This window comes from Sander vitreus, chromosome 17, assembly GCF_031162955.1.
Source record: "Sander vitreus isolate 19-12246 chromosome 17, sanVit1, whole genome shotgun sequence".
In the NCBI taxonomy this organism is placed as follows: domain Eukaryota; kingdom Metazoa; phylum Chordata; class Actinopteri; order Perciformes; family Percidae; genus Sander; species Sander vitreus.
Genome location: NC_135871.1, coordinates 23,623,400 through 23,757,241, shown reverse-complemented (window position 1 = coordinate 23,757,241; position 133,842 = coordinate 23,623,400). Strand labels below are relative to the sequence as shown.

The 133,842-nt window shown below is 38.5% G+C and overlaps 1 long non-coding RNA gene across 2 annotated transcripts; it reads right to left on the bottom strand.

The window, feature by feature from the left end:
* Window positions 1-41,514: 41,514 nt before the first annotated feature.
* Window positions 41,515-132,620, bottom strand: LOC144532364 (uncharacterized). Of its 2 annotated transcripts, XR_013503339.1 has the most exons (5): window positions 132,348-132,620; window positions 112,585-112,634; window positions 65,026-65,137; window positions 48,669-48,890; window positions 41,515-45,957 (listed from the first exon to the last, which is right to left on the bottom strand). It is a non-coding gene; the product is annotated as an uncharacterized LOC144532364 (long non-coding RNA). The 2 variants fall into 2 exon arrangements; XR_013503338.1 differs by lacking the exon at window positions 41,515-45,957 and having other exon boundaries at window positions 47,129-48,890; window positions 132,348-132,619.
* Between the last annotated feature and the right edge of the window lie 1,222 nt (window positions 132,621-133,842).

Here is a 133,842-nt window from a genome sequence, read left to right as displayed (position 1 = left end):
CCCCCCCCCCCGTAGCAGCTAGCAGACAGCAAGCATGTTTAGTTATGTCTGCTTCTCTCTGCCGTTGTGGTTTTTCACATAGAACCGGGCTGGTTAAAGTTAACTTAACTGACGTTATAGAGGTCCCCAAAAAACAAGCAATAAAGTTAGCTAAATGCCAGCTATCGTAGCTAACGTTAGGTTGTGACAGCCAACGGCAGATAGAAACAGACTTACTTTCTGATTGGAGCTCCAGGTGAAGTCGTGAAAGCCGTTGCTGTAGATGTAATGTTACGGTAAAGCCATAACATTTTTCTGTGCTGGTCAGCGTTCATCTTCTTCTCCAGCATTTAGCGGCAGACTAGAACACTTGTAGGCGTATAATGCCCCTGTCAGGTCCGGAAGAATTGCATTCCCCGCCGGTACCTAAGCATAGGCCTATATTCACCGCATTGCTGCGTAATTTTTTTATTTAATCTCCGGCTCCGTCCCGCTCCCGTTGATTTTTATGCTCTATTCCGTCCCTATCACGTTACCAGTGAAATTGACTCCCGTACCCCGGGACTCCCTCAGACCGCGGAGTTAACACAACCGGTGGTAATATTAGGAATGGAAATCACCATGTGTTGATTCTTTGGACAACGATACGATATTTACTGATTGTGACAACTTGGCCGCCCCTGCCTTGCATCACTTTTGGATTAGTAGAAAGCAGTTGTTAGATATACAGTTTTGTTTTTCACTGTTACATCATTTATTTTTGGATAACATTAACAAACACTGTTTGTCATATTACGCAAGTTAGTATCATGGATCGCGTTAGCTGATGAAATTATTTGGCAAGCTAGCCAACTAACATATCCAGTCGTATTTTTGAGCGATAATGTTAGCAAGCAAGAAAGCTAAAGTTATCCAGCTAGCTGTAACTTAGGTACGCTGCATGGATCTTACGTTAGTTGCTTCATAGTCTCACTTTGCAAGACCATCCGCATGCTGAGCGGAGGAGGGTCTGGCTACTACACATAGCATTCTGGGATGGGGGTTATTGTTTGTTCAACAGTCTGATGGATGCTGGCACAAAGGTGGACATGGCTTGTTTGGATCATAGGGGAAGGGAACGGAATCTCCTCCCTGAAGGTAACAGATGGTACTGGTTGTTGAGGTTATGGGTGGGGTCAGATATGATGAGTTTACTTTTCCTGATGGCCTGTTTCTCAAATATGGTTGTGAGAGTGGTCTGGGGTTGTCCAATGATCTTCCCGCTCATTTTTATGATACTGTTGAGGGGACATTTGTTCAACTCAGTCAGGGAACCAAACCATGCAAGTATGCTGAAGGTGAGGGAGGATTGGATGAAACAGTTATGAAATGACTGGAGTATTGACTTCGTAGCTTCTGAAGAAAGTACAGGTGTTGTTGACATTTTGTGAAGATGCGGTTGGTATTACTTTTAAAAGTCAGCTTGTGGTCAATAATTAGACCAAGGTATTTATACTCTTCCAGTCTCTCTATTGTCTGGCCATCTACCTGAAGAGCAGGGGGGTTGGTGGAGTTGGTGGATGAGCGCCAGAAATCTATGAACTCTATGACCATCTCCTTGGTTTTAGAGATGTTCAGGGTTAGGTGGTTATCCCTGCACCAGAGAGAGAAGTTGTGCACCACAGACTGCAGTTGCTGCCCTGAGCTGGTGGTGTCCACGATGACTGTGTTATCAGAGTACTTCAGGTATACCATGGCTGGATTCTCACTTCTGCAGTCATTGGTGTATACGGTGAACAAAACTGGGGAGATCACAGAACCTTGAGGACAACCTGTGGAGATGGTTCTGACTGAGCTGCAGTGGCCGTTAAATCTCACCAACTGCCGTCTGTCTGTGAGGAAGGAGAGAACCCACATAGTCAGGTGTGTGCATACCAAGGTCATAATCGTTAACGAAAACGAACGAAATAACGAAAACTAGGTGGGAAAAAACATTGTCGTTAACTGAAATAAAAATACAAACAAGGCATTACAAAAAAACGAGAACTATACTAAAACTGTAATGTCTGTTTGCAAAACTAACTAAAATAAAATAAAATGATCGAGTAAATGTCCTTAGTTTTTGTCTTTGTTGATGTCTTTCATAGAGCAAATAACGTTATATATTTTCGACCATGACATGAACACAGAAATCCTGACATTCCACGTCAAATTAAACACAACATAGTCCATGCCCCTCGCCTGGCATCATAGTGGTACCGAAAGTCGGAAGAAAGCGGCACCTATTTGATTATGACTGTGTCAGATAAAAGCAAGTGCCTTGCAGTGGAAGGTGGTAAAATATGTGGACAATTTAATTTAATTTAATTTAATACAGGGAAAAATCCCACGAATTTGAAAGTACATTTGAGAAGCGCACACAAGCTAGGAGGCTAACCTAGCTTACCTTAACAAGGTTAAGGAGAAAGCAAAGCCCCTTTTCCCCGAAACAGAAGCTAACCCCGGTAACGTTACGTGCATGGATGTATGGATAGAGGGCCAGGCAGCATGACAGAGACAACAGCAGGACAGAGAACACTACAGGAAGGCTGTCACTGGCGACCCGATAGCTGCTGGTTAGTAAATACGCAGGAACACCAAAAGTGGGAGGAATGATACTAGGATGTCTACACAACAGTGTGAGTCGACTGACTAAAAAACGTTCCCCACTTTACTTGAACCAAAGTTGAAAACACCTGTTCATGTATGTCTTCTTTAGTCTGTTGGCTATTTAGTTTTTTTCCTGGAACACGTCACTTACACATTTTGCACTTAAAGCGGCGTCTTGTGTAGACTGTTTACATATGTATGACCATATGTAGGCTACATTTTATGTACTGGTGTTATAGTTCAATACATTGTGAATACATATTTTTTAAATTGTATGATGTTTTTTTGAGTTATAATACTAAAACTAAGACTAAAACTAAGCATTTTCAAAAACTAAATTAAACTAGCAAACCCGCTTTAAAAACTAATTAAAACTAAACTGAATTTGAACACAAAAAGTCAAAACGAAATAAAAATAAAAACTAATGAAAAATGCAAAACTATAATAACCTTGGGGCTGACACCTCTGTCCTTCCTGTAGGCAAATTGAAGTGGGTCAGTAGTGAACGTGAATAAAGATTATGAGCGATTCTTTCGCCCCATAGTCACCAAAGTATATTTTGGCCCATTTCTCAAAAGCCACATATCTCCAGGGCATTCTGACACTAAAATGGCATTTTTCAGACGGACACATCAGGAGAAAATTATCTTAGTTTGAGACCTGCTTCTGTGTCAGGACCAAACTCTCGTGAGATCTGGCAAGACAGAGAAGCTTACGTCAGCTAACGTTCGTGAACGTCCTAAAAAAACTAATCTCTGTGATGCTAAATATGTCTTTTAGATTAAATATTATCTAAATATACGTTTAAATATCTAACGTTAGCAAAATAACATATTCATAAATTATTTAAATATAACTTTTCATCCATCCACACGATGTTCACTACACGTTCAAACGAGGCCACACCCCTTTAGGAGACAGGAAGAGTGTACAGTTTCATACCATTGGTGCTGCTTGAAATGCATCTTGCAAGTATAAAGGATCTTTGAATAAACTAATTTGTAAAGCGCAAGCCAGCCAATTTCGCAGCCAGATCAGCTTCGGGAGTCTGGATGAATTAGCTGACGTAATCCACTCAAGACATAGTCTCCCATTGCCAGACCTATCTTCACAGTGCTGTGTCAGCGCTGGAGTATGGTCTGGCTACAAGAGTTAACATTTTTGTTTATGTGAAAAAAATGCTCTGGGTTGTTTGTATTTCTTTAAACCAATCGCAATTGTCTTTGGCGGTGCTAAGCCCCAGATGCAGTGATAGTGCCCTTGCAAAAAAGATAGCAGCGATAGAGGAAGAAGAGGAGAATGCCGGACATGTCAGGCTTTATACCCGCACTGTACATCCGGTAAGCCAGACTACTCAAGACAGTATTTTGCTGCTATTTATTACATGTGTATGTACTGCTTATAAATGCTTAATAGGGGGGTGAAGTACAGTTTCACCTCTTCTTCTCTATTTTAACAGCCCCTAATGTTTTAACTGTTCAATTTTTGCCATTGATGTTCATCTCTGACAGTACAGTAAATTGGGAAGATAAGCTGCCCAGCTCCGATCTACTGTAGTCCAGTGTGGGAGTGTGTCCCAGCAGAAGTCCTGCCTGTGGTGTAAAACTTAATAGTAAAACTAAGGCTACTGATTACACAGGAAGCACTTTTAATCATGGGTACACTTTGTGGTTTTCAACGGTTTGGTTGCAACCAACGCCTGTGTCCTCCAAACTACTGCTACCTACTGTGTAAAACAGAGCAGGATCCAGGTGTGCACATCATTTCCTGACTGACCTTTCACTTTCAACTTCTCTCTGTCACTCTCTGTCTCTACCCCACACACACACACACACACACATACATGCACAGTATGTGAACTGCCCGCCGGCTGTGTGTTTAGTGTGTTGGGGCCAAGAGGAGACATATTCAGGATGCTGTGGTCGGAGACCTCCAGTCTATTCTCTTCCTCTATTGATTGCCGTTTGTGTGTGTGTGTGTGTGTGTGTGTGTGTGTGTGTGTGTGTGTGTGTGTGTGTGTGTGTGTTGTGTTGTGAGCCACAAATGGTGTAGGAAGTATTCAGATTCTTTACTTGAATAAAAGTACAAATACCATGATGTAAAAATAAACCTGCATTTACAAGTGCAGATAGATATTAAGTATGTATTATCAGCAAGAACACAAGTAAAACTACTCACTGTGAAGAATGGCCTAGTAGCATTTTGCTGTCATAATGAGGTGGAGCTAATCCTAAATACTTCTGTTTCATCTATTATAATGCATCTATATAATGGACAATGGTGACTAGAATACAACATAATGACAATAAAAGGCCGTCCAGTAAAACCTGCCGCTGATCATGATAGCAAATACCCACACACTGACCTTTCTTGTGCCTCATGATATACGGTCTTGTAACAAACATCTTAGCCATCCTGACACATCAGATAGTATCTTTTACTGGATATTTCACTCCATACGGCTGCAAGCATCACAGAGTTATCAGATCTCCTGTTGACAACCATATATTAAAAATCAGATGTTGTGAAAGGCTTATGGAAATACAAAATAGATGTTTGGCTTTTGTTCACAGGCAAATCACATGGTTTAGATTAAAGTGTATGGACAGGTCAGTATTATCAGCTGCTATCATCACAGATATTGTAAATCAGGATCAGTGTATTTGTTGGCAGTAGTGGTGCAGTGTAAGTAAAATTTGAGGTACTTGGACTTGAATATTTCCATTTTATGTTATTAGTTATTTTATATGTTTAGCCCACTTCAGCGGCAAATATTGTGCTTTTTTTCACAGCTGTAATTTGTTGAACGATACATGTTTTATAGGCTGCAGGACATATTTAATTTAATATTTCAAGTTTAGATTATTTTTTATAGTATACCATTATTAATAATTTGATTCCAGTGTAGTCTATTTACTGTTACTGTCATCTTTTATAGTAATGTTTATTGTTCAGCTATCCTGCCTCAGTAAGGCTTATTTGTGTTTGTGTCCCAACTCAAACAAAAGAGAGACACAAAAGGAAGAAGAAACCAAACAGGTTAAGAAAACAAGTCTAGACATACAATTTATTTAAAGCGCCCATATTATGCTCATTTTCAGGTTCATAATTGTATTTTAAGGTTGTACCAGAATAGGTTTACATGGTTTAATTTTCAAAAAACAGCATTTTTTTGTTGTACTGCACAGCTCTCTCTCACTGCTGCAGATCCTCTTTTCATCTGGTCTCTGTTTTAGCTTCAGAGTGAGACCTTGTTTCTTCTTCTTCTTCTTCTGTACTATCTTTGATTGCACTCGCACATGCGCAGTAGCTCAGATGTAGATCATGTCAGCTAGCTAGCTCCATAGACAGTAAAAGAAAAGCTGTTTCTCCAACTTCGGTCAGTTACAAGGCAGGATTAGCTGGGAGGCTTCTAAATGAGGGCGCACATGTAAGTAGTTCTTTTGTAGATTATGGTGAACTTGTGTGTGTTGTAGCAGTGCTTTGCTATTGAGAACGAGGTAGCATGCTAGGGTTAGCATTAGCGTTAGCATGCTAACGATACGAGCTAATGGTTGCGGTTAGCCAGCTCGTTTCGGCTTGTGACGTCACAAGCCGTGCCGATTTTGAACAGCTCACCCGGAGACTGAAGGCAGGACACATTCAGAAACCGTATCTCACTCAAAACAGCATGGATGAATTTTTTTCAAAGTTTGTATGCGTGTGGAAGCACCAGAGACACAAAAGAACACCCCAAATCCCAGAAGAAGTGTTTTTTTTCATAATATGGGCACTTTAAAAAATGTGGTTTACTGCAGAACAGAAAATAGCCAAAGAGATGAATTTAGCAAGATGATGGAAATTATAATAATAGATGAAGTTACTAGGACAGCACTCCAATGTAATATTATTATTGCCACATAATGGACGTTTCGGGCAGCGCCCTTCCATGCACGGGGAATTACATACAATACTCCACACATGGGTTTAATTATATGCAACATAGGTGAAGTTAATCATTCACAACTTGCACAACAATCGCAACGGAGGGAGCCACAACCAATCCAGATCAGGGTTAGTAAACACAAAGCAAAACATAAATAAGCAGTGAAAAACAATTTTGGTACTTGAAACATACAATAAAATAATAACAGAAAAAGCAAACTGAAACTACACTACCATGCCAAAGAAACCAACAAAAATTATTTGAAATTGAATATTATAATAAAGCAGAAAAAACAGTTTTGAAACTGGTGCAGTATTGCACAAATATACTGTATATTAATAACACAGGAAATGAGTGTATGATGCTTACAATATGTGCCTTGTGTTAACTCTTACAAGAGATTGTTTTATAGTAGTTCTGCTTTTTGGATGGCTTTTGTGGCACTGGGTGATGAGAGGGATGACATGGCAAAGGTCATAAGACAGATTTCAACATTTTACATGTCATTCTTCTCTGTAGGAGAGTTGTACCTCTTTTAAAGCTATAGTGTGTAGTTTCTGTGGAATGCTAAGTAATAACAACACTGTTGATGCATCCACATGATACAAGCCTTCTGTGATCTCACACAGCCCTGCCCCCCACACTCCTCCACGCAGTTGCTACTAGCCAAGGAGGACACAGAGGATTAAAAAACATGATGGAATCTTCCGAAGAGGTAATTATCTTTACTCGAGTTTCTGCGCTCGAAAGTCGCCGGACAACACAATCTTCTGAACATAGCCATACTGAGAAATACAGAGAGTTGTGTGGAGCTGACAGTCTTAATTAGCTGTGCAGCAACTCATTTGGCAATGGCTTGAATGTAACGGACATTCATTAATTTCAAAAAGTGACGCGCGCTAAAGCTTTAAAGACACACTGAAATAAAGTGTATTATCCTGTGTGCCTGTGTAAATTGTTCTTCTGTCTCTTGCTATAAGTCAAATATATGTTAAAAAAACAGTAGTACAGAGTATTTAGATATCAGAATTATCTTTCTCTTTTTGTAAAAAGTTACATTTTTGTGATCCTACAGTCAGAGGCATAAACGTATCCAGTCAAATGTGTTACACCTCTGATCTTTTAAAACCATTTTTGACCATTGAATGAACCATGAATCCCTCTATTTTGTCTTCCTGTAAAAAATTATGAGTTTGGTTATTCATCTTGAACTCGGGCTGTATATATATAGCCATACATTTATCCAAATAAATGAGATTAAGGGTGCCTAGCCAACCCCGCCTGACAAATAAAACCACACCGTTAGCTCGTAGTAGCTAGCAGAGCACAATCATAGTAGAAGGTGTGTGTTTGCAGAGCATAAATTACTTATTTCTCCCTCATCCTCTTTCTCCTGATCTAACAACATAAGTAAGGAAGATGTGGGTTGAGGCCAACAGTCATCAACCACTCCATAACTCACTACAGCTCTGTATCATGCTGTATTTGCTAAGCCACACCCACTTTAGTGAGCCAATCAAATTTGAAAGATTTGATTTAAACGTCCATGTTAAAATTTACCAAAGTTCATGGCAATTCCATTTAAAGGAATTGATTTTGCTTTATTAAATGCTGGTGTGACATTAAGCTACAGCAGTGGTTCCCAAAGTGGGGTCTTGGGACCCCCATGGGTCCTTGAGTGTGTTCCAGGGAGTCCCCATGCAGCAAACAGGGGAATTATTTACTTTCACTATAATTCTATCCATAAGTAACACAGTGACAGAATGTATGACTAATTTGGTCATGTGTTTCATACACTTTCTGTAATAATGTATCAGATGAGGTCCGTGGTCTAATTTGTGTCAGTTTAGGGGTCCTTGATGTAAAAAAAACTTTGGAAGCACTGAACTACAGGACAGGTGTGCAGTTGCTTTCTGGGAGATAATGGGGTAATGAGGGGCAGGCGTGTAAGCAGGTGGAGGATCAAATGATTGGCAGAAGCAGGAACACACCGAGGACTGGTCTGAAATTTCAGCTGAAGCAAATCAAGAGCCAACCACCACCTACCCACCCAAAGAAAGTAAGGAACCCACATCCACCACATACACATGTAACATATGACACAACTTTCTACCCTAATTATGAGAAAACACAGCTACAATACAGTGCTTCGTCATACAACGGTATATATCCGTATATCTGGCAACAGAGCGAAAAGCAGAAAGAATAAAAGAAAAATAAATAAAGAGATATTTTATTGTGTACTGTGAACATTTTAGGTGAGGGAGAGCGTGTCTCCTTTTTGAGGAAGTTGTCCTTTCTCTGTCTTGGGCCTCATCAACAGGCTGTTAGTGTAAGTGGAAATACCCCGCACGTCACCTACCCACAGATTCAAAAGCAGAACGTGGCCCAATGCTAAAATATAGTTTGAGTTGTTTGTAGGGAAGCTGGCTATTTGCATTTCTCCTTCAATATTCTTTATCTATGCCATGTTTCCTCACGCAGAATATGACCTTACGCCTTTCCTTTTTAAAATGATATTCAAATCTCCTCATTAAAATGTATTTCCTATGATATGTGATGTCCCTTTGATGAGAGCTGCAAGAAAAAAGTCTTCAGAAGGCTGAGAGAATATCTGTGTGTGTGCGTGTCCATGCACAAACAGTATATGAGCCTGTTTTTGTCCTGTTTCAAAGCATCTCTATATGTGAGCTGCACTGCAGTGTCAGGCCAGCGTTGCAGCTCTTTGGCTCAGGGTTGCATCAGACTCAGTGAAGCAGGTATGCAGCTTTGCAGCAGTTCAGACTGATATTATAAAACTAGAGTCATCGAGGCAAATCAAGCCAGCCACTCCTGAGTCAACCTCACAAATCCAAGCTAAAGGGGACAAACCACAAGTGAACCAAAGTGAAGGAAATAAAACCAACTTAAACAACCCACAGCAAAGTGTGGAAATACAAGAGAACAGACAGACAAACACAACCAATTTAACTCCAACTAGTCCAAACTAATATGACCATGCGGCTCCATGAGACTAATCACAACATTACCAAGCAAATGTGGTCAGGACAAAACGTGTAAATCAAACTAAACCAAATCACATAACACTCATTGCCATAGAGCCCAAACAGGATCCAATTTAAAACAGCCAAATCAAAACACCCAACCTGGGCAATATACTGTAATCATGGTAAGATAGGCTAACCATAAAACATATACAGGCCAGCAGATTGAATTAATCCACACAAACCAAATCAACCAACCACCAATTAGTCAACCAATCAAATGAGCCAACCACCCAGCCATCCAAACTGAGCAAAATATAGTAACTAATCTACTGACTTTCCAGCTAGTCAGCTTAAAGGAATAGTTTGATACTTTGGGGAAATAATGTATGCTTATTTGCTTTCTTGCCAAGAGTTAGATGAGAAGATTGACACCACTTTAATGTCTGTGCAGTAAATATGAAACTGCAGCCAACAGCCAGTTTCCTTAGCTGAGCACAAAGACAGGAAACAGGGGAAATCAGTCTGGCTCTGTCCCAAGGTGACAAAATCTGTCTTCCAACACCTCTAAAGATCACTAATCACATTGTTAGATCTCGTTTGTTTAATATGCTTAGCTTAACTAACTAAAAGTTTGTGGCTGTAGTTTTGTATTTAATGTACAAATATGAGAGTGGTATCAAACTTCTCATCTAACTCTTGGCAGGAAAAGGATATACACGTTCAAATAATTACACCAAACTCATCCTGCCACTCACTAACTAACTAACCAGACTAAAGGACTAAGCATACTTAGTTTGGTTGGTTCTTCCAAGTCTTTTCTGTATTCCAATTTCAAATTGTTCTTTTAATGATATCCTCTATGTTACTAACATAGGAACTTGGGACTCTGGATATTGCAACAATCCTAAAGGTTCAGTTATGGCCATCAGTTTTAATAATTTTAATTCAGTCTCTGACAAATCCTGTTTTGACAGTTTAGCATGGCGGACGAGTCAAAATACCACAATAGCCAACCTGACGTTGCCAAGCAGTAGAGGCCATTCGGAGACACAAATCAGAGCGTTTTTTGGAACAAAATACAATGCCACAATTCATAAATAAATTTTAAATTAAGCCAAGTAAATTCATTTAAGCACCACATCATCATCTTTGGCTTCCACCTGTCGTTAATGGCACATGGGACAGCATTGTTAGGTTGGTGATTGGATGTAGCAACCTAGTTAGTTGGGGTAGTTAACTAACTACCCCAATTTTTTTATGTTCACAGGCTTGTACCTTTCAAAGTTTTATCATAGCTTAGTTGTTAATACTTTGTAAACGGGACAATTTCATGCTGATCTGAGCCGTAGAAGTGCTCCAACTGTGAGTCATGTAACAAAAATCAATGAAACATCCACTCCATTCATTTCATTACTTTTCTTATCATCAGCAAATTCCACATATGTGTATTAATCACATAGTGGGTAAAGAAAATCCCCAACAAATGCACGTTTTACTACTGTTTGAGTAACTAACTGTATTGAGTTATGTTTGCTTAAACTACAGTGCTAAGACATTTTATAAAAGTAACTAACCATGACTTGTTTTTAAAGATTTACGTTTGAACCAATCGACTTGGAGTTGAGAGTCAAAGTCAAACACAAAATTGGATGAAAGTTGAAAAATCATTATTCATTTGGTTTAAACAAATAAGGGATGATAAGTTAAATTGGATGGATTTATCTGATGTGTCTAGTTCATGAAAAAGTGACTGAGCCCTGAGAGAAAATGGTCAGAATTACCTATTCAAACTGTGTTTCATTATCACTATTAAACAAAATGGAAACAACAACCTGCATTTTTTCTTTAAAGTGCTGCCCATTGTGTCTGCATACTTGCAACTTACTGTAAAAGGCAACAAACTGAACTGAGTTATTGGAAATGATAAATTGTGTTTGACTGATGCACTTCCTGTACTGACTCACATGCTCAACTTTTCTTCCTGTTTACAGCTCCAACATCCCACAAACCCTTGCTCCTCTAATAGGAAATGCTACACACAGGCCCAAAGCCTGCAGCCAGCAGAGTTTCAGTAAGTTACTTAGAGATTACTGTAATGGCATTTCTGTTTTACTGTGAAAACTGTGATTGAAGTATGGATGTTACAGTGTGTGCCCTAGTATGATTTGTATGTATGCTATTTTGCTTAAAACTACTGTCAGCAGCATTGTCATATAACAGCCTTAAAAGTATGATTTTGTTCATATTAATGTTCCTTTATTAGATGAGAAGCTTGTATAATCCTGAGGATCATGAAATCCTCAAGAACTGGATAAAAAGGACCATATACAGTATGTAAAACTGAAGACAACACACTGTTTTCTTTCTTTCTTTCTTTCTTGTCTTATAAACGTACCTACATTTTTGACTCTTTGATAAATGTGCTGACATTGTGTTCAAACTCTTCCTGTAAAGATTCCCCTCCTGCCTTTATTTCTTTATGACAGGAGGAAGACCATGTGTGAATGGTAAAACAGTTGCACAGGATCTTTTGTCTTCAACAGAAAACAGCACATGGGATTTATATTTTTATTTTACAAACACAGGATCAAAATAACAGTCAGCCACTGCAATGGTTTCAAATCACTATAGACGTCCCTGGGTCATATCTGTCTGTGTCAACAGGGTGTTAGCTGCAAAGGAACTGACATTACAAAGATAATAGAGACTATACAAGTGCTTTCTGCTCAGGCTTTAATGAACTTGAACTACTGATGTTATTGTTATATTTATCATGTACTGTACATGCTAAATATCTTATCTTATCTGCCCTTTCTTACTGCATATCCTGTGCCTCTTTTTTCACAGTAAATGTGACATGTAAGTGTGACAAATGTCATGTGAGTCTGTGAGAGCAAAAGTTCTTGCATACAGTTTAGGAAGTCCATCAGTTCACATCTGACAACAAATGTTGCTTATGAATGCTTTAAGTTTGTTATTTCTTACAAAAGATTAAGACACATTGATTTATGTTTAAGTTTTGATGTCACTCAAAGAAGACTGTAGAAAATATTAGAATAGTTTTGACTTTGTTCAGGGAAGTTTAGCGCTCAGCCTGTGCTGCTGCCTCTGTGCCCTCTGGGTTAATGACAGGTTTGACTCACACAACATATAATCGCTGGCAGTTCGCAGAGCAAACGCGTCATTCTGTGACTCAGAATGAAATTTTGTGTTCATCCGTCTCCCCCAGACAAAAGAAGCTGCTATTCCCCTTTGATGTGAGAAAAGTTAAATGCCTCTTATTCAACACTTTCCAGGAGTTTGATCTCTGATGCATACTGGATTAGGATGAAGATGTGTGATGTTTTACAGAGAAATAAAGTTTGCTCAAAATTGAATTACTTACTTGGACAGAATGTCAAGACTGAGTGCTGTACAACATCAGATCTCTGACTGTCTGACTGCAGCAGCTCTTCATAAACTGGATGCAGGCCACGCTTAGCCTGTATGTATATGTATTTTGGTGGTTTGTGGGCTTTTATAATCTACAATTAAAACCTACACATGGTGGGTATTTTAGGGGCAGATTCTACTATTTACAGATTCGTTTTAAAGCGACCACTACTAAAGCGGCAAACTAAAATGAATTGTTTCCCAATCCCAGAATTGTATTCCGTGTGGAGAAAGGTTGGAAACAGCATTTATACTTTCACATTGTTAAATAAAATATACAGAACATGTTCATAATTTGACAGTTCAGTAACTAAATAAAATATAAAAAAAGGTTACGTTGGGTGGACTCAGACCTCAGTATTTATTAAGCCCTGGCTATACGGCCCTGATAGTATAGTGCACTGAGTGCTGTTCCAGACAAGTGGTGTTGTTGCTATTATTGTTGTTGAGTGATTTTCAGGTTACATTGAGAATAAGGGTTTAAAAATGTGTTTAATAGTGAAAGATCCACCCCATGTTGTATTGATAGCTTTGGCAAAACAGAGTTGTAATGGCTTCTGGTTATTTAACCACAGAATTGTACTAAATGTTGCAAAATGATGCCGTAAATCATGGCACACCATGATGAGGACACATGATGTTTAACCAGAGAGACACTGCAAACTGTTGCAAATATTTTTCATTGAATGCACCCCTGCTGAATGGAACCATTCCAGTTTAAATGCTGCTCTGCTTGGATATGAGTCAGTGATTTTTTTTAATGAAAGGGAGTCAAACTAGATCAAGTCCAGATGTGATGCATTTACTAGTTTATGTTTATCTGAAACTGATGTTAATATGAAATAACTTTAATTTTATCACAAAATAAAATGTTAACTGTCTATGGTAATGTTAAATCATGTTAAGGAAAGTGTGAAGATCCTGTAACAGGGCAGCTTTATTGGATGCAAATGAAAAACAGTAGTATGTATTAACAGCCTCACACTACATTTAAAGCTCTGGTTTAGCTTAAACACACATTAGGGTTTTCCATCACAAGACTCCCTCCTTTCCTACCATGTGCCTCATCACGCCCATGTAATATTTCATCAGCCGTTTGACTCACTGTAAAACTGCAGACAAACAAATCTAATCTCCGTGAAAGACATTTTAAACCCCACTTAAGTTAAATCAGGTGTTGTTGCAGAAAGTACCACAGGTTTCAGAATCAAAAGGTTTCACATCTTCCAAAACAAAGGTATCAAAGCTGCTCCTTCTCCTCGGGCAACTAAACAGCCTCACGCTCCCAAAATGGATTTTTCTCACTGTACTCCGGGGAAAATGATGTGATGTGCACCTGACTAAAGTGAAAAGTTGAAAGGCTCGTGCAACATCCTCGATAAGACTTTTATTTACTTTGTGATAGCTATACAGTGTTGCTTTGAAGGTCTGTGTTGCATAGCGTTGCGTTTCATTGTGCTGTTTTGTTTTTGTAATCTTGCTGTGTTGCTGCATCTCATCGGGTAACTTTCTGTTGCATTGTGTTGCGCTATAATGTGCTGTGATAAAATGCATACAACTTTGAGGTAAATTTATTCAGGGAACAATAATTATAGAAAGGGACACTACACAGATTTCACTCATCAAGTTCAGTTTACTTGTCACAAGGAGCACAGTTTTATACTGTCTTGTGTTGTTCTGGAGGAGCATTCCAAAGATTTGGAGACTGTACATTTTTATCAGAAAGCCTGGCTCACAAACTGTGGGTGTGGACTTTGAAAGACATGGGTATTCACCAAGAAGGAAGATTATGATGAAATACCTTACTGTGTTGCATTAGAATTCTTAGAATAGCTCTGATGCTTTGACAATCTTTTTCTGTCTCCTGTCATGGTAGTACAATACTAAATCACTATCTTTTTACATTAATGTAACTAATGCTTTGTAAGCATGGTGTACTCATCTGGATCAGTAAGTCAGTTGCTGTGGGGATGACTTCACAAGGATATGAAACAGGAAATGCACTGACTCAGATCAGCAGGCTATACTCAGCACTAATATAGAACTATATTAATTAAATATAGATGCTCAGAGAGGTCTCTCTTACAACCTTTAAATTCACAGAAATTAATTTAGGATGAGATATCTGCTTTATTTTCTTTTAACTGTCACTTACAGCATGGTCAACTCAGTTTTTAATTCTGACTTATCTGTCAGACTAATCTCATGAAATGGCATATGTATGACACGCCAATTCGTATGCCATTATTGGTGTGTTATAAAGACACATACTCGCTTTTTAGCGTGTTTATCAACGCCGTTTGGCCTCCATTGACTTACATTACCTTGCGTTTGAATTTGCGCCGTAGGGAGTAGTATGAAAGTGCGAAAATCTGCGTAGGGAGGTTTGTTGGGGTGGCGGACAATACTTTCACCCAGGACAGCAGGGATCGCGTCCCACGTGTGGCGTTTCCTCGCTCTGTTTTTTTCCTAAACCCAACTGGTTCTTCTTTTCCTAAACTCAACCATAGCTTTCTTCTCGCGAGAACAACATGTTATTGCGAGAAGAAAGCTAATAACACGTCAGGACGGCGATAACATGCCACGTGGCGTGTATGTTTACGTCCGCTGTATACAACGTATACATACACGCGGATAGCTCAAAATGCGTACACGCCACTTGGCTTAAGAAAGTCGGCGTGTATGTTTACACAAAGTCATGATGTCATGTTGCATCTGTTGAGAGCAAAGGAGGAAATGGTGTGATGTAGTTATAGAACCACACAGTCCACAGAGGCAGGAGGTTGTAGTGGTTGTATTAGACACAGGAGACCAATGTTTGCTTCCTGTTGTAGTGCCGAAGTTGCACTCATTGTTGGTTGCTTTTAACCATTCGACATTCTTCTCCAACCCTAATCAAGCAAATGAAGCTCAGCGTAAATTCTTTCAGGAAGACTTCTAAACTTCATCCACCTCTCTCTCTTCCTAAAACTGAACAGCTGTTTTGAGGCGTTAACTTTTCAGTTAAACCAACCAGAATTGGCCATGAAAGACCGCTCCCGTTGACTCCTTCGGTCCGGTCTTCGGGCTCCTTCACCACCAACACCAGTGTCTAGACTCCATAGGGGGGGATATGTCTTGGCTTCTCTACCCCTTTTAAACAATTATTTTTTACGATGGAGTCTAATCTCCAAAGACTCTTTACATTTCATATTATGCATAAGTACAAATAAATGCCTGATTGAATTATTATTGTAACTACAGTATGACGACGAAGGTCCCCTAACCTTTTAACCCAAACCACGATGTTTCCCTAACCAAGTCCTTTATGTGCCTAAACTTAACTTTAACAAATTCTCTTCAGACATGTGTTAAGGCATATTGGCATACTTCATTTCAAAGTTGTGTCACCAACTATTTTTTCACAAAATAGGTGAATTACCTAATTAGAGTCTTAGTAAAATTTCAACTCCTTCTCCTTCATTGAAAAATCCAGAATCTATTAATATGCATACATTTAAAATGGCCATATTATGCTCATTTTCAGGTTCATAATTGTATTTTGAGGTTGTACCAGGATAGGTTTACATGGTTTAATTTTCAAAAAACACCATATTTTTGTTGTACAGCACATTGCTGCAGCGTCTCTTTTCACCCTGTGTTCAGGTCTCTGTTTTAGCTACAGAGTGAGACATCTCAACTTCTGTAACGTCTTTGTTGGCAGTCGCACATGCGCAGTAGCTAGCTAAGGATTACATGAGCTAGCTAGCTGTTTCTCCAACTTCGGCCTGTACAAGGCAGGATTAGCTGGGAGACTCCCGAGCGCACATCCAACTTTGCGTGGAATACCTGCAGAACAGGGACATGTAAGTAGTTCTACACAATTTATTTTGTATATTAGGGTGAATTTGTGTGTGTTGTAGCAGTGTTACCATTGAGAACGAGCTAGCATGCTAGAGCTAGCATGCTAGAGCTAGCATGCTAACGGTTAGCCCCCTAGCCCCCTCGTTTCGGCTAGTTACGTAGAAAGCCGTGCAGATTTTGAACAGCTCACCCGGAGACTGAAGGCAGGACACATTCAGAAGCCGTATCTCACTCAAAATAGCATGGATGGTTTTTTTTTCAAAGTTTGCATGCATGTGGAAGCACCAGAGACACAAATAACACCCCAAATCTCAGAAAAAAAGTGATTTATTTTCATAATATGGGCACTTTAAAGGTTTTAACAAGAAGTTTCCTACTTCACTGAAAAATCAATTCATGTAGGCTGGAGGCTTCAAGTTTTCACCTAACACTTGTATAAGTTGTTGGACGATGACTGCTACTTAAACTATAGTTGCATGTGACCCAACTCAGATTTCAGTTGAGAACAGAGAAACTCTCCTCCTTTTAAGAAAAACATATTTCTGAGTGGAAGGGGACATTAACCACAGCTGTGCCAGATCAGAAAACCAACAAGTCCTCCAAACCACAACGACGATAAGTCATTTATTCCTACCCTCTAATACAACCCATAGGAGCATTTAATAAATAAGCGCCCCCTAGTGTAGGATTGGGCATCAAGAATCGGTTACATCTTGAAATCGTTACAAAAATTACGATTCCAATGGAATCGGTTTTTTTTGGGTTTTTTTTATTGGTATCGTTTAAAATCCGATCATCGGTTCCAAATTTAACAAGCGCAAGTTTTCTTTTCCGTAGCGGCCGCCATACTTCCAGGCGCTTGTTGTGTTGCAGCCATGGAGCACAGTAAGTGACGCTCTGAAGTGTGGCTTTATTTTGAAAAAGGCTGGTAAAACTGTAAATCCCCATTGAATCAAAATCTTAACTTATCAGTGAAATAAGCATGTGACCCGTTTTAACTCAAAGAATTGGAATAGAGAATCGATTAGAACCAGAATCGAAAGAAGAATTGGAATCAGAATTGTTCAAATCAAAAGGATGCCCAACCCTACTAGCGGTGGCAGAAAATATGACCCACAGACGCGTTTTCCGCCCTCAGCAAACGTAACGGTTGCCGTTTAAACACGTCGTCTAACGGTGTGAAGCGGTCGCAGTTTGGTTAGGTTTAGGCACAAAAACTACTTAGTTAAGTTTAGAAAAACATCGTGTTTTGGGTTAACATCAGTACATCTGTTACGTCACTTTACTTCCTATCAGAAAATGCTTGTGTGTTTCTTTCTGAAGGTCAATTAACAACCGTGTATTTTTTTGTTTAATTTGGAGTCCCTGTTGGTTTTAGGTCCTCAATTTTTTTTTTTTAGCCAAGGACCCCTTACAAGATATACCTTGGACCCCCTCGTGTGTAATTTGACGTAGCCTATTTTCTTACACTATAGTTTTAGTTATGTTGTGTGAAAAAAACAACACAAGATAAATGAAATACAAAAGACATGTTGTAAACATATTTGCAGATTCTGGGAGCTATAGATTTGTTAGATTAGAAAGTAATCACTGAGAATCACTGGTTTATATCACACTTATTGATTGTAGGACAAACTAAATTAGATTAGATTAGAAATTAGATTCCTACGTTACAAACATACTGGAACTTCATTTTAAACAAGGAGTTTTCAAGGAGAAAAAGGAACTAAACAGGAAAACTTCCACCACAGTGTAACAAAACATGTTGCTTGGGTAGCTCACCTGGTAGAGCAGGCGCCCATATAGAAGTTTACTCCTTGGCCGCTGGTTCGACTCTGACCTGCGGCCCTTTGCTGCATGTCATTCCCCCTCTCTCTCCCCTTTCATGTCTTCAGCTGTTCTCTATAAATAAAGGCTTAAAAATGCCCCAAAAAATAATCTCTAAAAAACATGTTGCTAATGCTCATGGTGCCCTCTGAGATACCTTTATTTCCCAGAAATGTAAACCAAGATAGTCCAAATGAGGAAGTGGTGTTTATCACGTTGTGTATTGTTGTAAGCTCATGCATTAGAATTCAGCGAATGACACATGTTCAACCACAAACTGACTGTAACTGGGCTACTCATGTATGTGAAAATCTTTTCTGAAGAAAACAGTGGCCGGATATACAGTAATACATCTGTGGAAACAATATAGCAGGTTTCTCGTGGCCTCATCCAGATGACCTGTACATGCTCTCGTACCATGGAGCTCCAATGCAGAAGTTGAGAGTGAAGTACCTTGTTACACATTCTTTAACAGAGACAGATCTTTTTCACAATCCTCCTGAATGTGAATGAGACTGTTTGTTTTCTTTTGCCCGTAATAATTCTTATCATATGAGTCATGCCCTGTGATAGACTGGCCACCTGTCCAGGGTGTATACCTTGCTGGAGACAGGCTCCAGATGTATGGATAAGTCACCATCTAAGTATGTAGTAGTCACAATGGGTAAGGTAATGTTTTTCTCACAGATTCCAGCACACTTCTGAAACTACTTCTTACAACTTTTTTATTAACAAGTCACTGTAGCTGTAGCTGAACTTGTGCTGAATACAAAAAAAAGTGTTACTTTGAAAACATTTGTTCAATTTGACAACAATATCAGAGCATGCCAAAATCATCTGTTTGTCTGAAAATACCCTCGGAGCCCAGGTTGACAGATTTCCACTACCTTTTCTCAATGAAGTCATTGGGAAACGACTGCGTTTAAGGGAGTGTGAAGCACTTCCTAAAGTTGATTACATTCAGTGATTGTTAGAGGGGGAACACCTCTTTTTTGTGCACTGACTAATCAAGAAGAGTTCATGTTTGATGCTACAAAGGCAAATAGACAGTTGCCATGAGCATGAACAAGGATTACTGGAGGACAGTTTAAAGTTTTTGAGAGTTTTTACAATTTATGAGCTGGACACTGATGACTGCACAAAATACCACTGAGACACACTCCTACTGTACAAATATCCATTTAGATCCATTAGATAATGGGGATCAAGGAATAAGGGAGATTAAGACACACCTTTCCTTTGTAAACAGAGCAATAAAGTTTAACGGAATCACTGCAGAGCAAGCGCACACACACACACACACACACACACACACACACACACTGCTGACATTAATCTGCGATCTCCTCTGGGAGAGCAGCAATTAACTGTTTTAACTGCTCTTCAATGTTTAATTTCTTATACTGCACTGTAACTTTAATTTTTTTATCTGTTTTCATGTAAATCTGTTTTTAATTTTTTTATCTGTTTTCATGTAAATCACTTTGAATTGCCCTGTTGCTGAAATGTGCTATACAAATAAAGCTGCCTTGCCTTGCCTTGCAAGTTCCTCCTCTGGCCGAACTACTTGCAGAGTAAAAGCAAAACTGAAAATGAATTCAGAACCAGTAGTATAAGTCTGAGCCCAAAACTGTACACGCTATACACCCATACTGCACATCATCAGACACAAACAATCTCATGTTCAAATTGGCTGATGACACATCAGTCTTTTGTCTGATTCATAACAACTTCTGGTGATCTCTGGCAGAGGTTCTTAATTTCTTTTCACCAATGGACCCCTTACAAGATAGAGAATACACCGGGGACCTCCAAAATAAATTCTTCACTTATTCAATAATAATTTGACGTAACCTATTTTTGAGCTTTATTTATGAGCTGGACACTGATGACTGCACAAAATACCACTGAGACACACTCCTACTGTACAAATGTCCATTTAGTCACTAATTAAAGGTGATGATGCGTTTGTGTTTTCTAACATCTCAATATCATCTCACAATATCATTTTTCAGCCAAATAACTTTTTCATGATATGATATCCAATCAGGACTAGCACTTTGGTCAACATTGGTTGTTTTAAAGTGCTCTATAAATAAAGTTTGATTGATTGATTGAAATCAAAACCCGTTTTTTTCTGGCGTGATGGAAAAAAGCTCTCAACACGTATTTGGATTATACAGTAAAAGTTTACTTACTTTCCATCAAGCCATTACATTTTCATTTATTACTGTAGTGTATGTAATTCACCTTGAAGCCTGAGACAAAAACTTATATTTGAGTTCATTAAAAAATGTAATTAACTTCATTAATCATCATAATCCAGGGTTTAGCAGAATCACCCAATATCAACGCTCTTGTCTGGTTAATTTACTGCTAAACGGTTCTTCTTAAGTTTTGCACTGCGTTGATAAAAAAGTGGCACAGATACAAATAGTTTGGCCTCATGTGCATTGTATAGTGTTCCTATGTAGAGTTGCAAAATATGGGAGGAAATTTATACAAATAGCCACTGCACTTGATTTATCATTGATTGACAGCTGCATTTGAACAAATAGCGTCTCAAATTTAATGTTTGGGAAAAGCAGGGGTAAAACACGTGGCACTGTTTTATCTGAGGGAGAGATGGACAAATCGTCATGACACAAATCATGTGCTCTGCAACAACCATACGGTTGTTGCAGAGCACATGATAAGTGTGTTAACTATACAGTTACAAGTGACAAGGACTACGGTGTATAAGGAAAATTGGAAGGATAATGGGGGGACATTTTTGGGGGTCATTTTTACAAATATTAGTTCTTTAATTTGCACCTGGTAGAATAACACAACCACTCCTGTCCTTCGCTGCTATTTACAGCCAAATTAGCCAAAAATATATTCAACACAATCAACAGTTATTATTTTGTTATTTTTGCTGTTATAGCACACATTATGTCATTTCAAGTTGTTTTGATGTGGACACGGTACTGCTCAGAGTCAGGGCAACCACATCTAAAGGCCTCCTGGAGGTTCATGGAAAACATGTGTCACTGAGCCAAACCTGCTGGCAATGTATGGTTGGACTGTGAGGAGAGACTTTGTTTGTGTCTGTGTGTCTGTGTGTCTGTCTGTGCGTCTGTCTGTCTGTCTGTATGTCTGTCTGTCTGTACGTCTGTCTGTACATTTGTACGTCTGTCTGTCTGTCTCTTTCTCTCTGTCTTCTCACTTCCTATTCTCTCTGTCTCTTTTATTAAATCTGTGAATGCATTACATGATAAAAATCAATCTTTCAGGTTTTGTCTCAAACTTACTTTTCTACTAAAAAAGAATCATTGTGCTTTTCTTAATGAGCTTGTGCCAGTATGGCATATACTGTATTGGTGACTGAGTGTGAGTGCTTTTTCATTCATTAAACACATGGTATGTCATGCAACAAGCTCCTCTATAGCAGTAGATCAGGTAATTTTTCTTTTTAAATAAGGGAGATTAAGACACACCTTTCCTTTGTAAACAGAGCAATAAAGTTTACTGGAATCACTGCAGAGCAAGCACACACACACACACACACACACACACACACACACACACACACACACACACACACACACACACACACACACACACACACACACACACACTTGAATACACTTGAATACACTTGACACTCAAAAATCTTCAGGTACTTTCTATATGGATTTGTCCCTATTTACCAGTAGTCACACCATGCTGCAAGTCCCGCCTTCATTTCTCTTTGCACCAATCAGTTTTTTGTCTGAGGCTGATATTAATCTGCGATCTCCTCTGGGAGAGCAGCAAGTTCCTCCTCTGGCTGAACTACTTGCAGAGTAAAAGCAAAAGTAGTATAAGTCTGAGCCCAAAACTGTACACGCTATACACCCATACTGCACATCATCAGACACAAACAATCTCATGTTCAAATTGGCTGATGACGCATCAGTCTTTTGTCTGATTCATAACAACTTCTGGTGATCTCTGGCAGAGGTTCTTAATTTCTTTTCACCAATGGACCCCTTACAAGATAGAGAATACACCGGGGACCTCCAAAATAAATTCTTCACTTATTCAATGATAATTTGACGTAACCTATTTTTACACTTCTATAGTCTTAGTTATGTGAATGAACAACAGAGATTTTTTTTGGAAAGATATTAGATATGTATTTAACATATTTGCAGATTCTGAGAGTCATAGATTAGACTCTTAGATAGTTAGATTAGAAAGTAATCAATTAACTATTATAGATTTCAAAGCTAAAATATTATTCGTTGAACTATGAAGCAACGGACCCCCTTGCAGAGTGACACGGACCCCACTTTAAGAATCACTGACCTACGGAGAGAAGATCATCCTAAACGACTGTCCTCCTTAGAAAAAGGCTGCGTTTAATTCAGTGTAATTTAGGACAAAAGAAAGCAACAAATTCTCACAACTGGGAAGCTAGAATCATCACATGCATTTTTTTAAGCGATTACAAATATAGATACAGTTATAGATCAGAATACTTCTTCCACCTCTCAAACTCTATGTATTAAAAAATGCAGTATTGTATATGTGTATATGTGTATTTTGCATTCTGCATGACATCTCTCACCTCTCAGTATTTATTTTGAGTCTAATGTCATTAAACTTTGCTATTTTATGTTTTGTGCACCAAGGTAAATTCCTGTTGAATAGTAGCTGGCAGCTAAGCCACTTCTAATGGTGCTTTTCCATTACATGGTACCTGCTCGACTCGTCTCGACTCTACTCGCCTTTTTTGGTTTTCCATTACAAAAAAAAGTCCCTGGTACCTGCTAACAGGTACTTTTTTTAGGAAAAACGCCATAATACATCTTCAACTGAAGGGAACTAGCTGCTTGTTTTACAGTTTTTCTCCATTGGTTTGGCTCATTTCTTGAAACAGAAATGACATTCTCAAAACTCTAAGATCATTTGGCAAAAGAGTCTTACGGTTCAGCACAACACTATAGCTCACTTGCAAAAGCTCATATCTCTCCCAAAACTGTTCACTCATGCTTCAAAACTAAATTCCTTTCCCATATAAAGAGTCAGTGCCACGAAAATGGCAAAGATCTTTTTCAATTGCTTTGGCTCATTTCTTGAAACAGACCGGACGTTCTCAACACTCTTGGTGCTGTTGCCAAAATAACCTGGATGGTTCAGCACAACACCATGGTTCACCTGCAAAAGCCCATATCTCTCCTAAAACAGTTCACTCATGTGTCAAAACTACATTTCTTTCTCCATTGAAATATCCCTCATGTCCATCTTTCAGTCTTAGCCCAGTCCTTCAATGGTTACTGTACTGTTTTTTGTCTAGCTAACAGAATACAATTGTGTATAAAACTGAAAGAAAAAAAATAGGATTTTAGGGTAAGAGTAGCCTCCCAGGTTTGACATCACACATTGCACTCATACTGCCAAGGAAATTGTAACCATTTTTATTCACACACATAAAGTAACTTCCATACATCAGAGTAAAAATAAAATGTATACAGCATAATATACTGTAATATAAACACACAAACAAAAAACAAGGAAAATTATATGTAGCCTACAGTGCTGTAAATAAAGCTGGCTAAAACTAACAGTTCTTCACTGGTCACTGTCCTCACCCTCCCTCTCCTGGCCACAGTCCTCACCCTCCTGGCCATCCACACGTTGCTGTCTGTCTGGCCACAGATTTTCGTCCACATCACAGCGTATATTCTCCCTTGCGATGCAACGAGGGAAGAAACGGCGTGCATGTCGCAACCATCCCCTACACTGATCTCCTGTAATATCCTCACACGCAGCGTCCATTGCATGGAGCAGGGACCTCTGATCTTGAGCCCGATGCTCATACACTCTCCACCTCCAAGCGGAGAAATACTCCTCAATAGGATTGAGGAAAAGAGAGTAAGGTGGTAGGAACACCATGACCATCCTTGGATAAGTAGTGAACCAGGCCCTGATGAGCGGGCCACGGTGGAAATTCACATTGTCCCATACAATGACATATTGTGGTAGGTGAGGCCCTACGAGATCAAATCAAAACGAAGGCGGTCCAAGAAGAAAAGAATTATATTTCTCAATTGCGCAAATCCTTCATTAGAGCATTTGAAAAACACACTTAAGAGAATCCAGTTATTTAACTATTGCAATTACAACAGGAAACACACTTTTTAAGGTGAAAAATCTCCACAATGAACACAATTCTGCACAAAATATGACAGTATAGGTTATCAGAACTTAAAATAAATATACACTATAAACATAAATGTGCTAACAATATATACAATAATAAAAAATTTAACAAGATTAATAAATTAATAAAATGGTATACAACAAGCTCTCTCTCTCTCTCTATATATATATATATATATATATATATATATATATATATATATACATATATATATATATATATATATATATATATATATATATATATATATATATATATATACAGTCATGTGAAAAAATTAGGACACCCATGCTAAAGAGGAATAAAAAAAATCATCTTTTGGAAATTGATCTTAATGCCTTAATAAAACAGAAGAAATCCAACCTTCAAGGACACTAGTTTTATTTGTAAATGAATAATGTATCATAAATAAATAAATAAATGTTCTTACTTAAAATACAGGAGGCATAAGTCAGTACACCCCTATGTTAAATTCTCATAGAGGCAGGCAGATTTTCTTATTTTTTTATTTCATGGATCCAGGATACTATGCATCCTGATAAAGTTCCCTTGGCCTTTGGAATTAAAATAGCCCCACATCACCACATACCCTTCACCATACCTAGAGACTGGCATGGGGTACTTTCCATAAGATCAATCATAGTCTCTCAATGCAAATCAAACCAGCTATTAGGCTAACTGAAATAAAACCATGCCAATCTCTAGGTATGGTGAAGGAGATGTGATGATGTGGGGCTATTTTAATTCCAATGATACATTATTCATTCACAAACAAAATTGGTGTCCTTAAAGGTTGGATTTTTCCTCATTTATTTAATTAAGGCATTAAGATCAATTTGCAAAAGATGATTTTTTTATTCAACTTTTTAGTCAACTTTAGCATGGGTGTCCTAAGTTTTTCACATGACTGTATATATATATATATATATATATATATATATACACACCTTAACATCACTATTAACACATTCAGTGTTGCCAACTTGGCGACATTCTCACTAGATTAAGCAACTTTTCAGACCATTTTAGCGACTTTATTATTATTCCAAAAAGCAACAATCGACAAATTAAGCAACTTGTTTCATCAGGGAAAAGGAGAGAAATATCTTTAAATAACAGTATTGTAATTTATTCCAATGTTTGCTAAGTAATCACAGTCCATGACACTTCTGCCAACAGTGTGGGTTATGTGCCGCATGATTTCTTGGCTTTGAGCTATTGCCAGGCCAAGAAATAATCCAGCACACAATCATCTGGGTCAGAAAGCGAAAGCACACCCTTCTAAAAATGCCTAGACGGTCTAGTGGTAGAGCACGTGCCCTTCTATAGAGGCTCAGTCCTTGATGCTGAGGTCAGGGGTTTGGTTCCAACCTGCCTCTCTCTCCCCTTTCATGTTTAAGCTGTCACAACAAAGGCCTAAATGCCAAAAAAAAATAAAAATCTTTAGCATATCATACAGACAGCATAACTGATTGTCCATGGTTTCTTTTTGTCTTGCTTCTTTGGGAGCAGATACAGAGTTTATCTGGGATGCAGTGGAAACAAAACTAAAATAAGTTTATCACCATGAATTTGCAGAGTAGAAAATAATTTGCAGTGAACATTTATCAGATTGACCTGAAGTAAACTACATGTACCTCTTTAATGAGTGTGGATTGTTGTCCCAAAATGAACATGATTAGTTTGCCTTCTTTTAGTTGCTTAAATCGACAGTTTATTTTGTTGATTAAGTTGACAGCTTTTTCACTCCAAATACTGTTATTCCGCCTCAAACTGTTGAACTTATTACACTGATTGAACATATTTGTTTGTACTTCATTTACCAAATATTGTAAAGATGTCACGCCCTCACCTGCCGTGACTTCCGCACGGTGACAATCAGGTGTGTGTGTGTGTGTGTGTGTGTGTGTGTGTGAATGGGTTTTGGTTTATTTTTTCATCTTGTGATGCCTGCCGTGTGCTTGGTGTGTTTTGGTTTTTGGTCGCTCTGTCTGTGTTTTTGTTTCCGCCTGCATGTTCCACAGAGTGTGGACACGCCCCCCCCTGCTGACTCTCCCCACACCTGGCACCAATTCCAATCAGCGCACCTGCGACTCATCCCGCTCCATCATCTGCCTTCAAATACCAGTCTGACTTTCCTCTCCCTGCCGGATTGCGGCTTACCACTGAGCAGCCTTATTCGTAGGCCTTCAATAGTTGTACCTAGTCTAGTTTCTTGTCTCTGTACTTACCTGTCTGCCCTGCTGACGTGACTAACTGAAAGATCTCTGTCTTTCGGAAACTCCTGCCACCAATCAGCCACGCCACGCTCTGGATTATCGAGTCTGCAGCCGCACTGAGGAACACATCCCAGACCCCAAACCATCTTCGGACCCAGCACTCCCACTGCCAGTTGCACTCTCACTGTTTCAAATAAATAACATTATTTACTACCGACTCCAGTCTTCGCCTGAGTTCTGTTCCCAAACCTGACAAAATAATACCACCTGTCTGTCCATATTATTATTTTACTGCTATTTATTTACACTCTGTATATAGCCTACCACATCGATTTTCTTATTTTAATTTGAATCACAATTGACTTGACATTGTGTAACTTGGTCAGAGAGAGAAGCAATAGACATACATTTACTCATTAAGTCCTGTTAAACAACAACTTTTAAAAAAAGTACAATGACTTGATTTAAGTGCTAACAAGTCTAATTTGCTGTTTAAATCCAAAACTGCATTCTTCCTTTTCTTATTTTTATTGAGATTCTCCCCCTCCCCCCCTTCATACTTTTTACCACCAAAACCAAAATCAAATAGAGGGGAGAAAGTTAGCTGCCTCTTTGGATGAGAGGTTAGAGTTTATTCAAAACCACAAATTGTTTAACGGAAACTTTAGCATGTACAGTAACTGAAAACGTCTGCTGGATAAAAACGAGTAATCCCATCTGGTGTTGGGCAAAGTGGGTGGAATAATGAACAGGTTAGCTTTTGTTCACCAGGTGCCTTCAGTGTCGAGAGGGAGTCTGAAAGTTGAGTCAACACTCGTGGGAGCCTGGAGGTTGTAAAGGGGTTGTGATTGGCAGGTTGTGGGCTTATACTGTAAATCCTAGTCTAAGTGGGTAAAATCTAGGCAAGGAAAATGGAAAACAGAGATGAATTGGAGAGCTGTTGATGTTGGGCGTGGCAGTCCGAAATGTTTTTACATGATTGTGAAGCGCTGCAGTAGAGTTTAGATTCTCTGCCCGAGCCCGAACTTGACGGGCCGTTATTTCCCGACACTATTCTCGGGCCGGAGAAAACAGGAGAATTAACTTTGAGCAAGTTTGGAGGAAATTCGAAGGTATGGAACCATTTTAAACAAGTCGTGGGCAGTTTCAACATATGTGTTGGCTTTGTTGAGTGCATTAAGTGCACGCTGCTCACCTATGACAGCAAAAAAACAGGGACTTTGACGATGAACAGACACATGAAGCAGGCTTGCCATGGCAGAAAAGATGATAGAAACTTACTTTTGTTACTTCTCCAAGCATACCCCGGAGCGCGAGGCAAGCCATCACAGAGAAATGCGGTGAGTTTTTTTTAACGTTTCTTCATTTGGATCCATTTGCGATCCATTCCATTCTGAATAAACAAACAACGCAGTTTACATGCTCCGTCCTTGTTGCATTATTCATTAAGATAATTCTAAACAGATTTCTGCAGTTCGAACAACTCAGAATTGTAGTTGAGAACGTCATTTATAACGGCCCACGTATTAAAAAATTGTCGGGTTTAAATCGGGCTCGGGCTCATAATTACAGTTAATGTGTCGGACCGGGCCAGGCTCAACGGACAGGACACAACGTGCACAGGCTCAGGTAGGGTGGAGCTTGATTTTTTGGGCCCGATCTAAGCGCTACGCTGCAGTAAAGTGGGTGATCACGCATGAGTTGTTACCCAAATTTCAAATCCAAAATCAGATGTGTGATCTTGCCAACAGAGATCCATATATGTGGCCTTGTGCAAATAACAGTAATTTAAATCTTCTCAGGACTTATGTGGGTAAGAGGTACTAAAACACCTAAGTCTAAAAAGAGCCAGACAAGGACTCTTCAACCTAGATTAACAGATTAAATGTCTATTCCCATAAAGTCAGTTGAAAAAGAATAATAAAAAGTATTGTTATACCTGTAATTTATAAGCTACCCTAAACTCTTATTTGCCTTGAATATTTGTCACTTTGTGACAGCATGAACTCTTTTTCATGCCTGTATATGTAACGTGCTTTATGTCAATCCACTGCTGAATTACTAACTAACTAACTAACTTTGAGCTCCACTTTTTAAAGTGTAAGTAAACCATTCATTTTCCCCCTCCTAAACTGGTTTCTTACTTGTCATTGGTTTTCACCAATGAGGAACTGTTGCCTGGTGACTCAGAACTCTTCCCACCAATCAGATTTCTGCCCCTATTTAGCCACTGTGACTCATCCCTATAACATTAATGTGACAGCTGATTGGGTGATGATTCAGTGTACCTGTAACTGTTGTATCATGTGATTGGCTGGGCTATTCTTGTACAGATATATAAACAGCAGACATTTAGTGGCTGTGCTTAGATACAGGGAGAGAGGGAGGCTACATGTTGGTAATGGGGGAAAAAAAGAAATAAACTCAATTTGTAGATATTCTTTGGCACATCTGAACATCTTGAAGGTCAACTAGATAATTGGTTGTGTGAAAAGCATGTTTAAATATAACAACCAGATAAGAACATAAAATATAAAATACTGTGGCAGCTATAGCTACATCAAGTTTTGATAATGATTATGGTAATGAATGCCAATTTAATGTATTCATTTTAAGGTCTCTTTCTAAAAATAAATTATATTTCATGTCTTCAATTTATTTCCAAAGGTTACATTTTTAACTTAAGAAGTAATCTATTGTATTCATTGATTTCATGGTTAAGATTTTAATGGAATTGTTTTAAGTGTGAATCTTGCAAACCCATGCTCACATAATTTGTCTGTAAACTACTCCATGTTTTTGGCAGAAGTAAATAAAACACCATTACTGCAGTGGCATCTCATTTGTAAATCAGAGAAATAAAACTTTAAATGATTTGTTTCCAGGAGACACTAAAAACGTATTCATACAGCTTGCTGTTGCCATGGCTTTTGGCTTATGAAGTTGGCTATCTGTCAGTTTTGTTTGAAAATGTGCTAAAATGTAGCTATGTTTTTTTTCATTGTGATGGTATGATTTAGATATTATTGCAAACATCTCCTGTTAACCTAGTAGACGCCTTTTGCTTAATATCAACCTGCCAATTCAAATAATCTGATGAAATACACACAATTCAAAACAAACCAGGTCCAAATTCTATTCAGTTTAATTGGAAAGAGTCCTGTTATCAGTTGTTGCCTCATAATCATCGCAGGAAAAGGTATTTTGAGGTGATGCTCTTTTTCACTGCTCACTAATTGGTGGTGCATCATTCTGCTGTCAGTGTTGCTCTTCTCTTTTTTATCTGGATTGACCACATTTTGAATCTAATTATCTTCAGGTCTATGTGGCTTGGGTCTGACTGTCCTCAGGTTCCTTCTTTGATGCATGCCAGGTTCTACCGGTCCATTTCATTGAAGACCTCTGAAAAAACAAACTAGTTTACTTCCTTGTGTCCCTGCAGGCACACACAATATATACCTGTACAACATAATGGAAGTCCAATTCATAAAATGCCATCCAGTTCAATACAAGAGCACCACAAATTACATTTGCAAGTAGAGTCACCTCTTCTCTGACAGTCTTTTTGTTTAAGGTTTATTGTATTGGATATCATTATATTGTTTAAGTACATTGTGACCACCCATTCAGCCTACTAAACAGCAAATACTATGACTTGGTGCAACATATTTCATATTAAACTTATAAAATATGACTGTAAATCCATGTACAATAGTGAATCACTCTTCTCCCTCTCCGTATACTACCTTGAAAGTGTCAGCAGCATCTGTTTTCACAACACACTCATTACTCTGTCCCATGGTACTGCTTTCATTGCTTAAATTATGCTTTTATAGCTCATTCATGTATTGTCTGCTCATATTTCCATTTTATTTTCCCCACAGGTATCCTAAATGTTTTGTTTTTTTCTTGTATGAGCAGTATTCAAGATCAGACCTTTCTGCAAATGCCCCAAAAACAGACTTCTAAATCATAAATAATGAGGGCACACCAACTTCCAGTGTTGATGCTCTTGTACCAGTTCAGTATAAGTAGTCATCTGAAGCAGCGTATTTTGTGTGAAGTAGAGATAATTATCTTCCTGCACTTTACATGTCGAAAGGTTAATGTGGCTCAGGAAAGAGAAGTTTGGGGTCCCCTGCTGGAGCTGCTGCCCCCGCAACCCGACACCGGATAAGCGGACGAAGATGGATGGATGGACTTTACATGTCGAAAGCCCCTCTTTGTGTGCCACAGTATCAATTATTAAATCATATCTTTTGTGCTCATTTGGTCTGATGAACATAAATCTTAAAGAAATAAAAAAAAATAATTGGGTTGTAAGTGGCCTTTTCATAAACACAGACAATAAAGTCCTTATTTTTAAACATTTTCACATAATCATCTAACACACAAATGTACCTAGTGTTAATGTGCAAGTAATGTTGAATTCACAAAACATCAGAGCGTGATTTGGAACTTTATTACCAATATTAAGTAAACAAATGAATGCACATAGCAGTATCACATACTCAGGGATAAAATACAAGACTTTCAACACATCCCGATGATATCATACGTGACTACATCAGTTTGACAATGACTGTGCAGTTTCACATTTCAACATGTCCGCCTGATGTCCGGTTCGTCTGAGCAAGTAAGACAGCGTGTTCCAGAGACTTAGCAGCAACTAACCACTGTATGTGTGTGTGTGTGTGTGTGTGTGTGTGTGTGTGTGTGTGTGTGTGTGTGCTTCTCCATTTTAACGAAAGTTCACTCTTAACCCTTTATGTGTAGCTACACAAGAGTGTTCCTTTTTGCAACCAGTGTTTATTTATGTATTTTATTAATTAGTTTTAATAAGTGACAAAAAAACACTTCCTTTTTCAGGATAAAACCATTTATTCATAATATCAGTACTGCACTCATTTGTATTTACCAGACATAACATGTAATCTTCCAGACTCATTGGTACACCATAGTGAAGAGGATATTTTAAGGTAGACAATATATAATTAAATTAAATTATTTGTTTATAAAATGTTTAATAAAACCCTTTCTCGCTTGACTTTTACGTCACAAAAAGCATAAATAAGACATAACTTTGTGTAAAACAACAACATACAGTAACAAGAATAGATTGGCATTTAACATTTGCAGTTGCCACACTATATGCCCCACACCACCGATGCAAATCTTATCTACTCAGCTACTTTCAAAATAGCACATTGTGTCACGCGTGTGTGTGTGTGTGTGTGTGTGTGTGTGTGTGTGTGTGTGTGTGTGTGTGTGTGTGTGTGTGTGTGTCTGTCTGTCTGTCTGTCTGTCTGGTTTCACGTCAGGGCAGGATTAGACTAACTTTTTATTGAATTAATGTAACAAATGGGTTCTGTGCACAACTTTCATTTTTAACTGTTTAATTGACAAATGGTCACGACTGGAAAATTATTTTCCCACAAGAAGCAAATGCATTACAATTTATCCCATGCTGAACTGCACTCTGAAACTGACTATTTGGTGTATCATTCAATTCTAACAGCCACTTTGGCAGGTAACCATCCTTCATCAGCCAGCATTATTCTAGAGAAATATTACAATAAGTTAAGAAATATACATTCTAATGCTGTTGGGAATTCTGGATTTAAAAAAAAAAAAAAATTCTTTTTAAAAAAAAATTTTTTTTTTAATGATTGTTTTTAGTCTTTTAGTCTTTTTAGTTTCACAACATACTGTGTTTTGTACAAATGTTTATCATGTGAAGCACTTTGTGACTTTGTCTGTGAAAGGTGCTATATCAAATAAACATATTATTATTTACAAACCCCTGTGGTCTGAAGCAGTTTTCCTCTCATGCAAAGAGGCCACGTGCAGTGCCAGTGGTTACTCCTAAGCCATAACTCTTCCTCTTTGTGTTCTGTACGTTTCGCTCAACCACTAGTGTCAACATTGAGAAAGGGAATGTCTTCAGAAATAAGGTCTGATTAGTTCACAAGGACTAATCTACTAAACTAAGAACATTCACAACATGGCAGAGAGCCTGAGGGAATCTACTGTATGTATTTTTGACCTTTAGAGGATTTGATCCAATTTTGATTTTATTTAGTTCTAGCCATCACTCCTATTGGTACCAACAACACTTTACTCACCATGTCAATATCTGAGATCTGAGAATGTAGCAACATTGCTAAAAAGAAGTCAAATAGGGCAAGACACACAAGCAGGCATTTTAACAGCCCAATATCCAACAAATCCTATTCATGTTGGATGATTCCACTGGTCACAATTTAAAGTGACTATATGTAACTTTTTAATGTTTCTGAAGCTCTGTCATTTTTCATTTAATGGTCTTAAAAGACCTGTAACAGCAAATGAAACTAACAGTGAAAAGAACGCAATTTTTATATAGTTTTTAGAAGGCCTCTGCCCGGGTTTGATTTTTCCTGCAAAGTCACAGAATAATTTGGGGCAGGTAGACGGCGCTACAGTTTACACATTCTGATGGGTCACAGATTTCTTTGTAACACCGGAAAAGCCTGTGTTAGCGTATGCCAGCAGAGCCAGGTAAAAGGGAAACAGGAGAATTCTTTATATAGGCCTAATGGTTATTTTAAAAGTTATCTGTTGTAGTTATGGCTAATACTGGGGCAGGGCCATCACAGAAAATAAGGAAAGTAAACAAAGAATAACTAAAAGTTAAAAGGGAAAGGGAAAGACAACGGGCTATAATATGAGTCACACTTGGTCAGGCATTCAACAGATGGAGACAATTAAGGGATTGTAGATGATTCAAAACCCACCCAAATTGGTCATCAGGTTTCTTTCCCCTTGTCCCCCTGTACTTGTGTAAAGCGTCCGTGGGTTTCATTAAATGCACTATATTAATCTAAGTTATTATTACGTTGGTTGCTTCAACAAACTCCTAAGCCTTTGGCTCATGACACAGTGACAGTGGTTTATCTCCCGAGACATCTAAGTTACCGTATGCAACACTTGAAATGCAACGATGCATTTGTAATGTATTCCCTTATTGTAAATTAATGATTTTCTGGTTGAGCAAAATATTCGGCACAACTACATGACCTCCCCGTAACGCTAACTCAGTAATATACAGTGGGTAACACAGCACCGTAAAAGAAAAGACCTTTACGACAGCAGGTGTGGTAAAAACTCTACAGCTTTTGTCCAAAGCGGCTTCTGGAATCAACACAAACTGAAAGTTATATAGCCACTTGAAGTAGTAGAAATAGTGTCCATTGCTACCTCTTAGAAATTATGTTAACATGCTACAAATTTGCAACAGAAAATATGTTTTAGTGGAAACATAATGTTTCCTCAATTATGTTTCAACAAACTAGGAAACGTTATTTACCTTATCTGGAAAGTTCAAACATGTTTGTACTGATTTTCTCATCCAGTTGGTCCTTATTGTAGCAATGTTGCTGTGTACCCAGATCTTAATTATGGACTGAATATAAAGATGAACAAGGTGTCTCCACTTCCTCCCACTGTACAAAAGTGAAGCTTAAATATCCTGGATACGGGTGCTGCCATCTTGTAATTTTGGAGCCACAGTCTGCGCAGTCAGTCACAGCTGTCAATCATGACGTTTCACCCCATTTTATAGCATCCATTAACTAATAAAAACCAAACCTATCAGAAAAATGAACACTTGAACAAACATCAACGTAATAAGGTCTACCTAAATTAAAAGCAACCTTTGGGAAAAATGTATTGATGTGTACTTGTATACAGGCCAGGATTGGCTAATTGGGAGCACTGGGAGAATTCCTGGTGGGCCGGTCTGCTTTTTTGGTCGCTAGGGCCGGCGGTGTTCAGTCATGGTATTGGGTTGGAATCATAGTTGACATCATGGATGCTGTCCCTAGGCTGCCTGCAGCCCACTCTTTTTATTTACAGTATTTATTTATTTTTCTTGCAGCCCACCATCTACATTAATGCAGCCCACTTGCAGAGTGCAGTCTGGTTATTATGACGTAGTTTGGTTTTGACTCCTGCGAGGCGGCATCTTGCTCAAACAAACAAACCGTCACCTCGTAAAGTGACACTTTAGTCAGTGGTGCTTGTTAGAGGATGCGATCCGCGAGCAAAAAAGCTATACGAAAATAGTTAATAATTAGGGCAAAAACAGCGCTGAAAGCGACAATTAAAAAAAGGAACGCTTTAGAAAGTGACGGGGCCAAATGATCTAAACTCAGCAACTTTTTCATTGAAACCAGCAAGAGTATTTTACAAAACTGCACTGAATTACAAGGCTGTGGAGAACAGTGTACTATTGCAGAATGCAGACCTATAGACCCTTTGCACGTGAAGTCACGCTCCATTTGCGCGAATTATGAACGCCATGACGGACGGCGGAAGAGCTTGCAGTCTTGCTGACTGCAAGCTAAACGCATACATTTTCGTTCATGTTTGTGTTCTCACATTCACAATCTGCAGAGTAATCCTCACCAACACAAGCATGTGTATGTATTGCCTTTCTGTTTTAAATGAGTAATAAATAAAATTATCCTCAACCAGCTAGCTAGCTGCCGTGCCCCACAAGGATGTGTTAGCTCTCCTCTGCTCTTCACACTCTATACCAACGACTGTGTTACCTTTGCATCCAATCACCATATCATCAAATTTTCCGATGATACTGCACTGGTAGCTCTGATGAAGGAGGGGGAGGGGTCTGATCTCTATGTGGAAACAGTGAATAATCTGGTAAAGTGGTGTGATCTAAATGCCCTCATCCTCAACACACAGAAAACTGAGGAGATTATCTTCAGCACCTATCATGAGTGCCACATTACACCAATAATCATTCATAATCAAACCATAAAACAAAAATCATCGTTCAAATATCTTGGAGTGCACGTGGACAGTGACCTTTCTTGGACCTATCATGTAGACTATATCTGCAGCAAAGTACAGCAAAGAATCTACTTTTTAAGGAGACTTAGGTCATTCGGAGCGAGCAGCGAAATCCTGTCTCTTTTCTTTGTGTCAACAATTCAAAGCTTTCTGCAGTATGGAGGCACAGTGTGGTTTGGATGCCTCTCAGCTCATCTGAAGGCCAGGATTCTACGGCTCCTGGGAATCTGTTCCAAATTGGTGGGTCACTCAGTGGAGGACGCGTTCACTGAAAGCCACTTACTGCACACCGTCAGACTGGCTGATAAAATCTCCCAGGACTCTTCCCACGTGTTGCATGGGGAGTACCAACTCCTCCCTTCCGGGAGGCGCTATAGGGTCCCAGACTGCAGAAAGAACAAATATAAACACTCATTTGTTCCTCTGTCAATATCTCTGCTGAATCAATACAGGAGGGCAAATAAGTGATAGTACCCCCCCCCCACACACACACACACACACACACACACACACACACACTTTCACTTAATCTAATATTTTATTAAGTATCAATTTATGTTTTTATTGATGCCTCTATGTTTTTAGCTTTTTGATTGTTGTGTTGTAATTGTTGGAGCTTGTATTGCAAGACAAATTTCCATGTACACGGACAATAAAGTGCTATCTATCTATCTATCTATCTATCTATCTATCTATCTATCTATCTATCTATCCAGCTGTTCCTGCTAAAAGGTCCAACCCGATGATGACCCACATAACTAGCTAACATTGGTTATTCAATGACCTAGCTAGCTACATATCCAAAAAAGAAAGGCTTTCCATTGATCATTTAACTTAACACACATACAAAAAATATTGGTTAAATTAAAGATGACATGGCACGGAAACTAGCTTCAAAAAGGCCAAAAAAACGAGTTAAATGCAGGTCTGCGGAGCTCCTACCCCGGCTAGCTGACGAGCTAGCTGCAGCTAGCTTTGGACTGCTCGCTAGCTGCTGCCCATCGCATCGTAATATCCACCGGTCAAATCTTAACATAGGCTACAGCAAATATAATCACAGCTAAGAAGATGGCTAGATGTTACAATTATGTGTGGTTACCCGCCATTAGCGTAGCATCGCGTACCTGTAACTCAGCCAGCTACAAAGAACTGGTAAGCATCCAGACTTTTAAAAGCTTTGAGATCAGCACCAGTATATGGAGATACCCCGTTTACCAAATAGTGGTACAGATCGTGTGGATTGAAGTCAGGCAGACTCGGCGATTTAATGAGGTCCATGAAAACGAAGGAAGAATTAAGGGTCAATATCCAATCCTGCTATCTCCAACTTCTCCAAATACTGCTCTTTGTGAGCACCTACCAGATGCCCTACCTCGACCGTTAACGGCACAACAACTTGTTGTTCAATAGAAGAAGCCATAAAGCCATAAATACAGTTTATTAGTGTTATGTATTTCAAACTGATTGAAACTATGGAACTTTCCCGCCCGTCTACTACTGTTTAGCCTGTGCTTCCGCCGTCCATCATGGCGTGGTCACATGGTCGTGGTCACATGGTCGTGGTCACGTGTTTGCAAAGGGTCTATACTAAGCTTTTAATTACATGATTAAAATATAGTCAGTCGTCAAGTAAAGTGGGCCAGTCGAAGGCATAAAAACTCCAGGGCTGAAAATGAGTCCCACTCCGGCCCTGTTTGTGTACATGGAAGGGGCGGGATTTAAGACATGCTGTATACTGCAGGCAGCCACCAGGGAGCGATCAAGATGTTATATGCTTATACAGTATATGCATCAACCCCTGATTTCAAATCATCAAACTAACAAAGAAGACTTAAACAAGAAATCACTTCCCTTTTTCTATGCAATTTTAATATTACGTAGATGACAATGGAGATCTACAGACTTTGTTAGACTTAGTTACACAGACAAAACTAATCCCATTTTAAACTTTTCAAACCAGTTTCAGTTCTTTCAGCTTTTCTTTCAGTTTCTATTATCTGTGAATGTGATACTATCATTTCCCAACTATCGTCGTTCCCTCCCTTCAGCTGACTCATGACCAGTTGACAATCACTGTCATCCATGTAAATATGCTTCTTCAGACTGATGAAACACAAACGCATCACAGCCCTGTGATTGTCTGAGTGGATGAAACTAATGTGAATCACTTTTGTTACCAGGTGTGTCTCCCGGTTGGTATGGACACAATCGTGCTGCTGTTACTAATGCATTGTGAATTTGGTGAAGACTGGTTTGTGGAGATTTGTGTAAAGTACCGGATTCATTGATTTGATATTTGGATTGTGAGGTCATGACAGGATGAAAAGGCTTTGCTCTTTGAGGAAGCTGCCAAATAATCTAAGCAGCTATTGTATGTGTACATCGCAATTTCCTTAATCCCTTGCATCTTTTCCTTGAACGTTAGTCCCTCCCACCAAAGATGCGAGGAGAGCTGCAAGGAAAATGTGCAAGGAGAGAGGAATAAAAGGTTTAACACACATCTTCACATCATTATTCTGTATTTTGTGTGCCGTGTGTAAATGAAGTTCACCGTGCAGACACTGATACACACGAACCATTTCTACTTGCAGCAACACGCTTTTTTGAATTGTAAATGTAAGCAATCAACCACACCCTGAATGCAGTTTTTCTGTTTCCTTAGATTTAAAAACATCATCTGTGAATGCAACGATACAAATTCACACACATATTTTGTAAAGAAGATTTCTGTTGATGGGTCCTTGAGCAAAGCTCTTTGCTTTCTCGTGCTCAGTCAGTCTAGCATTGGCTACTGCAGGAAGGTCAATGGAAATACAAACATGTTCCACTTTTACCTTATTTCTCGTTTTCTTTTCCTAGCACTTCCCTTTCACATGATCACTCTGTGATGTGTTGTTGGAAGCTCTGAACTTTGACCATACTAAAGGCCACCTGTAATACTGATGAGCTATGAACTGCATCTTATATCAACACAGAAAGCCATGTACTGGACAGTGAAGGGCTTACATTTGATTTATTGCTTTTGCCCTGGAATAAAACTTACAGTAACTTAATAATAATTTTAAAGGGTAGGCTCACCCGAATAAAAAAAACTAAAAAACATATTTACTCACTTACTCTTCATACCTGTAGTTCAGTTCATTTGGTCTAGGAAAAAAAAAAAGATATTGTTGCCTTTTATTCCTGGTTCAGATCGTCTTCTCATGGCTTTTTTAGAAACCAATAAAATATCTCACAAAGAAATGATTGATTATGAGCATCATTAGTCAAGACTCCTTTTCACACCTCATATGTCAGACAAATAGCCTGACAAGCCAGACCCACATCAAGATTTTGGGTCTGGGAACTCACCATTGGCAGGGCTCAATCCGAGGGGCGGGATACACAGTTGTCTTTCAAATTCCCTCTGCACTCATAGCCAACCAGAGCAATGCTAGTTGATAGATTAAACTTTTGCCGTATCCGGTCGGCAAAACTCCGAACACATCTTCCTTTTTTAAGAATGAATTCAGTGTTTAATTCCAAGTCTCGGAACCATCGCAACTCTGTCATCCTTATGTTAAGCCCGTCCACCGACTCTATACACAATGTGATTGGCCTGACCAGAATTTGGTTTTTCCAGTTCGCAAGCCAACAGAGAGTTGCTAGACTGACCCTGGCTGCAAATTACATTTGCTGCCGCTAGGGTGCGTCTAGATTTCTAGGCTATCAGACAAATACATACAGGATGAAAAAGCCCCGTCTTCTTCTACTGTGTGGTCATTACGAGTAAAACAAGCTTAACACACAGCTGTTTTTCACTGATTAATCAGGGGAAATCCTTGCACTCACATGCTGATCCACATCCATGTTACCATTACCAAATGATCTTGCCTAATTACTGTATACAAATTGATTCCTTGACAGTTCCTGTATTTAGCAGATGGATTTATTAGTAGTATAGTTTTAGAATTTGTGTCAAACAGGTGATTCAAAACTACATGTCGACTATCACGCAGTCCTATGGCAGGTCGGCTTTGCTTTCACACCACAAATGAACCTAACCAGAGTTTGATTTGAACCAGACAGAGACCTTCATGTTCAGGTGGTCTCAGTTTGGTTGTTTAGTCCGCACCAGGATTTGATAGATGGCTTTCATGTCAGCCCAAACAAATCGAACCAAACGGGCAAATGCACCAGAGTTTGTTTGAACCAAACCAAACAGGTTAGGTGTTAAACTAACTAGTTGTATCTAACCATGCAGATTGTTTGGGTTTTATTTTCCCAGATTTTTAAGATTTCCATCTGTGAGGTTTCTGCCACTAACCCCTTTAAGCATATATTTTAAAAGGGCAGCTTGTACACACAATTTCACTCAATTCTGCCTTGCAACTGTAGGTGTCATTGAGGTCATTGGTTGTTGTTAATTTTACCAGAACAGTAAGTCCATGGTGTCAGAGTGAGGCTGAACCCAGGACTGTCTGCCTTATCTGGGCTGTAAACCAGCTGAACAGCTGGCTTTAACCACAGCGCATGACTATGTGTGTTTATGGAAGCTTGTGGCACGTTCTGTGTAAGTGTGTGTATCTCAGCAGCATGTAGATTTTATGTGTGTGTGTGTGTGTGTGTGTGTGTGTGTGTGTGTGTGTGTGTGTGTGTTGGTTGCTCTTAGACATGTCTGGGCGTATTCTCTGTCAGTGCTGCACAGAGGCCTGAGGCATTGCATTGACTGAGGCCTGAGACACACACACACACACACACACACACACACACACACACACACACACACACACACACACACACACACACATATAGGACAGCCTTCACGTATTGTAATTTGTATTGTCCGGTGAAGCATACATGCAAACTAATATAATCCTCAAAAGACAAAAAAAAAATTTTCACTAAAAGGAAAATGAATTAATTGTTCATGAGTGACTCAAGGTGAATCATTGTCTCCATTTACTCTGCAGTGTTTCTAACCATCAGTCCTGTTTGTGATCCTCCGTGCATGTTTAACCTCAAATTGGCTGTCATCACAGTGTCAAAAATGATCCAACAGGCTATTTGTTTTCTGTGTTTATGTAACACTGTCTTTGTGATGAATACTGCAGTCTGGTTCAGTAGTTCTTATCTAACAAACAACAAGACAAGACTTTGTACGGCAGCTTGGCACAGTTACATCACAATTAGTCAGCTTGCCCGCTGATAAAAACCAAAACCGAGTATTTACTGTAGTCTGTCACGTTGAGAAATACAGTGAATAGACAATCTAACAGTTGACAGTTAATTAAATGTTTAGAAAATCCAAATGATTAAAGACATTTTCTCAATCACTGATCACGGAAGGCTTTTATCATGTGGGCGCGCCGACAGTTTTGTTGTCATTACTTAGAATTCCTCAAGGCAGCGGCAGAAACTACCCACTATAGCTTTAATATATAATCGCTATTAATTACTTAATCACATGCATGTAAAAACAAAAGATTGAAGTCTGTCATGGTCAATGACAAATGTTTATTGTGTGAATTCTCTGAACAAAAAAAAGGTATCACTGTGAGCATGCAGCAGAGAAAAAAAAAGAGTGCAGAATGTTTATGTGCAGAGAATTTTTTTTTTTTATTGATTGAATCAAATAAAGACTTGGTATTAGTAGCAGCAATAATTGACTGTTTATTTTTTTAAAAACAAGGCAATAACGCTCCGACTTGGAAGTTACAGAGGATAACAAGACAAGTTAACAGGTGACTAAGTCACCAATCCTGGTCTACAGCACACAGGTGCAACAGTAAAAAAAACTTAATTAACAGGTAACATTGAAATTCCTGTTGAAACAAGTTGTTGGGGTGGAACAAAGTGTAGTTTGCGAGGTTGATTTGATAGGACAGGCAGGTAGAAATTTTGATGTCTTTTGGTTGCAACATTTAGTTAAGCCTACTAGTGCATCCTGAGGTCACCACTGAAGACACACTTGTTGTTTCAAGTGCACATTTTATGGATTTCTAAGGAGTGCAGTCTTTTTTTAACATTTAAATGAGTACATTAAAGTGAAAAGGTAAGAGACAGAGGCAGTTTGAGTGAGTCACATCGAAGAAAACCATTTACGCGCTGAGACGTCCAGGTGCCAGAGTACACATGAAGCACATCTTGATGAATATCTGTTTACGCTTCTCTTATCGTATGACGTCTGCAGCAAGAACACTCTAATGACTCACTGTTATCAGGCTATTGCGTTGCAGTAGGCTCACCCGGGTCATCTACCTGCCTGCCTGCATGTATGTCTCACTGCCTGTGCGGCACCTGGAATCATGTGAAAAATGCACTAATGACTTTGAATTTCCAGACCTCTACGCAGGTTTTAGTATATAGTGTGTTCACACTGGAAAACTGAAAGCACTACACTCAAAGCAGACAGTGTGCTGTTGACACACAATTAACAAAGGAAATACAATTACAGATAGCTTTTTTTTATCCCTGAAGGGCAATTCAGTTTCTACAGTCCACCGAAACATATAGCCTACACACATTCATACTGAAAGTGTAAGATCCAGAAGTATGCAACAAGTATAATATTTGAAATAAGAACTGAATAAAGACGATAAAGTGACAAAATAAAATAATGAAAATCGATAAAGTGCCAAGTGTATTGCACATAGCCTACATAACAATTTACAATCCACCAATTTTGAAAAAAAGAAAAGAAAAGAAAACATAAGGTTTGTGCAAAGAAAAATGGAGAAGCTGCTGCACAGCTGGAAAATACTTCAAATAAATTGTGGTGAAACGGCTCCAGAAAGATCTTAGAAAACTAAAATAAGTAATAAATCTTAAGAAAGACATTTTGTTTTCTATTTGTGATGTTGACATTTTTAACTTGACTCAAAATTCACACCAAGTTGACTGTAAATTGGCTAAGTAAAGGCTTATATAAGTATTTCAAGGTTTGTTGATTTGTTTGTATACTAACTGCTAAAACAGTATACTATACTATTAGCATGTAGTACATATTTTGTAGAATTAGTGTGTAGTATGGAATTGGGACACAGCTTAAAATTCTACAGCCATGCTAGCAGTTCTGTGAGGCTGACAGATACATGCTAACATCAGTATGCTAACATGCTCTTAATGAAAATGCTGACATACTGATGTCCGAGATTTCCATTCAGGTGCATCCAAAAGTATTTACACTGTACATGTAGCTTGTCATTATCATCTTACAGGCTGTGTATGTAGAAGGTAACTTTTTCCACATGATGTGTCTTTACAAATAGCTGTGCACTGATAACTGCGCAGACATTCACACAGCTCTTGGTGTGTGTTGTGTGGGTGCCCTCACCTGACCTGATCAAAATGTCAAAATTCAACCTCTTTTGTCACATATAATCTCTGTTTAGGTCATCTAATCAAACCAAAGCCACAGACAAACATTGTTCCAGCCTGCCATGTAAAGCTGAAGAACAGCACTGAGCTGCCAAAACTTGACTCACTTAATGGAATGTGTGGGTATGATTATATTGTATCTGATATCTAACTGTATAAAATGCCAGAATTTACTGGGACTTTGTTGCCTTGAATAGTAAATGCTTTTTTTTTGCATTTTCAATATTTTTTACATCCTTGGATATTCTTTGGATCAGCAGATACTACAGTCTAGTTCATTTCCAGTGTTAATAAAATAAGTGTGGATATGTCTATGTTAAAATCAAGGAAGGCTGAATACTTGACTATCTTTGGTCTTTTCTTTTATAAGCTTGATTTCTCAACTAATGCATGATTCATGATGATTTAATGCATTGCTCAGCCTCTCTGAAAGCAGACTTGCATTCTCAGAGAGAAGATTTTCTTCCAGTCCATTCTCCTCTAATCTGTCAATTTGCAAACAATTAATAATTACTATTATAATCATAACTATAATAACACTAATGTTCGACCCCTTAGGTTATAAACATGGCATAAATACCATTGGATCATGAGGCAACATGTAAAGGTTTGCATCTAACGACCAGTTTGATAAAAAAAATAAAAATAAAAATAGCTCTTTGCAGCTCTCTTTCTCGTTGCAGATGGGTTTGGGGGGTTGCGAACACCAGCCTCATTATTCTGGGGGTCACGACTCAAAAAGGTTGAGAACCACTGGTCTAGGTTATTGGTGACGTAGATGATCACTTTGATCTTGTCCCCACCAGGGATACAAGTAATTCAGGAGAGGCAGGGATATGTAGACCAGAAAGGGGGAAATCCCACGTATCCCCCCTGGCAAATCGCACCCTGGCTGTGGTATCAAACCTCTCATCTAACTCTTCGTCAAAAGGTAAATAGCAGAGCGCCGGGATAGCTCAGTTGGTAGCGCGGGCGCCCATATATAGAGGTTTACGCCTTGATGCAGCGGGACTCTGACCTGCGGTCCTTTGCTGCATGTCATTCCCCCTCTCTCTCCCCTTTCATTTCTTCAGCTGTCCTGTCAATAATGGCCTAAAAATGCCCAAAAAATATTCTTACAAAAATAAAAAAAAAGGTAAATAGTGCATTTTTTTCAAAATGTCCAACTGTGCCTTTAATACCAGGCTAAAAAGCAGTGTTTCACTGCCCTCTCTGGTTGAACATTTAAAGTCTTGCACCTCTGCTGGGTGTGGTCAGAATGTTACACATCCTCAATTACACTTCCACATCATTGTAGGAAGGTAAGAAGCAAAACCAATGCAGCAAAAAAAAAAAAAGATTTCCAGCCAGTGCTAAGTTACTTTTCATAATGGAAAAAGGATTTCTAAAAAAGTAAAGAAGTAAGTGAAAAATAAAATGCGCAAAACAAAAGAAAACTGCATGTTACATATTACATACATTGAGTTATTGACATTTGATGAAAGGCCGTTATTAGTCAGATATACTGATCCTAATGAAATCAATACAATTCCTTTGCTCAAAAATAAATAACTATCATTTAAAAAGTGATTGAATCTGAACCAAGATATGGTTCCATTAAGATATACTGTTATTAAATGTCAATTCAACTTGTAAAGTGATTTTTCGTACAGTTTAAATGTACAGTTAGTACATTTAACTACCAGTTAAGTGTGAGCAAGCCCATGTTGTTTTTTTTGTGTCAATCAAACGTGAGATGTGTTGTTGTGCTTTGCATTCTGTGAAATTAGGTTTCACATTCCAACCGAGAGTTGTAAATACGACGGTAAATAATGTAAAGTACAGTTTTGGTCACTTGCTGTCTGCTGTCATTATCACTTTGCAGCGTTGTTGAAAATAAAAAGTGTTCAGTTTTGAATAATTCTCGCCAGTGGGTGTCGAAGCAAACGTGTATGGGAACATGTTCTAAATGTACATCACAGAAACGTGAACTGTAGTTCTCCTTCAAACACACCAACAACAACAGATCGCTTCCTCGGTCTGAGATGTTTTATTGGTGTATTGTCATCAGATTCTTACAGACAGGCTTCACTTCTGCTAAATTTTGACAGGCCTGATATCCCAAACAAGCTTTATAGGCAGATAAATATATCTCCCCTACTCATTCTTTCTCTCCTCTGACTCACACCGTCTTGCTCTCTTTCACACACACTCTTTCCTGTTCACTCTTTGTCCCTCTCTTCCTATAGTTCACGCACTCTCTTTGAAACACTAGGGCCCTGACACACCAACCCGACGGCTGACCGTCGGCAGAAAAGGCAGTCGGACTGATCAGTCGCCATTCATTTCAGATCGACAAAGGTCAGTTTAAAAGATTTTCGTCAGATTTTGAGAGGCATTTGTCACTCATCCCGTTCGCCATTTCCAGGTTAGCACTCCATCAATCACATTGAGTCTGACTGCCCGCCCTCCGACCCAGCAAGTCAGGTCGGTCAAAATGAAGGCCGACGGCCCCTCCGACGGATGACAGCACAGCACACACCAAACAGACTCAAGTCACAGTCCTTGCCAGACTGTCCGACGGCCGATTATCGGGTTGGTGTGTCAGGGCCTTAACACACCCACACAGGATCTGCCTTACTTCCTTTTTTTTTTTTAAATCAGCATTTTTATCTCACTTTGGATCTCTTGTTTCTGCTGCTGTGGATGTGAGTTTTGAAACAACAGCACAATGTCTGAAAATAAAAAGAAAAAAAGCACAATGATTATTATGAATTAGGAGTAAATGGAATGCTGGTCTTTCTAGGTGGTGTTGTGAATGCTAATATACAGTGGGGGTAAAATGTACCTGCTGGCGGTTTTAGGTATAAATTATCATATTTTTATTTTATTTTTATACCGCACCCCCCATAACTCACTAGATGATTAGTAAACCCATTTTAGGAAAAGTAACAGACTGAGAGATGAAGGGGTTTTATATTAACAGAGTTACATGCATTTAAAATGCCATGCAAGTAAATACAGTACCAGTCAAAAGTTTGGACACCCTTTCCCATTCAAGTGAATGAGGACATTGCATGTGATGTAAATGAAATTTTGTGGCCGGACCCAGAGAGACGACACAATGTAGACTGATTTTTTTTTCTTCTCAGTGAAATTACTATTTTGTGTTTTTGACTTGGAAAAAAACACTTGTGTTTGTTTTGATGTGTGTAAATAAACACCAATATTTGAAGTTTGGATCCCTGTATGTTTATAGAACTATGACAAAAGTATGACCTCAAACTGACATAGCCTACCTTGTGCACAGAGAAAGCAAAAGCCAGATGTGTTTTTGTGTTTTTTTCTTTATTCATGCCATCAGTGCGTAGTTGGCGCATTGTGTGCTTATTAATGTGATGGCTTGTGTTAACTGTTTGATACGAAAATACCACTTTTACGAAGGTTTGAAGAGTTAAGCAAGGTTTATTAGCATTTGCAAGAGAACTACAATGTTTTGCTGATTTGGTGAAAGGTTTTCTTATTTGTGTGTAGAGTTTTGCAAAAATAGCCAATAGTTACAAAAAATGTGCCTAAGCCATCAGAAAAAACTGTAATAAAACAATATAAAGTTTAGAGGGAAAATGTTGTTACCAATGCTTTGTATTTGAGAAGGTTTTATGATTCCCAATGTAAAATATTGATATAAAAAAATAACTAGTAACTAAAGCTGTCATCACTTGGATTTGCAAGGAGGCGAAGTGACAAGTACAAGCAGGTTGGGATTATGGGGTGATGGAGTGTCAAACAAACACAGGAATTTTAGACCTTAGTCCTTGTCGCAATGAGGTCTGTTACGTCACCTTACGTCATTCATTGCCGTTACCTGTTTTTACCTTTTTTTATATTAAATTCCAAAACAACATCTAATAGAATAGATTTATTTGATGTAGATACAGGCAAGGTATATTATCTGTAACACAGAGAGGAAGAACAAATGAATTTAGTCATCAGAGGATGTTTAGTAGAATAGGAGAAACCCTGTAAATACACTCAGTTATACAAACAAAATAACAGCATACTGTAACTGAATCAACTTGTTCAAACAGAGAATACGTTTCATTTTTCCGTATGGCTATACACCTGGTACTGAGAGTTGAGCATTTTATTTTTTTAACCTTTATTTTATTATAATTGTATTACTATGTATATTTTGGCTGTACATTTATTTGTTTTCTAATTATTTCCATGTTATATTCGACTTAGGTAGATTTGAGTCAGGTGGAACTAATTTGGTTTTTTAAAGACAATGAAAAACGTAAGAAAAGGGAATTAAGGTATACCAGAGAAATGAAACTGAACAGAACCTTTCATAAATGTATTTTCTATTAATTATATTTTCTATTATTCTTTCAAGTCAGTGGTTGTGTGTGTTTCTTGTGTCTTACTGCTCTTATGTGTCTGCTAGTGCCAATCTCCCTGCCAGACCTAGGCACCTAGAATTTAGTGAACAAAGAACCAAACCGTGTAAGATATTTTGACTTTTGATTTCTTAGATAGTAAATCAGGACTAGCAGCATAGATTCCTCACGCAAGGAAAAGTTACTTGCAAGGTTTCAGCACTAACTCATTTATTTCAAGTTAACAAAGTATAAAGCTGCCGTGAACCCACATTACAAGAAAAATTACAGAGCTGCCAATAAAAACGTATAAATCGTTAGTGATCATCGTTTAAAATAAATCATTAGTGATTAAAAATATTATTATAGAACAGTTTATGGTTGTGAAAAAAAAGTGTTTCACAATTTATACACAACTGTAAGAAATAAAACAATATTGCAGTCTATTTGATTAGATTTTATCCCAACTTATTTTAGTCCCTTTCATTGAAAGTCTATAGATGCCTGCAAATCACTAAAATATTAATAATTCAACACTTTCAACTGTTTTTTTTCAGCTTGTCTCTTCATGATATATACTGTGTGTATATATATACACAGCACTAATTTACTTATGTGTTACAAACAGTTATACATTTAATTTTCCAAATTGTATATATTTAAAATATTGCTCGTGTAGTATTCTATTATTATTTCATGTATATTTTTTCCTATTATTTAATGTTTACTCTGTATGTGTGCTGTGTTTCTGATATTGTGCTGCTGCAACAACGTTATTTACCATTTTTTTGGGATCTCTATCTATCTATCTATCTATCTATCTATCTATCTATCTATCTATCTTACTTGCTGTGTTCACCACCAGCTGGGATTTTAACAGCATCTGCATGACTTCACTTTGTCTGGGGATTTTGAGCCAAAACAGCCCACAAGCGAAACTAAAAGAAAAGGAAAGAGTTTGGAAAGCTAACACACCTCAGCACCTGGACAATTACAAACGCTATCGACCTCCTGCAGGTGTGTTTTATGGTCATCTGGTGCAATGCAACAATAAAAATCTTACTTACTGCCCTTGCAAACCTCTTGAATTTGTTCTTGCTTTCAACATTTGAGCAAATTATTCCCTGAGGCAACTCCACCGCACAATGTTTTTTTTGCCAAGAACCAGCAGCTGCAAACAAGGATATACAGCACCACGTCTTCTGTCGCTGCCTGTGGTCACCACTCAGCAGCCGCTCCATCTCATGATGATGATGTCATGACCCCAAACTGACTCAGCAATATGTCAACTGGAACACAACGAGAGAAAAGCATTGTTAGGATGGAGGGAAAGAACACAAAACAACACAGTGAATGAACATAAATAGGGGGAAATGATGTTAAAAATATGAAAACATAAGGGGACACGTTATCGGGCATTATAGGCTGTGAGCAAATTAAACACAACAGGCTGGAACGGCACGCAATCCAACAGAATAAACCATCAGATTTTATTGGCCACTATAAAAATGTGCTTTTTGCAGACTTGCAGAGAAGGAAACACATTAAATTTCCTTAAAAATAAATCTAACAACATGGGCAACGATTTATCAATATTTCTCCCATTGTCTACAGGTATTATATCAGGAATTGTAATATCTTATAATATACTATTTAATATAACAAAACCTGGTATTAAAAACAGTGCAGGGTTTATACTGTTAATGACAGGATATTACAGTTTCTTTCGATTGCTTAAGCACTATTTTGAAAGCAGGGACCGGTTTTTCAAAACACTACACACAATTAGCACAACCACACACCCAATTAGCAAAACACCTCAGACCCTTGCAAAATGAAACACTCTTGCAAAAACTATACACTAATTTATAAAAACCATATTTTGTTACCATATGAAACACAAATGTTTCATATGACTTAATTCAGCTTGAACCAGTTACACACAGCTGTTGCTAATCCAAAACACGTTTAGCAATTGTGCTTCTCAGTGATTAGAGTACTGTAAATGAAGTACACAGAGAAAGTGCAAATATACAATAAGTTCAGCAAACACTACACAAGACCAATGCTGCAGACTGAGGAAAATATAATTTATTTCTCTCCATATACCCAAATCAGTCAACGTGGAGAATCAACAACAAAACATGTCCCACTTTTCATGCTACTACAGTAGTGTGCATAACACTGTTAGCTCAACAAATAACAGACATACATAAAATACTGTATCCAGTACAGGTTACAATTACAGAAAACAAAACAACAAACAAAAAAAAAAAAGATCTGAAAAAGTACAGAAAATATTAGACATTATCTCTTCGCCTAGCTGGATCCGGCCTGGCATTTTTATAGTGCTTAAACCTGAATGGTGTGTCTACAATTAAGCAATGTGCGTGCTTGCGCACCTGATGGCTGTGTTTCACAGATTGGCTGATAGGTGTGGTCATTTGACAGTCAGTGCTTTGGAATTGTAAGGAAGTGACGTCATGATATACTTCTGTGTCTAATGAATACAAGTGTGTTTAGTGTTTTGCAAATCACTGTGTGTATTTTTTTAGCAAAAAGTGTGAAGCTGACATTGTGCTTATAGTGGTGCACATCTGGGCCAATGTTTTGCTCCTTGAGTGTAAGGTTTTGATAATTGTGTAATACTTTTGATTTCAGTGTGTAAGCAATCGTCAAAAACTGTAAGTAATAACCTGCTTGCTCTGTAATGGCTACTGGCACCACGGATGTGTTTATAACAAGCAGATGCATCAGAATCTGGAGTGTGTTATTGGTTTTACACATTTCACTCTGGTTCTTTTCTGGTAACTCTTGGGAGATTTTTTTTTTATACGATTGGAGTTCTCAGATGGTATTCTATTATAAGTTAGCTGTGTTTAACAGCCTGTTATTTATATCACACGTGCTGCTGTTGTTCCGTATATCTTCTGCTTTTTTTTTTTCACAATTAAAAAAGAAAATGAAGTAACAACAATGTCATTAGACTTCCTTTAAACCTTTCTTCGAACAAGTAGTATATCAAACTGAGTGTGCCTTTAACACTTAAGCTGCCACATGTTCCTTCTTAATCTCCATGATTTATTAAATTAGGGCCTACTAACATAATACATATATTTTTTAATACAAGTGTCCTCCGTGAAGTTCTCATAGTTTAGGAGACTTAACTTTATCTAATTATAGTTAAAACCCACTTCCGTAATTACTGCCTTCACAAACATAAATACAAGTCTAGACAAAAAGCAGTTTGGCAAATGTAAATATGTTATTTACTACAACACTTGTATTTCATAAACATCTGTGTACAATGTTTGTCTTTACAGCTTCCTGGTTTTCTTTCAGACTTTCTGTCCGGTTTTTGAATCAGACTGTTGAGCGCACGCATGTAGCACACACACACACACACACACACACACACACATGGCAGCATTGATGAAAACAAAGGAAATGGCTATGATTTTGACAAAAAATACACAGTAAGTCACAATCCAGAGATGATCTTCCCGCTCTTATTAAACCAGAATTTAATTTCTTTTTCCTTCAACATTTTGGTCGCAGATGGACAATAAAAGAAATTACATTTAGGCACAAAAGTGAAAAGAAAAAATAAACAGTAAGGGACCAGCTTTTGAAAGCAATCCACATTTGTTGGCTTTTGTGTTGCATTTGTGGCATCACTTGGTGAATGTCCATCCATCCATCTTCATCCGCTTATCCGGGGTCGGGTCGCTTTGTGGCATTCACTTGGTGAATGTGTACTGTTATATTTTATGCATCTTTATTATGCTACACATTGCACATATCTTCCGCCGCAGGCTAAAAACACATCTCTTCCGACTGCACCTTGGATAAAAAATACTTGCACTTACATGTGACTCTTTGTAGTTTGGCTTATTTGAACCTAATGTGCTTGCACTTGATTCTTGCTGTCCGGAGTTTACCTTTATGGTTGAAAGCACTTAATTGGAAGTTTCTTTGGATAAAAGCGTCAGCTAAATGACATGTAATGTAATGTAATCTGGCCAGGGACAACTGATGAGACAACCTGACTTTTGATAACAATTTCATGACATATAGACTTTAAATAGACCTTTACATGTATGCAGCATGTCTGTATTCAGTTTTATACTGTCTTCTAAAAGCTACATTTACTTTTCTGTTGTGTGTAAAATTTAAAAGTTTAAAAACCTGGCAGATTAGTGAGCTACCTTTACCCTGACCATTCAGCCTCAACACCACCATCAGAGGCTACATGCACAGAAAACCAACTTTGTAGCACAGTTCAGTTCATTTAAACTTGATATGCAGTCAGGAGTGCAAGATAAAAAATAAACACATTCAAACAACAGACAAATAAACAAGACAACAATACAAAGACATGAGTACAAAAATGTTTCCCGTATGTAATACACACAACACAATGTATCACCGCTGGAGGAATCTCTAAATGTGCAAATTAAGCTGAGTTATTGCACATGGGACAAAGGAGTTTTTTACTCCTATTGCGCTTGAATCGGGGTACTCTATATCATCGTCCTGAGGGGAGTGTTACAAACTGTTGAGTTTAAAAAAGTTAAAACATTTGGTGATAAACAATAAACTTTTAGTTAAATGTATTCAGTGCACACTGCAGCTGGGCAGAAAAGGATTGCTTCAATACTAACTACACTTAATCAGCATTTGACTGCATCACATCATCCCAAGCTTCTAAAGAATTGATTAGGTCATGTCTGTCAATTTGCATACTGGAGGATACTCATTGTCCTCAGAGGAAAGGTAACTTCTCTCCCAGCCTTTTGGGAGCCACTCCCTGCTGTCACAGACTTGATAAGAACAATATAAATGCTTATCTCTGTAAGATTGAATGGAATTGACCCCCACATGATATTCTTTGATCTGTGTCCGGGAAGAATCCCCAGCGTGCATGTTAGAGGTATGGCCATCTCACCTAAGGAAAGGAAAGCCAATGAGATGCGCCCAACACATCACCGTGCCAACGACAGGCCAGTGGGAATGGGTTAAATACACGTGTGGAATAGAATTGCCCCCCAGGTGCAGGGAATAAATGGGTGATCTCCAATCAGGGAGAAGCATAGATCCAGTCCGCTGTCAGCTGCAGTGTAACATTTGCATTTTGTCATGCCATTTTCATCATTCTGTTTAATTAAATCTTTTGTTTAATCTACACTGGACCAAGCCTCGCTCCTTCCTCAGAAATTAACAAACATGTCTTTTAGAATTTTCTAACAGAACTCAGAGTGAAGGGGGTGGTTTGTGCAGTGTAATATAGGCCGGGCCTTGCAGAGCACTTGCTGGTCAAAGACACAAAGGCACATTCAACTAAAGCTATTAGTCGACTGTATAGCCTATGTATATAAATAAATGTATAAAAGCAAGCGAGGCAACACAATTCCTAGCCTCCTATGCCTTAACACCACAGACAAGAAGAAGAAGTGTGTTTGGAGACTGTCTAAATCTCCTACTGTACACAGATACTGTTCATGTTTTCTGCAGAGGAAATGGACAATATTTTCAACATAAACATAGTCTGCACCACAGACACGCCTTAATTAGTTTCTCATTGTTATAGACACACTAAAGCAAAGGCAGTCCTCCTCCTGTTAGCCAATAAGCAACTACGGGTCATTGTCAAGGATGTATTGTGCACATACAGCAGCATGATAGAGTAAATTATACTGTAATTTATTGCAGAGCCTGAAGACATTACATCTATGCACTAAAAGTAAAATCATCATGCCAACTCTTATTAACTTTGTATTGATTGTTTTTTATATATTCACAAATATGTGAGAAAAGTCTTATTTACTTTAAAGACAAATAATTAGGGTCGCTTTGATTTGACCACGCTTTGTTGAGTCATGAATGGACCTCATCTGCCCGGTCTAAACCATTTAAAACAAAGTCCTTTGAAGCTTTGTCTCACTGGTATAAAAAAAAGTGCCTTGCACTCTTGGCTTTACAACAGACAACAGTACCTCCTCCCCAGTGCTTTGTGCATCAGTGGAAACAATGAGGCAGAAAGCTGTTTGCAGACATTTACTCTTCAGGCTGTTGTTTTAGCAGATGATACTCTGGAAAGCCTATAACGACTAGAGTGGGTAAACCCTGCCCGATCTGCCGGCGATTTGATTTCGCCCTGCATCTCAGGCTGGAAACCTGTACATTTTTCTATCCTGCTTCCACCTGGCACGCTATTGGCAGGTTTAACACGATGATGATAGAGAAGCGACGGCAAGCAGCTTTTTGTTTACATTCAACATGGCGGCCACCGAAGGGCAGCAACCAGTTGATGCCGCTGTCGCTGCTGTTTTAAAAGATTTCAAAGGCAAGTTTTCTCTGAAAACGGAACAGAAACCCTGGAACAATTCCTACAAAAGAAAGATGTGTTTGCTTTACTACCGACCAGCTTTGGTAAAAGCCTAATTTACCAGCTAGCTCCGAATGGAGCTCAGCTTAAACCCCGTTGTTGCAAAGTACATCACCTGGATCGTTGGTCTGATTGGTTGAAGGACTATCCAATTGCGTACAGAATCATTTGAACTATGCCCGTTGATCATGCCTCTTCTGCAGTAGAAAATACAGAGCAGACTCCCCAGACTAATGTTCAATCTTAAAGGCATACTATGTAACTTTTCCCTCTTCGGTCCCCCTACAGGTTGTCTCATTGGAACTACAGCCGCGCAAGCTGTAGTTCCAATGAGACAACCTGTAGGGGGACTGAAGAGGGAAACGTTACATAAGCCGCTTTCCGACCAGAGGGATTTTTGCAGTTCCTAGAACATAAAATTCCTAGAACCCTTTTTTTCTCGTGTTCCGACTGGACCAATTTGGGGATTTTTAAGTCCCTCTGGCCGCAGTTCCTGTAACTCTTTCAGCTCCTACTTCAGGGCAGGGTCTTTTCGCTGTTCCCTTTTCAGCAATACAAACCTAGGTCAACGAGGGTCGGGTTTCCGGTACAGACAGATCTACAACGGGACAATTTTAACATTTTTGCCATCTTATTCATCACTAAATTCACTACTGACAACGTTTTAGGCAAGAAACCAACTGTTTAGATTTCGAATATAGGCAGTCTTGCGAAAATTGATGCCGAATTGACAATTTGCTTCAAAGTTTTCGGAGTTGAGAAGCTCCATGAAGTGAGGCGACAGCCAGCAGGCGACAGCCAGCAGGCGACAGCCAGCAGGCGACAGCCAGCAGGCGACAGCCAGCAGGCACCTGCCCCGGCCGCTAGCTCGTCGCTGGGCCAGTCATGCTCGGAGACCCCGCTGTAAGCTGGAGGTCTCTCAGACCGGTCTCGTAAATAGTCTGGTGACCAAACCTAACTCCTACTCTCCTGCAGCATTTTAAATGCATACTGTATGTTTAGTTGTGATAAATTTTTTCAGCACGTTGATAATTATGACTCATAATTTGTGCTCTGTGAGCATGTGCAGTTGTTTTCGATTGAAAACTTTATTTCAAATTTGGTAAAGACTATATAATTGCAGTCCGTTACAGTGCGCTGTTAAAATTATTATATAATCAAGCCATTTTTGTAAATTATTGAGTGTTTAAAGTCTTATTTTCTCCAAACACGTGATACAATTTTAGATTATTCCAACCAACGTTCTCATAGCAACTTTTTCCCCACTTATTTTGAGAAAAGGGGGATTTAATAGCTCTAAATAGACAAACATTACTTGTTAAGATAAAGATGATACGTATACACAGACACACATCCTGTACCCTTTGGTAGACACAATAACAATCCCCAGAAACCGGGCTATTTTATGTAAATACACATGATACTCATATACACAACCATTTTTATTAAGACCGATCTCTTTAGTTATCTACTGACTGACAGGCTCTTCTCCTGAGGATGAATGTCTTAAAGTCCCAAAGGTGGACACTGTGATTAAAGACCTTGTAAAGAAGTACAACAAAGATAAATTACAGTCTTCCATTTATAAACCAGCCTCTTTTCTCACACCGTGGCCATTACACCAACCGCAGGCCAGGGAGTTTGAAATTTCTCAGCTTCGGTGACGCTGTTAATCATTCTGTTAAGGGCTGAGGAGATGAATTAGTCGTTTGCCCTTTTTAAGTGGAGCACCACTTAGTTATAGACTCAATAAATAGCTATCAGATGTTTCAGTACCAGTCAATTTCGGTACAAGTGTTAGAAATCATTGCGTCAACAACAGTGCGTCTGCAGCAAATCAGATTATCAGGACGTGAACCACATATTTCAGAGATCAATAATAAAAAATACAAAAAGAAAACTACAGATTTTTGACAAATTCAAAGGCATTTACAGAGAAACACTTGCAGCAACATTCGATCCATAACCACAATAATTTTCTCTTTAAAAGTAAACTGGGGCCGTCTATATACAGGACGGTCAAGCAAAAAGGGATTAACCCTCTGAGGTCTAAGGGCATTTTCTCGATTTTTACATATCTTCTTAAATTATCTTTTTAAGAGTATTTCCATATAACTGATCCCCATGTGTTGCATATCAAAACGTTTAGATCAACCTCACCATTCTGTATAGTGGGGCCCAATTTTGTCCGAGAGCAATGTGTAAGGAGATAATTTGACCCTAAAGCCAAAAAAGTAAATGTTCGTTCTTTGGAATTCCTCAAATCTCGTGAAGATGGTAACATACCTTTACTCATGTAGACAAATTGTTTTGTTGCTTGAAATGAGTTTCCCAATGTGTTAGGTTCACAAAAGTATTGTAATATATGAATTCAATAGTATAAGTGAGATTTGGTAACATTGCTTTTTGAATAGGAGTGTTGTCTGTGGTCCTAACATCATGGGACGCTCAAGCTCGTCCTTTGCCCTCAGAGGGTTAAACAGGGGTGCTTATTCACTCCAGTGATCTTTTTCACTCAGGACAAAGACGTATAACTATGATGAATAATTTACTGAAGGGACAGGACCTGATTAACCAGTCTGATGGATTACTCTGCGCTTTGTCTTCCCTGCCTGATAAAATGGATTTAGCTCTCTCGGGCAGCTTTAAATACTGCCAAGTACATTTATTGGGGGGTGGTGTGTGTGTGTGTGTGTGTGTGTGTGTGTGTGTGTGTGTGTGTGTGTGTGTGTGTGTGTGTGTGTGTGTGTGTGTGTGTGTGTGTGTGTGTTGGGGGGGGCTTTAAAAGCTTGGAGAAACAGCATCTCATCTCTGGCTACACCTGCCTTCATGTAGAAGTGGATTTATTTAGAGAACTTAGTAAAAAATCAGAAATTCAGTTTATTTAATGTCCAGAATGTCCTGATATGTCAAAGAAATATTCTGCTACAGTTTAAGTTTTAAATGTGACAAAAATGAGGGTGGGGGAATGATTTAAGGCTGACGTGTGAATGTTTGAATCAAAATCATCATCATTGTGTGAATCAAAATCAGAGCATACAGCCAGTGTATATGGAGGGATTTGTTTTGAAAGGTGGATTAAGTTAATATAGGTTATTAAGTAAAGTGATGATCTGGTGACAACCAAAAGCATTCCTATTAAATTGTTAAACAAAGTCAAATTTTAAAGCTGTGTTAAACGGTCAACGCCTTAGTTAAAGATCATTTCCCCATTGCTGACCAAAAACAATGTTACATATTTATAGCAATTTATTTACAAGTGAAACTAGATATCAAAAAGCTCATTTTTATTAGCTGTATTGATTGCATTAGGATTAATATGGCATTTTATTTAGATACATTTTGCCACCACTTTGTTGTCATTTCTATAGTTTTAATTTTCACTAAGTGAGAGATTTTGTAGTTATTTCTAATGTCAAATAATTACAACTTGGAGGGTGATGTGAGCATTTTTACCTTACTTGTCTACTTGTTGTTAGAGTCTGAAAAAAATGACATTAATGCAGCATTAGTATATAGCCTACGAGCCTTGTGTTATGCTGGAGCTCCTATCTGACACTCGCGGCCTGTAAGTGTAAATGCAAATTGCAATTCGTTCGGAGATCAGAGGTTACGCCATGGGTTTTCTCCACTTAATGAATCAGTCCATTTATTATTGGTGAAAGGAGATTAACCAGTTTGATGGATGAGTAGATGTTTTGTCTTGATGCCTCTTTTGATAAAGTGGAAACCTGCATCAGCGTTAAGCAGGTTTAAGAGTTAACACCAGCTGTATGTATTGGCTGGAGATCAAAGGTGAAGGCGAGGGAGTTGTGCAGTAGATAAGTCATCTTCCTTACAATCCTCTTTTGAACTGTACTGAATGTTACAGTTATTGCAGATTAGCTACATACTATATATTCTCCACTGCCAGTTTTTTGGTACATCTAGCAAAAAATAATGCAATACATCTGACCTTTATAAATGTTAAAATGTTCAGTTTTTGTTGAAACTGTTTAAGAGAGCTGTTGATTTAACCTAATTGTCATTTTGGAGGATGCAGTTTGTTGTTAAATTGTGTTGCATAGACTATATAATATAAGACCCTCGGTATACCAGCGATAACCTTCCAGATAGGATATTTATTGCAAGAGTGTTGTATTAGACTGCTTTAGTTTAAGCTAGGTGTACCTAAAGAACTGGCAGTATGTTTTTTATGAATTGGTACATAAATATATTTGTCATATGTGACTTTAAAACATGCAGGCAACTATTAAAATAAGCTTTTATTAAGTAACTTTTTAATGAAGGTGCATTAATGGAAGGTGAATCTATGTAAAATAGTATTGTTATTCTGAACTTTAACTGGTTGCTACAGTAATGCTAACCATACACATATGTGTATAGTTAAAAAAAAATCAAAAATGCAATTAGTTAAATGATAAAACTGGCAAAATGAGAGGAAAGGTATATTTGTTAAATAAGTCAATCAATTAGTCAACAGGTTTAAGAAGTATACAGTATTATTAATAATTCTTTATGGGTGAACATCTGGATATTTCTTCACAAATATATGTTGACTCTACAGAGTGTAAACACAGATACAAATGTGAGTTTGTTAAAAAGCTGCTGATGTGATGATGACTAATTTAAGATTACACTAACACACTGTTTAGTTTCTAGAGCTCAGAGAAGCTCATTTGAACATTTAAAACTGACTAATCCTTTGTGATCAAACGGAAGAAAAAGCCTCCTACAACAGCACAGAGAAACCACACAGAACATTTAACATGGTTTGTTCATCAAAGGTTAAAAAACAGGCACTCGCGTTAAACAAAAGCCTGTTTGCATCGTGCCTGTGTTTTTAGTTACATCATTTATCTGCTGTTGCCTTGTAGTTACATTTGCAAAATATCTCCTGGTTGCTCTGAAGCTGAATTTTGTTGGAACAGGTTTCAAAGGTTGAAGACCAAGTTAGTTGTGTTTTTGAATGTAGTCCAAACAATGCATGTTCTCGTTCCTGCCACACATATCTATAGTACATACCAGTAGCCTATGTGAAGTACTGTCGTGCAGCTTGATTTAACAGATTTAGATTGGGATGTTCTGATTTCTTTTATGATTGACATTTTCCTTGGTTTAATAGTTCACACAAGTCTACAGTATCTTAATACAATATCCATACTGTTTTCCATTGAAAGAAAGTTTTTGGTTGCTGTACAGTAATAATTCCTACTGTCCACAATGGCAAGATCCCTTCCTAATGCAGTTCTAATGTAAGCAATGGAGGACATCACTGACAATACAGTGTGAATTTCCTTCTTTGGTATCAGTTTCCACACCACTTTAAACTTTCAGCAGTGTCACAGCACAGTCTGTGACCTCTGGATTCCCCTGTGTTTCATATTTGTTTCCCTGTCTGTCTTTCCCTGTGTCTCCTCCCCTGTGTGTGTGTGTGTGTGTGTGTGTGTGTGTGTGTGTGTGTGTGTGTGTGTGTGTGTGTGTGTGTGTGTGTGTGTGTGTGTGCTCATCAGCAGGGGCATGTCTCTACAGTCATTACCAGGTACACCTGACTTCCATTTACCATCAAGCTCAGTATAAGAAACCCGGCTCTCCACTCAGTAATCACCAGATTGCTTTCCGCTCTCTACACGGTAACTCTTCAGGCTTAAAACTCCAGTGAAGAATAACCTCACCCGTGTCTCTTCCGTCTCCAGCACCTGCCTAAGCTGAGCCTGCCTTCCTGCTGATCCTCTGCCATTGCCTGCCACAAATTCCCCACCACCAGACACCATCTGCTTTCACCAGGATTGCCACCTCACCACCTTGTTTTACCTGTTTTAAGTACTGAGATAAAATAAAACTACTAACTCCAATCCATTGTGCCTGAGTCTGAATCTGCTTCTGGTGGTCCAAACTAGGAGCAAATCGTAACAAGCCGTCTCTGCTTGGATGCAAATAAACATTTATTTACTGGTCTTTATAATTTTGCAATTCAAATATGGAAAGAGTTGTCAAAGGAAGGCACTTATAGCAAAGGGCACTATGACTTCCTGCAGCCATTGAATTCTTTTACAGTTTAATATTATATACAATGGGTACATCTTAACAGACTCAAAATTGTCCAAAATATATTGATGGCAAATTTGACAGATGCCACAACTTTGCAACCTCAGTCATGTGTGGACTCTGTCTAAAACAAATACATCTGATAGCTTTTTACATCGTTTATACACGTCTTTTCTTTGTTGGAAATCTCCCACTATCCCTTTTGAAAAGTCGCCCACAGCAACCACTAACTCTTTTATTAGGCTTTTTTTAAATAATCTAAGTAATCACACTTTCACAAGAACACTTGACAAGAATGGAGCCATTGTTATGTTAATGTGATGCTTTTTGTACTATGACGGCTCAAAATGTCTGCTGTGAAAAAGACTTTGGAAAAAATATGAACCAATGTTTTTTGAAGTGAACAATGTTAGCAGGAAAAACCAAGTGACTTTAGAGTTGAAGTGAATGATGTACTCTTCTTTGGACTCTCATTTAATCTGCTCTTGCTTTTACATGTCATGGGAGAAGGAGCTCATTTGCTGACTGGGGAGATGGATGTGGAGATAAAATGGCCAGATTTACCACAAATTGTGATCCACCCACACCCACACACACACACACACACACACACATTCCCCCCTTAAGTCGAAGAGCCTCTATTCCTTCACTTGTTTTGACAGCTGTGTGTGTGTAGCAGCAACTAACCACTCTGTGTGTGTGTGTGTGTGTGTGTGTGTGTGTGTGTGTGTGTGTGTGTGTGTGTGTGTGTGTGTGTAGGGAGACTGGTCTCTGCAGTATACTCTCGTAAAGCCCCTGCCTACTTTATTAACTGACCATGGAACGCGCTCCTATCCTCAGATGGCTTCAATCTGCAGTGGCAACTCATTTGCCATAACATAAAACTATCTTCCACCAACCCCAATGATAAAATTAGTATTCATTTAGATTTCATACGTAGAACATACTTCACTTCTCACACATTGAATAAAAGAAGGTTACCAAACTGCAACCTGTGCACACAAAAAATTAAATAAGGCTGCCGATTTCTGGAAGAAAGTTTAAGAGATGCTGCCAGACATACTGTCCAAACCCATGTCTAATAGTTCGACATTTTGGGTAACGTGTGTCGATTTATGCCGAGTTAGATGAGAAGATCAATACCACTCATGTCTGTATGGTAAATATGTAACCAGCATCCAGTTAGCTTATCTTAGCAAACAAAAATAAAAAGGGGGAAACGGCTACCCTGGTTCTGTCTGAACTGTCCGAAACAGCATGTCCAAAGCTCACAAATAAACATGCTACACCTTGTTTGTTTAATCTGTACAAAAAAGAAAACTGTTTATATGACAGTTTGCCAGGTACTTTTAATTAAATGACAACATTTGTTGTTTGTAACTGCCCTTTAGAATGACACAAAGCGTTTTTATGATCTGACGCCCCTATGGCGGGAGGACATTGTTTGTCGGCGCCTTCCAAAACCGTTCCAAATCACTGTTGAAAAGGTAATCTGTTTCATGATGTGACAACACTATGGTTACGGTTTGGTTAGGTTTAGACACAAACACGACTTGGTAGGGAAAGAGCATGGTTTGTGTTGAAATAAGTAGTTGGTTGGGTTAGAAAACAATCATGTTTGGGTTCCAATTACAAAATCATGAAGAGGTGGCAGCTGTCTCCCGTGGCAAACTCCCACTTTTTCTGTCACATCCAACCACCCTCCCCCGATTCCGATTTCTGATTTTTCATTGAGTTTTACCTGCCGATACCGATTTTAGCCGATTCCGATTTCATTTTTTCTAACCACTTTACAGCACACACAAATATTTATTTTCTATCTTTTCTTTAATAGAACATTTTACATTTTGGAAAGAACACAGACAATTTTTTGAACAGATAATTGATCGCTATAAAATAGAACTATATAAATTACTCCTGGTGTGGGAAATACACACACATCTAAAGTGCAATGTTATGGAAGAACCATTTCCTTCTTTTCACATCCAATATCCAACAAAAACAATGTGCTATATTTAGCAAACTAAACTTCTGTATGAAAACAGGGAAAACAGGTACTGCATTTGTAGAAAAGACCGTCTATAAGCAGTGATTGTTAGAGTGCATGTCGGAGAATAGCACGGACACGCGCTTCACACCGCGAGCGGGCACGTGCGCCACCCGGCGGAAAAGTGAGAGAAAGAAAAAAAGAGACTCGCTATCCGAGGGATAACTAGCCAGTGGCGATTGCGTGTGTGTGTGTGTGTGCATCCTTGAGAACTGTAAGTCGTATAACTTAAGTTGTCAGTTCATTGTTAGCTGGTGATTTTGTTGTTTGTGTTCTTGTTAGCTAGGTTGCACGTGGCTATTGATTCGATATAGGCTAATGGCGATTGTTGAACACCCTTGCTCACGTTTGTATTTTATGTGCATTATTTACATGCTACAGTAGTTATACTGCATTAAGATAATGTAATTATTAGTGGGTTTATTGTTATTATTTGCTGCTAGCCTATATATAATTTCTATGCATTGTGTATGGTAGCCTTTACAATGTTATTTATTTACAGCATTTGGCTGCCATAAAATCGGCATATGTCAGACTGACCAGCCGGTCACCGGTCATGGCCGATCACGTGAAAATCGGCCAATTCCGGTCACCAGCCGGTCAATCGGTGCATCTCTATTGGTTAATGTATGAGTATTTAAAATATCGCTTATTTGTTTTCTCTGTGACCAAGACCTGTAACCATAGAAAATCAAAGTTTACTGGTTGAGAACATTGTGTGACTAACCAGGCTAACGAAAACCTTTTAATAAAGCACATTGTATAAACTTAAAAATACATAAAGGTCAAGGTAGACACAAAATTGATTAAGCCAGTATTGTTGAGCAATAAGATAAAAAAAAAATGAAAAGCAATAACTGATTCAGTGGCTTTGTACCAATAATTCTCTAACATTTGACATGTTGTCCTTGCAAGTGTTCCAACAAACGGACAGACAAAACATAAGCTGCTGTAGTTAAACGCACGAGCAACTTGCTAACACATAAATAACTGTGATGAAAGTGTAAACATGTTGTGACTGGTCAAATCAGAGAACTCCAGATACTGGAGGTTACTGTGATAACACTGAACTCCGACTGAGGTAAGTTCTCAGTTATATAATAAGAAATTAGGTTCATGCAACACATTTATTTGCCTTTATTGTACAAACAGGCCATCTGTACTGCTGGCAACCCTCATATTATAATCAATCAATATGTAACCTTGATAAAAGTTCTAGTTTTACTTGCTTAATGCAGTGTCAGTCCAACCTCTTTCTAAATGCTTCGTCAGCTGCTGTTATCAGTTGCTTTATAGTTCTTGGCATCGCCACTGTTGCCATGCAGTCTCTCTCTCTCTGTGATGTATAAAGCAACAAACACCGGTTACATACACCCATTCACACACATAGTGACGTATGAGCTTCTGGTGTTGACACCAGCATTTTTGCCCTCTCTGACGCCATGACATTTATATTATTGATCATTTGGACTTTGTGATGAATGGATGGACTCCACTTTAGCTAATTAATCTGAGCCGCTGTAGCTGCACTCACTTTCAGTCAACCAGTGTTAGAGTCGACTGGAAGGCTAAAATGTAAAAGGTAGACCACGGAGGATAGCTGAAGAGGAGAGAGAGGAGGGAGGATGTGGCATAAGATTTGGGCTATGTTAGGTGTTAATGAAAAGCCTACAATTTTCGTCAGACTCCCCTTGCCAATAGGGAACTTAAGCTTTTTTTTAAAGATTATTTTTGGGGGGCTTTTCCCTTTATTACATAGAGACAGTGGATACGCATGAAAGGGGGAGAGAGATGTGGGATGACACGCAGCAAAGGGCAGCAGGTCGGATTCGAACCCGCGCCGCTGCAGTACTCAGCCAAAATGGGGTGAACGCTCTTACTGGGTAAGCTAGAGGCCACCCCAACTGCCAGACGTCTTTGACAAAAACAGTATCTTTAGCTCCCAGAACATGGGAGTTGCTGGTCTACGCTGCCTCGATCAGTTAGTTATTAGTTTGTGCTATTGTGTGGTTTTGGTGTTTAAAAAGGGTTAATTTGGATTGAAATATTCAAAATATAGCGTACATTAAAACTGATTAAAAAAAATTTGTGGCTAACAATTGTTTTGCTGCTGCCAGCCACATTAGTAAAAGGATTACATTTACATGGCACTTTTCTAGTCTAAGCAACCACTCAAAGCATTCACACACACACACACACACACATTCATACACTGGTGGCTATCGAACTATAGACTTCCCGTTGGTAAACAATCGCTCTACCTGCAAAGCCACAGCCGCCTTAATTACAATATATTGCTTAGCTTCTGTGTCGGTAAATGGGGGATGTGCCGACCGCCATTTACTTTAGCTAATACACTATGGATGAGTACTTCATACAACCCCACTTAAAAATTATATCTTTTTAAGCTTGATTTTAACTCTGAATTGGTTGCCCCTGAGTCATTTTAGAATTCAGCCAAATTTGTGTCAGATCCATTTAACTTGCAGTGTGAGGGAGGGATGTATGGTATTTTACACTCAGGGAACCACACGCTGCACGTCTTTAAGCAACAGCACCACCCTGCTCTAACCTGCATACAGGAACAAAGAGACTGTGTCAGAGGATTCTTTCATACCCTAAATGTTTTTTACAATACAGGTTTTCCAGATTAAAACAATGACTAAGTGCCACACACTTGACAGGACAATTAAAATATGTACTGATAAAACAAAGATTAACCACAAAAAGAAAACTTGGGCAAAGCTGTTGCTGGAGAAATGACAGCACTCAGGGTTGGAGCCTTTTTCTGAGAGCTGTAGAAATGAGCAGGCAACAGCAGACATAAGGTAATGTAGGCTTGTGAACCACATTCACTGCAGGTCAGGGACTCTCCATGTTTTGGTCGTTTAGGAACTTTTCAATAGGTCCCCATCACTGTCACTTAAATGTTAACTCCTACCCGATGAGCTTTGCTGAGGTGGTTTCCCCATCAGTTGTCAGGATGGGTAAATGTGGTGGAAACCAGCCTAATAGTCCTGTGGTGAGACGTTGCTCAATCCTGCGCCTTAGCCCTGTAAAACAAACAGAAATCATTTTAACAAATCATTTAGCCTTTGAGTACTAAACTGCATTTTTAAAACAAGCAAATACTTATTTTCACGGAGTGTACCCATTTGCCTCGTGTTTTGAAAAGGTAACACTTGTTATTATTTAAATCACGTATTATCTTACCCTATTTGTATTTTGTCATTTTGTTTTTATGGGGAAAAGTACAGATGGAAATTTTGAAAGGAAAGACTGGTTTTTCGATGCAGCCAGCTAGTTAAATGATGTTCTTACATTAACTTGGCGTCACAGGTTTAAAAAGCAAAATGCAATCAAAGCCCTGCATTAGCATTGTTCAGTGTTACACAGTTCTGTCTTATGTCTGGCATTGATAAGAAGCATTTACTGTGCTCTCCCCTTACATACACCCATTGACAAGTGTAAGGCTTCAAAAAAAATGTTGCCCAAGTTCTCATTTTGATATTATAATTTTCTTTGACACAATATGATACCACACTCCTTTCAGCTGACTCATAAACATGTATGACTGGAGCAAAGCTTGTGTGGAGGTAAACGACATTTGGCACGATCTTATTGAGAAATAACCATTTCCGTTCAGAAAGAGCTGCATGCTGTACAGCCCAATATGAACATTTTTTTCACAGTAAACTGGATTGAACCCGTTTCCACTGAAATCAATGGTGTCATGTACTGAAACCACCAAAAGATGCTGGATGACTAAATTTTGTTTCATAATTGAGTGAAATATACATTTCAAATACAGGTTTTCTACATCATCGGTATATCCAATTATATACATTATTAAATTAAAAGTTTTCAACCAAAGCCACACAATTCTTAAAATTTGTAATTTCAATAACAACAAATGTTTGGAGAATTGTATTTTATTTAAAAAAACAATACACATCAAAAATTGTGTCCGATTATCTTTTTCCATCCAAGAATTACGTGCAGTAATTCCTGACTTAATAGATAACATGTCTCTCTCAGATTGTTAAGTAATCCTGTAATAAAACAATTGTTCGGATCGGGAAAAAAATACATCTGGATCTGCACGACATGACTTACTCTATGGCATCACTTTCTTTGAAAACTGCTAACAGGGGCATTAAAGATATCCTAACTATTGGGACTGAAAACCAAAGATTTCTCTGGCCAAGGTCAAACTTTATGCTGTGAAATTTGTAACAATGTAAGTTTTCACAGAATTCCCCCTCTTCAGTCCAGAAAAACAAATTTTAACCCCGTAACTTTTCTACATTTTTCAAGGCCACGGGAACCCTAGTTTTAGAGTCTGGGACATTTTTTGTGATGTTTCTCACACTTAAGCTCACTCACCACTCGCATGGGTTAATGTATTGTTTGACACATGAGGCCATGTCTGAAAAGACATCCCACACACAGCAGACAGATACAAAAGGGGCCTTTTGTGTGGGCAGCATTTGACTAAACATGAAGGCTGTTTGTGCACATGTGTGTGTGTGTGTGTGTGTGTGTGTGTGTGTGTGTGTGTGTGTGTGTGTGTGTGTGTGTGTGTGTGTGTGTGTGAGAGAGAGAGAGAGAGAGAAAGATTATTATAATTATGAATTGTGGTATCTTTAATGTCCCCTTATAACAGAAACTCAAATCAAAGTCATATGGCGTCAGATACTACAGAATCATTCAAAAGATCAATATTTAGAATATTGGAAAAAATCTAACAAAAACACAAAGTAGACCAAATTGTTATTTGAGAATATAAACTGGCGGGGTATCTGCTGTCAGAGATCTGAAGCAGAGACAGATCCTGACTAAATACAGGCTCACTGTCCACCAACTGGCTGTAGAGACAGACTCAGACAGACATGGCTGCCCAGAGAGGAGCGTATATGTGCTCACTGCTCAACAGGGGAGGTAGAAACAGAGATACACTTCCTGCTCCACTGTGAAAAATTCTATTCACTAAGAGCTTTACACTTTGGAATAATAGCCAAAAAAATGGCAAATTTTCCAATGTTAACATCAGAAAAGAACCTGGTAATTCTCCTAGGAAAAGGGACAGCAGCTCCACTGGCAGCTAAATATGTATCTGCCTGCCACAACCTGAGGGACTCACCACTATAAGATCCCAACATTACAGACTGGTTTAGTATCGTACAGTAATTATATTGTACAAAACTGTTAAGTATTATATTGTGTTATGTAATTGTTTTGTAATGTTGTGTGTTGTATAACGATCAGTGCAGTATAGAATATATGTGACACCTACAGTATCTATTTAATAAGTGATATGTACTATATATTAGGGCTGCATGATATTTTTTTTCATCGTCTACATCGCGATGTGCGCATGCGCGATAGTCACATCGCAGGACGTTGCGATGTTGACACTACAACTTCTTTGCTGCTTGATAAAAAAAGTAAACTTTCACCGTTCTCCTTTTCCATGATTGTTACCCTTATATATATGTCAATGTTGTTACCGGCCGACCCTTCCTCTTTAAGACAGGTGGTCATGTGACGTAACGTTAGTCCGACGGGAGGGGGAGGGGGGGTTGTTATGAGAAGTGAGGCTCTCCCGTGTGTAGAAAAGTACCGCAAGCTGCAGCTGCCGCTGACACAGTGATGCACATGCTTTTCCGTGGGTAGTGAAGCTACGGTAGTCAGTGTTTTATGTTCGCTGCAAAGACAAACTAAATCACCTGATTAATGCAGCGTAATCACGACATATCCCGGCCATTTTTCATCGCAGAAAGCTGCTACCAGCCAGGCTAAAGCTAACATGGTTAGCCTAAAGAAACAAGGCGTCTGTCCCAACTAATGTTATGGTTCGGAGCTGCGACGCTGGAAACGTAACACTAATCTACAACAGCAGTCTGTTTCTGATATAACGTCATTTACACTGATTTAAGTGCTCTTGGATACACAGTTTGTTGAAGAGTGTGACATGCAGGCTCTGCATGCAGAGCAAACCAACAATCATGATCAATTTTAATCAATTCATCAAACAACCCAAAGCAGGCACCGCTAGTCGACCACAACCTGAAATTTAGAGGAAGCAACATGCGTGCATTATTAATATCATTCACTTTAGCCTGGATTGATATTATATGAATGCAATGGTGTCATGTCAGTCAACCAGTGTATTTCTTCCTAATTTCCCTCTCCAAAATCACTTCAGAAGAGTAGTCACAGCCTTACTTGCTTTGGTTTTTGTAAAGCATTAAAGTTCAACAAAGACTGGTTCACATAAGAATTTCCTTTTTCATTTTTATTTTCTTTGTAGATGCACTCCCCTAAAAATTTGTCTTTTTTTCATATCACAATATATATCGCAGGGGAAAAAAATATCGCAATGTAAGTTTTTTCCAATATCGTGCAGGCCTACTATATATGCATTTTCTGTAAACTGCTTTGGCAACAATATGTTTTCTTTGTTCATGCCAATAAAGAAAATTAAATTGAGAGAGAGAGAGAGAGAGAGAGAGAGAGAGAGAGTATACTGGATGGGGCTGGTCAACTTTTAATCTGTGTCATCTATTTATTAGGATATAAGGATATTTATTCAAATTCATTTCAGTGTTATTTATATCCTTTTTAAATCTTTGTTTTTCTTTTGTCTCCAGCATGAACCTTGATTATTACACGATTTTTCTTTTTCTCCGAGGATTTCTAATATAAAATATTGAATTATTGACGCTGCAGTAAAGTGCCTTATTGTAATAATTAAAACTTTGGCCATCATCCTTGCCATTCTGCCTTGCATCTTTATCACTATCATAGAATTGCACTGGAGCTTCACAGGTTCTTCGATACCACTAATCCTAATTTTTCATTCATTATACTTCATTATCATACTGAATCTTTATGTGTTGTTCACATGACCTGTTCCCACTGTCTCACTGTCTATGAAGTTCTCTATACATTTTGGTCCTGGAAAAACAAACTTACTGAAGTGTACTGTATTAAACCAGGCTTGCATTTCAAGTTTTTTCTTCTTTTTTTTGTCTCATTCTTCCTCTCTCTCAGTTTCTTCTTCCCATGCTGTTGTGAACAGAGTAGACAGTCAACTGATGCAACAACAACTCTGCCTGGAGGTCACTGTCTGCATCCACACGCACTGTCATCATAGCTGCTGTATCCTACTGAGGACCTCACATTTCAATAACCTAAATCTGAATTGTTATAAAACACATCATTATCCTTAATTAGCCCACAGCCCAAACCTCCTATACCAAATGTAATGGTAACAATGAAAACATAATTGCACAAATTGTGCAAATACATTTATGTAACGTTTTTGTAGGCGTATGTCTCAAACTTAACAGGGGGTAGATGCAACAACACAAAAACAAATAGAATATAACCAGTGTGTGGATAGTTACTTGAGAAATGTACTCATAAAAGTAATCACATTAATTCACTAATAACTCAGCAGAAAAATAAATTTGTTACTTGTTACTTTACTTTTGTTATTCAGTACAACTTCGTCAAAGGTTTCTTTAAAGCCTCACACACCCACACGTTACATCATATAGAAATAGAAAACGAGACAATTGTGGTTTAACAAGCACACACAACATACAAATACGAGTCTCTTTTGTTAGGGGCTACATGCCCAGCACCAGGCTGTAATACATCCTCCCATCATACTCCCCCTGGTTAAACTGTGAACAAACCAACCCCGCATTGTGTCAAAGTAATGGAGCTTTAATGGGATTAGTAAATGTAATCTAATAGAACGGAAATGATTAGTCAATGTTTTATATAGCTGTAAACTGAATATCTTTCAGATTTGAACTGTTGGTCAGACAAAACAAGACATTTGAAGATGTCACCTTGGGGTTTAGTTTACAGGCATTTTTTCACTACTGTCTGACATTTATTAGAATAAAAGATATATCAATTAATAGGGTAAATAATAATAGATTAATCAATAAAGAAAAAAAAGTAAACTGCCCAACCCATGTAGCGCAATGTAGGCCTAATATAAATATTTGTGCCTACGTTGAGTAGGCTTCTCCTGTCACAGATTTTGGGTTTGGATGAGACCAACCAGTAAATTTCAGCATCCCAAATCCATTGAACTGAGCCTGACTGTAAATGCAGCAGAAAAAAACTGTAGTTAGACATCAGAAGTGAGCCAACATTATGGTTCCTCTTAAAAATAATAATATCTGCTTTAATAAACCTTTTGTGGTGTTCATTGGGAAACTGTCTGAGGCTCTCCTATGATCACCATCTGAGGAAGCGTCAAAGTTCGTCAAAGTCTTTTCTCCGATCTTTCACAAATATACCTTTTAAAACGTAACACTAATTTCCGTCCTGTTGAACCTGTTTAGGCACAAAAACACTCACGACATGTGGAGCCAGAGCACTGCGTTATTCTAACTATTATTTCATTGAGCAATGAACCAGTCGCGTATCACATCACTGGCAGGCGTCTTGTTTTTTTTTTTTTAGCAACACCCATTTTATCCATTATGCAGTCCAATAATCCTCTCTCTACAACATACTGGTGAAAAAGCATAAAGGTTCTACTGAGCATAAAAACACTCAAATGACTTTCAAGAAGCTATCTCAGAGGGAGAGTGAAATGAGCTCAGGGGCTCAACTACTAACAATAAATATCCATCTCAAACTGATTAAGAATAGTTGGATTATTAGGATTTATATTAGATAGACTGAATAAAATGAATCCAAGTATTACGGATATTTGTGTCAAATGCAATGCAGAAAAATGCACCTTATTTCACTGCCAAGATACAAAAGTTCTGGAATGAAATTATAAAAATGTATTTCTCAAATTATTTTAAATACAGTCCCCGATTGCCCTAAACTACTACAAAACTATTCTTAATCCCTGCAGTGCCCCGATACGTCCTGCTATGCCCTGCAGTGCCCTACTACACCCTGCAGTGCCCTGCTACACCCTGGTACACCCTATAACGCCCTGCAGTGCCCTGCTACGTCCTGCTATGCCCTGCAACGTCCTGCTATTCCCTGCAGTGCCCTGCTACACCCTGTAACGCCCTGCAGTGCCCTGCTACGCCATGAACTACTACAACTACTATTTCTAGTCATAATTCCATTATCTTTATTGTAACTAGTATTGCCACTGTTCATCACACCCCCAACCGGCACCTGGGTCTGTCCGAGGTTTCTCCTTAAAACAAAGTTTTCCTCACCACCCGAGGTTTCTCCCTAAAAGGGAGTTTTTCCTCGTCACTGTCGCACTAAATGCTTGCTTTGGGGGAATTAATGGAATTGTTGGGTCTTTGTAAATTATAGAGTGTGGTTTAGACCTACTCTATCTGTAAAGTGTCTTGAGAGAACTCTTGTTATGATTTGATACTATAAATAAAATTGAATTGAATTGAATTAATTTGTACCCAGAGAGGATTGTACATTAAACAGCAAATAGAAGAAAATGACTGATTTATATAAATTGCTAGAAAAATGCCTGATCTCGCTTTGCTGGAAGGGTGTAAAAGGTTCTTCTGATGGTCACTGGCTTACAGTAAAGAGTTGTCGGCATGCCTTGTCCTTAAAAAATGTACATACACAATGACAAAGAAATCAGGCAAACGTCGGAGGATGGAGGATTGTGAACTTGGGGAAACTTTTGACACTTGAAGGTGATATATCCATCAGGAATGCCGGTGTAACTGTGTAAATGTCACAATGCTATCTTATCCGGTAACTCTTTTATGTAATGTTATAACCTTGTTTGTGTGTTTTTGTTTCATCCTTAGGGAGGGTGGTTTTACTTTAGTGTGACTATTGTTTGTCTTGTTACAATGCATCTTTGTGAATTGTCTGTGAATTAAACAAATCAACAAATACATGTTTATATAAAAAAAAGAATGCAGTCCAATAAAACAATAACGCAAACCACAGCATCACAAATGACCATACAACCCCTCTGACACAGCTCCGACACAAACCAGCATAAAAGCTTTACAAGGGAAGGGTATATCACAGACATGCATTGGATTTCAAAATAACGGCGTTCCGGTAGCTGTGTCCATCCCACTTGGTGTCAATATGAGCTCCTGTTATATTGTGTCAATGTTAACGAGAGATATACTGTACATTACTCCAAAGGGTTGAAAATGACACATAACTCACACATTGTTCACCTATGTACCCTCTTCCATTGTCATTTTCAGAAGTCAGCATGACTCAGGTGCATATGAAGCACGGGCCAGGACGTGATTAGCATAGCTAAGCTAAAAAAAGATTGCTAGAATGGTTCTGTCCAAAGGTATATAATCCCAAATAGTCCCACACATAACCCCCAATAAAACCACAACTTGACGTTTTAGTCTCATCTAATACAAAACAAGGATGAAGGGACAAAGTGTTAAGCTTTGTTGTCCTTGTTTTTAGCTGTAGGTCTATGTCTATTTCTGTGTATGTACTTTGAGAGCAAACAAAAAGCCGGAGTCAAATTCCCTGTATGTGTTCACACTTACTTGGCCATTAAAGCTGATTCTGATTCTAAGAGAAAGTTTTAATATCATACGTGGCAATTCTACACAATAATGTAAAATGTTGCACTGAAAAGTAAGTGTGTGTTGTTCCAGATAAGACATGTGCTGAAGAGGACACATCCTTTTCAACAGTAAACTGAGGCTGAGCGAGCAGAGAAGCCTCCAGTAAAAATAGCATGTTGACTGGTAAACAAAGCGGCTTCAAAAAGGAAGTGAGAGGTTTAATATCAGTGAGTAGATGAGGCGGCAGAGCACAGGGAAAATCCAGAATCAATGTGTTTCAATTCTCAGTACATGGCCCACTGTAGCATATTTACATTTAGCTGAGGTTCATATACAGGTCCCTGGTAATGTCTGCAATAACAGAGTGATTCCTAGAACAGCAATCCATGATGAGCCACTGTGACTAAGCTAAGTATGTGACTAATATTCCTGGGAACCTGCAGGGTTCAACTAGCCAGGCTTCGCCCTCCTACGTACTTCCGCTGAATTTTCATTTTCCTTCAGTACTCCATCTGGGTTTGCGGTATATTCTTGGGTTTTCTCCGGCCAAATATTTGGCGGTCCAATCAGCGAACAGAGGAAGTGGCTGAGAACGATGACGTTGAGGACGTGCGCTAGAAAGATGCGAGCGAAGCCATTCGGTCTGTTGTGGCAACGCTGCCAATATCCAGAAGTTAAAGCCCAAGCAAGTTTTGTTGGTGGCCATGATGTTGTGGCCCTCCTCCCCACGGGGTTCGGGAAAAGTTTGATTTTCCAGCTCGCTCCGTTAGTGGTGAAGGAGTTGGCTAAGGCTAACGCTAGCAATGCTAATGCTAAATATAAGCCGATAGTTGTTGTCGGTCTCCCCTCTTGTTGCACATGCGCAGTGTTGGGGAGTAACGGAATACATGTACCGCCGTTACGTATTCAGAATACAAATTATGAGTAACTGTATTCCGTTATAGTTACAATTTAAATAGTTGGTATTTAGAATACAGTTACATTGTTGAAATCAATGGATTACATGACGATACTTCTCTGTGTCACGAGTTTATTCACTCTCTGAATAAATTAAGGCAACTCCATGCATTTCCCAGAAGCCCCAATATGAAAACAAAAAAATTAGCTATTTGCGTGATCACTGATAGAGGTAGAGATGGAGCCGGACAGAGCCAGGGCAGGAACGCGTTTCTATCTTGGAAATTCAAACAGCATTTCACATTAAAGAGAGAACAGGGAGAACAAAATATAACTGTGCAGTGCAGCCTCTGCTTGCCAGCAACCAACCTCCTTTCAATTCCTCCACCTCCAACCTGAAGAAGCATCTTAAAGTAAGTTATTTTTTTAATTAGCCAAGGGTAGTCGTCTGCTGTAGTTTTACTGGTCACCTTGCTATTTTATAGTTGACATGCGACTTTACATTCTCCTACGTGCTGACTTACTAGCCCCGTTTGACATGCTAGCTAACGTTAGCTGGCATGTCAAACTGCTGGCATGTCAAACAGCTGACTGCGGTTAGATTTTTGTAGTTCGGGACTACAAATACAAAAATCTATTTGCTTGTTCAGGTACACATTCAGCCAGTTGGAACAGAAGAACACACCAGAATAGGCCTGTTTAGTAAGCTGTGATGTGATACCTACACTTATGAAATGCAATTCAAAGTGGAAGTAATCCAAGTATTCAGAATACGTTACTCAGATTGAGTAACGTAACGGAATACGTTACAAATTCCATTTTTGGGCATGTATTCTCTATTCTGTAACGGAATACGTTTTGAAAGTGTTCTTCTCAACACTGCACATGCGCATGACATACCTCACGACCAAACGTTAGCGATTGGTTATGGCAGATCCAGAGTGGCTCTGGGCAGATCCAATAGTATTAAACTTCAACAGAGTACCCGCCTTCAAGGAAGTTAACACTTGTCAATGGAGAGTGGCCAGACTCTCTGTACAAATGAAATGTACAAGAGTCTGGTAGGACCAGGCTACATAAAATCACATACAAGTCAGAGCGCTGATTTTTTTCTATACACTCTTAATGTCTTTGTTTACACTTCGATGTGCTGCCCACATTATTAGCATCCCTAAACGTTGGACGCTCGCACATAGTCACAGGAAAAGGAAATTAGTTCACAGACAAAATATTATAGTCTCTGTTTTAATAGCCCACTCACATTCTCTAAGATAACTTTAGGTTAAATTGTGTGCCACTGGTTTTTATTATCTCTCACTTGATAATACATCCACAAATGTTAACTTATAGTATAGAATAGTCAAAGTGGAATCAACAGAGGCTGAAGTATCTTAACTTTTAATCCTGTATGTGTCAACCTAAAATAACACTGGATCCTTCATGTCCCATAATGCAACTGAGACCCTTCCGTTAAAAAATGCGTCACCATGTCTGTCCTTATATCAACACACCCATTTAAAAAAAAATACCAACGCACAGTCCTCTTGAGCCATACTTGATGCAAGCTTTTCCTAGTACCACTTCAAAGCAGTATTGAGAACAATGTGTATCCCACAATTCAACACGATAAACTGCATCCCACCAGTCCAGTTGTTGGCGGTAATGTGCCTATAGACACAGAAGCCATTATACAACTATGTTCTACTTCTAATGACTAGATGTTTGTAAATTGGTGGAATTCCCTTTTAATCAGATGAAAAATAACATATTTGCAAACAACAGAGATTTATTTTTCTCCATCTGCAGTTAACTTAGCAAGCTAGTGCTAGACTGAACAGCCTATAAAACTCAAGTGGTCCCAGTAGATGGCTACTAGTAAGATTTTGGTTTCATACTCGTGAAAACTTATGTTTGCAAACCGACGAAGTTTGTTGGACTAAAACAGGTATTACTATTACTGTGAATTTACTATAACTGTTGGCAGTGTGCAATTTGTGCATTAAAAATACTTGTGTGTGTTTAATAAAGTAAGCTGAATTGTAGTCACGTTTATGAAACAGAACTATTAATACTTGAATAAAAAAGTGTTCCGAAAAAACATAAAGCTAATGAAGGTGCTAGGTGTAAGCTTCATTTAGTTTTAATTGATAATTGGGGCTTGATTGAAGCACTTAACAGTACATGGACATGCGCTGTACAGTATTTGCCCTCGTGATCAGCTAGAAAATAACAGCCGCTGAAATAAAATGCCTCATCGGCAGTGAGTCCTTCCCAACAGTCTGTCTACTCTATTCATATAATGCTCTGTTTGTGTATTTACACATGTAGCAAGGCCCGGCATAACACACAATCATGGCGAAATGCGCATTTACTGTAAAATGAGGATGTTCGAGTGAGACACTGGGTTTGGATTCCTGTTCTCTTCTTACCTACTGTATGTTAAAAAATAATTAACAGATATTCAAACCAACTACATTTATTATAAAATGTCATCATTTTGGCTCTAGTTCTTAGGAGTCAGCAGTTTAAACCGGGTCAGGTTTAGAGCTACAGAGACTGGAGCTTGTCTATATGATATGTGAAAAGTCAGCTCAGCACATATGAAGTGTATTTCATTTCAATGCTGAGAAACAAGAACATAGAATTGATAGATTGTACAGAATAATACTCACAGAAATAAGCAGTATGCTTTAAAATGTGTACTGTATTATACATTACAACTCCAATTATAGAAATCCAAATAGTATTGGATATCAAACCTCAAACAGAAGTACAGTAATGCATCATTTTCTGTAGCGGACTTCTGAAACATGTTATCAATCCAAACTCATGTATATAAGTAATTTTCATAAAAGTAGGAAAAGGAGTATCCAGTGCTAAGTGTAGTTTTTTGTGTGTGTTTTAGTGGAACAGAGGACCAAAGGTCCCCAACCAGAACAACCATATATATTAACTAACTATCAAAGAGCATAAATGAAATTTAAATAATATAAAAGTCAACAAAATGCTTGTAAAAGCTAAAAACAAAGCTGTGTCTCTTAGTTCTTGAAAAGTTTACTTCTGGGAGATGTGAGGCTTTTACTTCACATCAACAGAGCATCAAATCTGTCTTACAGTATGAAACAGCGTCTCTACGTGCTGCAGCAATGTTAGTGATTAAACAAAGAATGAAATCTTGTGATGTGCCTCAAACGATAAACGTTCTCTGATTTGAATGTGTAAATGTCAGCCGGGAGGGACATTGAGCAGCAAGAAGAGGGAACAAGCTCTTTCACACATCCACGTGCATGCAAATACATACATATAGAGTGACGCAGTGCTGTACACTAGGCCATTCGTATATATAGCTACGAAAAGGAATTCAGTGTAATTTGTATGTATTCCTGAAAATAAATACATCTGCTGTACTGTACACACACACAAGCTATATGTTAGCACATGACATCTGGTGACAACGTCTGTAAACAAAGATGTATACACGCAGATGGGTGACAAAGGAAAAAGCAACATGAAGTTCAGTAATAAGGTGTTGGGCCACCACAAACTTCCAGAACAGTTTCAATGATGCTCATAATAGATTCTACAAATCAATGAAACTCAACTGAAGAGATCGTCAATGATCTTCCAAAAGCTATTCTGTCATTTGGTGGTTGGATGATGGTGGTCAGTAGGTCCTCTTATAGAGGTGTTAAATTGAGTAGAGATCTGGTGATTGTGAAAGTCACAACATATGATTTACATAATTGTCATACTCAATAAAACATTCAAAGACCCTGCATGCCCTGTATGGAAGAATCTGCCATTTTGCAAATGCATTACCTAATTAATTTGTCACCCATCTGTATCTGCGGATAAACAATAACACACACTCATAGAACCACATGCACAGCCAGAAATGAGAGCACACACACACACACACACAAATGCATTTATGCATACATATAACATTATTATTATTATTATTATTAGTAGTAGTAGTAGTAGTAGTAGTAGCAGTAGTAGTAGTAATATTATTATTATTATTATTATTGTAAAAAAAACTGCATATACAAATGCACCCAAATCTACACACACACACACACACACACACACACACACACACACACCGTTCATATGGACAAGACAAATTACACATGTAAACACACACTGATGTATATGTACATAAACACACAGAGTTGAACACGTCAGCAACAAAATTAATTCACACACACATACACAAGTACATACTATATGTCCACACACACACAGTAGTATAGTAGTATAAGTGGTAATTTTACATATGCACACCAACTGTACACACACACATATACATATGGACAACGAAATACACGTTATATGCATGCATGCACAGACTCAAACAAATATTTACTGTTGTGCATACCCACTACTCAATACATACAACTGTGTAAACACACACACACACACACACACACACACAGAACAAGTTAGCAAGGTGATTAGTCAGTAAACAGTCGCTATTGGCACAAAGTGATGCCACCCACGGATTCTGAGCACACACCACTGTCTGACTGAAACCATAAACATGTTTATATTTACTCATTGTGTCCTTTTAGATCAGGAAGACTGAACATTCAGTGTCTGACATTTAATAGCTTAAACTAACCACTAAATGCACACATTTTTCAAAGAACTCCCTGAAGAGATTGATTAGTGTCGAATCAGCAACAAGGTCTCATCGGCAGAGTCAAATATAAAATACAGTATCTACTGTTTTGGTTTTTATAATTTCCAGAAACAAATTGTAATACTGTAGGAAACATTTAACCGATCAAATGGGTTATAGGAAAAAGAACAAAGAAAAGTAAGTCATAATAATTATAAAGCTCTTTAAAAATGTCCCTAAATTGAATTTTAACATAATGATTAAAATGTTAAGCTGCATTTGAGTCATCAGCACAAACAAATGCATCAACACACGTACAGTCAAATCGATAATAAGAGACCAAAACTTCCTCAACAAAACATTCAAAATCATGAATTAAAGTGTAACTACAATAATCACAAGTGGGTCATCAATGAAAATAAATATTGTCAACATCGTACATATGGGACGCGCGCTGTGTGATATTGTGTGTCTCATTTTGAAACTGCTCATCTCAGTCATAAACAAGGAAGCACGTATCAAACACACAGGCACATATGGCAGGAGATGTGAAATAGAAAATATAAATATGCAGACACTCAAGAAATCAAATTGAGTCAAATTGTGAATTTAGAAGACTGTATGATCCTGCTTAATTATCACTCTTTGCACCCAACATCAGGATTTTTTTTTACTTTGAACTTGTTGACAGCAGTGAAGAAACACAGCACCCTAATAATATTCAGCCACCCTCATTTCATTCTTTTTTTTCTTTTCTTCTTCTTTAACATGCATTTGTTGTTGCTGAAAAGGTTAAAAGATTTTTTTTTTTTTTCCAGTCGAAACTGAGTGGGTTGTCAGAGAACCGAACATTTCACAAGGCAAATTTCCCCTGGTGCTCTGGTAATATTATCACTCCAAAGCATCATAGTTTCAGAATGACTTATGGATTTATTTATAAGAAGAAAACAAGTCTGACACCAATTAACACAAAATACAGTCACAGGTTAGAGCTTATATATAAGTTTTAGCAGCATATTTTGAAACCAACATACATCTTGAAAAACAAATTTGACACAAACAAATGTCATTGTTAGTGTGTCAGTATCTGCTTCACTTTCAATATGATCAATCATTTCATAAATAAAATGACAGTTGTCGAGTGCGGCAAAGCTCATATTGTAGAATTTATATTATTTAATTTAGTTAAAGCTGTTAAATTAAATTAAAAAACGATGAAATAAGTCACACCACATTTACAAAATGTAAATGCCAAAGTGAAAATACATAGTGCCATAAATATTTTTTTAAATACTAAAAATGTTTCAGCACATTAAGCTTTAGTTCGAAAGTAATATCACTCTGAAGCACACTTTCAGAAGTGTAGATTGTACCTAAAAAAGAAAATAACGGTTTGCCAACATTTAACACCACTCCACCCACTACTCAAGAGTTTATATGTCACCTTTAAAGGATCATCGATCAAAGTAATTTTCATTCTGATTCAGAGTTTCACTATTACTGGTAGTTTTATTTATTGAAAAACACAAACCCAAAGCAAACAAACCACACTTTGTGCACACGTCAAGGTTCAAATAATTACTTAGCATTCTTTTTTACAGCAACATCAACAGTTAAACTTTGTTGTTCACAATTGAGGGGCCTGTGACAAAACACCAACCAGCCGACTACAATTTTTTAGAGTGCGACTAAAACAATAAACCCAAAGTCAAATCAGAACTAAGGTGGACAATTTTTCCCCAGACAGCAGAGCATGAGTTTGTCTCTGTGGGACGTAAACAGCCGTGCTGGAGACAATTGTCCCACCGACCTATTTCAGAAAATACACCCGAAAAACATGACATAATCCAGCATGACTGTGTCGCCTAAAAATATGAAGGAAAGTCAGATAAGCTTTACTCTGCGTCTTTTACTATCAAAATTAGTCAGAGAGCAAAGGAGAAAACGTTCAGGCTTGGCTTTGATGCGATCAAGCGCGGTGTGCCTTTCAAAAAGTGAAAAGGAAGCTGAGAGGATGAGAGAACGGTGGGTAGAGGAGCTGAAATCTGCTTTTTCTCTTTCTCTGCCACTGACAGTTTTAAGTTAAAAGAGGGGAGAAAATGAAAGACAGAAGGGCAAGAAAGAAGCCAGAAAAGACAGAAGGAAGGAATTAATAGCAAAATTTTAAAAAATTACACGACATAGAGCATTTAGAAATCTATTCATTTCTGCATTTAAATAAATAAAAAAAGACCTTAAAAACAGTTTGAGAGTATTAGCTCCAATTTACTGTTTTTTTTATTTTTGTATTACCAATATTTTAGGTAGAAAGACAGGTAGAAAGACAATGTAAAATGAAAGTAAAAAATAAGAGTGAAGTTAAATTCTGAAACAGGTAAAACTACATTGAAAAGAAATGTGGGAGGCTTTTGATAAAAAAAAAAAAAAGGTTTGTCATAAATTCTGCATTATATTCACAAGTCATCGTTCATATTTCACTATGAAGCATTAGTTTCTAAAACGTGGGTTCAGTCTGAATCATGTCACCTTTAATGCACCACAGATCAAAGTAGTTCTCTTTTTGATTCAGTTTCACTGCAGAGGAATAGAAAAATCTACTCTTCTCTCTTTTGTGTGCTTCTGAATGTTTTGAAGCAGAAACAACAAGATCCATGGGAAAGAGAGTCATGAAAAAAAAAGAGAGAGAGAGAGAGAGAGAGAGAGAGAGAAAAAAAAGACACGGTAGTGGTGCGTGTAGACCTGCTGAAAATAACTGCTCAGTTGACAGAGAAATGTGGGAGGCGGTACAGAGACAAAACAAAAGTCCGTAGGAGAGATGTGGCCTACAAACAGTCACCATTTTGAAGTGAGATGTGAAAACGACACCACCATCTGTTGAAAGTGTTGAAGTGGTAAAGAGACAACCAATTATAAGTAGGCCTCACACACCTCCACACTAACTGAATATATCGCAAGATAACTATGAATATATATTTGAGACCTTCTGGTTCGTTGGCTGCATTGTTTTCCAAATGGTTATATAAGTCAACTCATGCAGTAAATGTGTTCATAGTGATCTGAGTGAGCTCTGAATCATGTGGAATTAAGGACTACATCCAGTGGTTTGAACCTTACTCATTGTGACTAATAACACCTCCAGCCTGAGCGCTGCTGGCGTACAAGAAGATGACATAAAGTCGAGTTTGGAAAAACTGTGGAGAAAGTGAATTAGTAATCCTAACCCCCACCTCAAAAACTACCATCAAGGCACTTAACCCCAAATCATGTGCTCTGTATGTGACACTCTGGCAACTGACACAATGCAATGTGTGTGTAAATAACAGTCAAGCGTGGTGTTGCTAAAACTCTGGCAACTTTACCAGGATGAATCTTTTGTGTGTAGCGTCCTTAGCATTTAAACTACATTCAGTTATAAGGGGCTGTACTCTACTTGTGCATTCGTTACCGATACACAACGCACTTACATGCACAGAGAAGCTCGGGTTGTAACACACACACACACAGAGTGTGACTTCATTCGCTGCTCAGGATGCCATTACTCCACTATATCTTTACATAGGAAATTGTTGTTTACTGAATACCGAGTCCCTCTTTAAAGGAGACATATCATGAAAAACTCTTTTTCAGTGCTTGTGCACATACATGTTTATGGGTATATGGAGTGCCCACAAACTGTGAATTAAGACAACCCAGTTTTTTTTTTTTTTTTTTTTTTTTTTTTTTTTGGGGGGGGGTTCAACAAGCCATTCATATTTGGCTCCCCTTTAATGTCACATGCAGGTTAATTAGAATATACCGCCCCCTAAATATCTAAGTATCTTCCCCTATGGCGTAGTCTAGATCCACGACGTTCCACTTCCAGGATTGCTCCGTTGCCACCAGAAATTCCACCGGATTTCACTCTTTTTCGGCCGGATGTCCGGTACCTTCTGCTTTCTTTGTGTTGAAATTTTAAACTGGTTAACTGCTCCTCAGATCTCTGCAGGGTAAATCCAGACAGCTAGCTAGACTATCTGTCCAATCTGAGTTTTCTGTTGCACGACCAGAGAGCAAAGGAGAAAAACGTTCAGGCTTGGCTTTGATGCGATCAAGCGCGGTGTGCCTTTCAAAAAGTGAAAAGGAAGCTGAGAGGATGAGAGAACGGTGGGTAGAGGAGCTGAAATCTGCTTTTTCTCTTTCTCTGCCACTGACAGTTTTAAGTTAAAAGAGGGGAGAAAATGAAAGACAGAAGGGCAAGAAAGAAGCCAGAAAAGACAGAAGGAAGGAATCAATAGCAAAATTTTAAAAAAATTACACGAGATAGAGCATTTAGAAATCTATTCATTTCTGCATTTAAATAAATAAAAAAAGACCTTAAAAACAGTTTGAGAGTATTAGCTCCAATTTACTGTTTTTTTTATTTTTGTATTACCAATATTTTAGGTAGAAAGACAGGTAGAAAGACAATGTAAAATGAAAGTAAAAAATAAGAGTGAAGTTAAATTCTGAAACAGGTAAAACTACATTGAAAAGAAATGTGGGAGGCTTTTGATAGGTTTGTCATAAATTCTGCATTATATTCACAAGTCATCGTTCATATTTCACTATGAAGCATTAGTTTCTAAAACGTGGGTTCAGTCTGAATCATGTCACCTTTAATGCACCACAGATCAAAGTAGTTCTCTTTTTGATTCAGTTTCACTGCAGAGGAATAGAAAAATCTACTCTTCTCTCTTTTGTGTGCTTCTGAATGTTTTGAAGCAGAAACAACAAGATCCATGGGAAAGAGAGTCATGAAAAAAAAGGAGAGAGAGAGAGAGAGAGAGAGAGAGAGAGAGAGAGAGAAAGAAAAAAAGACACGGTAGTGGTGCGTGTAGACCTGCTGAAAATAACTGCTCAGTTGACAGAGAAATGTGGGAGGCGGTACAGAGACAAAACAAAAGTCCGTAGGAGAGATGTGGCCTACAAACAGTCACCATTTTGAAGTGAGATGTGAAAACGACACCACCATCTGTTGAAAGTGTTGAAGTGGTAAAGAGACAACCAATTATAAGTAGGCCTCACACACCTCCACACTAACTGAATATATCGCAAGATAACTATGAATATATATTTGAGACCTTCTGGTTCGTTGGCTGCATTGTTTTCCAAATGGTTATATAAGTCAACTCATGCAGTAAATGTGTTCATAGTGATCTGAGTGAGCTCTGAATCATGTGGAATTAAGGACTACATCCAGTGGTTTGAACCTTACTCATTGTGACTAATAACACCTCCAGCCTGAGCGCTGCTGGCGTACAAGAAGATGACATAAAGTCGAGTTTGGAAAAACTGTGGAGAAAGTGAATTAGTAATCCTAACCCCCCACCTCAAAAACTACCATCAAGGCACTTAACCCCCAAATCATGTGCTCTGTATGTGACACTCTGGCAACTGACACAATGCAATGTGTGTAAATAACAGTCAAGCGTGGTGTTGCTAAAACTCTGGCAACTTTACCAGGATGAATCTTTTGTGTGTAGCGTCCTTAGCATTTAAACTACATTCAGTTATAAGGGGCTGTACTCTACTTGTGCATTCGTTACCGATACACAACGCACTTACATGCACAGAGAAGCTCGGGTTGTAACACACACACACAGAGTGTGACTTCATTCGCTGCTCAGGATGCCATTACTCCACTATATCTTTACATAGGAAATTGTTGTTTACTGAATACCGAGTCCCTCTTTAAAGGAGACATATCATGAAAAACTCTTTTTCAGTGCTTGTGCACATACATGTTTATGGGTATATGGAGTGCCCACAAACTGTGAATTAAGACAACCCAGTTTTTTTTTTTTTTTTTGTTGTGGGGGGGGTTCAACAAGCCATTCATATTTGGCTCCCCTTTAATGTCACATGCAGGTTAATTAGAATATACCGCCCCCTAAATATCTAAGTATCTTCCCCTATGGCGTAGTCTAGATCCACGACGTTCCACTTCCAGGATTGCTCCGTTGCCACCAGAAATTCCACCGGATTTCACTCTTTTTCGGCCGGATGTCCGGTACCTTCTGCTTTCTTTGTGTTGAAATTTTAAACTGGTTAACTGCTCCTCAGATCTCTGCAGGGTAAATCCAGACAGCTAGCTAGACTATCTGTCCAATCTGAGTTTTCTGTTGCACGACTAAAACAACTTTGGAACGTACACGTGTTCACCAAAACAAGTTCCTTCCCGAGGCTATTTTGCAGCAGCACCGGGCCTGCTGCCGGTGCTAAGCACCGCCCAAGACGATTGTGATTGGTTTAAAGAAATGCCAATAAACCAGAGCACGTTTTACTCCCATCCCGGAATGCTGTGTGGACTAGCCAGACCCTCCTCCGCAGCGCTGTGGAGGAAGGTCTGGCAAAGCGAGACTACTCACGGCTTAAAGGACAATTCTGGCACAAAATGAACCTAGGGGTTCATAACACATGTCGACCATTCTCTGTGATTTGTAGCATAATGAGGGTCCCTACATGTAAACATGCATTGAGAACGACGAATGCCGTGCAACATGAGCTGAACTGTCACTTGAAATCTCCCATCTGCACAGTGTTTGTCATTCAACTGGTCGTGACGGTTTTCCCAAGATGGCGCCCGCCTGTATACGTGAACAGTACTGTATTTCTAAACTTACAGTTTACACTTTTTTTTTTTTAAACTGTCTGTACACTTACAAAGTTCTCAATGCTTCGGTTTACATTACGTTTACGTACTTCGGAGTACTAGTAACTATTGAAAGATTATTATACAGGGAATTGTGAATGAGTATATAGGCCTTTTTCACAGCAGATGTTGGCAACACTTCAAGTCCCTGTATTTGTTATAAACAGTATAGAAACGATAAGTGGTTTATAATACACCAATGTAGTTGTAACCAGATATAAGTGTTTATAAATGTATTTGTCAAAAGGTACTGTACAAACACTTATAAATGTCCTTATGGCTGTGTAAAACTACATTATAGTGTGTAATAAACCAGTTCTTGGTGGGTCAGTGTCACAGATATCTACTCAAGTATTGGAGCGTCACTTACGGTGGAGACAGGGGGATCTTCTCAGGGGAAGTCAATGAGAGGAAGTCAACAAGAGTTTGTGAAACTACTACTGAGTGAGTAAAGATGCTTAAAATCATTTCACGGTACATTCTGGTCATTTTGAGGGATGCTGAACTTCCAGTATATTGCAGTGGTGTTCATATTAGGACTTATTGAACATACACATGTTCATTAAATTAATCTAACCACTGCATAACCCAACCCTAACCTCTCTCTTCTCTCAGTGGGACAGGTAAACATCATCAGGTGTTTACTGTATGATGGACCCCTTAATGATGCAAAACAAGCTGCAGTTTGGCCTTCGTTCTCTCAAACCTCCAATAAGTCTGGAGTCAGAGCATTAACAAAACCTGCCTTTCTAAACAGCATGTTGATCCGATTTTTGTCTTTTCCTAAAGAGCTGCATCGATTAGTTGATCAGCTCAAAATTAGTCGTGAATTTGCTGCTTTTCCTTCTCTTAACATGAAATTAAATGTAATATTTTTGGACAAAACAAGACATTTGATGATGTCACATTGGGCTCAGGGAAAAGCTGTTTTTTTAGGTGTGTCTTACAGAATAAACAACTGCTGTAATTGAGAAACTAATCAGATGAATTGATTATTTGAAACAATTATTAGGTTCAGCCCTTGTTTTCTTTTCAGAAGGACTCCAAGGCAGGGCTCTGATGAAGTCAAATACTATTTTGAAATATATAATAATTAAAAGGCGCTATATAACTTTTTTTTTACTATTATATTAATAATAAATCCTCTTCATCCCCTGAGGAAATAATGCCACAATGAGCTCCCTCATAATATTAGGAGTCTGACAATATTTAAGATGTTGTTCAAATACAGGCTTTGTTTGCTGACACCAGAGAAAAGTCAGCAGTTTTGTCTTTTTAATTAGAGGCCAGAAAGTGCTCCCAGAAAATCAACTGCTTGGTCTCACTGATATTCAAGTTTCACTGAAATCACAGAAACAGATAGTCAACACTTGGGTTCAGTTGGACTGAGAACGAATCAAAGAAGGTGACAACACTGACCCACAGTCAGTGTGAATATGGGTCATAACACTGTTTTCTTTGTGGCAAACCTTTCTTTGTAACCTCATTTTAAAGTGCTGGCTGAGGTCTAAAAAAAATAGACAGTCCATGATTCCAGCAATTGTGTAAGCCATTTGTTTACCTGCTAAAATATGTGGTTGTATTGCATTAAAATGCCATAAAATGAAATAATCCAAGTGAAACTACCTGCTGTTTCCAAGTGCAATGAAGCTTATAGGTCAGTGCACCACCAACTCCTACTTTATTCCTTTATGCAAAGTGTGAAGGATTTAGAAACAATGAGGCATGTCTGCTAAAATGTACTTAGGTTACACTGAGGTACAAAGCACTTCATTATGTGAGATGATGCAGATGTAAAAGTCTTATGGGATATTTAGGGATTGGCTGCACTTGGTTAACAGTAGGGAAAGATCATGGTCTTGTTTAATACAGAAAATGTCTGCAGTGACTTCAGACACAAGTTTTAACAAAAACCATTATCTTTCCCCAACCTTAACCTACAACAGATGGGAATCTGGATGTAAACCCAAAAAAATGAATGCTGACAGTGACACACTAAACTAAGATGGTGAACATGGTGAACGTACTTGATAAACATCAGCATGTGAGCATTGTCATTGTGAGCATGGTAGCATGCCAATGTTAGAATTTATTTCAAAGCACTGCTGTGCCTTAGTGCAGCCCTTACAGAGCTGCTAGCATGGCTCTAGGCTGTTTTGTTTGAAAAGGTTAGGTAATATCTTAAAACAGCTGTAGTTTTAGCAAACATCACTTAAAACAGGACTCACTAGTGCATTTGTTGGGAACTATTTTCTGTCTGTTTCAGTCTCGTCATTGAATCTGTTGACAGTATGCCAGCCTTATATTCTTCTTATTCACTTAAATGCCTTAGTATCCAGTTTACATTGTAATATTTGTCCAGTGCAGCTTGCAGTGCGAGTAGAGGGACTTCAAACTTGCTTCAACCAGATACAAGGTGGTTATGTCTTACATTGGCTGTTGCAAAAATCAAACCTGTGACCTTTAGTGTGGGTTTATGAGTTTTTTTAATCAAACAACAGATCACTCTACCACATTTCCTTTACTGCTCTTACCTGCCTCTCTCTACACAACAATGGGACTTATTTAGATTTCATTAAAAAGCCTAAATCAAACATCTCTACACTATTTACACTTCAAACATGTTGGTGCATCTTCTGAAAGAAGTTGATTTTATCTGGTCAGGTGGGAGGTAAACTGACTGTTTGGCTCACAATGTGTCCTTAAACTTTAACATTTTCTCTCCTCACAGCATGCCTTAACATCACAGAACAGTGTATGTGCACAAGTTTGTGTCAGTTATTGTGTGTGTGTGTGTGTGTGTGTGTGTGTGTGTGTGTGTGTGTGTGTGTGTGTGTGTGTGTGTGTGTGTGTGTGTGTGTGTGTTTGTGTTTGCGTGTGTTGGTGGCATGCATACGTCTAGCGTCCTGATGTGAGAGACTGCAGGCCTCCTACGGTCTGGGAGAAAAGACAACCACAAGTGGGAGAGGTCTCATGCACACACATACAGTACTCGCACACAATGGCACAGACTCACAGTCAATAAGACATTGAATATTCCTTCACAAAGTAGTGTCTGTCTATTTCTGTTTGTGTCATAAAAACCTTATTTTCTGTGCAGTGCAATAAGAATATTTCAATCCATTTCAAACAGAAATCCACTTTTTAAGAAAATAATGAGGCAGGTCATTGCAATAGTCAAAAACAATTAAACTAATAATTCAAAAGTAAATTTGCCTTGGAAGCTGGTTGATAATATCTCACTGCACTGGCAGATGTTGTAATAAATCTGTTTTTACAGACACTGCAGGAAACATTACTTGATAAGGAGACTTTTTTCTTACAGCTGAAACTGGACTGAAAAAACAATTAATCAATATTCACAGATATCTGAAAGGTTTGTTGTGCATCAGATCAGAAATTCTACTTGTGTTGCTTTCAGGGTGACAGAAAACATAGTTTGGGCAAAGCAGCTGGAAAATACTCTATGTTCCCTGAGGATTTTAACAGTATATGTCTAACGCAACAGAGCCACTGTAAGGCAACACCTGAGCATTGTTAGCCACCGGAGTAGTTGCTGTTTCTAGTACAAATCTAGACATGAAGCTACAAAGAGATGAAAAGTGTAGTCACATTAATTGCATCATTTTGTGTTTTTTTTAAAGAAGTACTATGTTTTTTTCCACGTGATAAACCAAGTGATTTGGTAACTCCAAGCTTCACTAAATGTTATGAAATATTAGCAAGTCAATATTTAACCCAGTTCGGCTTCTCAGCTGTCAGAAGAGGAACAGTGAATGATGGAAATGTTTGACTTTTTGCTGTTTTTTTTGTATTGTGAATTAAAATCCTGTTCAACATTTACAGCTACAGGGGATCAATCAATATCATCTCAGATGTTGACAAAGAATAAACACGCTAGAGAAAATATGAATCATTAAACATTTAAATGGTTACAATTCACACCTCTGATATTTGGCAGAAGACTCCCAGTGAGTCAAGGCATGTTGAAAAACCGATGGATGTGTTGATAGAGTGCAGGATTGAATCATAGTAGTAGTAGCAATTTTTCTTGGCAGCAGTAAGTCTTTCTCACCTGCTGTGAAAAGTGTCTCAGAGTCATCTTTTCACAATGTTGGGAAATTGGGATAATTGTAGATAGTAGGCTACCATGTTGACAAAGAGAAATCACTGTAAAACAGTTCCAAGGCAGAGAATGTTACATGCATAATGCTGCATTGTGCAAACATGATCAGAGCAATAAGTCCTGCTCAAATGTGAAAGTGGATGACATTAAATGGGTATGAGGATTTTAGATCAGACAAAAGCTCCCTGCGAGATGATCCACACTACTTGTTTTTATTTGCACGGCCATTTCATAATAAAAACTTTCATTTTCACCTTCTTCATCACTTCACTGTGTCTCTGAAAGCTTTGCAAAGTGTTATCCACTAAAGTTTAAAGACCAATGAGCCAATTCAGAAATAACTATATTTTTTGCCCCTTTATTCCACCGTAATGATCGTTCTGACCAAACTGTTGACCACTGAGCAGGTTTGAGTTTGAACAGCGGGTTTCTGTAAGACTTTTATTGAGCCTCGAGGGCCACAGACTTTACTCAATCCATCCTTCACTTGAAATGAAAACATGAAAGCCAAAACAGTGGTGGCTTTGTGGTATGTTTCCAGACATCTACAATAGGCCAATTATCTATGCGCACATTTTTAAACAAGTGAGCTTACAAAGATGAAGCACTGCTTAACTGTAGAGCACACATCTTTTCTGGCAGCCCTCCACTGTAGTCCTAACAAGCAATGGACAAAGCACATCTTTTCCAACTCACTGGTGACTCATGACAGTAAAAATAATAAAAATGATCTAAAGTCAAACCTTTCTCAAATTGTAGATGCCATCTTAGTCACTGCTTCAGCTCTTTGTTTTGTTTTTGCCAGCTGGCAGCTTTATCCGCAATTTGAAGCAGTGCAACAATAAATCAAGAGGTGCAGCTGAATTAGGCTGCATGCTTTTTGTTGTGCTCCAGCATACAGATCTGTTTTATAAGTTGTGTCCTGTTCTGTCTTTTGAAAAATATAAAGATGTTCACATAGACGATCACATTTAATTTGTAACTGTATTTGCATAAAGCAGTAACGTCACTCTTCTATTTTTAGCTGACACTGACTAACAGCAAGACAGCAGCCTGAGACTTTAATCCACAGCTAATATCTCCTATAAACATTGGCATGTCTTGTGTGGCACCTTGACATGCTGAACTCCTGCTTTTAGCCATGTGAGAATATTTCATTAGGCAAAATCCAGTCTGACTGCACCGTAAAAGAACATTTCTGATATTGATATTTGAGAGATAAAAAAATAATCAGATAATAACCCCTTAAATTTGATTTTGTGTTTTTCAAATTGTGACCAAGATATGTACTGAGTACCATACTTTACAGCTCTCTGGTAAACCAATTATGTTGTTGCATCACTGTAAAAACGTACAAAATATTTGGCATTTCTGTACTGCAAGTTCTTGTTAATTCTGCCAATTTATACACAATAAAAATATCCACAATAAACTAATCTACAGGTATATCAGCCCAGCCAATGTATCCGTCTGGCTCTAGTCCAGAGACCTTTTTCCAAAAAATAAAAAAATAAAATGACTGTTTTTTTTTTTCCTGCTTAAAAAACTTTCGTAGAGCTGCATCCAGGCAGGTAAGATGTGAGCATGCAACTGATCAAAATGAATATTATGATAAACTGGGAAAGTCCAGTTTGTCAGAGTTCTGCTTTAATAATGACACAGCTTCATATCAGACAAGAGGCAGGCGGTAAGCAGGTCTCCTGCGATGGCTCAGCACGTGATCTTTCTACCTCAAATTAGCGGATTTTTTTCTTTGCACAGCGTTGTGTAGACAGGAACAGACAGGCCTGTGATAGGGGAATCCTTCATAAAGCAACTGTTTCTGATAAACAAACAGGTGATGGTGAGTAGCAGAGATATTGTGTGTTCCAGGAATGTGAATATCTTGGCTCAAAACACACCTTATTTAGTCCGCTTCGAGGTGAAACAACAGTTTTTTCTTGTCAACTTCTGAAAAACAAAACTGAGAAAAGGTTTGTGGGTTTCATGCTTTACTATTCAGGGAGATGTGTGACAGGAGGCAACGGTATTACTGCATGCTGACATTTAACATTGTGTGTGTGTGTGTGTGTGTGTGTGTGTGTGTGTGTGTGTGTGTGTGTGTGTGTGTGTGTGTGTGTGTGCGCGCCATCTGTGGAGCCAAATAAAGCCCAGGCACACTCCTCTCACCTAAACCTCAACACCATTAGGTCTCTCTTATTTTGTGGATTTTCAGTGATGCAGCAGCCATGTGGAAGTTTCTCATTTCTTGACAACAATATTTACCAACAGCTGATTGTAAAGCTGAAACAATAAGTCAGTTATTCAATTAGTCAGTCGACAGAAAATGAGGCAAAAAACTATTTTGATGGTGAATGCATTTTTTCAAGCTAAATTGACTGGTTTACGGGAATATTCAGTGTATTTCTTTGTCTCCTTCGATGATAAATGGAATATTTGTATTTGGGGTTTGGATTGTTGGGTTCAACAAAAGATACAATTTAAAGACATCACTTTGGACATTTTACCATATTTTCTGATATTTTATAGAACAAACAATCGATTAATTAAAAAATAATAATAGGCAAACCCAACAAAAACAATAATTGGATCTCAGCTGAATAATCTCCACAGAAAACGGGCGTGGTTTATTTATGAGCAGGTTTGACTGGGAACTGATCATTTCATTGTTGATTGTGATATGTTTAGATACTGTCGTCAACTAGCAAACTATTATCTGTTTTATAAACATAAGTAGCTCACAATCCAACACACACAATCTAGTAGATAACAGCATAGAGTAGCAGCTGGCTTGTTTATTCGCCAACTAAGCCAAATGTCTACATTGAAAAATCTCCCTCGTGCACATTATTCACTTTTACCTCAAATATATCAATAATGGAAGCCACAATAAATGAGTTCAGGTACTCTCCTGTTATATTTTCAGCCATTACATGCACAGCTAAAAGCTCATAGAGCAGATGTCATCAGTTGCAAGCACACAACAAAGTCAACAAAGCACACACCTTCTGCACGGAGTTTAACTCATTACACGTCTCTCTCATTGTTCACACACTCCTGTACATTTTCATTTTTTTCTTTTGCAAAGCTGCATATTTTTAGACTTTGGCAGTAACAGGGTGATGTACCTGCTATTTACAGCTGTGTGCAAGATTCAAATTAGTTTTTCTCTTAATGTTAACGTTCAAAGGTCATGCTCATCTGCTCTAAATGCCATGCTCACAAACATCAGGAAATGCACCAAACTGCAGAGAGGAAAGTGACATTTCTGACAGAAGAGATGAGCCAGGTGGTTTATAGTTTATTTAGTTTACTGTAGTGATTGGCAGAAAATATCTGTTGCTCCTACTGTACTACTCTGTATATCTATCTCTCTGCTGGAAACAGACTAAAGAGGGTAACTGCTGTGTAGAGGATGTCTGAGTTCTTTTCTGATGGGCACCAACATGAGAGTGTAGGTTTTTACATATTTTATTTACTGAGTCTTTTATTTTTAGTTATTTTAAGGAAAATCCTCTGAAAATCAACTAAACTATTACTCAAATTACTGTTGGACCTTTGTCTCAATTTTCCCTGTAATTAGTACCAAATTACATAGTTCTGGCAGTTCTCTTGAAAATGATTAGGAAGTTACAGGCCTGTAAAATAAAGCGTTAGTTTTATTTCCCAATGTGAAAGTTCAAATGCTGTTTCAAAGCCTTCTCCATGCTGCCAGAAATAAATGATGTGTCATTTGAGTAGTCAAATTGAAACATATTGAGTTTATAAACACTAAAATCAGCCGGTTAAAGACACACAGAGAAGAAATGCAGAGGACATGACCTCAGTCCTGAAAACAAATCTGCTGATGGAAACAGTTGGGCTTCTTTTGGTCAGTCAATTAAATGATGCTGGTTGACCACACAGGACGAACTTGTGCTCAAAATGCTGTTTTATCCCAGTCGTGACCACCTAAACCAGTAATTGTGGTCAGAACAGGACATGACCATCAAACTGGTCAAGCTGGCGCGGCTTCTCTGACCAGTAGTTTTTTTTAATATTTATTAGCGATTTGATTGACTATGAGAGTCAAACAGCTGGATCAAGCTGGCTGACTAATCCAGTATTTCTTTGTAACTAGTTTTACCAGCAAGGTAACAAAATGTGACTGTCAAAGACTAGCTTAAGCTCAAATTATACTTTCTGAACGTGCATGGGTCACCATGGGTCAGCGTATGATGTAAAGTGCATCATATGTCTGCCCATCATGAAGCCCAAAAGCCTTATTTGAGTGTTTGCAAAGCACCACTTACTGTACATAACATACAGAAGCAAGAAGCAATGTTAGTGGTAGTAGCTGTTACAGTAGCTGCTGTAATAGTAGTAATTATGTTAATAGTAACAAAAGTACTTGTGGTAACAGTACGAAAAATTTAGAATCTATTGTAATATTAGCAATCACATTTACAACAGTGGTAGAAATTGTAAAATGACAAGTAAAAAAAGTATAGCAATAATACTAATGCACTGGTAGAAGTTGTAGTAGCTACTGTAGTAGTAGTTGTACTTGTGGTAGTGTTAATACCAGTCATATCAGTTGTCATAATGCTAGTTATGGTAGAAATAGTAATAATTATTATATTAGTAGTAATATTCATAACATCAGTAGAAACAATATTATGGAAGTAATAGTAATAGTACCAGTAGTACTATTAGCTACTATAGTAGTTGTAGTTATCTTCAATTATATTATTAGTAATAATAGTAATGGCATGAGGGATTCTATCCCATGTAGTAATATAGGTGGTAGTAGTAGTAGTAGTAGTAGTAGTACAGTAGCAGAATGTGGTGCATTTTATTTGTATTATTGCCTCCAAAATGTCTTTTTAAATGGTTCCTAATGTTTTAATTTGCATTTTTATGTTTTATGCTGTATTTCCTTTTGAATGCATCATGTAAAGCACTTTAAATTACCTGTGTGTGTTAAATGTACAAATAAACTTTCCTTACATGCACATCTTCAAACGTTGTTACACTGGAGAGGAACTAGTGACATTTGTCAGTAACGTAAAGTGCTAAAAAAGAAACGTAGCACACACAGCAGATTTATCTGTCAAGGTGACCCATGAAGATCCCAGTGTGTCAACAGCGTTTAGAAAACACACTCGTAGCAAATGTGATTTTACAAGATGGTCGTGTACAAGACTGCTGATGGGTGGAGGGTTGGATGTGTGTGTGTGTGTGTGAGAGAGAGAGAGAGCGAGAGAGAGACAAAGTGAGTATGTGGGCGTCTCAGTGTTTACCTGCGTGAGACAGTATGAGGGTGTTAACTGGTAAGAGTGTGTAGGTGTGTGCTGCGAGTGGGACAGGATGAGTTAATGATAATAATCTCTTATTTCCATAGCAGGCATGCGTCACGGCAGGATCCTTGCCTGATTTCCTTATAAAGCTTCACAACAGCAGTGAGTTGACACAAACGTTGGGTTTCATTCCACACAGACTTCTCCACACGAAACAACACTAAAACTTCCTCCTACGATATGATCCGTGCCTAAATTTAATTACATTACAGTACAGGTTTGAAGTCAGACTGAGACCTTCACTGGAAAACACATCCTCTACTATTCAGCTATACTGAGTAACCTAATTATTGCAGGTCAACTACATCGCTGACAGATGTAAATACTGGGACGGTGAGGTGTGTTTTTAATGTGGTTACTGATTTAACATCATCTTGCATAGAGGCCTTACATAACACATAATGTGTCAGCATGCACACCAGATAGAGAGAAATTATTTTAGTGCCAATCCTCTCTTCAGATATTTGGACCAACTCGTTGCTTTATTGAAACTCATAAAAGTTCATTTTTGATTCTTTCCAAAAAATAAATGGCCCCTGATGCAGGTTTCAAATTGGAGAATTTAGTCTCCACACTGAACAACATTCAGTGTCCCCTTAAAGCTGTACGATGCTTACATATTAAAATATTTATATGCTTTCTCAAGCATGGTAAATGTTTTGTGCATGATGTTTTGTGCATCATTTCATACACATTACAGACATAATTCAGTCTAATACACAGTATTTGCTTTCTTTGGGTAAACTGGGATTGTATCTTAGATTAAGTTCTGTGATTTTGGACAAGGTGTGGCCGTGCAACATGCATTTGTAATGTGGTGTCTGGCAGAGTTATAAATGTTAAATTGCTGCCTCAACTCGGCTGTAGTTTCAGTGTATGCATGAGGAACTAAAAAACATTACATCTTAAATCAGGTATTAAGTTGTGATGGGTACTGTTGTTCTGTAATTCTGCAGAGTGAAGACACTTTTGATTTCATATCCAGTTGCACAATAGGAGTTTGTCTAAATATGTTTGGGTGGCCGTGTATATTGTATGTTATTGTAGAGAAACATGACTCAGGAGGAGTTTTGTTAGAGCTATTTTACCGATTACCTTTTTTCTTTTTCAATTTTGTATGTTTTCTAACTGTAGTTCAAAGAAAAAAAATCATAAAATGCTGTAGGGCAGATATCACTGCAAATGTATACACTCGTTTCATTATGACACAAAAAAATAAAAAGATTATCCAACATTATCTTTCCTAAATGGGAACTGTAACTGTCTCATTTTAAATCAGGCATTAAAGTTTCTAATTCTTGGTGCATCAGCGGCTGCAGAATTAAAAGATATGTTTAATTTCTTAACACTAGAATAATAAAAGAACAACAGAACAGAAGCATATGCTTCCATTTCTAAACCCAAAAACTACAAAAGAAACAACCAGTGAGAAAGCCAAAGCAAACTACAGCAGCGCGCAGCTGATTCCTCCGTCTTTGCATGGACAGTTCTATAAGTCTGTAAGTATTCGGACAGTTTTGTTTTGGCTCTGTACTGCAGCACATTAGATCTGAAATCAACCAGTGACAACCACGTTAAAGTGCTGACTTTCAGCTGTAATTTGAGGGCGTTTTTATTCACATGCAATGAAGCGCATACGGTACAAACTGCAGCATTTACCCTTACCCTAGGGGTAAAGAAAGGGCTACAAGTCCCACACCGTTCATTTAATATGGATAGAAACGCTCCCAAACAACCTTAAAGCTGAAATTCAGCCTTGAATTCTCTGACCTATAACAAAATAAAAAAATTAATTTCACTGCTGTAATGCTTGTGGACTACACTGTTCAGTCAATCAATACTGTAAGTGCTAAATAAAGACATAAGTAGGAGAGCAAATCTAATGCCAGATTGCTGTGTGTTTTATATTCTACATCTCCCTTATGTTTGGAACTGAACAGTCACTTCTACAAAAACACATTATCATATATAATATATCATTAACAGAGAAACTTATAACAACAACAACATAACAGCATTTCCCTTGAGGCCCACAGTCCTTTTTGTAGAAGCAGGTGTCAATTTTCCCCCTGATTAGATAATTATGGTTTGCATGATGAATGAAAGAACCGTATTGATTGTACAATTTCACTTGATGCTTATCTGTAATCAGATTAGGCTGAATATCAATCTTGGAAGCAAAATAAAAAAATTAAAATCATAAAATCAACCAGTACAAGACACAACCCCTGTGTTTAGAGGTAAATAAACTGTGAGCTGAGTTGCATTTGGGCATAAGTCAAGTTATTCCACCCAGTACTACAAAAGGATATCTTCCCAACTGCTTGGCTATAAAAAAAAGTGTTATTTAAAGCTTTAGTGCGTAACTTTTTGATATTAATGAACGTCCATTCATTAACATAGATCAGCTCCACACAACTCTCTCTGTATTTCTCAGTATGGCTATGTTCAGAAGATTGTGGCGTCTGGTGACTTTCGCGCGCAGAAACTTGAGTGAAGATAATGACCTCTTCTGAAGAGTCCATCATGTTTTTTTAATCCTTCGTGTCCTCCTTGGCTACTAGCGCGATATGCCACTGGCTGCTAGCGCGCGATCATGGAAGGCTTGTATCTGTGCAATATGTCATCTCTGTTCATCCACACCTTACTCATCTGTATATCTGTGTTTATATACTGTCTGTTTATATAAGGTTGTTTATTGTGTAAATACGGTTGTTTTATTTTATTTTTTATTACTATTATTATTATAACTAATTCTATTCTATTTTTCTATTTCCTATACTTTATGTATATTTGTTTCTCCTATGTCTACTTAATGTGTATTTGTGTTATTCTGATGTATGTAAAAAAAAAAATCTTTTGAGCTGCTGTAGCACAGGAATTTCCCCAGTGTGGGATTAATAAAGTCTATCTTATCATGTGGACAAGCCAACAGTTTTGTTGTCATTACTTAATCATGGGGGCGACAGAAGCTACGCACTATAGTTTTAAAGTCTCCCTCCAATCAAAAATATGTTTTGCTTATTGTTAATTTCCTTGGATGTTTAAGCTTCACAGTGCAGTTTGACACTCAAAGACTCAAAAATGAGTTTCTCTGTGCTCACCTCAAATTTAAGTAATTCTAAGAATGTATGTGGAGATATCATAACAGACAAACTATTATTCAAAGATTTTCTTTCTGGGTATTTGTATGTCATAAAACATCAGGAGGGGGATTCATTACACACAGCTAACAGTAAAAATCCACAACTATAGTACCAGATACATTTGAATATAGGCCTATACATACTAATGTATTTTTCCCCCATAAAGGCACCACAACCACCTCAAATACTTCCGTTTCAGAAAATGGCATTGCTAACACCCTTAATACATACAGACCTAAATGTCCGTGCCCTGTGGCTACAGCAGCTTTACACTCAAGTTGCCCATATATTAAGTACACCAAGCTCAAACTAATGCAGTCAACAATAAATCCTAAAGTCACAAAGGTTATGATAACTAATTTTTCTTGAAACTGTTCAGAGAGGTGTTGATTCAACTGTATGATTCTTTTGGAGGCTGCAGTTGGTGTTGTTTCTATTATTTAGTCCACCCCATTTATATCAATGAGGGAAGGCTAAATAACAGAAACACCCTCCTATATTTTCCACTATATGTTTGCATTGTCTGGTTCACAGTCAAAGCAGCTGTTAGCTCCTCACAGCTATGATGTGAAATAACAGCAAACACATTCCACCTCCTACATGTACATTAAGTGTCTGAAGTGTGCAGCCTGCAGCACCAGTCAGCCTTTACAGTATTTCTAATATCCATTTTACGCTGACTTAAAATGAGAAGCACCAGTGAGGTGAATATTATCTTCCTCACAACCGCAGGTGACTCAGAAACACACTTACACGAGAATTAAGATGTGAAACTTCAAAGTTCAAAGAAAATGAAATTCTAAATGCTGATGTTGATTTTAACAACATTTTTAAGTAGGCTATGTTTAGGTCTGTTTTTAGGATTTCATAGCAATGTTTTTCTGTCATGGCTCAGATATTGAATAAGAGGCATTTAGTTAATCTCTTATATTTGCTCTTATAAATAATATAGCCCTGTATTACAAAGTTCAAAGTTAAGTTTACAAAAAAAAAATATTGATCATTCATTTTGCTCAATAAGAGTGTTACTAGACACTTTTACTGTTTTTAATGACAGATTTAAGAATTGTGTCATGTTTTAAAGAAACAACTCCAACACTATACATCCTACTACATTTAAAGGGCTTTTATTTTTTTATAGATATGACAGTTGTGGGGTATTAATACAAATCAACATTTTGTTACGCATTATTAATCCGTGCTTGTGTGATTTGACTGAATTTCCTTCTCTGTGTGTGAGAAAGTTCAAGTAAAAACAAAACCCAAAATGTCAAATGTGTACCATCTCATCATCACACAGGAAGTGCATTAGGCTGTGACATTTTGATTAGCCTATCGGTTCTTGTTGTTTTGATGTTTACAGAGTGATAACGTGGCTGTCAACAACATCGCAGACAGATAGTTCCATGTCATGCAAAGGAAATCGTAATATTTTGTTATTTTATTCAAATCACACGGGCTTTTTTTTTTTTTTTTTTTAAAAAACTAAACTGTTTTTTAAAGGAAAATATCTTAATGCAAATTCAATTAGGACGTATTGTATGCACGCAACGTTAAATTACTGGAGTTCCTCTGGTTTGGGATGCAGGCTATTTTAGGTTGGCGAAATAAAACGAACTTCTGCCGACCTTTATTCTTCATATTACCAGTTAAACTTCGAATAGATATTTAAAAAATAATAATAATAAAGTAACAGTGCTGTGTAGTGATAGTAAGATTATTAAATAGATCAATATCGCAAAAGAAATGCGTTAAAAAGCAAAGACTCGCCGCAAAACCCCTGCAGCGTCCCCCATTACGCGTCGAAGAGGAATCAAACTGGATCTAAGACGTGCAAAGTTAAAAACAGGGGTCACATTTGTACTTATTTTTTTATTTTTTTTTTATAGCTCCAGCGACGTTTTGTATCTGAAAGCAGCAAAGGCTCGGCGGACATGTAGGAGTTTTGCAGGCCATGTCTCAACTTCGTCCAAACGCGAGCTGTATGATGTAGAAAGGCGAAGCGAAATGCACAGACATTCATTTAGAAATCACAGTCACACACAGTCTAATTAGTCATCATTGCGTATAGCTTGAAGTAGCCTATTTTTTTCTTATCAAATCTTGAGTCATCTCCTGCAGCTGCTTCCTAAATCATTTCCAACAGCAGCAGCAAATTAAATAGCCTAAAACAAACTTAATACTGCTATTACATCTGAAGAAATGTTTTTTTTTTTTCTTTTATCTTCTGAAGTGAGGACGTACTTAGACCTTTTAACTGTAGGATTTATAGCAAAGCCATGCTCCCACAATATATTTATGTAGGCTATGATTTATCGCGGCCCACATGTTTGCTGTTGGTTATGAATAGCCTCATTTGATAAAACATTTACTCTCCACCCCATCGACACTGTATATTAGGCAGTAATCGTACACAAAGGTATTCAATTATTTAGTTATTGATGGTGATATATTCCTTTAAAATGGAGGTGTGTAGATCAAATACTAATTAAGAAACATGGGGGGGACCCTTAAGCAATCTTTTCGTTTGGGTAAAAATTACATGTTACATGTGATAGTCTTGAAATCCTGTTAAGAAAAGTGACACGTTTTAAAATGACATGTTCTAATGAATCTTACCGACTACACGATGTAGGACACAAGAGGAGATTGCGCAATATTTCACAGCGAAACTGGTGTTTTATAAAAAACTATGTATATTATGTGGATTTGAATGGATACAATTCGGCTAATACGATAAATAGCCTACAAGAAGAGCATACTTATTCAAACCAAAAACAGCAGCGTCATTTCGTTGGTGGGAATAGGCTATTAGTAGGAACATAAGAGATCATCAGAGAGCATACACACACCGCAAAGCAGTAGAAAGTGACTAAACTCAGTACTATTAAGCGCCACAGCTTCACTATTCACAAGATAAAGTCCTATTATTTGGTAGACTATGTTATGGTGATTATTTGTCGGAAAAGTGTTATTTTCGTGTTAGACTTTTTACTGAAAAGATAATATGCCTCCTGTAACACAGATGTTTAATAGGCCTAATGGGTGTTTAATGATGTAAAACAGTGGCTGGTTGTGGTTCATGTTGGTGGTAGATCGAAATTTAACATAAACGTTTCGAAAAACAATGTTTTAAGTTCACTCAAATGTAGGCTACTTTAGACGCAGGTGAGTTAATTGTAGCAGAGAAAGATACTGTTGGAGTTCCTGTGCATGGGAAGGAGTCGCCCTCTAGTGGAGAAAAAACTGAACTACATCAGTCCTTCACCCACACACACACACACACACACACACACACACACACACACACACACACACACACACACACACACACACACGATTATTACTGTCAGTCACCTTGCCTAAGGTTTCAGTTTCTTAAACGCCCATACAATGGCAACTGCTCCCACCCAAGTAATCACTGTGATGAAGTGGTAACAGTCACTTAATTGTAGCAGAGAAAGATACTGTTGGAGTGAACAGGTTGTTTCCTGTGGGAAGGAGTCGCCCTCTAGTGGAGAAAAACGGAACTACATCAGTCCGTCTGTGAGACACACACACACACACACACACACACACACACACACACACACACACACACACACACACACACACACACACACACACACACACACACACACACACAGCCAATGTGTCGTGGAAAGCACAAGTTTCCTGTCTTTATCAGGCTAAAGCCTCTAGTGAGCTCATAAAATATGATGCACTGTTAAGAGTTCAAACAGTATATGGAGTCAAGACATGTTATTGCAGCCCAACTGTAAATGACAAGAACTGCTGTTCACAATGAGCACAACTTTAACATTTGGCACTTGTGAGATTCATTTATATACTAGGATTTTCTAAGAATACAAATGTCTGTAGTCTAACTTGTTTTTTTCTTCTTTCCTGTCCCCTTAATCATCTCATGACCCTTCAGATTTATCCTGTGGCCCATTGGAGGGACATGACCCCTTGGTTGAGAATTACAGGACTTAAGTACCAGAGCTGTAAATAAAGCAGTTCAAACTAGCTCCACCTAGATCGGCTGCAACAGTAATTGATGCATCTAATGTCATAATATATCAGTTACAGAAGACATTTTTCTGTAGTACTGATACTTTGTTTGCACGTTACATACTTTTAATAAAGTCAGATTTTACAGGCTTTTACTTGTAATGGAGCTTTTTTAAACGGTTGTACAAGTAATTTAACTCAAGTAAAAGATCTGAGTACGTCTTCCACCGCTGTCCACTCTGGGGGGAATTTTGGAAAAGCTCAGTTGTTGGTTTAGTGTGGACGGAAGGCAGAAAAACACAGAAAAAGATGCAACAATGCCAGCTTAATGTGACTAACTCTTACTGTGGCCATCAACATCTAAATGTCTGTGGGCATCGGGCCAAACAGCTTCTACCTGCAGACTGAGCTAAATTAAAAAAAAAAAATCAGCTACGTGTTGCCCTTTGAAACATCATTATATTCTAGTGAACACTGACCTTTCAATATATAGTTTTCATAAACAAATGTTTCCATGGTGGAGATGATTGGTATCTTCTAACTGGTGCAACTGTTTCTGCTAATCACACCCAGAATAAAGACTTACTATACTTTACTATAAACCCTGCTGTTTTTGCTACACGCCCTCCTCTCTCATCGTTTTGTTTGTTTTTAAGATCAAGAAGAATAATGGAAAGAGCCGATAACAGCCACCTCACATTTAGACATGAAGTTGAAACTGTGTGGTTAGAATTGAGAGGCAGAGGATGGCGATGTGTTAGGGGCTGCAAAAAGTTATTATTTCTGCTGCTTGGTACCAAATGAGATGTACTAAAAGGATTTACAGGAAACATCTAAATAAAAGCCAAACTATGTTTTGTTCCACCAAGTAAAGTAAAATACCTTGCATGACACCACCACTGTGGATTCCTGCCCTAATTTTATAAACTGTTGCGAGGTAAATGCTAAGTAATACACAGGAAGGAAGTATATTACTTTGTTAGAAATTACAGGTTATATTTTGTAATCTGTCTTTTGTCCCTGCGGCTGTCAGACTATTCAATCCCCACCCATAGATTGTTAATATTAATGGACAGAGCATGTGTGACGTCACCCATTGGTTTGTGGAGATCTGCCATGAGTCGTCCTGGTTGCGGATGTGACGATTTTAGACGTGAGGGAGGAGTGAGGGAGGAGCTAGCTGAGAGTTGGCAACGCTGCTTACACTCTACGTTATGTTACACACTTTCACTGGCAATCACATCATAGCCACGCCCTATAACACATAATTTAAAAAAAAAATGAACATCGATCTGTGTTGCAGAAGACTTAAAACTAGCGATTGAGACCATAAACTCATTATGAAAATGTTTACTGAGGTAATAAATAAAGTGAGATGTGGGTCACTTTCTCATAGACTTCTACAGAAACCGGCCTCCTTTTGCAACCGCACCTGTCTCCCCCTGCTGGAATTCAGATAGAATGCAGGTTTAAGGCACTTGCAGCACTTCGCCGAACTGGATGCTTTGTCCATTAATATTCATATTCATTCATTCAACATTAACAGTCTATGTCCCCACCACAAAACAGCAGGCTGGGATTTCCTGCACCCGGCAAAAGTACTCAATGCAGAAAAATCCTCACATCTTATAAACTGGAAACGATCAAAAGAGTTCTGTGTTTAATCGGCTAATCATTCCAGCTGGACTTGTAAGCCTTTATATTGTTGGGTAGTTTAGTTTATAATAAAACATTGTATTTTATAAACTACATGTGTTTTGTGTGCAAAAAATCTTAATTTGTAAAGTAACTAAAGCTGTCAGATTAATGTAGTAAAAAAAGTACAATATTTCCCTCTGAAATGTAGTGGAGTAGAAGTATAAAGTGGCATAAAAAGAAAAGACTCATGTAAAGTACAAGTACCTCAAATTTGTACTTAAGTACAGTACTTGAGTACATGTATTTATTCACATTCCACCACTGGTGTGCACATAGAGTGTGTGACTTCATTCTCTGCTCAGGATGCCATTACCCCACTATATCTTTACATAGCAAATAGTTGTTTGCTTCTATATTAATGTTCTGAATGTTGAGTAACCCTTTTTAATCTTTGATAGCACCTTTGTCTCCATGTTACTATTTCTTACTAGCATTTAGCAGGCTGCAACTGCCAGTTATTTTCTTGATAATTTGTTTGGTCTATAAAATACCAAAAATACCGGTAGTTTAAAAAAAAAAAGCCCGGTATCGTTTCCCACAGCCCAATGAGATGCATTTAAATTGTTTGTTTTATTCTATTGATAGCTAACTAAATATCTTTAGGTATTGGACTATCATATATGACAAATAAAAGCCTCAAATCTTCACATTTAAGAAGCTGTAACTAGAGAAAATGTAAATAAAATGGCTAATCCATAAATTGACTAATCCTTCTAGCTCTAGCTTTTAGTACCCTTTGTTGTAGCTTTTTCGTGCTCCATTTGTAAACAATAGTTGCTCATAACATACCTATTCTTTTTTTAAAGTTATAAGCATCTGTTCTTGCACTTGCTGCTGTGTGGGATCAATAAGTTGATCTAAATTAATAAAAAAAGAAGACGCAACAGAAGTCTTAGGACAACTTGCAGTGTATAACAAACATGACTTGATTGCAATGCTATGAAAAAGCTAAATGCATCATAGAGGCCACTAAAGCAGTGGTTCCCAACCTTTTTTCCTTGGCGCCCCCCCTACTTATGTCTAAGAAAAGCTGAGCGCCCCCCGAAACCGAAGTTGAGGTAACTCTCGAGATACAGCCTTACTTTCTTTTTTGATACAGAGCAGTTATCAGCACTTTTACGTTTCTCCGCCATGTTTTATTCATAAAATAGTGATGCCATGGTGGCAGGAAAAACGAGGATGATAGCAGCTAGCAGCTGACCTGATGACAGCAAGGGCCACAGGTTAAGAGGTCCCGGAGGTTTGGCCTACTAAGTAGCCTGCCTACAATTTTAAGCGAGAACAAAAATATATAGTTTTATACTGACTTTTGTATACATTATATATTCTAGTGTATTATCATAATTTGTTAAACATATTAATTTTAATTAATTATAATTAAAATTATAAGCAAATATTTTTTTTTTTTACCTCAACCTCAAACCAGATAAAGACTTGCGCACCCCCTGAGGCGTGCCCGGACCCCAGGTTGGGAACCACTGCACTAGAGGATGACAGTCCTCTCAAAGATGGAGTCTTGTTTAAAGTTTTTCTCAGGCTTCAACTGAATGCAGTCATTGCACACATTTAAAATGCAATTTTAGGTTTGACAGCAAGGCCACTTTAAAAACATTAGTTGAACTCCATAACCTCCATATTTCACATATCAGGAATCTCTAGTAGGATGACATTAGTCATTGTTCTATGGGAGTTACAAGAGTTAGAAAAAAAAGCCGACAAATGAGTAAGCTAACCACAGAATATGAGCATCTGAAAACTTCTTTGTCATTTGTGACTTCTCTTACAACCCCCGAGTAATGAGCAGAGTGATGTTTGTGGCGTTTAGTCATTTACTGTATCTTAGAGCGTAATTTGTGATGAGTAAAGGTGCAACAGAACACCCACACACACACACACACGCCCACAAACTAGTGACCTACTATTGTTTTCAGCTTGATAGAATATTCAGCTTTTGACATTTATTGATCTAGAACTAATTTGACTCATGAGAACAAACACCACACTCTTATCCAGAGTGTTATGAAAGGTTTATCGTCATTTAGGGACACATATTGCCAGCTCTCAATCCAAACCTGCAAGCACAGACATAAGCAATCATGCCTCACGCGCAGACCTTTTCTGGAAAGTCACTGCTTTTATTCTTTTGTATTCTCTTAAAATCATACTGTAAATGGAGCTCATGTTCAATTATGAGAAATGATTTACTTTTATTTATGATTTCCAATGACTCTGTCTGCATTCAATTGGAACCTCCACATGGTACCTCGACCCCCTGGTTGAGAAACTATACATTACTGACTCATTCATTTCTACAGTGATAAGGCAATAAGGCATTTTAAGGACAATGTCATGGTTTCACATTCAGACAAACCAAAACCAGTTTGATTGAAACCAGTACAAAGCTTACAACAGACACCCATAAAAGCAATTCTGGCCCCGTCTTCTCGTTCTGTGTTTTGTTACTTTCTTCTTCTTTTTGCATTGCAGCTAGTATGTTCTCGTGTTCAGCATTTACTGTAAAGCGCTCGCAGGATAAAAATACACTCAACTTGGATCATTTCAAGTGAAGTTGGGTCAAAATTGCTGAAGCTATTGCCATTTTCTACTAGCTTTGGGCATTTTCAGAGGTGACCACGCCCCCAACGTCTCCTCGCAGGCAGCGCAGCAATGGTTATGTTTAGGGTTAAGGTTAGGGTTAGCTGCCTGGAAGGCGCCGTTGGAGGCAAAAAAACACCATCAAGCCTTCAACACTGGGAGTAGCACTGCAGCACACACACACTGAAGCAGAGGATAGATACAGCATGGATTAAACATTTGGAAGTTCTCTTTTTGTGAGACTAATTAGCCAGATGTTAATTTACAACAAGAGGTGTAAGTCACTGTTAGGGATGTGGACCTTAAAGAGACTATATTTAGGGGTGTATTAACAAGATTCACAATTCATTAAAATACAAATCTGCAACCAACATTCTATACATGCAGAGATTGAAAGTTCATGCTTGATCTTGGAAACAGTTGTTGCACAAGGTCCTTTGAGTATCTGTTTTGGAGAATTAAAAAAAGTATTTACTATACTCCCACTCCAGTAAAGCTACTAAATGGACGTTGTGGTGAGATAGTTTTGTCTGTTTCCAAGGTTAGGACCAAACTTTCAATCTGAACTTTGAAGCAAACATGAAAGAGAAGTCCTTAAAATGCACTGAAATATTTAATTTTGAACTTCTGACAACTGGCCAAACTCCATCTGCTGAGGAAGACTGTGTAATACAATTGAAAGCTCCAGAACAGCTACTAAATGGACTTTGTGGTGAGATAGTTTTGTTAATCTATAAAATGTGTGTTTGACCCTCTAAAGCCTAGACAAAGAAACGCCTGGACATATTTTTATATTTTTGCCAATTCTGCGCGTATTCTTTCAGTCAGAATCAAATGTTATATCATATGATTCAGGGAACCTACCCTTTCTTTCTGGTGCAGTGTGAAGTCATCATTTATTACCTTTGTGTGAGCAAACCATGTTTGACATTAAACAAAATGGCTCAGAGAAAGAAAAAAAAACTATGGAGTTATTGTTTTGTTGAATAACTCCATAGTCAACCAGGGCATTTTTGTTTGTTTTTAATGTGAAAAGTTGTATTTAGGTGTATTGGAGTTTGGTATAACCTTTTCATCAGTGAGTTGCAGCCATTTAATGGATATTGTCCTGGATGTTGTTTTAGTAAACAAAGTTACATTAATACATTTTGGTGTTGTCTTTATATTTTGGGCAATATCACCTCTGAGAGGAAATATCAAAGTGTTATATATCATTGGAAAATAGGCAATGCAATATGTTGATATAATCAAGATTGCAGTCTTTTTACATTTTCAAAAATAAAAATGCTATTCTTCATTGCAAACTGCACACTTTAAGGGTTAAAAAGGTAACAGATGAAATTATAAGTCGTCACTCATGTCAGGTTCAATGTTGGCTTTTGTACATTAATAGTATCAATTCCCTTGAGGCTAATACATTTTCATATGTGCAATCATTTGTATATGCATTCATTTGTATGTGATATTTCAGGTGGAGTATTATCATAAAAATGTAAAATAGTCTATGCTCAGACTGAAAGAACAGGGCCTATCGTTGTGTACCTCGACTGAGCTGTGGTGCAAAGTACATTTCTAATCTCTCGTTTCTGCTTTAATCCTCTAGATGACACATAGCAAGTTCTCACTTCTTCTGTAGCTGCTCTTATCTGCTGAACCCAAATCTTTAATATATAAATAGATTCCTCTGAACCCCAGTTGAAAAAAATTGTTGTAATGTTGTATTCATTGTGTTCTTGTAATGTATTCATCTCAAGGTCCTTTGGTGTGTAAAATATTAGCACTGAAACCTCTTCTTCGTGTTTCTGCTGAGTGGTGCTGAATACGAGTCACTCACTTCACCTGTAGATTTATTATCAAATCTGGAAGGTAGACCTTTCATTTGAGTCATCTGATCAGTCATAGTTTTAATAGTTACCATTAGTGTAATTTAAGCTACAGTTAATCTAATTGTGTGCCTGTAACAGCAAAATCAGCATACATTTAGCTAGATAAGACAGTTAAAGGTTAATGTTAAAAGTGTGATTTATTTTGATAAAACAGACAGTTACAGGTGTCCTGTGATTCTTTACTTGTTGCTCATAACCAACCTCACCCCCACCTTCTTCTTCTTTTCTTTCACAGTGGTAATCAAAGTCATGTCAGGGGACTCCCGGGAGTCCTCGTGATTTTTAGCCATGTGATCCACAGCCCAAAAGTCTCCATGTATCAGTTTCATTAGAACTATTTTTGTTACAAAATAACAATTTTTACACAAGGGGTGCTGCAGCACAATCAAACGGGAGTCTGTATCCAATTATATGGCAACAAAGTGACATGAAAACATTTGAGACATTTTTGAGAACATTGAAACTAAGCAACTGGGCACATGCAAAACGTTTTCTAGCATGTAGGTGTTTTCTTCACTGGAATGGTACCCTACAGCCTTTTCTTGCACACTGGGCCGCCGTAGAGGGTACTTTATCATGCTACATCTACCGGGGCATCCAATAGCTTGTCAGCTAACCAAGGTATCTGGTTAGTGCTGTTTTGCTTCAACACATTTTGGTTTGATTGTTAGTGGATGCCTTTATGTAGTAGAAGTGAGTTACATTTTCAAGTTGACACTGGTTGCTAGCTAACAACACAAACAGCAACCTATTCAAGTTAACTGAACAACGTAGTTTAGTGGACTACTTAAACATTAGTCCCAGCCCCACAATCTTTTCCAGTTTCTTGCCTGATTTTGTTATCTACTAATCCATTATTTACATACAGCTAACTCTCCAGTAAAAAGGAACATGGTTGCTGTGAAATGGGTCATGCAAATAGTATCCATGTAGGCCTAAAGCTTAGATAAGTGTTTATCCAAGGATGGGGTCATGATTAATAGCTACATCAAATACTGTATTTTTTAAATGTATGGGGGAGGGAGTGCGTTTGGTGCTTCTCTACCCGGCAACAGAGCGCTGAGTCATCTCTGGCGCAGCCCTCCCACGCCTACCCACGCTGCACTGTTCTCGTTATCTCTCAGTGGTGGAGATGCATGGCCATGACATGATACCAAAACTAACTGCATCACTTAATCTAGGCCCACAGATGACAAAAACACACATTTACCGTAAACGAGGGGTGCCTTGACGGAACAGGGCTGGCATAAGTGTGTGTCAGTGTGTGTGTGTGTGTGTGTGTGTGTGTGTGTGTGTTTGTGAACCTTTTTCTAACACGATATGGAAACTGATACCACTTATAGATCATTATGAAGAGTGTGAAAAAAATTGTGGGAAAAAGAGAATAGAGTGAAAGAGATATTATGTGTGTATTCTGCTGACCAACTCTCTAGACTACAGTTTCATGACAGTCCAGTGGAGAAATGGCGCTGCTCAAAATAATAATTAAATAATTAAATTGAAATTTCAAACAGATTCAAAGTTTCTGGATGGACAGCATGACAGTACAGTTCTCAACAAACCAACACACTTGTAAATACAAAGCAGGTCGTAACTACCGCTGAGACATCAAGTTATCCATGTTTTTGTTGGGTCAATTTGTCAGTTTTGAACACAGAGGGATTTATTTAGAAGGGGTTTTTAAAAAGGGTCAAAGGACTTTTTCCCCCTCAAATGCATGCATGAACTAAACTAAAATATAAGTGCAACCTGCCCCTCATGAGTCTCTTGATTGTAGTATTTTCTTCAGATTGAATACACAACTCTTTTGTAACTGAGCTTAAAAAATGGTGCAGGTAGGAATGATGACCTTTGTGTTTTTTTCAGCTGCTCAGTCATTCTATGTCCCTCACATCATTGTGGATGTGAGGGACATACAACTTGTCATCTACATGTCCCTGAGGTCCTGGACATGAGAAGAACCTGGGCTGTGCCTCAACATCCGTCAGCATACAAGTGCGCTGACCAGACAGGTCTGGAACGCATATACAAAACCCAGTGTAGTATGTACTAGTCTCGCATTGCCAGACCTATCTCCACAGCGCTGTGAAGGAAGGTCTGGCTCTTCCACACAACATTCTCGGATAGGAGAAAGACATGCTCTGGTTTATTGGCATTTCTTAAAACCAATCACAATCGTCTTGGGCGGCGCTAACCTGCCGACGCAGCAAGCGTGGCTCTTCAAAATGGTCTCAAGAAGGAACTTTGGTGAAACATTTGCACCCCGCAAAAGAAAATGCCACATACACAATATTATGAAGTTAACTGTTCACACAATCCAGTAACGTGAGCTATATAAATTAGCTGGATACATGGTTAAACGTAATTTGCAAACGTTTCCTTAAAACTTGCCATTTTCAGCCTGTAGCGTTGCTCAGAAGTTCCGGTTATGGCGCTTTTCCATTACATGGTACCTGCTCAACTCGCCTCGACTCTACTCGCCTTTTTTGGTTTTCCATTACGAAAAAAAGTACCTGGTACCTGCTAACAGATACTTTTTTTAGTACCACCTCAGTCGAGGTTCCAAGCGAGCTGAGCCGATACCAAAAGGTGACGTGAAAGCGACAGAGGGGGTTGCGCGATCCGACCAGGGTTTAGGGTTAACTCAAAGAACCACTGATTGACAGTGGTTAACAATTTTAAAATTGACTCAAAATCGGTGTGGCAATTTCTACTATTTGAGCAGCCAGTAAACTATTCCAGTGACAGTATATTTTCCAATGCAGAAAATACTGCAGACAGAAAGTAGCTAGTAGCTGAATCTGGTACAAAGTGTCTTTTCTCTTTGTATTAGATTGTTTTCTGTACACTGAACATCATTGCACATACAGTCAATGGAAAGATGAACTGGAACTGGAGTTCCTGGTGGTTTCTGAGAACAGTCAGGGGCTGAGCTGAACACAAACACACATACACTACCACTACCACCCCCACCCCACACACACACACACACACACACACACACACACACACACACACACACACACACACGGTCAGTGCGTGCAGTACATTCCTAACAAAGCAAACAGATAACGCCTGTACAGTCGGCTGTTTGGGAAGAATAAACACAAATGGTCCAGCGGTCAAATCTGCATGAATGGCGAAACATAACACGGATATTTAACAACCGTGATGTTTAGCTAGCTAAGTAGTCAGTAGGGTTTAGGGTGTTATCCAGCACTAAGGTTGGCCTCTACTAGATACTGCTAGTGTGCAGTGATCAAGCCTCCACGAACAAGTGAGGCAACTTTGTTTACGTGATCACAGTCAGAATTACAAGTAACAGGACAGGCTCAAAAATGTTTTTTCATAAACAATCATTCAAATTGAAATGCTGTGAACAATAAATACATTTCGTCGGGCATCAGAAACACTCTGAATTTACTCTCTGTATATACTCTGTATCACGATTTGAACTATTATGTCCAAAGAACATTCTTGGTTTATGCACCCAGTGCGCAACTTTCATTGGAATGAATGCAGCACCATCTCGTAACACGGTAACTAGTTTTCTTAATACATGCATGGAAGGGATGGTTTCATGACAGTACAAGCTTACTGAGAATCAGACAAACAGATTGTGAAATTATCACTACCCAAAATTTTTCACTACCCAATCAGCCAAATAGTTGGTAATCATGCTCAACATGAGCAGATGTTTGCAGCTACTGCACGCCCAAGAGTTGACCTCCAATATGGCTGCCAGAGAGTGCAAAATGTTGTCTTAATGCCAAGTAGAGCTGATAAAGTCAAATGTTCTGAGTTTAGTTGGATATATAAAGTGACATGTGGTGGATAGTGGTAAGTTTCTGCCACTGCAAGTATACCTATAAAGCTATTTGTAATTTACCATTGAGGAAAAACGAACAACACATAGCCTTCATCTTCCAAGTGATAATTAACAAAAAATAAAATATGTCTGTGTGATACATTATTACTAAACTACGCAAGCAATTTGTGCAGGAATACAGTCCTCACTTATACAGTAGCTAGCCCAGGCAACAAAGCCTTTCATTTCAGCCAAATTCAAAATGTGAGTCATGTTTTTTTGACAACCTCCTCATACACAACATACTGTTCACATACCTTGTATACTGTGCATCAGTACAGACTGTGATACTCCCACTAATGTCACTAAGAGACTCATTCCTGTACACAGATTAATCAAGTTGATTAAAGTGCTCCTATATTGGGGTTCTTTTGATCAGCTTGTTCCATCTGAAGACAGCTGCTGTAATAGCACCACGATATATTGTACAAACACTTCAACTTTCACTTCAGCCCTTCACAGGTGCGGTCAGTGTGTCACATCATCATTACACGACTAAATTTGGAGCAGTGGATTATGTGCCAAGTGCCAAAAATAGCAGATATATGCCGAAACCTGACTGACTGCCAAACAAACTAAACACATTTGTCCTCACAGGGCTATCCCCCATCTCTGTGATTATGTAGTTAGATTTTACATTACATTTCTTTTAACCTATCGCTGTCGACGGAGAAACGTCTTCTGCATGCTGTGCTATTTTTGATCAAGAAAAATCCCTCACCATAATCTTTCATAAAAAAGGTGATTCATCAGCTGCTTTTTTAAGACTTAAGAGGAATAAAATGAATTCAAAGTGACATCAAATATACATTAAGCGCCTCACTTACAAGTCTACCAAAGTTCAGAAAACATTTTGTAATATTTTCCATCTAGCCCTTGAGTCCTTCCTGCTCTTTAGCCCTGCGCTTTCTCCAGTCTTACAAATAAACAACTTTTTTAAACAAGATTTTTAAATTTCGGTTTGTTTTACCAAACCTTTTAAAGCAGAAATGCTGATCTACAATGACAGCGCAATTTTCCTTTACCAGCCCATACATTGAATCTAAAAGAGACATTCCGAGGACCGCATTCCTTCTTAGATTTATAAATACCAGCCAATGCTTTCACTCACCAGTTTGTCAGTCTTCGTTCTCCTCTTCATCAGAAAGTCTTCACTGCAAACTAAGGAGGGCAGAAAAAGAGAGAGGAGAAAGGAAAAAGAAGAGAGAAGGAATGTTTTAATCACTCTGAATGAAACCAGTTATCTTCCCACACACATTGCTGAGTGTCCTACTCACACAGACACACACAACACACACCTCCAAAGGTCAAGGATGAATCAGGAGAAGAGAGAAAAGAAGGGGGGACAAGGATTAAGAGAATGGGAGATGGACAGAAAATGTTAAAAGAACCAGAATAGAAAAGAGGAATGAATAGAATGTAGAAAGAAAAGAAAATGACAGTGGGAGGAGAGCGCAGAGAGAGACTGGAGAGAGAAAGAATGAAATGCATGGCTTGGCTGAGTCATCGGTAACCACCACTTCCTCCAAGAGCTCTTTACTAATGAGTGGCCAACTTTCTGAGGCAAACACATACACAAGAACCTTTTACTTAAACTGTAATCCTTCTTACTCTCTCAGCTTCAAAGTGCTCACACTATTTTCCTCTATCAGATATGGGATGATTGTGTGTGTGTGTGTGTGTGTGTGTGTGTGTGTGTGTGTGTGTGTGTGTGAGAGAGAGCTTGAGAAGCCGACCCATCAACTGACCCTACTATGTGTGTCATGAGAAACAGCACAATCTGCTGCTACATTAAGAAATAAACAGTGTTTCCCAAAATTCCCAGAGGCATGGCTTCTTAACTTGTATCCATCCAAGGAAGGGTTACTGAACGCTCTGCTTCACATCCCCATATTAATATATGTTGCTGGAGAAATCAGGCTTAGTGCCTTGCATAAAGGAATAGTTCATTATTTGGGGGAAAATGCTTGTTTGCGGTCTTCCTGAGAGTGAAATCAGATGATGGATATCAACCTTAATGTTGTGCATTAAAGTGAGACTGTAGCTTTTGAGGGAAGAAATACATTACAGTATTTCTTTTACAAATAAAACAGACTTCATAAGCAATACATCCTCTTTCAATGTTATCCACTCAGGGGTTTTGTTAGCATTATGACCACTGGCTTACAGTATGTAGCTAACGTTATATAGATACTGCTGCATAACTTACATTACTGAGTCACTCCCCTAACTTTACACCTCTAGAAGCAGGGGGAGCTGGTCTGGCTCTGTGGAAACCAACAACTCTAAAGCTCATTAATTAACACATATCTTGTTTGTTTATACGTACATAAACAGAAATGTAAAAACATTTTTAACTCACTTTTTAACTCTGTGACAACAAGACTGTGCACAGTAACATTCCCCTAGCTGTTCGCCAAGAAATACTTCCACCACATACACAACTCCCCCTAAAACCACGATTTATATGTACTGTAAAACATCCCAACATGTTAATGAGTTGTTTATAGGCATATTTATTTACTTCAGACAGATCCAGGCTAGCCGTTTCCACCTGCTGTAAGTCTTCATGCTGAGCTACATCATCCATGTGCTGACTTCAGCTCGGTACTTATCGCACAAACTTAGGGTTATAACAAAATACTCTCAGGACTCTCGGATAGAAAGCAAACAAGCAAATTTCCCAAAATGTTAATGACCTTAACCCAAGGCCATGTAACAGGGTGTAGTTAGACACAGGAAAAGTGATTTAGGAGGTTTGAGACAAATATACTTTGCCTCTAAATCACTTGAATCTTGAATCACTAAAATCCTGCAAAGCATGAGCAAGGAAAGCTGCATAGGATGGCAAAAGTGATGCTCGGTCAGTAGAGCACTGAGATCAAAACAGGAAGTGCATGTTTTCACAACCTTGGGGGCACGAAGTTCAAGTTTGGTAACCTATGACGACCTGTGTATCATCTCTGCACCTGACTAGGCTGGGCCCAACTATACAGGTTCAGGTCATTGCGGCTTGTAATTTATTTTAATCCATTTGGGCTTAACTGCAAATAGTTTCATTTTATGTCATGCTTTTTGTAAGACAGAGAACTTGAACCATCTGCACCCTCAACCCGGCCAACACTTTGTGACATTTAGGAACTTGTCATCTTGCCCTTAGTTTTACATATTGACACAGCAGTTGTGAGACAGATAAAGTGAACAAAATGACTGCATCATCCTGAGAATGTATCATCCGGTTTGTCTTGTCCTGTGATATTTAAAACTCTTGTACAGATGTAACCTTACACCCACACATTCCGATACAGTTTGCAATGTTTCAGGACAAGTTTTAGCACTGTACAGACGCAACCGACCTGAAATCATCCATAATACCAAAAAGTGTGAATCCTGGATTTGACTACTGTTATATTATATTCACAGTATAAATCAGCCTGCCTCTGAGGTTATTGTGATACACATTAATTCCTGCCCCGTCCAGCCAAGCCTCCTATCCGGAGGAAATCATGGGAACTCGGAGCCAACTTTGTAAATACACACATTCTCCTCTGCGGTTCCCACGCTTTTCCCAACACACACATATACACACATTAGGCAAGTACAGACTTGGACATGAGGTCTTATGCATATTATGTGTAGTCATACTGGCAGTGAAAGAAATGGGTAACACACACAAATCATTACACCGGATGATTCAGCCTGGTAAATTACACATACAGTATAATGGTGAAGAATACGATATGACAGTTCTCCATGCACTAGTCTATATCCTTGAAGTTCCACTTCCGGGATTGGTCCGGTGCCGCAGGAAATTCTGCCGGATGCATATATTTTCAGTTTCCTTCCGCTTTCTTTGTGTTGGAATTTTAAATTCAGTGGACTTATGAGGACTATTTTTGACTGCTCCTCAGATCTCTGCATAGTAAATTGAGACAGCTAGCTAGACTATATTTCCAATCTGAGTTTTCTCTAGCACAACTATTTTGCAGTGGCTCTTTGCGGATAACGATTCCGATTGGTTTAAAGAAATGCCATTGAACCAGAGCACGTTTTCCTCCCATCCCCCGAATGCTATGTGGAGTAGCCAGACCCTCCTTCAGCGCGCTTTAGAGGAGGGTCTGGCAAAGCGAGACTACTGCAGTACTGAAGAATGTGTATGCCAATTTCTGGTAGAAGACCATCTAGCTAGAAGCTACCCTGCCCTGTCACTGTACAGCACTTTGACCCTAAGTATACTATAAATAATTTTGTGTGTGTCTGTGCCTGTGTGCACTAGCGGGCACCTGTTCCTGGCCTGTGAGCTGCCTAGCTGTGTGTATGATGCGTTCCAGTCTGTTTGGTGTGCGCAGAGGATGCAGGGTACCACGCAGGGATGGAGGAAGCGAGGACACTTGATGGTGGCTCTGTAGAACTGGGTGTGAACTTTCCGTGGGATGTTCTCTGATGGACTCGCTTGATGACATGAGATGAGTGTGTCTCCCATCTGAGGTCGCTGGCGATTGTTGTACACAGGAACTTAATAGACTCTGCCACCTTTACAGCTGCGTTGTTGATGAGTAGTGGGGGACGTGAAGGTGGGCGTTTTCAGGAAGTCCATGACCATCTGCACCATCTTTGTGACATGGAGCTCTAGGTTGTTATCTGTACTCCATGCTGCCAGCTGTGACAGTGTTCCTGTAGGCTGACTAATCAATATCCCTGATGAGGCCTTGGACTGTGAAGTCATCAGCAAACTTGACCAGCTTGATGGAAGTGTGGCAGAAGGTACATTCAATGTCACTGGCAAGTCCTTGATTTGCAAATGACACACACAGAAACAAGACTAAGAAAAGAAGACAACTGATACATACGTGAAGAAGGTTCAGGAGACTTTGATGACTTACACAGAAGCACAAAAAACAACTTCTGAAGTTCCTGTCCTCCTGTAGGTGTGTTTAAACTCATTCTGGAGGTGTTAAAGCTATAGTGCATAGTTTCTGTCTCCCCATGAGGAATTCTAAATAATGACAACAACACTGTCGTTGCATCCACATGATGCAAGCCTTCGATGATCGCGCCCCACCCCTCCTCCACGCAATTGCTTGAAGAACAGAGGATTAAAAAACACAATGGACTCTTCAGAAGAGGTCATTATCTTCACTCAAGCTTCTACGCGCGAAAGTCACCGGACGACACCGTTTTCTAAACATAGCCATATACAGATTGGTTTTTTTGAGCCGATACGCTTAATTAGCTTTGTATCAACTCATTTGGCAATGGCTTGAATGTAACGGACGTCCACCAATATAAAATAGTTGCGCACTATAGCTTTAAGTGTAGCTCAACGTTCAATGTAAACAACGATACTACGAGCGCCATAAGCATGTATGCTTACCTAAATCATTAACCCAAACACCTCAACAAAGACAGAAAACAATGTCAGCCTGACCATACTGCAGTAAAGCTTATCCTTACATGTGTGCACGTATCTTTACATCACATCTCAATATTCTTCAATTATGTACAATTATTACTAGGTGCAATAATTTCTCAGTTACATGTGCAATATCTGTATTTTCTGCTACTACTTATATTCACACTATACTTTATTTATGTTCTTACTGTACTTTATGTTCACACTGAACTATAAAAGCATTTGTACAATCCATTGTTTAACATAATTTTTTTTAACCCAATTTTACTTTTAAACCTAATCTTACTTTACTTATACTTAACCTTTTATTTCTTGCACTGTAGCAGTTACTTTGTTCCTTTATACACTTATTGACTAGATCTTTTCTTACTTTTACCTTGAATTAACAATGATGGCAGCCAAGATTACAGCTTTCTGTGAAACCGTTTCGCCTTCAATGGTTTCACAGAAAGCTGTCACCTTGGCTGCCATCGTTGTTCATTTCTCCCCAATTTTGGGTTACATTACTGCTGAAACATATCCAGTTGGGTAGTATTTGGTTCAGAAGCTTTTATCTAGGATTGGGGTGGGCTTTTACAATAGGGGGGCTTAAAGAGATAGGCGCTCCAACAGAGCGTCTCTGAGTGAAAATACAGGTGCAGCAGCAAAAAAAATGAAAAAAATAGTGTTTTTTTAACATTAAAGCATGTAAACATGTTCTAGTAGAATCACAAGTTACAAGTATGAATCTGAAAACAGTATATAATAAGTCTCCTTTAAGAATACAAACTCACCAGAGGGAAGGTGAACTTCTAAACAACATATCAAGCAGAAAGAAAAACTCGGACGAGTAGCGCGCCTAACTCATTTAGACACCCCCACATCTTGTGTTAAGTAACCAGTTACCATCTCTTCACTCTGCAGGGCATCTTTCTGACTCAGAAAGTGAGAGGGGTCTGCTGACCTCACTCCAGGGTACATGCCAATGGGAAGAGTCAACAGGTGTTGGCTGTTACTTCCTTACTAAGTCCAACAATGTTTGTAGTTTTCCCACGCAGGACATTTAAGTAGTGTTAATGTAATGTTGTTAGTCAGGTAAGAGCCAAGGTCTAATACAAAAAGGTTGCTAAATATTGTTTTTTACAGTGTGTTTGGTGTGAAAGATGTACTCTACTTAATTAGCTGACTAAATACAAAGTTAAACTGCTGAATAAATACAAAGTTAATATGCTGAATATGATCAAATCATATCAGTCCAATGCTATAGTATGACACATTGTGTCAAGAGTAATATATGTATACATCATCTGGGATAAAAAAGAAAACATGAAACTTTTTTTGTGTTGTTAGTGTCATTTTAGTGTATTTTTGTCATGTGTGCTTAAATGCATGATGCCTGCAAAACTGATTATACATTTTTTTAAAACAAGAAAGTTGTTAACTTTGCTGTCTTTAACTTCCTGCTCAGAATGAGAAGGCAACTGTACTGTAACTTTGGTGACAAACACAATATCAGCTTACGCAACAAGCTAATCTTGAATAGCACTATATCTGAGTTAGCTTCTTAAAATTATTATATGTTGAGGTTTATTTCAGAAGAAATCATTTCAATCCATTTCTCACTTTGCCAGTCCTTTCCACCTCCTCAAAACAACACTTCCCCCTTTGTCCTCTAAATTATGACTTTTTCATTACTGGTTAGTGCGGTGACGTAAAGTGGAACAATTTGTCTGATGTTTACCATGGAAACACTGTTGGGCAGGAAGCCTCAGAGACTTCACAACTAGTAGGAATTGACTAGCACCCACACACCTATTTAATGTAGCTCTCTTTTTCATCATATGTGTATTCACCATGCACAGGGGCGGACAAAATAAAAACATGCATCAATACAGTACAGAAGTCCTGCAACGCAGTATGTGGCCTCCAAAAGGATCATCAAGACAGTCTTAACAACAACGTATCATTGCCTCAGGCATGTATTGCACTGTAGTGTCTATTCTATTTTGTCTGCCACTGCTAAATTAATTCCCTGCCCCACCTCCCTCGTCTTTCCTTCCACATTCCCTCAGTCCAGTCTGGGTCTAAGTCATGAGTCAGAAGGAGCAGAGGATCTGACTCACCTCTTCCTGAGTCTAAACACTATTAATTTCCAGGTGATACACTGAGACTCTTTTGTGTTTCCGATTAGCCCACCGAGACACATGGACAGACATGGGGGGTGTGAGGGACTTTTCCCCTCAGGGGGTTATCCTGTGTCGATGTGGGATGAGTGCCAATGTCTGCATCATGTGTGTTTGCATTAGTGTGGGAAGCATTTGTGTGTATTCCCAGATTTGTGTGTGGTCCTGTGGACTGAGTGTTTTCACTGATAAATGCCTGAGTGAGACCACCTGGGTTGCTGCTGCTGCTGCAGGTGGGATGTTTTTATCTCCGTCGAGGGTCTAATAGTGACATATAGTGGAATCTGCCACACATGACTTAAAACACAGATACTTTTCTTAGTCACTGTTACAAAGTGTAAATAAGAGCTGCAACCATTAGTCAATTCAATGATTAGTTCATTGATAGAAAATGAACCAGCAATTATTTGAATAAATGATCAATCATTTAAGTAATTTTTCAAACAAAAGCGCCAAATATGGTTTCAGGTTCTCAAATGTGAGAACATTTATATTACGGTAAACGGACTGTTGGTTGGACAAAAGAAGGCATTTGATGACGTGACTTTTGGCTTTTTTCTAGAGTCTAGAGAGTGGAGGAGGCATCTGATTTCCACTTTCTGATTTGACACAAACAAAAGCCAAAGTTTCCGTTCTGTCTGACATTTGCTTTTTGCGTCATACCAAAAGACAGGGCAGCATGTCTCCATCTTAGTAATACTGCACGCTGACAAAAATGAGGCAAACGACAGTGTGCAGCATTTAATTAGAGTCTTCAGTGATGCCAAAAAAGGGGACCAGGGTCAGAGAGTTGGGTTATTATTATGGATAAGGTTTGTAAAAACATCCCTCCAGTATTTTTCCGGGCTAGGACAGCTGTGACTCAGTTTCACAGCAAAAAAAAATATCAAAACGTCAGTAGAAACTTCTCAAAACGACCCCTGCAGGATAATCCTTGTTCTTAGTAGGCGTATGTTCCAAACAATGCATTTTCATCAAAATATGACATGCCGGTCTGTCGGTCAATCTACCAATTTGGTCCAGACTGAAATACACTTATTGGATGGACTGCCATGAAATTCGGTACAGTGATCCCCTGACTTTTCCTCTAGTGCCACCATGACGTAAACATGTGGCTTTTAGTGAAAATTTCGACAATTTTTGGATGAATTCTGACAGTCATGTTCGACTCAGGATAAACTGGAATCATTTTGGTGATCCCCATCTTGCGACACCATAAGGACAAGAAAAACTTTGTCAAATTTTTATTTATGTCTAAATAAAAAACTAATGACACTCATCAACTCAGTTGTTCTTTGATGCTAATTAGCAAACATGTTAACATATTAATGGTGAACATGGTGACTACTATACCGGCTTAGCATCAGCATTGTCACTGTGAGCACGTTGTACAGCCTCACAGAGCCGCTATGGATGTAGGTTGTCACTAACTGAAGCTGAAAACAACAGCAACTGTTCTCTGTGAAGGAGCATGCGACAAACGACCTCTCTTTCCCATACATACTGGATAATTCCAACTGCAGCTCAATCAATATTCACTATAAAAGGGCACACACACACACATTGCCACAGCTGTCTCTACCTTCACTGAGCTCTTCTACTGTGTGAACCAAAACCAGACTGCTTCTCACTGCTCTCCCACATTGTTTTTAAGTATGCCAATCAATACCGCCAGCTGACACCCGCCAACCAATCAATACCACTCATTCCTCAGGGGGCGGGGTTTCAAACATTCACCCTCTGGAAATGACAGTGGTTGAAAGAATCCACTGATGGTGTGCTGGAGGGCACACACACACACACACACACACACACACACACACACACACACACACACACACACACACACACACACACACACACACACACACACACACACACACACACACACACACACACACACACACACACACACACACACACACACACACACACACACACACACACACACACACACACAGCAGCCTTAATTCCAGCACACAGACACTCAGCTGATGGGGATGTTGTGGGAACCACTGCCCTCTATTGGTAACAACCAGGACCCACATGACGGTTAACTGGTCTGGGTGAGTACTTCACACTTTTTAGTATTCAGTGAAATGTTCAGAATAGTGCTTCTAAATACCTCCTAAAACTGACTTAGACAATGACGTGTTGTGGCTAGATTTATTAAATTCATATTTTTTCCTATTGACTTCAATGCAGCATGACTATATACAGCATCTTGTTTGTTCTGTGCAGTTTAGGGAATAATATTTCTGTGAATTAAAAATACAGTTTCTTATATAACTTTCTTAGTTTATTTTCTACTCTGTTACTGCTTCATTCTACCTCAGAACTGATTTATACAGTAATATTTGTATTAATATTTCTCCCAGACAAACCTGTAATGGGTAATAGTGGGAGTTTATTGATCATGATGAACTGCCTTCCACAAAGATGAGATGAGAGATCATCAATTGAGCCACAGTCCTAGACTTGTAGTGATTTAGTGTCTTGCTCAAGGATACTTAAACCATTATATTTATGCTTAACATAATAATATACAGTATAGTACACATAAACGTACATATATACACACAATCTCACCTATTTTCTGATGTATACGCAGTCATGTACAATACATACACACATACATATCCACATCAAATAGCCTAAGTCTGTTTTATTCACTTATTTGTTTTGCTGTTTTAACCTGAATTTAAAAGCATAACCAGGGACAGCACATTAGCTTTAGCTAGACACCCTGTATACATTACAACTGCTGCACTGCTTCCACTTATGTAGCAATCTCTATCTGTATTAAATAAACAAATAATTAAATAAAATATGCTTGACTTAATTGTGGGAATGCTGTTCAACAGCATTCCAATTATTGTTATTCTGTTCTTTATATCTTATATCTTCTTATTTATTCCGTACGTTTTTTGGCTCTCTGTAACTTCTGCATACTTTCAGCTATTAAAACCATTCAACTTTTAAAATCGTCAGCTCTTTCAGGAGATGATGGGACTTCTTCAACTTTCTTTCTACTATTTATACTTTTTTAAATATTAAGCTTTTAAACATTTTATTTTAACATTAAAGTCAATGAGAGCAAGCTTCAAATCCTTCAAAACCTCTTCTGCTTCAAAATGTATCTGTATTGTTTCACCTACAGACATGATTCAAACTTTAAGCTGTTCACAAAAACTTTAGGTATTATAAAATATCTTTTCAGTTTGATATCTTTTACAGTTTTTGGGAAAAAGCTGTTTAAGTTTAGTCTTCATTTCAGGATTTTTCTGCATTTCTAATGAGTGTGTATTGGGCTGCTTAGAGTGATGATGTCATGAATTAGAGTGTGAAGCTTTAAAAAAATTCTTTGTCCCTTCTCTATAAATTGCTCTCACACCCACAATATCTACTTGTCAAACACACTATACATCAAAACGTAGGTATTTGTGTCTAGTTTCAGGCCATGTGCTCAGATATCTGATATGACTTGAGGCTCGTTGAGCTTCCAAATGACAAGAGTTTCACATCTTCCTCCGTTCGCTGCCCTGTTTAACATTCTCCACATTTCTGAGCAAAATGCAGCGCGAACCACTTTTTAAAATCACTGATATGCCCACATTTTTAAGTTTATCAACATAAATTTTATATGGACATGTTCAGAAAGGCCTTTTGGTGGTCATGATTACATCATTTGACTGATACCCCTTATCGTTTTAGCAGTCTGAGCCTTTATTTGAGAGCTTGCTCTCAGTGTCTTTGAATAGCTCCAGTGTGGCACAGGTGACAGTTTCAGCAGGTGACACGCTCGTTAACGGATTAAAGATGAAAGAGATCTCGCCACAGACATCAAAGGTAGCCATGACAACACTTTCACAGACAGTCAACTTGAATACTACAGGCATTAATATGAACATTGGTCTATATCCTTTGCGTTCCACTACACTCTCTCTTTCTCTCGTCAATTTATTGGAACTTCCACTTTTGACGGTATTACAGTTCAGCTTCCAGCTTTTATAGAAATGATTTTCGGCTGTTAGCTTATTAAGGTAATGCAGTTCAGCTTCCAACTGACATTTTTACATTGCAAATTCCAAGTTTTTCAGCAGTGCAGCGCAAACCATTTGAGATTTTTCAAATATTGCTTTTAATTTCTGAAGTTTAATACATGTTTCTCATAGCATTTATAAGTCTTCCATACTTAATAGATAAATTCATAACTCACAATGTTTAACATCGATGGTATCGTTGAACTTTTAAAGCCAACAATTCAGTTTGGTGTCAGCTTTTAACTTTTTAAGGAAATTCATACTTATTAAAAAACGATTTAAACTTTTTCAACTATTATCACTACTTTAACTTCTTACGGATATAAGCTATTCATCCAGTTTAGCTTTAGCAATTCAGCTATTCAGCATTCCCACGCATTTTCTGCAGGAAATGCATTTTCTGCAGGAAATGCATTTTCTCATTGTCTAAATTATTTTTTTAGTTGATTCTTAGCAAAAAACCCTTTGTTCTTTAAAATATGTGCTCACTCATGTGCAATTACTTCCACCAACTAATCAAAGTATTCTCGTAAGCGTAGAATCTGCCATTCAGAATCATTCAGAATACATACGAGCGAGTCGCTCGAATGGTGGCAGCAATGTTGCGCCTCCATCTTTAAAATACATTAGCCAAAGAGGGACATACCTGGAAATTCAAGCTCCTCCTTTCGCGCTTTTACACTCAGTGGCACCGTGACAAATGCCAGGGGGAGATTACTCGCAACTGCCAGCAGATTTGATAGCCTATTGAAGATGGATGATCACACGTATTCTCGAGGACATGTAACGGAGTCGCCAAGGAAGCGAAAAAGAGAATTAAAAACGACAACGTGACAGGCAAAACAACAAGCCAAAAGTTAATATTGGAGTGTCTTTTCCCAAGATGGAAAGAGCTCATAAGGAGCAAGGATTTTAAAAGGGACACCGAAGTTGCCTGCTTTCTTCTTGACAGGTAATTCAGCCTATTTGTGTAAATTCTAAGTTTTATAGTTGCTTGGCTAACTATAGCATGGTATGGTTGTGCATAACGTTGTGATTTCCCTGGCAGACAACTCACGTCATGCAGTTGTAACACAGACTAGGCTACAACTAGAACAGCTGCGTGTAAATGATGGAGATACTAAGAGCTAATTTCGGTTTCATTGACATTGTTCATACTGCTCAGAGAAATATATTAAAAACACAAACCTCCGTTGCTTCTCTCCTTTGTCTTTGAAGGGCTTCCACTCTCTCCTCGTCATCGTTGGAGAGTGTCTCTTTAGTTTTTCTTTGCCTAGGAGGTCTCACCGATCCACTGCCACCGGCTCTGTCTTTTGGTTTTTCTTTACCTTTCCCTCTTCCTTTAGCTTTCCCTCGCACCTCCGTCGCATTAACTGATCTCTGACTCTGCTCACGGAGAAAAATATGTAGCCTACGCTGTAAACATGGTCTTACACTATTAATCTCGTACAATATACAGAATAACGATAGCACTGATACTTAGCACCCATAGCAATGAAATGGTACCAAAATAACGAAAACATAAAACTATTATTCATTTTACATAGAGGTCATAACTAACATGTTAACTGACTAAATAACTAAATGCAATTTGTAATTGTTTTCTAAAGTAACCTCATCAGTGGAAGGAATAATCATGGACAAAGTCGTACTGGAAGCCATGTTAATCTTGGCATACGGCCACCGTAGGAGTTATAACAAGCTTGGATTGGGAGGGGCTAGAAAGTAATATTCAGTGGGTTGTCATATACAATTTCACCGCTAGATGGGAGAAATTCTTACACAGTGTATATTTAAGGTCCAAAGGCCCGCTAGGTAAAAGACTACATATATTAGCAATGAGACAAATAAAATCCAGCAACTAAAAGAACATATGAAATATGTTACAATAAAATAAGATGAAAATAACTGGAGAAGTATAAAATTGTGGTTAACATTAACAAAAGGCTTTTTAAAGATACATTTCAAGGAGTGATTTATGGGTTGAAAGCAATTAAAAAAGAAATTCAGCATCTTTCAAACTCAAACAGCAGGTGGAGGCAGAGTGGTCTTGTAGGTTTTAGGCTGAAAGGTTGGCTGACTCATCTTGCTCTGAAAACCTGGGCAGTGGAGTGTAGGTCTGAAACAAATGATTTGACAATTGTTTTTATCAATGACTTAATCATTAAGTCTAGAATGTCAGAGTATAGTGAAAAATGCCCATAACAAGTTTATTTACACTCCCGTATTTGGTTTTTAACAGCATGTTGTAAAGTTTTACCTTTTTCAATCCTACTAATAAACCTATTTTAATATATTCATGTTAACCTGCTGTCTTTTTGCTTTGCTGAGCAGCCAACTACAGTGTGCAGATGTTTATGGAGATGCAGATGTGGATACCTACAATTAGCATCATGTCTGTGCTTTTCCACTAGGTGGTGATACAAGCCTGTGTACAGCACAAGGTGGTGACATTGACATCCATTCATGAAGTAAAATGTGGTACTGTAGCAGGTCATAAAAAAATATTAGAATGGTTTTATACTGTTGAGGCTTTTCAAACATTAAACTTGACTTATTTACTGTCAGAACATTCAGGTCAGATTCTTTATTGGTCACTTTTGTGACATAAAAACATTATGATAGCTCTGTTTTTTAAGAATGAATTATGGTAATTGCTTAATGCAATATGCATGAAACAGGCGTATTTGTTCTGTTCATTGTAGTGTGCGGTGGTTTTGACCTTTGACCTATTCTTTCACTGTGTGTGCTCACAGGAAGTTGCTTTAGCATCAGCTCAATTGAATAAAGGCAGACATGTAAATGCATGTGAGGCAAAAACATTTTGCATGAAAAGATAAGCAATTGATGCATGGTAACTTTTTCTTCTTCTTCTGTTCAGTTTCAGGCTCCACCACCACTTCCTCTGCTGTGAACCCACTGGGTGCAGGTCTTTACTGGAAACCAGTAGCTGACTAAAAACCCCACTGTAGTAGTATACGGTGCACTCGTGGCAGCCGTTAGCGATAAACTGCACAGTGCGAGACAGTTAACCCCTCAGTGGCGTCTACACAAGAACTGTCACACATCGTCCAGCCCCCCCAGGTGCACAGCATCTTACTGGAAACCAGTAGCTTCAACTGTAAACCAGTGTAGTCACCCCACAAAACCTGCGCACAAACACCTTTGTGTATTATGGGTGTGAGTGCACTGTTATTGCCACAATTCTGACGAGAGCAATTCACAATCAAATCAGGAAGAGGATTTGTTTCAAAGTTCAAGCACTGATAACAGACATGGGAGTGTTACCTATGAAAGGTATGAAAATGATTCTGTGACCAAACTGAAAATAAGAAGAGACCAGTTCCTGATGGTCTCACTGTCCAATTACTGTATACAAGCAAGAGTCCAAACCTCCAGAGAAACAGAAGAACTCTGCAACATGCAAAACTGCAGCCTTCCAAGTCCTTTCTGCTGGGCTATGCTATAAGAAAAAACAACTATGCATACATGAACTGCATTCTGCTTCCATCTGCTCCCCCTGCAAGTCTCCACTGCAACTTTTACAATCTATAAAGAGAACACTCTTACCTAAAAGTAATGTTCTTGCATGTTTGCTTACGGTTTATAATTATTCATCAAAAACATTTCACCTTTTATGGCTCTTTTTAGCCTGAACAGCTGTGATCTTAGCACAGCTCCAGATTTCTTCTGTGCCACCAATGAGCAAATCTGGAATGAATCACCAACAAAAGCACATGAGCTTGATTTCTTGCAGATTTCTTGTTCTCTGTGCAGCCAAATCTGAAACGTTCTGAGACATCTTTCTAAGAAGCAGACCGGAATGAAAACACAACCCTATCTTTCCACCCTCCTAGGTGGAGGTACAGTGTCACTGTACTGTACACAGTGTCACTGTACATGTATGCATGTATGAAAAGTGTGATAACACAGGAATTCCACTGACAGGTTAGACTGATCAGCTTGCTTCCAAACCCACTGTACTTTGACTGTTCCTACAAAATAAAATGATAAAAGGATCCAGCTGGCCACAGGCGCGACAGGTATGCAAACTCACTGTACCCACTTACTCATACATTTGCACAAACAACCTCATAAAATTCACACAAACAAGCCTAAACACTCCCATACACAGGTTAATATATAGACATGCATTGCTCTACACTCCTTCACACACAAACCCTTACTGAACCAATGCTCTTGTCGTGTGAAATTTGCATAAAACAAATTTTGTGGTTTTCATGTTTTAACCTCAGTAACAGGATCTTATTTCTCACAAACCCTCAGGCTTTCAGAAAAGCCCATTGGCTAATCTGAAATATGCAACACATCGCCTGTTGAGCTACAAACAAGGCAGCGGTCATCAGTTCCTGAAAAGTTAGATGTTGGGGATAAGAGGGATTTTTAGCCTGACGGGTATCATGTCAAAATCAACACTTGACAGTGACAGAAGAGAAAGTGCTACTGTCCCTATGCTGTCAGTGACGCATGCGTGTGTGCATTAACGTGCACTGTGGTAATACACTGCACACTTAGTGTATTTTCAACTGATTCCAATGCAGAGTGAAGAATACTGTCGATCAACGTCTTATCACCATGGCCATACTTGTGACACTGGATATTCCTTAGGGGTTTAAGAGGATCTGAGAACTTTCAGAGCTTATAATTTACAACAAAAGTTTAAAAACACACCTAGCACTACCTCTAAGCTCATTATTATGTTTTGTTTTTACACAAAAAGAAAACCTGGTTTTAGGGTAGTTATGTGCTGTAACACTTTCCCAAAGAACAGCATCCAAGTGCAGTGAATTTCTGGAGTTTCTGCTGGTTTCCTGGCAACCTTATGGTAAATTCATGTTGAAGCTACTGTAGCTAGCTGTTTCCGCCTGCTTCCAGTCTTTATGCTAAGATAGGCTAATTGTCTCCCGGCTCTAGCTGCATACTAAATGCACAGACGTGAGAGTGGTATCCATCTTCTTACCCAACTCACAGTAACAGAGCTAATAAGCATATTTTCCAAAATGTTTTACTATTCCTATAAGAGCGTAATGAGACCCCAAAACACTCCACCGAAACTACTACTGCTGGAAGTGATACATGGCTGCTGAGGGAGTGGTAAAGCGTCAAGACAACCCATGTGACCAATCTGTGACTTTATCCACTGTGGTTCAGAAAAAGGTTTCATAAGAACCAAGGTGGTAAAACAGCAGGAACTCACAGAGGAACAAGGTACTCCTTCAACTGAAGTGAGAACATGAAAATGGAGGTGCAGTTGCAAAAGTTAGTTTTTTGAGGTATTTAGTAAAGCAAAGCTTTTGTAAAGTAGCAGCTCTAATTCACTTGTATTCCCACCAATGAGACACCATGATTCATTGGAGCACATAAGGACTACAACTGTGGCAGTGAGATGACTACAGCTAATTTCAGTATGCGTGTGCAATGTAAAAGCTTCCTCCTCATTTGTATTTGTCGCTGCACAAATAGACACAAGGTTTACTTTCATTTGAATAATCTGTAGTTTGCATCTCTCTCTCTCTGCAACATGAAGAGCAGAAGTCTCTAAAGACATCTTATGACTGCATGGCAGTGCATGCTGAAGTGAAGCACAGAGAATTATCACCCGACTCCGCAGTTCTCCTCAGCTCTACAGAGCACTTTAGCATCTTTCAGGTTATTGTTTTGGTTTTACAGCTGCAGCCTTTTCTTTTCCAGCCACAACAGGCAGCTGTTTTTAGTAAAAACAAAAAAACAAATAGCTCTAATACACCAACAGTACACAGCCTGCCCAGCACCAAACGGTAGACAGACACAGTTCGTGACTAGCTGGTGAACATAGTGTAACATTTAGCAGATAAAGAGACTGATTTCCTTCAGGAGTTGGTGAAAACCAAAACTAGAGCTAAAAGGAAGTTCAACGGCATCAACTTAAAACGTGATAATATGCCACTGTGTTTACAGCTTGTTTTTGTTGCCCACAAGTGGCTCAAAAAATCAGTTAATGCAGTTTAAATTTAAGAGATAGTTTTGGATATTTTGAAGTAGGGTCGTATGAGGTACTTATCCTACAGTAGATGGCAGTCAGGTCGGCACGTCCCCGTACCCATACGGAAGCTAAGAAATGTACTGCTTTTGACAGGCCACACAGCAATAAGTATTTTTGCCACTTAAAAAAAGGCCCACCTAAAAAAAAAAATCTATATTGGTTTAAGTTTACGCTATATTTAGAATATCTTTACTGTTTTACCTTGCTGTCAGAGTTCATCCTACCTTAAAATATATTTTTCATCTGAAGACATTTTGACATGACACAGTAGGAACAGAACAGGCATAAATACTAAAATGAATGATTTTCAGCTGATCACTGAGCACTGTCACAGCTTTACTGGGACACCATCATTAATGTTGTTAGTAACACCTGTGCTTTCCCTACTATAACAAGCCAAAATATCTGCTGTGGAAAGGTCTAAAGAGGGAGATGTCAAACAGTCTGTTAACTATTTAAAATAAGTGAAAACACCTGTGTGGCGGTAACCAGGCCTTTAAGTAATTTTGAATTACTATAACATGCGTCTGCCGTTTGATAGGATTACTGACTCCTCAATGCCTCCGATTACTTTGCCAGCTGCTCAGATTTATGTGTTAAAAACATGTTTTAGGCTGTACATTGTTTTGGAGTAACACTGCCCCCTGAAGGCATTTCACAAGCTCAACAACAGAGGACGATGCTACGACTGATATTCAATTTTATTCTAAACACAGGATTATGATTCCATGATTATAAAATACATCTCTAATCTAATCTAATATTTGTGTGAACTACAGACCAAAGTACCCACTGGGGTTTTTCATTGAATCGATAAAAGTCCCAAATTATCTTATGCCCTTTAACTTGCTTTGAGCAGCAGGTGGAATAACTACAAAGATATCACAGCTGGTTGCGCATAATGCGACTTGTCTCTCCGATTTACAATGATCCGTCATCTTGTGTCGGTGCCAAAAAGTGACAAGACTAAACTTGTGCTGCAGAGGTCACTAGGAAGCAATGAGGAAATGACTGTGCTGCTGTCTTTATATGACACACACCCATACCCACTGAAGAACAAGCCTCTTTAAATAAAGGTTGTATAAATAAAACATGCAAACACACTCCCTCCTATTGTCTCTCTTTCACACACTTTGTTTCCACACTGTGACACACACACACACACACACACACACACACACACACACACACAGTCTTTCTTCCTCTCCTTCCCTTAAACACACTTACTCAATATTCAGCTCATATCCGGGTTGACAGCTCTATACTTCTGTCTCCAGCCACATGAATGGAGGAAACGGGCCGGGAAACCCCATGTCACACATTATGAAACTCACTCACACACACACACACACACACACACACACACTAGGTACAATACTCTGCAGAGTTCATCTACATCTTTACTTTTAATGAGCCAAATGGTGGAGAAAAGGTGGTGACAAGACGATGTGCAAAAGAAGGTTATAGAAATTTGAGCAATGTCATCTCAGGCTATTTCTTTGAATATTTTAAGTTCTGCAGGAAACAGAACTAAGATATTTCTTAGGAATTGAAAATAAGGTTGTGCATTTACACCAGGTTGTGTCATTATTAGGGAAAAAAATGAAGGAAATATTCTTTGCAGTTTTATAGTGAGTTAGTCAGATAATGTTGGAAATATTAAAACAATGTGACAGCAAAAGGGAACAGAACAAGAATGTTGAAATCTGAGCCAACAAATGACTGAAATGTCACCTTAATTTGAATTGTAATTGTAGTGCTGTAATGAGAAATCAATCCTTCATGATGGTCAAACAGGAGAGCACACAAAGAAAAAGAGGACCTTAGACTAGTTTGACCAAAAACACAACTCAAGGTCTACTTACTAGGTTTTCTCTGACTATTCAGCCTTACCTCAAAGTCCTTTTCAATGGATAGGATGAGTAAGCAAACCTCAGCTTCTTCCAGAGCTTACAACCGCATCTCACGGTTTTCATCAGTGGATAGCACTTGCTTAGATGTCATCGTCTAATGGAAGACTGTGAGATGCAGTTGAAGGCTCAAGAAAAACCTAGTATGTGGAACTTTACTTCAGTTTTTACGCAAACTACCATTTCCAAGGACAAGGCCCTCCCGTTAAGGAACTTACATCCAAGTGCAGGCAGCTTCAACAATATTGTTGTTGTATAGGGTGCCTGTAGTTCATAGGGTTAATGGAAAAGAAAAAAAAACGCTGAGGAAGATTGTGTGATGCAATCGAAAGCACAGACTACTAAATTGACCTTGAGGTGGGATTGTGATTAGTAAGAATATGTCTTATCAACATCTAAATTTGTTTTTCACTGTAACATTCAGTGTCACAAATTTCATTCAAATTAAACTCTCAATTAGCCTATGCATTGGATTCTTTCTTCATTATTCTGACGCTGCAGCACTGTACGTCATTCTAAAACAGATAAAAACCATCATTTGTCAGTTTGTTTTGTCATTATAGTTTAAACAAAAGCACAATCAGTTGTGTCTTTGAAGTCTCAATTCGGAGGCATGAGCACATAAAAGGCAGCCTTTACTTACTCATTTCAGACAGGACCTGAACGCATCATATAGTGACTTCGTATTTATGTGACGCCCATTGGATTCTGGCAAAACTCTCTCCAGGAGGTGACGCTCATCAATCAAACTTAACATACCGATAAGGATCAGACTATAAAAAGATCAGTGAAGTTCCCACAAGTCACAAGAATATTAATAATACGCGGGTGCCGCTTCTCTGACGCTTGTGGTTCATTCATAGATAGGCCTACTAAATACGGACAGGGTGTAACCAAGTCAAAGACAAGATTTTTTAAGTCATGTCATTCAATCACGTTTTTAAAAAATTCAAAAGGAAAAGGAAGACCGGGTTAGGCTACTATCTCTGTCTGGCACAGAATACTTCCTTTTATCTGGCACAAACCGCCCATTCCGCATGAGTGAGCTAAAGTATGCACGGCCCTCAAACCGCCCTCAAGTTCTAAGAGAAGAATATAATCAGTTCTGCAGTGTCTACTTGCAAAACGTGTTAAAATATCGCTGTGAAGTTGCACAAATTCAACCTGAGTGAATGCAGAGTTTTATCAAAGTCACAATCTGCTTCCTCGTTTGAACTTTTAAGAGCGCACAGCTGTGAAGTGGAGAACTTAACTGAGTTTTATGCGTTTTAATTCATAAAAGAAATTGAACTCACTGACTTACCCCACATCACTGGCGGTCAGGCGCAAACTTTGCACGTCTTTTTCTTTTTCAACTGCCAACAATTGCGAGGCGCACATCTGCACCAGCGCTGACACATTTTCTTTCACTTTCAATCTTTTGCACTGCAGAATAAAAATCATCAACAGATCAGGAAACCATGTGTCTCTGTCTCTCTCTCTCTCTATCTGCGTCTGTAACTAACTTTATTAATTGCTGCACCAGAGTTTTCCTGTGCAGCTCCACCATTCATACTGAAGTCGTTGCGAGACTTGCACTGTAATACATTTTCGTATTTTTTGGTCACACCCACCTCCTGTCAGTCCGTCCCTCTCTACTGCACAAGGGGAAGCCTCGTCATGAATGGAGCTCTGTGATTAAACTGGATCCCACACACATAAACAGGGAGACGTGAAATGTACAGATACATTCATTCGTTTAACAATTGCTTGATGGTATAAACACACCTATCACTGACCCTTATGAACAATGGGGGGAAGTAAAGTAGGCTATGACTTAAAGTCCACTCATCTTGGGCTGCTTCTACTGTAAAATACACACATTAACTGGACTTGACTTGAAAGTGTAGGACATACTGTAGGCTCCAGTGAAATTGTCTGAAAATCATCTTTAAAAGGTAAATATTTCTGAATAAGAACTTATCTTAAGGTTTTCATTATAGTGGTCCAAAGAGAGAATGACGTAGAGACCTGTTCTAACTATGCCTAACAAGGCTGTACTTTGAGCTAAATGCTAATATTGGCATGATAACATGCTGATGTTTAGCAGGTATGTTAAAGGACAATTCCGGCACAAAACGAACCTAGGGGTTAATAACAGATGTGTACCCACTCGATCGTTCTCTGGTTTGTAGCTTGAAACAAGCTAGCACGGACCGCTGATTAGCTTACAATGCTAGTATTTGGGGCACAGGAAAAGTAAAAACAAATCGCTATTTATACCACTAAAAAGGCTGAAAATATCACCACACTTCAACGGTAGCATAATGAGGGTCCCTAAATGTTAACCGAAGCATTGAGAACTTTGTAAGTGTACAGACAGTTTATTAAAAAGATAGATTATAAAGAGACACGCATTCTCGTATACAGGCAGCCGCCATCTTGGGAGCTACTGTCTTTCTAAACTATCTTTTTAATAAACTGTCTGTACAAAGTTCTCAATGCTTCGGTGCTTAGTGCTTTGGTTAACATTTAGGGACCCTCATTAGGCTACCGTTGAAGTGTGGTGATATTCTGAGCCTTTTTAGTGGTATAAAATAGCGATTTGTTTTTACTTTCCTTGTGCCCCGAATCCTAGCATTGTAAGCTAATCAGCGGTCCGCGCTAGCTTGTTTCAAGCTACAAACATATTTGATTAGCATGAAAACATGTCCCAGAGAACGATCGAGTGGGTACACATCTGTTATTAACCCCTAGGTTCGTTTTGTGCCGGAATTGTCCTTTAACCAATCTTAGTTTAGGGTATTAGCATGCTAACA